Source organism: Panthera onca, chromosome C1 (genome assembly GCF_046562875.1).
Source record: "Panthera onca isolate mPanOnc1 chromosome C1, mPanOnc1 haplotype 2, whole genome shotgun sequence".
Lineage (NCBI taxonomy): Eukaryota > Metazoa > Chordata > Mammalia > Carnivora > Felidae > Panthera > Panthera onca.
Window position 1 is genome coordinate 90,764,909 of NC_138346.1, and position 144,179 is coordinate 90,909,087.

Genomic DNA, 144,179 nt, shown 5'->3' on the forward strand with positions numbered 1-144,179 from the left:
CACACTGTATTTCTAGTTGTTTGCTTCCTCAACTAGATGAGAAACTGAGTAGAAACTGAGAGCTACCGGCCTGTAGAGTCTCTTAGTTCTTCTTACAAGAAATTTAGCAGTCAATAACTATGTACGATTACTTTGATTCTTTTCCCTGAGAGTTTGACAGCTGCCTAATCATCTGTATTCTTTTCTTCCCTCTCCCCAGTCCTTACCCCACATGGGTATATTCTATTATAGGGTGTAAGCAATAAGATTTCTAACCAATTAAATAGTTATGTATATTTTATTTTGTATAAGAAAATATGCCAAGAAAAAGGATTGAAACAAACTAATGGTCATATTGCCAACCAAGAGTATGGTCTTATTCTTACATGCTGTAAGAATGGTCTTAACTTACATGCTGTAGTAACATTTTAGCAAATTTCATTCTCCAAGATAATGGAACTTGTTGTGGATTCAATAAGATTCTTTAGAGTGTAAGGTGTTAAATAATGGCTTCAAATAAAGGTGATTCATACACAGAAAATACTGTTTGTATAAAGTCATTAGACATCCTCAGGGCATATTGGTTTGCTGGAGGAAACTGAAAACTTCCTCTTTCTGATGTATTTTTCCACTTGTTATTTTGGCTTTTAATCATTCTCTTTCTGAAGCACAAGGAAGAAAAATTGTGCAAGATTTTTTAAAAGAATAAAATGTTGACTTCAGATTTCTTTCTATCCTAAATTTGCAAGTCTTGTAATGATCTTGTTTTAAAGTAGATGCACATTTATTCTGCTAAGAAAAACCCCAACACTCTTTGACCATGTCCTTCCTGCAGCTATTTGCTCCCTTAAGGAGAGAGTAAGAAAGGTTTTTGAGGCTTGAAATATGTGGATTTAGTGGATCAGTTTATTATAGTGCCTTTATCTTCCCCCTTCCTTCTGCCTACACTGAGCACAAAGAAATTTCCTCAGAAGTTTAGAAGGAAAATGACACATCCCCTGGGTTGTCCTTGAGCTAACAGCTACAGACTTCAGATTTTCAAGATAACTCATGTAGCAGCACATGTGAGGAAATGGGTCCTGCCTTAACTTAAAAGTTCAAAGGCTATGGTAGAAAAATGTGCCCCTCTCAAGTGACTTCTGAAGATGCTGAGCCAGTACTAAGCTAACAAGGCAGAATGTTGGCAAATATTAGGAGGTTAGGGTAAAAGACTCAATAAAGGTCGTCCATAGAAGTTGGCCAGAAGAGAGATGATCTAGACAAGGTCAAAGAACAAAAGAGTTCATCAGCAGGAAACATGCATAGTGGTCACAAATCAAAGTAGACACAGGAATTGCTGAATGATAGGTCAGCTGACTTTTTTCCCCTTTAAGGTGTTAAAAGTGAAGAGGTATATAAATGGAAACACAATATTTTTAAAAGTCATATAACAATTATCTACATTAGTTCAATTTGTATATGATTCAGGACTGTTCTGCTCTAGGCAAAACCATCGAGACCATGCAGCATCTTGGCTTGGGATCCAGATCTTAGGGCTGCCTTATAAATGAAGCTCCCTTATGATCACTCCCCCCCACCCAACCCCACTATTTAGACCGTGTAATCCCTGAAATGTAGAAAATGAACCTAACATGTCAAATTTCACTATGTCATCTAGTAACATATGCTCAGTTTAATAAAGTTGTTAATTTTTCATTAGCCCTCTAAGGCACATTGATTATTTTACCATGTTTCTGTGAATTATAATAAAACAAACATATTTTTAATACCCTTCCCACATTAGAGAAATTTAGCCTCTAAGAGCATTGAAAGAGTCCCGAAATTGTTCTTCAAATAACCTCTAGAATAATCTCTTTAAAAATACATATCTTATCCCATTCTCGCTAATAATATCTTCCAGTCTCATTTTCTTTGTTAGGATTAAAAGAACTAATGAATGTGAAAGTTTCAGTACAATGCTGTGCACAAGGCAGGGTTCAATAAATACTGATCCCTCTTGCTTTTTCTCCCTGTCTTGAATGATGATATAGAGACTAGATCAAATGGAAATCCTGCTCATCATAATACTCAGAAATGATGCATAAAATGTAACAAATTCCTTTTAAAAACAAGGCTGAATTCTTAAGAAAGTAAGAAAAAAAAGAGGAAAATCATAAGAGGGAATCAAAACCACAAAGATAAATGTGAACTTGTACTGGGATTGTAGTGGAGTGGCAGTAAAGATTTTCTGTTGGGAAAATATATATATGGTTTGGGGTTTCACGGTCACCCAGGAACAGGAGATGAGGACTTTGGTTTAGAAGAGCTAGGGAAAAAACTCCAAACCATTGCATGAAGCATTGGTCCTCTCAAAGGATGACATCCTTAGAATAAATGTGGACCAAAAATAAAAACAAATCTTCTTATGACACGAGAAGACCACCAAAAAGCTGACTCCCTTTCCCTGGCTCTCAGATGAAAAAAAAAAAAAAAAATCTCTCAAGAAAACTAAAAACTAACACAATATTAGTTAAACATTCAATAGAGAGTAAACAGCAAAATAGACACAGAGAAAGAAAGAACTAGAAGAGCTAAAGATAGATTTGGGGAAATTATCCAGGATCCAGCAGAGAGAGGTAAAGCAATAAAACACGTAAATAGATTTTAAGAGACACAGAATATAGAATATATCTTTCTAACATTTGCCTTAGGGATTGCTAAAGGAACAAATAGAATTAATGGAGAGTAAGTGAATACTTCAGGTGAAAATGAATGAAAATTTTCCAGAATAGAAGAAATAGGGAAATCCATAGATCTAGAAATCACAATGAATATCAAATAGATTAGATATAATAAATCCACCTTCAAGCAAATCCAGAAATGACTGTAGAAATCATCGAAGAAAAGGCATAGAAGCAAAGAGAAAAGGCAAATTATCTGCAAAGAAATGAAAATTAGGCTACAATAAACTTCTTTTAAAAAGCAAAAGATAGAGGCACCTGGGTGGCTCAGTTGAGTGTCCAACTCTTGATTTCAGCTCAGGTCATGACGCAAGGTCATGGGATTGAGCCACATGTTGAGTCCCGTGCTGAGTGTGGAGCCTGCTTAAGATTCTCTGTCTGTCTGCCTGTCTCTCTCTCTCTCTCTCCCTCTCCCTGTCACTCTCCCCCATTTGCATGCTCCTGTATCTAAAATGTAAAAAAAAGGCAGAAGGTAGAAAAATGATGTATTAAATTTTCTAAGAAAAAATTAGCCAGTAGCCTAGAATTCAACATCCTAATAAATAACCATTTAAGATCAATCGTAGAATAAATGATTTCAAATACACAGTAACTGAACACCCTCTCTAATAGATTTCCAATAAAATGTCTTCTAAAAGAAATAACTTCCATGAGGAAAGAAAAAAAAAAGAAACCCAGAAAGAAATAAAGACATATTGACATGAATGATAAATAAATTATTAAATATATTTAGATGCATTAAAAATGTTAGCAGTAATAAGTAAAAATAATTGAATTTAAAAAGTAATGTAAGTAAAATACTGTGAAGTAAAGATGTTAAAACTAATATGAGCAATGAAAAATTTTGCATACTTAGAGCAGAGATTAAACAATTAGCATGAATATTATAATCATCTTAATGGCAATTCCTTTGCGTGAAAAAAGTAACTGATTAAAGAAAAAGGTGTAAGCCTGACTAGTTCTCTGACAAAGAATTGAAACAGTCAGTAGTAACGTCTATAAATTAGGCCTAAATACCACACAAAGGCCAACTTCAGACTTAAGTTCTATAAAATAATTAAAAAACAAGATTATTCAGTCATATTTAAACTTTCAGAAATTAGAAATTGAAGAAATTCTTCTCTATTTCATAATCAAAGTATAATCTGATACTAACATCAAAAGAATTATGAGAAAGAGAAATTATAGGCGCATCTTTTAAACCTAAATGAAAAATCACTAAATACAATTCAAACTGTTCAAAGAAAATTCAGTGATATATATAAAATGTCATCATAGATGGATTATGTCTCTCAAAGAATGCAAGTGTTTTAACATAAAACGTTAGGTATGTTATTTTCCTCATTAAGATATTAAATGTCAAAATTAGCATCTTAGTAGATACAGACACTAATATAATTCAAAACTGATTAATGAAAGATCTTAGCCATTTAAGAAAGAAATTTCCTTGACTTACACCCTACAATAAATATTATACTTAATGGTGAAATACTAGGATTTCACTTAAAATCATTTTTTAAATTTCATTTAAAATTCTATTTTATCAAACAACTCTTAGACGGTTGAAAAAAGAAAGAAAAATATTTTCTTGTTATGTAAAGCCGTAAGATTATCTTCATAGAAGATACAAGAGTGGCTGATGGGGTTCAGGACAGGTTACCCCAATATATGGAATATTAAATATTTTAAGCTGAAGGAGTTTGAGAAAACAGCAGAAGCCGGAAGGTCACTCTGACCTCCCACACATGGTTCTCTTCTCAAAGAGGCCGTAAAACTCTCAGGTGAAAGATGCCCTCCCGATACTCAGACGAAAGGACCCTCCTTATCTCTGAAGACAAAGGGACCCCAAGAAGAATCTGTACACAGAGGCTTTGCTAAGTTTCCTCCAGTTTATTACACTCACCTTATTCTCTTTGATTTACCATATTTCTACATGACTGTCCATTCTTCTTCATCAAACTTAGCATAAATATGCTCAGGTTTAACTGTTTCTTCGGGTTTTCATTTCCTTATGAAGGCTCCTGTCCCACATAAAACTTATATTAAATAAATTTGTATGTTTTTTCCTGTTCCTTTTTTAATTTGATTTTCAGACTCAGCCAGAAACCTTAAGAGGGTCAAGAAAAACTTTTTCCTCTCCTACAGGCAATCAGAATTGGTAGAAGAATCCAGCAAAGTTGTTAGACAAAAGAACAAAATGGAAGTCAATTAGTTGCCTATGTATCCATAACAAATATTAGAAGTTATACTTGGTTTAAAAAAATGTGATTAAAATGGAAGCAAAAGAATAATACTTTTAGAATTAAATTTTAAGAAGATGTGTAAAACTTTTCAGAAACAATTTAGAAAATTTTAAGGCATTAAAAAGACCTGAAATACTTGGATAAATGTCAACTGAGAGGAACATTCACTGTCTTAAATATACAGTTTTTTCTAGACCAGATAAATCTGTATATTTAATACATTTTAATCAAAATTCCAATAAGTTTTATACAGATCTATACAAGCAGAACCCAATAATTCACATGGAAGGTAAAATGAATAGGAATAACTAGGGCATGCTAATGACTAATAAGGGACCCTTGTGCAATGAGATATTTGTTTACTGTCATTCCACAGTATATAAGACCGTATAGTACTGATAAAGAAATAAACCAATAGGGTAACAGGTACTAACAAATAAATAAACAAGAAGTTTCAGAGTATGAAACTGACCTTTTTATTAAAAAATTTTTTTAATCTTTAATCTTTAATTTTTTTAACCTTTTTTTAATCAATTTATCTTTGAAAGAGAGGGAGAGACAGAGTGCCAGCAGAGGAGAGGCAGACAGGGATACACAGAATCCAAAGCAGGTTCCAGGCTCTGAGCTCTCAACACAAAGCCTGATGCCGGGCTCGAACTCATGAACCATGAGACCATGACCTGAGCCAGAAGTTGAATGCTTAACCAACTGAGCCACCCAGGGGCCCCTGACTTTTTCATTTATGAAAACTTGGTAGAAGACAGGACTGGCCTAGGAAATCAGTAAATACAGGGATGCCTGGGTGACTCAGTCAGTTGAGCATTGAACTCTGGCTCAGGTCATGATCTCACAGTTGGTGGGTTGGAGCCCCACGTCAGGCTCTGCTGACAGCTCAGAGCCTAGAGCCTACTTCAGATTCTGTGTCTCCCTCTCTCTGTCTCTCTGTCCCCTCCCTTGCTCATGCTCTGTGTGTGTCTGTCCCTCTCAAAAATCAACACTCAGAAAAAAATTTTTTTAAAAAAAATCAGTAGATATAAATTTGAACCATTCAACTTATGGTCCTGTTAACATTGGTTTTCCACATGGAAAAAGGTAATATCATATTCATATCTCATTTCACATAGTTAAAAATCTATCAGATAGGCTAAAGATCTATACCTAAAAATCAAAAGGTTTGGAAGAAAATATATTAAGATATATTTATGACAGAAAGTAGGGAAGAATTTCTTAAAGAAGATGCAATAAGGTCAAGTCACAAGCAAAATCAACATGATTGATCAGTGTGCCTGCACGGAGTAGTTTGTTTGTTTGTTTGTTTTTTATTTTATTTTTTTAATATGAAATTTAGTGTCAAAATGGTTTTCATACAACACCCAGTGCTCATCCCAACAGATGCCCTCCTCAGTGCCCATCACCCACTTTCCCCTCCCTTCCACCCCCCATCAGCCCTCAGTTTATTCTCAGTTTTTAAGAGTCTGCATGGAGTATTTTTTGAAAAAAAAAAAAGATAAACTTTAGAAACAAGCTACATATTTAGTAAAGTTTCATTTGTGCAACATACAGATTTAATGAAATACTAATTTTTGGCCTAGAAATTAATATAAGAGAGAGAGAGAGAGAGAGAAAAGTGAGTAAAGGATATCAATAGGCATTTCTCAGAAGAGGAGTGCCAGATGACCAATAAACATATGGAAAGGGTTTCAATCTCATTAGTAACCAGATAAATGCATTTTAAAACAAAATAAGATATAATTTGTCACATTTCAGGTTGAAAACATGCTACAGGACAAAACACCAAAAGGTTTGAAGATGAGAAGCAATTGGCAGCTCTCATAGACTACTCAAAAGAGTGTAAATTGGTAAAACTACCTTATAGAAAAAACTTTTGTAGTATCCAGGAAGTAAAAGAGACATATTTTCTATATTCCAGAAATTCCTCTTTATGTATCTACCCTAGAGAAATTCTTATGTCTAAATATTCATGTATATTACATAGTTATAAGACATATCAAACCTTTGATGCCAACCAAACTAAATATGTTAATTTTTTCTTAAAGATGAAAAGTCTCTACTGAGGTTCCTTATAGGACTATTTTTATTTTGAATTATAACAACTGACTCTCTTTAAAGAAAGAAACTTAGAGACAAAAAAGCCAACTAGCAATATGAGAAACTCCAATATTTGGCAGAATATTCCCCTAGCAAAGTGAAAATGTATCTACTTAAAAGGAAGAATCAAATGGGTTATTTGACATATTATAATCAATTCAACCAAATATGATATTTATACATCATATATATATATATATACACTTCAGTATATGTATACATCATATATGTATACATATATATGATATATATGTATATGTATACATATATATGTATATATCATATATATCATATATATATATATATATGATATATATATATACTTCAGTAATTCTTTGTCCTCATATAGAGACAACTTATTCAATTCATTAAGTATTTGTGGGATCAAGAAATTCAAGGTCAAGGTAGTGGGTTGAACATATATAACTACTTTTACTTGGATCCCAAATCTCACTAAAACAATTATAAAGAGATTCTTTTAAAAATGCATAAATACATAATGAGGGAGAAAAGGGAAAGAGCAGTAACAAAATTTTGAAAACTGGAAAAAATGTAGAGAAGTAATAACTAACTTGGCAGTCTCAAGGAAGCATAGTCTTAAACCAGCAATGGATAAAGCTGAAAATCAACCGAATTTTCATGAAAAAACCTTTGAAAAGTTCAGGAATTAAGTAAAAAGCTAAAATAAGGATGGGAGGCTAAAAGATGTTTGTGAAAGAAACCGATTCCTGCACCCCATTTCATTTACTTTATGAATGTCCCCTGGCAGATGGCTCTGAAGAGCATAAAAGAGAAAAAATTTGATATGGGGCAAAGAGCTAGTTGTATGTCTGGTTACAATACCAAAACGAGAGGATTAAGTGGCTCTATGTATTGTGACTGTTGAATGTTGAGGCCCCCAATTCCCTTCCTTGACTCAGACTCCGAGAATACTACAGAATTTTATACTACATTCAGAAAATTGGAGAAATATGACCAACCCTAAAAGATCTAAAATTCGTAACACTGTGATATCCAAAAAAATGTCACATGTGATTGCCATGTGCTAAAACTCAATGTGCTAAGATCTACCTACATACTTATAGCTTGCAATCAAGGTTTTAGTTCTCCACTCTGAACATAAGCATAACGTCTAATATGAATATCAGAATCCCGTACAATAGATAAAATCAGGAGAAATAGAAATTATTCAAGGAGAAGAAAATATTAACATATATTTCATATATGTGTGTGTGATTATATGTACATGCATATGTAAAACCTCAATTAATTGCTCCAGAAAAATAAAAATAGATATTCTATCCATTAAACAAGAAAGTGGTGCTAAAAAATAGTACATTCAGGAAGCAAAATGGCACCTTAGAAATAAAAAAATCTGGCAGAAATAGTATTCATTATTACATTTGAAAAATATAATTGAACTGCTGTCCTATAAAATGAGTTAAAAAATAAAGAAATGGACAAGAGGAATGATGATAGATTAAAGATGGCTGCCAGTATTTTGGGTACTCTTCTTATCAAAATGCAGTCTTAATCCCCTCCTCTTAAATCGAGGCTGGATATAGTGAGTACTTTGAGATACAGAATATAACAGAAGTTACATTGGAAGAAAAGATCATCAGAGCTCACTTACGATCTATTAACTTCCTTTACCAGTGGTGTGTCCCTAAGAGGAGAAATGAATTCAATGTACCTGGTCTAAGGACCACTGGGTACATAAATTAGTAGTATTTATGAAAAGGAGGAGGTTTTACCTATTGGAAGCCCTTAGCAGGATGTTATCTAACTAAAGGATTATTTAGAGGGGCGCCTGAGTCGCTCAGTCAGTTACGCGTCCAACTTTGGCTCAGGTCATGATCTCAAGGTCCCTGGGTTCGAGCCCCCAAGTGGAGCCTGCTTCAGATTCTGTGTCTCCCTCTCTCTCTCTCTCTCTGTCTCTGCCCCTCCATTGCTCGCTCTCTCTCTCTCAAAAATAAATAAATGTTAAAAAAAAAGTTAAAGGATTATTTAGAGTATTAAAAAAAATAAAACAAAAGCTATGAGGTATAGATTCTTGGAGAATGCCCCATAAACCATACAACTCTCTGAGGCTTCATCAGGCTAAAATTGCCTAAAACAACAATGTTAGCATTCTTGAAATCATTCAAAGGTATATAACAAATAAGAATATTTTGATAGAAACTATTAAACTTCAAGTAAGAACAGAATGAATCTGTAGTGTTCTTGCCCAAAACTGTTCCCGTGTAGAGATCAAATATTTTATTCTGCATTTGAGGGGCATTTCTGATGCAGGAATGATTTGAAGAAGCACCCTTGATGTCCCAGATCTCTCGGTATATTATATGAGGCCTCTCAATTGCCTGTATTCTTGACACAATTACCCTCAATATCGGGTAAGATCTTTGATTTACGTGGGTATCATTTGACAACTTGATCTTATGTATTAGTTTAAGATACTGTGCTGTGTCTCCAGGCCCAGGCCATGAGAAACTGATGGTTTCCCCTTCTCGTCTCTTGAAATGCTATCTCTGAGCAGTCACATAAGAGGTCTAGCTCTCCTCCCTGTGAATTTGAGCTCTGTGACTGCTCTACCAATGGAAGATGGTGAAAAATGATAATGTTCTAGTTTCTGGGCCTAGGCCTCTAGAGATTAATAGCTTTCTCTCCCTGCCTACCTAGGAGCCCTGAAGCACCATACCAGACGTCTGACTTTCCTTAGATTGCCCTTTAGAGAAGTCGAGTGTAGACATGTTGGTAGAGAATCCAAACTAAGCTCAGCCCCTCATCGTTGCCCATCAAGTTGTCAAGTTACATCATGGTGTCTTGGCTCATTCACTCCATCTATCAGATGGGTCCACCAAGGGACCTCAGTCAACTCCTCAGAAATAAGAATTATTCAGCTAAGCCCTGCTTGAATTTCTAGCCCTCCAAATCAAAGATGTGATCAAATTGTTGCTGTTTTTTGCCACTTAAGTTTTGGCAAAATTTGCTATGCAGCAATGGATAACCAACTCAGGGGGAAGATACAATTAAAGGACAAATCCAAGAAGTACACAGCATTTAAAAACATAAGAGTTCCAGAAGGAACTCCTATTGTCATAGGAAAAGAGATATAAGGTAATCAATGAAAAGTTTAATACAATTTCCCCTAAACTAAAGAATACAAATTTCTAGATTAAAGATGCCCACCAAGTGCCCAGCACGATGGCTAAAATTAGACCTACACTAAGGAGGTTTGAAAAATATGATTGAGCAGTGTGAAATTATTTCAGTACACTGGGGAATAAAAAGAAGATATCTGAATTTCTAAAAAAGGACAAATATGAGAAATAAAAATAAAGTCACACACAAAGGATGAGTATTAGCATGGCCCCTGACTTCTCAACAGTGAAGAAATGCTTTAAACTTTCTGATGGAAAATTATTTTCAACCCAGATTATATGCCAGCCAAGTGGCATATCAATCAGAAGTGAGAGCAGAATAAAGTCATTTTAACATGCAAGTTCTCGCAAACATTCACTTCAATTCATCTTTTGTCAGAAAGCCTTTATTGAGAAAACATTCAAAAGCCCTCAGATATTTATGAGAAGGGGAATGAGATGTTGAGATTTGTTATTATTATAGAATTTTTCTTGAAATTAAAAAAATGTATATTTTACAGTGTCTGTGTTCAAATGCCTGTTCTGCTACTAACCAGCTGTGTGATATTATAGAACGTGAATAGAACCCAATTAACATCTCTGTATTTCCATATTCTTATTTTATTAATAGGAATAGCTATTTCGGTTATTATAAAGGTAAATGACAGTGTATGCAATGTATGGTTCAGTAACTGTCACTTAATAGGCATTTAATAGGTGCCAGATGTTTTTTTCTGTCCTTTATTCTTTTATTTATATATTCATCCTATCTTATTAAGTGGAAACATACATAACATTTATCAAAGACAGTTCAGAAGCTTTCAAATTGGGAAAATAAATAGAGAACTGAAGCCAGTCTTTGAAAAATGATGGCTAAGGGTACAATCTATTTAAGAATAAAACAAAGGATTCTTAAGAGAATTTCCTGCTGCAGCATGAGTAGCAGAACAGTATTAATGATGAACTTAACAACGATAGTATCACTGTATCTGCATATAAGCTGGAACATTCTTGTCGGTCACAAGTTGTAAAGGAAGCCTGAGGCATCTCATGAGTGAGAAGATAATAAGCCAATGTTTACACAAAAATAGCTGGAAAAAGTTTAAGATGATAACACAGTAGTAATTCTAGCAATAATTCTAACTACTGAGCCTGTAGTCCTATAATCAAAAACGCCAATCACTTGGAAGCAACTACCACCCAAAGAAAAAGCAGACAGCTCAGTTTCTCTATGACTTGACCTGAAACATCCACCCTTTTTAAAGTTACAAGAAAAATATCATTAAGGGGAAAGAATTATCAAAGGAAACGTTGAAAAGTGTGTCTTCTAGAAGGTGGCCTGAGGACCTAGCTATTGAGAAATGCATTACTAAGAAATCCCTGAAAGAGATTACAAGGTTTTTTGTTTCAAAGTCTTCCTCATTTAACAGAATCACAAAGGCTGAGAGGAATCTTAGTGGGAAAGCAACATAGTCAATCTTCCTGACTCCTGGAAAGCCAAAAGCCAACAACATCAGCCCTAGAGTTCTAGTGCAAACTCTTGAGGCAATTCTTCCCTTTGCTAAAACCTTCCCTGAGAAAAGTTACTGGAAGATTTGAGAGTCCTCTTGGGACTCTCTCTTCCTCCCCAGACACTATCCCCATTTCCCTCCAGAGATGTACTACCAGGATCAAATAGACACGAGCCAAAGTTGGAAAGCAAGTTTAGAGACCATAAAAAACACTGTATTTTCTCTAGTATCGCTAGATAGTAAACACACAAAATTCGCTCTCACCTCCAGATCTTCAAGTATGTCAGTTCTGCTATAGAATCCTTTTCTTTTTCACTTTGGTCTGAAAAAATCCTTTACAGAATTCTGGGTTCTGATCAAGCCTCCAGTTCATTATGAAGTACTGAATTACTAATTGTTATGTTTTCCTGTAATTTTCCTTAAAACACTTCAGTTGAGGATTGATTGAAACACACACATAAACACATACCCTATGTGAGGAGCAGAGTTATGATTTAAATGTGTAAGCAAATTTTATCCTGACCCAAACCAAGAAATTTTGTCTTTTTTTCGTAAAGAATGCTAGGGCATTATTTTCCATTGGAGATTGTGTGTAAGTTGAATAGAAATATTGTTTCCCACACTCCTACCCTTTTATGGGCAATATATAAAAGTATAGGAGACTCAATAGATATACCTTTGGGAATAGTGCCCTACATTTACAATATGAACAGGTCCCACATCAGTCCACCAGGGGAAGGATATTTTCACCTGAAATAGAATAGAATTTTGGTTACTTCAAATTCTACCTGCACAATTTCCTAACAGTTTGACCTTGGTCAAGTAACTTACAGTAACTGTAGTTATGTTCCATGTAAAATATACCCAATTTATTTGAGCTTTCTGAGAAATAAATGTGATGAAGTATGCATGCAAAGTGGCTAGTATAATGATCTACAAACAGCACACTCTAAAATTATTGATTACCTTCCCTTTTATGTAGTATAGCGCTAAGTACAAAGTAAGAGCTCAGTAAATACTTGCTGACTTATTGATAGATGCAAATGAGTCTTTGTTCAATGTAGGTTAAGTACTATTTTCCTTTTGGTTAAACATTTCATTATTACCTCCAATATCCTATCACAATTTTCACGTCAAGTGAAGAGCAAATGAGAGCAAATATGTATCAGTGATTATTTAATATCCAATTAATATTTTTAGAGAAAATATTGCCATCAATTCAAGCCAAGTAATCAAATAAGGAACAGATACAAATGACTGTTATCTTTTCAAGTAGTTCACACTTTTAACAATAATGTGTTCAGGGTCATGGTCACAAACAATGATCTATATATTTTTTCTTCAAAAGAGCATTCTTTCCTTGCTTATTCTACTAATGTCAAAAATGCAACAAAACTGCAGCTATGAAAATTAAACAACAAATCTGTCTAAATTATACTAAAAACAACTAAAAGAAAAGAATAAATCATTTGCTTAGAATCAAATAGTTTAAATCAACTACTATTTATGACAAGACAAAAGAAACAAAATGTGCATAGTTGTTTATGTTTACATTAACCTAACTTTCAAATACATACCTACAAATCAAATGTCCAAAGAACAAAAAGCATATAAACACAGATAAAGTATGGCACATTTCCATTTCCCTGTCTTGTTTAGCAGACCACAAGCCATTAGATGCTCTCCTTTTTATCCCTAAAATGACTTCCATAGCATCTGGGCTAAGGTTGGTCTTCAGACCTAAGAAAGTCTTTGGCATTGACTACTGTATTATTCCGTATCTCACTTTTCTGTGTGTCATTCAGGCCCAAATAAAGTAATCAAGCAGGGAAATTGGAGCTGAGCATTATACAGGGTATAATGAGCTTGTGTCACTATGGTGTACTATTTCATCGGTTTGTCAGTATATCACTGGAACTGAAATCTTGGGGTAACAATGTTTATGCATGCATGTAGGATGGAAATACTCATATGGCTTCTTTCTTTTTTTCATGCCTGTCTCAGCCACTTTAATACTTTTTAATATTTGTATACATTCGATCCACATCAGAAAATTTTAAAGTTAGTGGTTTGTTCTTAAAAATGAACTATGTCTTTATTGATATCAATTAGAAAATGATATTCAAATTATCAAACACAAGATATATGGATTTTGGTCTGGGAATCTTCCCTGTAGCTGAAGTTTCTTTCAATGTTTGCATTCTAGGATATAGAATGCTATGACAATCAGCGTACTATAAAAATAAAAATGGAAGTGTAAGGCACTCAGCACACAAAAAGCTCCAAAACAAACTGACCAAGACCAAATGCACTGTTGGTGTGGAAAATGGCAATTTTACTTAGTGTTAAATCGTCAAAGAATAGACTGTGTGTGTGTGCGTGTGTGTGTGTGTGTGTGTGTGTGTGTGTGTGTGTATGATGGTTTTTAGGCTATGTATAAGAAAGGATACTTGTGTTTGTGTACTAAAATTTAAAGGAATTCTCTGATCTTTCTCAAAGTGCTTCCTCACACATTAGTAAACATATCAATGAAGAAATAAACATATTTAAAGCACAGTAGATTGGGATTTGTCTCTTTGGCAGTGGATCAGTGGATCAAAACTCCCTGGGTTCAAATTCCAGCTCCTCCCTTATTAACTCTGTGATGCAGCAAAAACATTCTTTCTCACATGTAAGATGGGCATAATAGGAGCATATACCTCATGGAGGTTTGGTGAAGATTTAATGAGTCAATACATGTGAAGTGCTTATAATAGAAAGTCCAACAGAGTAAATGCTCAATAATTATTGGCTACTGATTGTGGAGTTACTGTTTTTTCCAGTAATAGACATTTTTCTTCATGTTAATTTCTACCATTTTGTTTCCAGAGGAATTGCAGAACAACTTCTTTATAGACCGTAGAATGTGATGTTCCATATGGTCTTTTTTTCAATATAATTTATTATAGAAAAAAATACATGTTATTAAATATCCAATAGGTGCCAATCAAAATGGAAGCACTACTGGGACACCTGGATGGCTCAGTCGGTTAAGATCGGTCTTCAACCCAGGTCATGATCTCGTGGTTTGTGGGTCCCACGTCAGGCTCTGTGCTGACAGCTTGGAGCCTGGAGCCTGCTTCAGATTCTGTGCCTCCCTCTCCCTCTGCCCCTCCCCCACTTGGTCTCTCTGTCTCTCTCTTTCTCAAAAATAAATAAACATCAAATTTTTTTTTAAAAAGATGGAAGCACTATGTATATATACGTTTATTAGATATATACTCATTTAATCCATTAAACTAGGAGTGTGTTATATTTCCCACTTTATAGAGAGAACCAGGTACACAAAAACTTGTGATATTTTACCCAAATTCTTATGATAAGTACATTGAAGAGTTGAGATGTGAAGCAGATCTAAGACTAGCATTTATGCTGTTAACTATGGCCTATCAATGAAACGTATTCCAATAAAAAAAATACAGTGAACAGTTGACCAGCAAAAATTATCTTTCTAAATGCTAAAGCTGCTTGCACTGTGTATAATTCATTTTGTAAATTCTCTTATATGAGATATAATCATGAAGAGTGGAGAGAGCCACACTTGATACGTATTTGTAGAATTAAATTATTTATATTAAGTAACATAGTACCTTTGAATTTTTCTCCAGGTTCCTTATTTACAATTCTTTAATTACTTTTGTGACTTCTCTTGACCTTCTCTTATTTCTCTAATTCTCTTTTAAGGTGTGAAAACCAAAAGTAGATATAGGATTGCAGTAGAGGCATGAGTAATGCAAATCCTAATAGATGTTTCCATTTGAGAAAAATGTTTTCCCCATGATTACATCGCAACTCAGTTTTTCCCGCCATTTGAGAAAAGCTTAAATTTCCCTTAACATAGGATAAAATGATTTCCCACTTTCACCATCTTACCCATTTATCCAAATTTGCATGAAGCCAGTTTCTAAAATCTGAGAGAGAGCTTAATGTCTAGGCAAGCCTTTCACAGAGTGTGTTTGAGCCCAACTAGTCTGTCAAGTTATCGCTTAGAAATGGGTTCTATGCACAAAGAAATGAAACCTGTATGCACAAAGAAAATGACCTATATGTTCATCTTGTATATTCCTAACGGATTCTAAAACATGCACTCCTTACCTATGTTTGATTCACTATTTCCCAGTTTGGTAGTCACAGAGACTTTTTTTTCCCCTCACAGCACTATAAGCATCAACTACCTTCTTTAGTAGAGGGCACAGCTAACTACCAGTCTCCATCTTCCATTCTCTGATCGTTATTCTATTGGCACCGCCAACTCTACATTGCTAAATTGGGTCACTTAACAGAGAAATGGAAGAGTCCCCGGGAAAGAGAATGATATCTAGTTATGTGACATGAAATATAATTTAATTTGTGACCATACTTATAAAAACCAACATGGGATTAGGATTTGAGATCACAGAAGATGAGCTTATGGTAAATTGTAAAAGAAGTTTCTGAGTTGTGATTGTTCAATCTCCATTTGCTTATACAGGACTGGAATCAGAGCTAGACTTCGTTAGGGTTCATTCTTTTCCCATGTGGGATATAGTGTTAAATCAGAGTAAGGATATTTTATTGTGAAGCACTGAATTAAGTTCTGGAAGATCAATAAAAATTATCACAAAAAATATATGCTTTTGTGTAATCTACATAGCGATCTACCTGCACACAAATAACAAAGGCACTTTTTAGGGGCACCTGGGTGGCTCAGTCAGTTGAGAGTCCAACTTCAGCTCACAGTTTGTGAGTTTGAGCCCCGCGTCAGGCTCCGAGCTAACAGCTCGGAGCCTGGAGCCTGCTTCAGATTCTGTGTCTCCCTCTCTCTCTCTGCCCCTTCCCCGCTTGCACTCTGTCTCTGTCTCAAAAATAAATAAACATTAAAAAAATTTTTTAAAGGCATTTAAAAAAGCATCAAGTACCATAAGAAGAGTGCAAATAACATGCTGAGAGAGTTTAAGAGGAAAAGTAATGCTTTCAGTATTTTGTGGAAGAGATGCCATTTACTGGGTTATAAAAGATGGGTAGAATTTAGACATATCAAAATAAAAACTACTTGTTTTAGCTAGTAGAGAAGCATTCCAGAGAGTTAGGGGGGAAAATATAAGCAAAGTATATGGGTGTTAATGGGGACTACTGAGGAATAATGCATTAATTAATTATTCATAGAATTGATATGAAGATTAAAGTAGATCATAAGAGAAACTTCCATTTTAAGTAATATCAGACTATACAGTTTGGATCAACCACTGAACTCGAAACAAACTGGAATTTTTTTTTAATGTATGAATTATTACATTGGCTTCCTATTTCTGGTCTCACATGAACGAGCTTAGAAGTCATCAACAACAAGAAAAAAGCTGAACACACTGAAAATCAATAACTGTTTTTAGATCTATAAAAGAATTTTGATCACAGGGCAAACTTCTGCCCCCAAAGTTGAAGAGACCAGCAAATACAGAAAATCACAGTACACATGAGCAGAAGTCCCCCCAATGAGCTGAAGTCTGCTGCTGGAACCCGTGGTGGGTAAAACAAACTAACTGAGGAATTGCTGGAGGCTCGATGTGGATAAACTTGAGAGTGAAACATCTCCTTAGATTTACCTCTAGGATACCCTCTAGGTTCTCAGAGAGAAGACAGAAGAAACATCCCCTTGCTTCTGGCAGGAAGAGTAGGGGATTGGAGGTGGTGAGTGGTAGTAATCCATTTGAAATGTGTCAGAGCATTCTGTTACCTTAACAAAAGCCTGACCTCAAGGAAAATTATTTTGCTTAAGTTTTTGGCACTCGGTTTTACCAGAGCCTAACCATCCTTAGGTAGGTAGTTAGGAAGGTAAATACCCAACTCCAACCCTCTTTAGCTTTCCACCTGGAAGAAAGGAAAGGCTTTCTGAAAGACAGAGGCATTTTGAAAAGGCAAATTTATGTGGAGACAGTAAAAAGATGTTTTTTTTGAGATATTCAGGGAAGAGGAAGAGAGGATGAATGGGTGCAGCATAGCAGATTTTCAGGATAATGAAATTATTTCTGTAAGATTCTGTAATGGCAGATACATGTCGTTCTACATTTGCTAACACTCGCAGAATGTACAACATATAAAGTGAATCTTGGGGCACCTGGGTGGCTTCCTCGGTTAAGCGTCTGACTTCAGCTCAGGTCATGATCTTGCGGTTTGTGAGTTTGAGCCCTGCGTCAGGCTTTGTGCTGACAGCTCAGAGCCTGGAGCCTGCTTCAGATTCTGTGTCTCCTCACCTCTTGGCCCCTCCCCTGCTCATGCTCTGTCTCTCTCTGTCTCTCAATAATAAATAAATGGTAAAAAAAAATTTTTTAAGTGAATCTTGATGTACAGCATGAACTTTAGTGAAAACTAATGTATCAATATTGATCCACCAATTGCAATAAATATACCACATTAATGCATAATGTTAGTAATAGGGGAAACTATATGTAAGGTGAAGGGGGGTGTATATGAGAACTCTCTGTACTATATGTTCAGTTTTTCCGTAAATATAAGCTTTCCTAAAATAAAATAATAAAAATAAAGTTTATTAATTAAAAAAATAGATAATTTACATGGCAAAAGCTCATCAAGCTGTACCTTTAAAATAGATGCAATTTGTTACATGTAATTTACACATCAATAATGTTGATTTTTTAAATAGCCTTATAAAATGTAAAATACTTAAAACTACATTTAACCAAATAAAAGATCTGTAACATGACACTGCAAACATGAAAGCATTGATGAAAATAATTTTAAATTTTTTTTAGTCTTTATTTTTGAGAGAGAGAGAGAGACAGAGTGCGAGTAGGGGAAGAACAGAGAGAGAGGGAGATGCAGAATCCAAAGCAGGCTCCAGGGTGTCAGCACAGAACCTGACGCGGGGCTCGAACTCACAAACCGTGAGATCATGACCTGAGCCAAAGTCTGACACTCAACTGACTGAGCCACCCAGGCGCCTCAAAAAATAATTTTTTAAAATGTACATATATGGATGGGGCACCTGGGTGGCTCAGTCGGTTAAGCGGCCAACATGGGCTCAGGTCATGATCTCACGGTTTGTGAGTTCAAGCCTCACATGGGGCGCTGTGTTGAGGGCTCAGAGCCTAGAGCCTGCTTCGGATTCTGTGTCTCCCTCTGTTGCTGCCCCTCCCCCACTCATGTTCTGTCTCTTTCTGTCTCTCAAAAACTGAAAAAACACTTTAAAAAAGTAAAGTGTAGATATATGAAGAAATATATTATGTTCATAGATTGGATGACTAAATATTGTTACATGTAAATTTAACCTTAGCTTGATCTCTAGTCTCAATGCAGTTGTAACAATGCCAGAACATTTTTTTTTTAGAAATATACAGGCCAATTCAATAGTCTGTGTAGAAGTACAATTGCAAAGGTTTGTGTTAGAATATCCCAACAATATTGAGTAAACACACACACACACACACACACACACACACACACACACACACAAATTTCAAGACTTAGTATAAAGTTACAGTAATCAGGACAGATGATACTGACATAAAGATAGACAAGTAGATCAATAGAACAGAAGAGAGAACTCAGAAATAATCTCTCAATTGTATGTTCAATTAATTCTTGATAAAGTTGGTGAAGTGTTCCAATGGGAGAATGAAAATCTATTTAGTAAATCATGTTGAAATACTAAGAGCTGTAAATAAAACTAGATAAACTTCAACCCTACAATACACAAAAATTAATTTTAGTTGGATCATAGACCTTAGCATTAAAAATAAATCTTTAAGCTCCTAAAACACAAGAAGGCAACATCAGAACAACTTGGAAGTATGCAAAGGTTTTGTAAAGAAGACAAAACTAAGAAAATCAATAAGCATCCATACATGAGAGAAAATATTGGCAAGCATATATCTGATGTAGGATGAGAACCCAGAATAGATAGATGATTAGATATATAGATGATAGATAGATAGATAGATAGATAGATACAGGGATACATCTCCTACAACTCAGTAATAAAAAGACAAACCCGGGGCGCCTGGGTGGCTCAGTCGGTTAAGCATCCGACTTCGGCTCAGGTCATGATCTCGCAGTCCATGAGTTCGAGCCCCGCGTCAGGCTCTGTGCTGACAGCTCAGAGCCTGGAGCCTGTTTCGGATTCTGTGTCTCCCTCTCTCTCCGACCCTCCCCCATTCATGCTCTGTCTCTCTCTGTCTCAAAAATAAATAAATGTTAAAAAAAATTAAAAAAAAAAAAAACCCAAATTTCAAAAATGCACCAAAGAATTGAATAGCACTTCACAAAAGAAGATAATCAATGGCCAAGATGGTCACGAAATGGTTTAAATATCATTATTCATTATAGAAACCACAACATTCACCAGAATTTCAAAAACAAACAAAATCCTAACAACACTAAATGTTGACAAGGATGTATAATAACCAGAGCTCTTCTTCATTGTTTAGGGAAGTATAAAACACTTTGGAAAAACTCTGTCCAGGGGTGCCTCGGTGGCTCAGTTAAGCATCCAACTTCGGCTCAGGTCATGATCTCACAGTTTGTGAGTTTGAGCCCCATGACGGGCTCTGTGCTGACAGCTCAGAGCCTGGAGCCTGCTTCGGATTCTGTGTCTCCCTGTCTTTCTGCCCCTCACCTGCTCATGCTCTCTCTCTCAAAAATAAATAAACATTAAAAAAATTTTAAAAAACTGTTATTGTTTCTTTTATAAACCTAAACATGTACCTACCATATGAAATAGCAGTTTTACTTACAGATATTTACCTAAAAGACAGAGAAGCATATGGCCATTAAAACTTTTACAAGAATGCTTGTAACAGCTTTGTATCTGAGTAGGTGAAAACTGGAAACAGCCCAGTATTTATCAATAAGAGAATAGAACATGCACTGCTATACATTAATGCAATTGAATATTACTCAGCAAAAAAAAGAAAAAAACATAGATTCACATAAAAATATAGATGAATCTCAAAAATATTATACTACTGAAAGAAGCTTTAGTTAAACAAGTACATACTGTATGATTTTATTGTATGAATTTGGAGAACAGGCTGAAGCAACCTATTTATATATATGTCAAAAATTATTAATCAGTACACTTAAGATCTGTATATTTCACTAGATGTAAATTTACTCAAAATATAACAAAAAAAACCCCATAAGTATATAATGAATTCTTTTTGTGTTGTTTTATTTATTTTGGAGAGAGAGCGTGCAAGCAGGGTACAGGGACAGAAGAAGAGAGAAAGAATCTTAAGTAGGCTCCACGCTTAGCTCAGAACTCAACATGTAGCTCAATCCCACAACCCTGGGTTCATAAACTGAACAAAAATCAAGGCTCGGATGCTCAACACCCTGAGCCACCTGGTTACCTCAGACATAATGAATTCTAGTTAATGATATGGCTGTCGGAGAGCTTAGGGATAAAGTGCACTGATAGCTATAACGTTGAAATGTTTAAAAAAGATGAATTCATAGATGACTAGAGGGGTACACAGATGGATAAATATGTGAGAAAGCAACCATACAAAATGTCAATGGTAGAATTTAGGAGGTGGGTGTCTGGGTGTTTAATGAACTATACTTTCAACTTTTCAGTATGCTTGAAAATTTTCATAATGAACAATGGGAAAATATATAGGGGGCCAAGAAACTAACCTGGGCAAATATGGAGACTTGACCTAGAGCAATGCAGAGCAGAATCTTTTCAATAAATGGTAATAGGCCAACTGGATTTCATAAAATGAAATGACCCACAATTCATACTGTGCACAGAAGATCAATTCTATGCGTATTGTGGATATAAATATGAAATTTAAAACAAAGCTTCTAGAAGATAGCATAGAAGAATAACTTCATGATCTCAACATAGCTAAAGATTTCAGGGTGGGTACCTAATAAGCCAGATATCCGAATCACTAACCATCAAAAAAAAAAAAAAAAAAAGTGCAGCCACATAGATGAATCTCACAAAATATTGAGCACAAGGAGCCCAGCACAGAAGAATGCACACTGTATGTGTGAATAGGTATAGGCACATATAGACAGATATAGATACAAATATGATTTCAGGGGCACCTGGGTGGCTCAGTTGGTTAGGCATCTGACTTTGACTCAGGTCATGATCTCATGGTTTGTGAGTTTGAGCCCTGCTTCGGGCTCTGCGCTGACAGCTCAGAGCCTGGGGCCTACTTTGGATTCTGCCCCTCTCTCTCTCTCTCTCTCTCTCTCTGCCCCTCTCCCACTCATGCTGTGTCTCTCTGTGTCTCTCAAAAGATAAATAAAGGCTAAGAATGAAATATGGCCCTTTGTAGCAAAGTGGATGGAACTGGAGAGTGTGATGCTAAGTGAAATAAGCCATACAGAGAAAGACAGATACCATATGTTTTCACTCTTATGTGGATCCTGAGAAACTTAACAGAAACCCATGGGAGAAGGGAAGGAAAAAAAAAAGAGGTTAGAGTGGGAGAAAGCCAAAGCATAAGAGACTCTTAAAAATGGAGAACAAACTGAAGGTTGATGGGGGGTGGGAGGGAGGGAAGGGTGGGTGATGGGTATTGAGGAGGGCACCTCATTTTGGGATGAGCACTGGGTGTTGTATGGAAACCAATTTGACAATACATTTCATATATTGAAAAATAAATAAATAAATAAATAAATAAAGGCTAAAAAAATAAAAATAAATATATTTGATTTCAAAAAGCTTCAAAACTCTCTTACACTGATTACGATACATGTTGAACAGGTAAGGTCATAAATAAAACCTCAGAAATGTTTCCCATAAACCATGAAATTAAGAAAGTAGGTACGTTTGTGGACAGAAGCAGTAGCATTGGGAGGGCAGAGGGTAGCTCTGGGAGTTTTGGCAGTGTTCTACATTTGACCTAGATGATGTTTGGTTATGACTCCATGAACTCTGCATATCTGTTCACTTGTCTGACTGTTACTAATTTCTCATGATAGAAAAAACAAGGGTTGAAAGAATAGTGTTGAAAAAAAAAGCGTAGCTGGTATGTGTAGAGTACTTAGAACACTGCCTAATTGCACAACCTCTGAGGGACATTGTTTGGGTTCAAATCTTAGTTTCTCCACTTTCGCTGTGTGGTTTGGGGCATGTTACTTTAATTTATTTTGGCTTTAATTTCCCATTTGAACTAAGGGACTGTAATTCTGCCTACGTTCTAGTTTGAGGTTTAAATGAGCCAATGCATGTAGAAGTGATTAAGATCATCCAGGCACATGGGTGTTATTAGATGTTAACGTTGCCGTCTTCTGATCACCACCGCAGCGTTGGAAGTACAGACGAAGGAGAACAGCTAAGCAATAAATTTGACTAAACAGGAAGTTTAAAAGCGTATAAGAGCAGGCTCAGAGCTTTGTGTTTTACTCTGTGACGATGCAGCACTTAAAAAATAATAATACTATTTTGAGATATTATTATGGTAATTTTACAGATAAGAAACTGAAACTTACAGGAATTCATTACCATGCCCCTAATCACACAACAAGTAAGTGAAGAACAGAAATTGAAATGCTTCAGAAAGCTTACTCTGGCAGGATGATATCAAATGGATTCAAAGAGGAAAAATCAGCAGACGGAAGGGCAAATTTTCAATATTCCATCTAAACAAATAAGGATTGTGGGTGGTAGGAATAGAAAATTGGAAATGGATGAGAATCAGTCAGATTTGCAAAGAGAGTAAATGTGGCTGCAAGGGAGGAATCAAAGAAGGGCCCGTGCTACCTAGGGCTGGGAGCCTGGAAAAATGGTGGTACCATAAACAGAAATAGGGATCACAGGAGGGGTAGCAGGTTTGCACTGGGAAATGAAAAATTTAATTCAGACAAAGTAAATCATGGGGTCAGTTAGTGCACTCATCATAATGAGGAGAAAAGTTTGTTGAAGATTGCAGTACACGAGGCTATGCTTAACAAAGCGCACTGGATGGACCTGCCTCCAAACTCCCACCACAGCGGGGAGAGGAAGACAGTACTGCCGGCCGCAGTGCCGCTGGATGACTGAGAACAAGTGAAACCAAAGGTTTGACCTGAGCATTTGGTGAAGGATATTGAACTATCCTTCAATAGTTTCGTTTTTTGTTTTTTGGTTTTTTTTAATCCATACAAAACCAAAGGAAAGCGGAGGTTCCTGGCAAGCTGGAAAGAAATTCATAGCAAATGTTGCCAGTGATGTATCCTGTCAGAAGTCCCTGTGCCTGGGCCAGGCTTTCCAGAGCCTGGATTCTGGGTAGGGTGGTATGGACCTGGATTCCAACCCGTAAGACAGAAGCTAAAAGATTTGTCCAGGAACAAAGCTGGATTCAAGCTAGGCTGTGAGGCGAGACCAGGTGCAAGGCGATGAGGAAGCTAAATCACCTAGGCAAGAACAGGCAGTCTGGAAACAGAGACAGAAGTGAAAGAAGCAGCATGTAGAGGCATCCCATGATGGTCTAGGGTTTCAGACTGTCTTTTTATAGGGAGCCGCAGGGCTTGGCTATGGCTAATAAAGTAGTTTGTTACAGGAACTGAGCCTACTCAGACACAACAAAAATGGGCAGAGAATTCCAGAGTGACAGACACACAGATGAAGGTGAGGAACAAAAAGAAAACAAAACAAAACAAAAGCAAAACAAAAAGGAAAAAGGAGTGCAGCTTACACTGTTCTCGCATAAATAGGAACCCAAAAAGCCCCTTTGTCGATCTTTTCCCCAGCTCGCAACTTGCTGTTTTCCTTCTAACCGCTTTATAAATCCCAATGCTTTTTAATTTTTTTTAAAAGAAAGCCTATCTCAAAATTCTATCTTTTACAAATGACATACTTTCTCACAGAGCGCTTTCTCCAACATTTGAAAGCTGGCATATGGCTGTGAAGAGGGAAGTTTGGGCTGCCTCTGCCCATGTCGTGTGTATCTCATAGATGAGAGAGGACTTTTGACTCCCTGGCTGCCAGTCTTCCATCTTTGTCTGTACCAAATTCACAGCGATGAGGAAGAAAGGAAAGCAATTTACTTCTCAATGGTACTTCATGTAGCTGCTGTAGAACATCATTTCTGCTTTATACCAAGTAAGCTGTAATGACATAGGAACACTGCAAATTGTCAGTTGGATGGTGAAAATGGTGGAGGGAAAGCTTTGCAGAATAAATCTGGGTAATAAGGGAAAAAAAAAAATATATATATATATGCTACAGTGGGTTTTCATCAAGGATTCCAGAAACACCCACTTATCCTCTGCAAAGAACTTGTTACAGCTCATTTTCTATCTGTGTATGTAACTCCATCCTAAGATAAGCATCTGTCAAGCCTGGAAAGCATAACATTTATAATATTGTTTTCATTCTTGACTGAACACATAAAAAGCACAAAATCTAGTTAGAAGAATGGCATATGTGCATGTGGTTTGCTCGAAGCCTTTATCACAGGCTTCCACACACCCCCTTATTTACAGGCTACTGGTGGCTTTTGCTTACCAGGTGATGTCAGAAGTGAAACGAATCACTGGCATTTCTCTTCAGGTGGCTCCACAAAAGGCATGCAAATGAAAGGTGTCACCTAGTTCTGTATAATCTTCACATTTTCATTTATAAGGGTCTCATCATCTTCTTATCAGAAGCTGTAGTTTTAGTTTTTTCTCAATCTGGACATGGGAATCCCAAAGCTTGATGAGATAAATTCCCCAGCATCCCTGCCAAAGTTCTGCTCTGTGGTGGTGGCTGAAATGTGGGTTGGACTCTGCCAGCTAGGCAATTCACCTTCTCTGGCTCTAGTTGAGAACTTCAATGCCATGACCCATCTCTGTTCCTTAACTCCATGCCAAGACCCCACATCCATTATGATCTCTGTGTTTGGCTTTGAGATAAATGTATTCCTCTTCTAAGGCAGGTGGTTCATCCTTGTGTTATAATCCTCAAGAAAGATATATTTCAAGACAATCTGTTGATTTAGTTGGAAACAGATGGAAAGAAAAGAGAAAGAACACTGGTAGCCTTCAGGAACATTTTCTCACACCAGAAATGTTACTTGAAATCTTTGTCAGTTACAATTTTCCCTCTATGAGTGTTCTTCCACAGCACCTGACGTAACATTTGACCTATCAGAGTTAGTAATATGGAGTACTGTTGTCAAAGGGCATGGATTTGTAGTCCAAAAAAACTTGACTCTGGATGTTCGCTCCATCACTTTTTAGTTGTGCAATTTTGAACACATTGTCTCCTTTTTTATCCACCTATTTCTTCATTTGAAAAATAGTGATTAAAAATACCTACTTAGGGGCGCCTGGGTGGCTCAGTCGGTTAAGTGTCCAACTTCTTTGGCTCAGGTCATGATCTCGCAGTTTGTGAGTTCAAGCCCCGCATTCGGCTCTGTGCCGTCCTGGAGCCTGCTTCGGATTCTGTGTCTCCCCCTCTCTCTGCCCCTCCCATGCTCATGCTCTGTCTCTCTCTGTCTCTCAATAATAAATAAACGTTATTTTTTTTTTAAAAAACACCTACTTGGAAGGATTTTATGAGAATAAAATGTGCTAATCTATGTGATGTATGTACTTTAGTGTTGCATTAAATAATGGTTCCTTAACACATTATATTTATTGTTTGATAGTTATTTAACAATGTTTTGCTGATATACTAAATAATTATTGCCTGAGATCAGAAATGTTGGAAGTATAGTAGAAGTCAGGTGCAGGAATGATTCTGTACCCCCACCTATTCAGCATACACTTAGAAAGTGTGGTATTTTTCTCACATGGATTGCCTACAGGGGCTCCTCCAGGGTTCCATTTTATTTTCCTTTGCCATAATTCAGGGCCATGAGGAAAGGATACCAGGAGAGAAAAGCATTATTCTCCTGCAGAGAAGCAGCTCAAAATCTCTCTCATCCTATTAGGGTACGTAAACCTGTTTCCTGATAGTGATACTCATATGCTTTCCTGTAATATGCCCCATACATTGTATATGCCATTCCGATTTTATCGAGGTAATTTAAAAAGAGTTGTATGTAATCCTCAAAGCACTTTTCAGAGCAGTGCTTTGTGTAAACAGTTGGTTATTGCTTTTCTTATTTTGTCACTTCATTTTGGGTGGGCTACTTTTTCCTACAGTGCTGTTTCTCAGTCTGAGTTACACATTAAAATCACTGGAGGAGAATTTTTAAACACCATCCCCTGGCTGCACTCTAAATGGAGCATACCACAACCTCTAGAGGTCAGGTGCAGGCATAGTTATATTATAAAATCCCCTCCCCTTGAGATTCGAATATGGAGGCAGGGTAGAAAATCACTATTCTAAAGGGAATCAACATATTTTTTCCTGGGCTAACAGCTAACCTAGCTAACCAGGTTAGCTTAACTGATTGCTTGAGGTGAACAACCTAAAGCTGGTGATAGCGGCTGATTGGATCCTTTACTTAATGACAGAGTAAACATAGCCAAAGCAAGTTCAGATTAGGAGATACTGGACAACTTATAATAATAAGCAATTGACTACTTTGGCACAGGGGGAAAAGCATGGATTCTGAAGATCCGGGTTCAAGTCCAGTCTTACATGTAAAAAAAAAAAAAGATCAGACTATAGACACTATTCTATGCTGAGTACACAGTAGTGAATAAGGCTCTTAAGGTTTTGCGCTCTTGGAAATAGCTAGACCAAAAACAATAACACTGCTCTACCCAAAAGTAAAATATTTCCGATTATGATAAATGAAGTTAAAAAGTAATAATGAGACATTGGTAAGTGGAATAAACAGTGAAAGTAGTAGGGGATGTGGAGGTAGTTAGGGTGCTCAAAGAGCAGCTATTTGAGGATGTGATGTTTGGCTGAAATCCAAATGATGATATGAACACGGACAGGCAAACATCCGGTAAGATCTCCAAGCAAAGGGAGGACTAAGTACAAAGATGCCAGGGCAGGAATAAACTAGAAGTGTTATAGGTACAGACAAAAGGCTACTATATATCTGCAAGATATGGACAATGTATGGGTGATAAAGAATTTTAGCATGCCTCATTCCAGCCCGTCCCTGCCTGATCTCATTTAAGTATCTGCCAAATGTCATCCCCTCAGAGACAGAGAGAGGCTTTTCCTGACCATCCTATTTTAAACAAATATTCAACTACACACACACACACACACACACCCCATCTTCACCTTTAGTTGTTCCTTTCCAACCAGTATGTCAGTTCCACATGAGCAAATGTATGATGGATCCTTTGGAGCATATGATAGGTGAATAATAAATATTTTTGAGTGAATGGATTGGTAAAAGAGGGAGATAGAAATCAGATTGTACATGGATATACAACTTATGATGAGGAATTTGGAGCATACTGAGCAAGGGAGTGCTGTGGTCTAAAGCATAACTTTAAAAGATGTCTCTGGTTTCTGTGGAGAGAAATGGTCAACAGGGAGATGGGAGTCGAAGCAGAGAGTGTTAAGGTGTTCCTGTTGTAGTCCCGATGAGAACACTGATGTTCTGGGAAGTAGCATAGCAGGTCTGAGGATAAAGTCAGGTGGACTATTTAGGTATTGGTGAAGTTCAGAACGTGTAGTAGATATGAAAGAGGAAAAGTTGTGTAAATAGATGAGTCAGTGGAGACGTTGTGGCCTGAAATATAAATGTGGGCTTTATTATCTTATACATGACATTTAAAATTATGTGAATCATGAAATCATGCAAGGAGAGAATTTAGATAGAATACTACAGAGGGTCTAGTACCAAGGCCTGGGGGACTCCATCATTTGGAGGCAGGGGCAGAGGAGGACGAGCCAGCCACACTGAGAAGTGGTTGTAGGAACAGGAGAAAAACTGAAAGAATTTGGTACTATTAGGACAATTAAAATATATTTCAAGAAGAAGAGAGACCACATATGTGAAAGTTTCTCTCCCCAACCTAAATGTATATGGAAAATGTTTATTTTCATTACTGTTATTATTTTGTGGAGGAGGAATACTGTCATTTAGACTACATAATAAATCGAGTCAAACCAGAGTAAAACAGATGTTATACTTGACATTTTATTATTCTTTAAAAAAGTAGCTTTTAGTCACATTTTAAGGTAAGTAGCCAATGGTTTAGAGATTTCCTTCTTTCTTTAAATGTATCTTTTAAAATCCTCATTTGCCCAAATCATCTGAAGCATCTGAGATCATGCTAGTAGGATCCAATGAGTTGAGTTTCTCCATCTCTAACATGTCATCTGAAATGAAGTGCTTCTGGGTCACAACAAAGAAAATACCATCACCCAAAGCTCCCCCACTTCTTGGGTGAGCAATTTGACATGGTTACGGACGAGCAGAGTATTGGTTGTGTGAAATGGCCCTAATGTGTTTTCCCAGGGAGGTAGAAGAGATTTTCCAGAGCAGTGGCTCTCTACATTGACTACACATTGATATTACTTAAGGAGTTTTAAAGAATACTGAAGCCTGGGTCCCACTCCTAGAGATTCTGATTTAATTGGCCTGTGGTGCAGCCTGGACACTAGGATTTTTTAAAAGTTTCCAAATTGATCCTAATGTGCAGTCAAGGCCAAGAATCACTGGAGTAGAGGCAGAGGATTACAAGCACAAAGTAGCCCAAAGAGGACATCTCCTATGGAGGCAATGCAATAAATCCTCAGGTACAGCACAGGCTATTTTTGCCTTGACTTTGTTGCCCTACGTTGTGTCATTTCTTTTTTTCAGAGCACTAAATTCGGTTCCCCCTTAAAGGCAATAGTCACTGCAAAAAGAATGATTAAAGGGATGATCAATGCATAGCATTTATAGGAAAAAAAAAAAGGAAAGAAAAATCCAAAGTTGGCTTTTAATATAACTATTCCCTTCACTGGGCAAGTAATAACAGCTCAAGGGAGAATGGACAAAACTCTACACTGATAGCTTTAACTTATTAATGTGAAAGTTATTTCCTTAAATTCCCCAGTGGTGATTTTTAAAGCACCTTTTTCATTCACTTTACCACAGGCTGCTCGTATTTAATCTGAGGTTACAGTGCTTTCAACATTTAATTCAAAAAAGAAGTACATTTAAAAATTTTTCTCTAATTATATTCCCTTCACTAAACATGTGAAGGTATGTCCAGCACACTAATTTCCACAAGTAATGGAACATTTTCAACTCCAATAGGGTTAAGGTTTTATAGCTAAGCTTTTCACTGGTTGAATTTTACTTAATATAATGGGTCAAAAAAGCCCAATGTGTTTTCAATTTATATTTACATGCATTGTTCAACTATTTGGTTTAAAATGTGAGTAGAGGAGACATTGAAAAGTATATAAAGGCTCAATATTTTGAACCACTTGAGGATGTGATAGCCTGAATTCATAAAATGTCTTAACTACAGACTTGTTATAAAGGAAATGTAGTCAGGCATTCAAACTCATCTAGTCACAGGCTAAAATGAAAAGCTACAGTACTCTTAGCTAAAATTTACATTGTGTTAAGTATCTTCTCTGCATATATAATGGTTATATAAGTACTAATACATAAAATCCTTGTGTGAGGTAGGTACCTGTGTATCCGTTTCACAAATGAGAAAATAGAGGGACAGGCAGGTGAACAGTATATCCAAATTCCCACAGCTGCTAAGATTCAGAGCTAGGGTTCCTACTTAGGCTGTCTGGCTACAAAGTGCACATCTTAACCACTCTTTTATTTTGGTTTAAAAAGTACACACTGCATAGAAACAATCACATATCAACTTACCGACTAACGTTCTCTATCTTCAAAATGCAGTCTTCTGTACTATGAAAGATGGAAATTATCTGAGCCGCAAATATTTTGATATCATTGTGTATTTGACAGAAGTTCACAGTAATAAAATGGATGTGTCATACAAGAAAACCAGCTGCCAATTTTAGACCATATATAATGGCCATATCTTGAAGTTGTCACCACATATACTCAGGTTCCTAATTTTACACATATTAAAGCTCAATTGTGTTAGTGCATTCAGAGTTGACCAAGTTATTGGAGACTGATTTATTAAATAAAGTTCCAGAATGACAATGTATTCATTGTATATTAAGAGCTATGTTTACCTTTTGAAAGATTGCAATATTCATGTCTTCTGCTTAGGGAATTTTCAGTACTCCTTGGAAGCTAAATCCAACTTATGAGATTTCTTGTTGAACATGGACTCTGTGCAGAGGAAACTGAATGCTACTTTCCAAAATAAGACTATTTTTTTTTTAAATATTATTTTTTTTTTTAATTTTTTTTTCAACGTTTTTTATTTATTTTTGGGACAGAGAGAGACAGAGCATGAACGGGGGAGGGGCAGAGAGAGAGGGAGACACAGAATCGGAAACAGGCTCCAGGCTCCGAGCCATCAGCCCAGAGCCTGACGCGGGTCTCGAACTCACGGACTGCGAGATCGTGACCTGGCTGAAGTCAGACGCTTAACCGACTGTGCCACCCAGGTGCCCCCAAAATAAGACTATTTTTTAAATATAACACAAATAATTTTTACTATAGAGAAATGGAATATACAAAAATATACCTCACTAAAACCCTACTACTCAAAAGGGCTACTGTAAACATTTTAAAGTATTTTTTCTAGAGTAAAGACAAATAGTTGACACATGTTTTAAAAAAGGTTATAAGTTGATTTTTAACTGATAATATAATTAAACATGCTCAGTAGAAGTACTTAGAAGTAAATTATATAATTTACATATATAATTATATAGCTACATATAATTACAGTTACAAATTATAATCACATAGCTTTGTCTATAAAGTAATGTAAAAAAGGAACACATGCTAATTATTAAAAAAATAGAAATTTCAGAAAAATATAAAGAACATAAAAATTCCTTATAACTCTGAAACTTTGATTTGGTCCACAAATATTGATGGTGCACCTGCTAGGCTCTTAGCAGTGGGCAACCAGCAGTGCAGAAGGCTCTCAAAGAGATGTCAGTAAAATGAATGTTCAATTAGCATATAACATAATGTGCTATTATGATAATCACAGGATACATGGAAGCACAACGAAGGGAACCTAACTCAATGCTTTCTGATTCAGCCACATCCAAGCTTAGACCCAGAGGTAAAAACAGAAATTGATAGAGGAAACCTGAACTTCTTTAAACATGTGTAAGCAGGTACATTAAAAACAATTAAAACCAATCTGGCAGTTTCTCAAAAGGTTAAAGATGGAGTTATTATAGGACCTAGCAATTCCACTCCTGGGTATATTCCCAAGAGAAAAAGAAAATGTCCATACAAAAATTTTCACATGAATGTTCATCAACAGTATTATTCACAGTAGCCAAAAAGTGGAACACCCAAGTGTTTATCAAATGGTGAATGGAAAAATAAAATGTGGTCTATCCATACAAGAAAATATTGTTTGCCTGTAGAAATTAGTGAAGTACTGATACATGCAACAATATGGATGCACATTGAAAACATTAAAATAAGTCAGTTACAAAAGACCACATATTATATGACACCATTTATATATTAAAGTGTCCAGAATCTATATGGGAATCTACAGAGACAGAGAGTAGATTGATTAGTCATTGCCTAGTGCTGGTTGGGTGGGGAAATAAGGTTATTGGAAAGTTCAGCTAAAATATGTGGGGTTTCTTTCTGGGGTAATGAAATAGTCTAAAGTTGATTGCTGTGGTTGTGGAACAACTCTGTTCATATACTAAAAACAACTGAATTGTACACTTTAAATGGGTGAGTTGTCGGGTATGTGAGTTCTATCTCAAAAAGAAAACTGAAAGAAAACACACTTAGAAGGAGGTATTATGTTAAATGTACTTCACCTAATATAGGATTTCCATTTTCTGGATTTTGACAGTCCTCCGAGAAATCCTATGAGGCATGTTGAAGGAGCTTGGATAGGTAAACTATATTTCCATGATCCACCATTTATAATTATTAATGGGCAGTTGGGACTCATACTCAGAAGTTTTGATTTCACAAATTTTTCTCTTGAGTTCTTTGCGGCTGACCTGACATCATTATTTAGTACAAGGAATAATAGAGTTATGTGGTGTTTTAATATAATTTATGATGTTTAAGTTACTTTAATATTTGTTTTAGAAAATGGAACTGAGAGAACGAGATTGTGATTGTATTAATACTAGGCACATAGGGCGCCTGGGTGGCTCAGTAGATTAAGTATCTGACTTCTGCTCAGGTCATGATCTCATGGTTTCATGGGTTCAAGTCCGACATCAGGTGAGCTCGAGCCCCACTTCAGGTGAACATGAGCCCTGATTTGGCTGAGCCCCACTTCTCTCTCTCTCTCTCTGTCTCTCTCCCCCCATCCCCCCCCCCCGCCTCCTTCTCTCTGCCCCTCATAGGATTCATTCTCTCTCCCTCTCTCAGCCCTCCCTCACTTGTGCCCTCTCTCTCTCTCAAGAAAAAAAAAAATACTAGGCACGTAGACGAGAGTGAAATACCATTGGCTAAGGTATCAGGCACTGTCCTGGCAGGTGGAGATAAAGAATGGGTGATGAGGCCTATTGCCAGGGCAGGGGGTTTGTTTCACCCAGAGCCACCAAATTAGGCTACGCTTGTCATGAAAAAGAAGGGTCAGGTGGCAAAGGGAAGTTGATTTAAAGAATATTCCAAGTGGTATATTTGGGGCTCGTTTCTGTTTCTGTTACATATTCTTAGTCTTTCCTGAAAGGATACTATAGGGGAGGAAAAATAATTTTGCCTATACCCTTCCAGATTCTTGGCTGAAATCTCCCTTTAACAAAAAGACAGAGTACAGAAAAATAAATAAATTTGATTATGTGTATATCTACAGGAGCCCCAGAAAGATAGGACTGAAAGAAGTAATCAGGGCACAAAGCTTTTAGACTTGTTACACAAAGAAACAATAAACTTATGAAGAATTGACAAAGCAAGGGGTTGTGGACCAGGGTAGTAAAATGGTGAAAAAGTAACAAGGTTTGCTAAATTCCTTGTCTCTAGCAATAAGGATGTCTTCTTCCCCTTGGTACAGGCAGGATACCTTTCACATAGAAGATTTATCTCCTATTTTCAGGGGGGGAAAAAGGTCAGAATGTCTTTCTTCCACCAGCCATTTCTCAAACACCTTTAATTCAAAATAATCAATATGTCAAAGTGGCACATTTTTGGGTGACTTATACTGAACCCCTACACTATAAACTTGAATATTCCCTATTTAAAAAAAAAAGCTATGCTTAAACCTACTTTCCCTATTTGTTGCCTTATCATTTCTTTCCATAGCATAATCCTCACAATAATTATTCACTCCTTCAACTCCCATGTGTAAAAATATATTAAGGAAACTTCGTTTAAAATGGAGCTGGGAAGCAATGAAGGGGGAGCTGTCATGCACGTACTGCTAGTTGTAACCTGCATGACCAGCGGGAAGAAGGCAGATCAGAATTATTTTCACAAAGAAGGGCTCTTTTCACATAATAATTTATCTCCGCTTTAAATTTTTTTTTTTTTTGATGTTTATTTCTGAGAGAGACAGAGAGAGTCAGAGCGCTAGCAAGGGAGGGGCAGAGAGAGAGGGAGACACAGACTCTGAAGCAAGCCCCAGGCCCTGAGCTGTCAGCACAGAGCCTGATGCAGGGATTGAACTCATGAACTGGGAGACTGTGGCCTGAGCCAAAGTCAGATGCTTAACTGACTGAGCCACCCAGTTGCCCCCCCCCCTTTTTTATTTATTTTTTATCTCCTGCTTTCAAGGAAAGGAAGGAGCATCCCTCTCTGCTGCAGCAACAACACAGTAACCATTGTTTGCAGCCATTGAGAAACTGCCACAACCTCGAACTCTTATTATTTTCCAATAAACTTTTGTTCAAAATAGGCTTCCCCAGTTTCCTCCTAAAACCTAATAAAAGTTGACCTTCCCTTTGTTTCTTCGGATTTCACTATGGTTCGCCATAGTTTGCTTGTCCCAAATTGCAATTCCTCTGCTCTTCCCGAAGAAACTCATTTTTTTACTTACATAAAATTGCTTTTTGCTCTGCTTAAAGTTAACACATGTATCAATACCACGAAGCCTCTGGCAGTTAGCACCACTCCACTGAATCGCAAAGAGCACGGCCAACAGCTGCCTAATTGTCAAATCCATTGTTGTTGCCTCAGTCCGCCTCTTAATTGAATTCTGGCAATAAACTGCTGACCACTCCATTCATCTCCCACCACTCTCTGCTTGATTCTCAAGAAACATCTCCTTGTCTTGTTCCACAGAGCTGGCAGGCCCACTTAGTCTTTTTCTCTGTCTTTACTTCTTAAATATTTACATTTCCTAGGCCACTATCTTCAGCCTCATCTTATACCTTGAATAGGCTTGTATGTCTCAAACTTTACTCACTGAAGCATATAGAATATTAGAATTGCTGCTGGGGTTATGGGGTGAGCAGTGTGCAAACAGTGTGGCTTCTGGAGCCTCACTCCAAACCTACTCAATGGCAATTACCTGGTAAATACCAACTCTTTTTTAAAGACTTAGATCACGTCATGGTTTGCCTTTTCTATGAAGGCTTTTCAGACAACTCTTCTCTCTCTAGGACTGCACTGTCATTATGATATAGTAGCATCTAGCCACTTATATTTTTATTTTTTTTATTTTTTTTCAATATATGAAGTTTATTGTCAAATTGGTTTCCATACAACACCCAGGGCTCATCCCAAAAGGTGCCCTCCTCAATACCCATCACCCACTCTCCCCTCCCTCCCACCCCCCATCAACTAGCCACTTATATTTTAATTAATTAAAATTTAATTTAAAATTCAGTTTCTCGTTTCAAGCACACCAACCATATTTAAAATGATTAATAGGGGCGACTGGGTGGCTCATTTGGTGAAATGTCTGATTCTTGGTTTTGACTCGGGTCATGATCTCACGGTTTGTGGGTTTGAGCCCAGCAGTGGGTTCCGTGTTGTCAGCGAGGACCCTGCTTGGGATTCTTTCTCTCTTCCCATGCCCCCCCACCCCCAGCTCACACTCTCTTTCTAAATAAATTAAATGAATAAACTTTAAAATGATTAATAGCCATGAATGGCTAGTAGCTACCATATTGAATAGCATAGATACAGAACATTTTCTCATCATTGCAGAAATTCCCATGGAACAGTGGTTCTGCAGTGTTTGAATTGACCACTTCTTTTGAGCTTTTTGTCACCAGTACATACTCCCATTATATTTTGTACAACACTTTATGCCCTTTTTACGTATGAACTCATCAAAATATGTGTATCCTGATTCTACTCTATGCCAAGTACCCTGGTAATTGTTGGAAAAGAAAGACAAATAAGGCCTGTCCAAAAATATCAAGATATTTTTGTCAAGCATAACATGATTTAAAATAAGATAAATTCCTAATGAATATACCTTAATGAAATAGAAAAGATAAATAAGTATAAACATGAATTATGTCTTTCCATTTTTAATCTAAAATTTAGTCATTAAATTCATAGCTTTAAATTCAAAATGGAAGTGGACTTTAATGATTTGAAAGTTGTCTTATTAATTTTACCATTGAGAAATATGCTTTTAGTGTATTAGTGACTAAAATACTTGCCTCTGACATTCAAAACTAGATCCACTTATGGTATTATATCTGCTTATATAATAGTGTGAGTCTAATTAAACAATGTAATAACTTGACTGAGGTGCTACTGCTGTTACGTTGGAATTCCTAAATTTTAAATATCAATCAGAAATCAAAATTTGACCAAGGGTGCCTGAATGGCTCAGTTGGTTGAGGTTCTGACTCTTGATTTCTGCTTGTGTCATGATCCCAGGGTCATGAGATGGAACCCCATATTGGGCTCCATGCTGAGCATGGAGCATGCTTAAATCTCTCTCTCTCTGTCTCTCTCTCTCTCTCTCTGCCCCTCTCCCTCACTCATGCCCTCCCTCTCTCTCTCTAAAAAAATTAAAAAAGAAATGAAGAAAGAAATGAAGAAATCAAAATTTGACCAAATTCAGTAGGTTTCACTATTCTAAAACCAAATCCATCACGTGTCTTCATCATTCTTAGTATAAAGAACCATTTTCCCCCAACAGTCCTTGAATTATTTTAAATTATAATGTAACAATTTAAAGCTCTTCATATAATTAGATTCCAAAACTTATGTGAACCCACATAAAATATATAGAAATGTATATAAAATATGAAGAAAACCTGTATTTTTTCAAAAACTAAAATTTCTAGATTATGTTATTTTTTTTAAGAATTACATTAAGAGATAATGGTTTGTATAATCCCATAAATTAATGCTCCTTGAAGTGTGGTCCGTACCCCAGTACCATCAGCATCATCTAGGAACTTGTTTGAAATGCAGATTTGTACTCCCTTACCTCCAAACTGACTGAATGGGAAGTCTGGGATGAGGTCCAACCAAATGGATTTTGGTAGGCTCCCCAAGTGGTTGGTTGAATGCATCTGAAGTTTGAAAAGCATTGCCTGAGAAAAAGCACAACAACTAATCTGATTGAAAAGTCACAAATAAAAACATAAAAACACAAGGAGATATAAGTAGGAATACAGAATAGTATAGCCCATATGCTATATGTACCAGACTGAACTTGAAATATTAAATCAGTTTCTTCATATTAAAGATCAAATTGAGAGCACAGTTATATCAAGAAGATTGGGCACATACCTCTACAAGGTGCAGAGAGAGAGAGGAAGAGAGAAAGGGAGAGAGAGTGCAGAGCCCAGAGCCGGGCTAAAACTCACCCAAAGTGGGGCTCAAGCGCACCAGTGCAGGGCTTCCAACTCACTAACCATGAGGTCACGACCTGAGCCAAAGTCAGATGCTTAACCGACTAAGCCACCCAGGTGCCCTACGTGACATGTTTTCTAATTTAGTCTTGATCCAAAACAAATTTCATTAGTTTCAATCTATGATTTTAATACTGTTTTAATATATTATTGATATTTTTCGAGAATTTTTATGGTTAGATGCATATATAAAGTACTTGGCATTTTGAACATTAAGCAAATACATTATTTTCTTATTAATAAGAATAGTACTAATTATTTTGCTGGATATTTTTCATTTGTCTTTAAGATCTATGCTTTAAACTTCTTCATCTTGCTCTCTGTCCATGGAGGCTGACCTGTATGGCGACAAGGCTCTCTTACTTCTGGGCTATGGCCCAAGGGACTCATCAGCAAGAAAACAGAGAGACAGAGGAGAGAATGCCAGAATGTCATTCCCTTCCCTCTTATGTGAGTGCCTAGGCCTGGTGGCTTCCTTAGACTAAAGGCTACAACTATTTCAAGATGGCACTCTCTACATAACTCTTTTCTACAAAGTTCCTCTAACCTCCTCCCCACTTACGTGTGTTAAGAATGCTACTTGCCCTCGAGAATTGCACTGTATTCTGTTTTTTTTTTCTTCTAAATCCTGCCTATAGTTTTGTAAATAGTCTGTTTATTAAACTCTAATCAAATTATGCAATTTGCAACCAGAGTCTGGTTGATATAGTTACTCCTGATCACAGTAGTAATGAATTTACAGATAACGGTTATGAAAGCAGAAAAATACTATCTTTCTTTACTGGAGATGATAAAGGGAGAAAAGCTGGAAATGATTTCATGAGATATTTTCTGTTGGGTGTTGTAAGTTACAGAGGAAGATTTGAGACACTCTCACGAAGTTTCATTGGAAAAGGGCTTAAAAGGTGAAAGTGGCTGATTAGAGGGAAAATACAGAATAGCATGAAATTCTATCAGGAATTGATCAAAGAAGGTTTCATTATGTGCTTATTATGTGCCACACATGCTGTAGTTGTGGAGTTGTGGACATAGAGTGATGAAGTTAGACACGATCCCTGTCCTGAAGTTTGGAAAAGTATGGAGGAAATGTTTCTGACAAAAGAAATAGCATATACAAAATCTCAGAGTTGGTGGGGTGAGAAAGAAAATGAGAGCCCATTCCAGTAATTAAAATAAATTTGATGTGCTTGAGAAGTATGATAGAGTACAAAGTTACAAAATGTGAGATATAACCCTGGCTTGCATCAATATTTACATCATCACTCACAGTAGAAAGAGTACAATATGTCTTTGATCCAGGGAGAAAGACTTTGATAAGTGTGGGAAGAAAGGGATATTAGAATCTGTTCTCAACCATGCTAACCTTCCTTTCATCTTTAAAGTTTGAAAGTTAAATTTTGTTTAATGTTTATTTATTTTGAGAGAGAGGGAGCAAGAGCACAAGCGAGGGAGGGAGGGGGGGGGGGGGAGAGAGAGAATCCCAAACAGGCTTTGTGCTGTTAGAGCAGAGCCTGACCTGGGCTCAAACTCACGAATCATGAGATCATGACCTGAGCTGATATCGAGAGTTGGATGTTTAACCAACTGAGCCACCCTGGTTCCCCTTGAAAGTTAAATTTTAAGAAGTCTACAGCTCCAGGGGCGCCTGGGTGGCTCAGTCGGTTGAGCGTCCGACTTCGGTTCAGGTCATGATCTCACAGTTCGTGGGTTCGAGCCCCGCATCAAGCTCTGTGCTGACTGCTTGCTCAGAGCCTGGAGCCTGCTTCAGATTCTGTGTCTCCTTCTCTCTCTGCCCCTCCCCCACTCACACTTTGTCTCACTCTGTTTCTCAAAAATAAATAAATATAAAAAAAATTTAAAAAAAGAAGTCTACAGCTCCAACATATAGAAAGAGATAATGATCTAACTTAGAACACCTCTTATTTTCCCTAGGTATTAAAAATTGCTTTAGGATCCAGAATTTTCTGGATATATTCAGATAGCAGATTTGATTGCCTAAGTAACAAATTTGAATGTTTAAGTAGTATGCCACTTAAGTGTGTGTTTCATTTAGAAAAGGTATGGAAATACAATTTTACGTATTTGATAATATATGAATCACAAAACAAAAATTATTTTTTAATTGAGTTCATATTTTAGACTTAGAAAATATAGAGGAAATATATATGATTGATATTTTTAGACACCCATAACTTTAACAACCATAAATTCAAAATTATTTTTTTAATGTCTTTTTAATGTTTATTTATTTTTGAGAGAGAAAGAGGCAGTGTGAGCAGGGGAGGGGCAGACAGAGAGAGGGAGACACAGAATCTGAAGTAGGCTCTGGAATCTGAGCTGTCAGAAAAGAGCCTGACATGGGGCTCAAATCCATGAACTGTGAGATCATGACCTGAGACAAAGTCGAATGTGTACTGACTGAACCACCCAGGTGCCCCCAAAATTCATCTTTTAAAAAATATTTGCAATTGGTGCACCTGGGTGTCTCAGTCAGTTAAGTGTCCGACTTCAGCTCAGGTCATGATCTCACAGCTCGTGAGTTCAAGCCCTGCATCAGGCTCTGTGCTGACAGCTCAGAGACTAGAGTCTGCTTCGGATTCTGTGTCTCCCTCTCTCTCTGCCCCTCCCCCACTCATGTTCTGTCTCTCTCTCCCTCACGAATAAACATTAAAAAATATATATTTGCAACTTAACATAGAATTAAGATTATGCCTCAAGAATGGAGAAAATGTATTCATATATTTGTGTAGAGTATGCCTATGGCAGTTGTAAAACCTTAGTGAGTTTACACACACCCAGTGAAATGTTGGCACAAGATCCAACAAAATCTGTTTTATTTGGAGCCGAGGAACCTTCCAGAGAATAATGCAGCTATGATTGTAGTTGGGGTTGACACGTGTGGCCTAAGAAGTCTCTCGGGAAGACTGTCTCTGCGTCTGATGCTAGAACTTGAAGTCTGCTGGGTAGGCAGTCAGGAAAGGAAGATAACATAGTCCAGCATGTCAGGAACATGGGCTGGAATCCCACAAAGATGGGCTAAAACTCGTATCTTTTCTATTGTCTCTGTCATCAGTGACCAGGCATCTATTGGCTATCCAACAGAGGCTAGGATTCTTAGTCATGGTAGTAAGCACACACTTAGCCCAGTAGTCATAAAAACTGAAGAAAAAAAATCCAGGGAAGACAAAGCAACTGTAGGTTTGGCTGCTCCTCCCTGTGAATGAGCAGAGAATCTCTCCAGCAGCCTTTTCTAACAGGAAGCATACAAGGAACAGACTTTGGGGAAATGAAGCTCAGCCTGGCAAGTTGACACATTACAAAGCCATCACATGATCCCAAAGTTATATGAAGAGTACCATGGATTTACTTCACTTGAAATTGATTTGGGGGGGGGGGCACCTGTGTGGCTCAGTCTGTTAAGCATCTGACTGACTTCGGCTCATATCATGATCTCATGGTTCATGAGTTTGAGTCCTGCATCAGGTGAGATTGAGCCCCCACTCCGGGTGATCCTTGCTTCTCTCTCTGTCTCTCTCTCTCTCTCTGCCCCTCATGAGATTCTCTCTCTCTCTCCTGCTCTCTCCCTCTACCCCTCCTGGGATTCTCTCTCTCTCTTCTACTCCCTCTCCCTCTCTCTCTCTCTCTCTCTCTGCCCTCACTCACTTGTGCCATCTCTCTCTCTCAAAAAAAAAATTGATTTGTGTGTGTGTGTGTATACATACACATTATGAGGTAAAAATCCTATTTTTCCCATGAGTATAATCAGTTTTTCCAAACTCCTTTATCCGAATTTTTCCCTCAAATGAGCTCCAATATATATATACATATATTTGAGCTCATTTGAGGGAAAAATTCATATATATATATATATGATTCATTCTTTGGGTTTATTTCTTCCAATTCTCTTCCACTGTGTCAATTGCACAATGTCTAATTACTCTGGATTTTAATAATCTGGTAAGATATACAAAGAAAAAGCTATATGGTAACGAAAATGCTTAAACTAGAGAAAAAGGTAAGGAAATTAACACTGAAAAATAAATATTGAACAAAATAATCATAATGTTGAAAGTGCAAAGGCAAAGACAGAAGTATATATATTGTGATACCATTTATATATTTACATCATAAAATTATATATTAATGATATATACGCATATGAAAATATAAATGAATACATTTAAATGATATGGAGAAACAGTGGGATGTTATAGGGGTAGGTTATACAGGGGTCTTCAAATGTATTTAGTAATATGTTCTTCACCTGACTGGGTGATATACAGAGATTATAATGTATTTTCTACCGTTTTGCATATTTGGTCATATTAAAATAAAATGTCTCTAATTTCAAAAGGTCAATGAAAATAGGTGCTTCAGAGTGGTGTCTAGCAATGTTACATACTAAGGGCTTTGCCCAGGGAGAGCCCTTGGAGAGACAAGCTGAGGAAGGCAGCGCAGGAAGGCTGCACCTCATTAATGAGTCACAGCAGCCCTGAGTGCCACAGATCTGTGTCCTCAGGGAACAGGCTAAAGTTTTGGAGTATGTATGAGACTTTCCTAGAAAATCCCCAAAATAGTTGTAATGTACATGTGGGGATTTGCAGAAGACTGGACATTCTCTATGAGTAAATAGGTTTGCAACAAAGGGCAATTCAGGTTACATATAATTTCTTTCAGATTCATTTTGAGATGCTTAATAATAGCCATGGAGAAGCATGAAACTAGAATTTTAAGTTTTGCTAATTTTTAAATATAATAAAATACTGATTGATAACAGGTTAATGAATGGGACAGTAAATATTTCTTTGGTATTGAATTTTCTAGATTATTTTAATTTTATAATATAATTAATGATACCCAAGATTTCCACTTACTTTGAAATAGTCTGTCTTAGTGAAGATATGAAAAATAAATGTAATGAGACATTGACATTAAAATAGAATGTACTTATCTAGGCTGCATACAAAATAGCAGTCATTCTGTGTAGAAAATGGAATGTAGTGTTTATTAAAAAAATCCACGGACAGTATTTTAAAAGTAGAAAGATAAAGGAATTTAAGGTCCTCTCATTTGAACATCAAAGGATTTACCCCTAAGGTTTATAGGACAGAATGCAGGCAATGTCTCCATGCTTTTATCTTCAAATATCATAGTTGCTTTCAGAACCCTTTTGAAGGATTGCCAGTTTTACTAAGGTGCAACAGCCCCCCATCCAGAAGCAAAGGTTTGCACCAGGGATAAAATAACTCTTTAGTTCTCATAACAAAGGAAACCTTTCCTACCCCAAGTTGCTTATTAAAGATAAAATGCATAGACATATTGTACTTAATAGAAGATACCAGGGAAGATTTGAGAACATTTTATTAATCTGGGACAAATTAAGGTGTATGTCATTTTTTTTCTAAAGTCAAATGAATAAGAGAATTTATTTAATATTACTTCCTATTACATTTTATTGTGCTGACTTATACAGTTTAATAATATTCTCCTTCATTTCCTCAAAAGCCGCTAATTCTATGGGAATCACATACACACACACACATGCGCACACACACACACACATAAATACACACTGATTCTTCAGGAGAAAAGTTTTACATGGATCTAATTCATTTTCTCTTGGTACTAGAAATAGATTGCTATCATTTTATTATATTTTTTTATTTTTATTTTTGCTATCATTTTATTAAGTACTATTATAGAAAAGGTGAAACTCTTTTCGATTCTGCCTTATGTATTTTTTTAAATTTTTTTATTTATTTTTGAGACAGAGAGAGACAGAGCATGAACGGGGGAGGGGCAGAGAGAGAGGGAGACACAGAATCGGAAGCAGGCTCCAGGCTCTGAGCCATCAGCCCAGAGCCCGATTCGGGGCTCGAACTCACGGACCGCGAGATCGTGACCTGAGCCGAAGTCGGACGCTTAACCGACTGAGCCACCCAGGCGCCCCTGCCTTATGTATTTTTAAATGATATGTACATTTTCTCTAAATTTTGTTACTATGAGCAGTAAGTTCTCTACAAAGACTTGTGTTTTCCTGAGTTGGCAGATGAAACAAGCATCATTTCTTAAACCCTACCTGGGAAGTTGGGAGATATTAAATGAGCTTGTCAAACACTATCTAAAAATCCAATAAATCAACGGCAGTAAGGTGTGTGTGTGTGTGCGCGTGCGCGTGTGTGTGATATTAACTTGACTGGATAAAAGTGTATCTCTTTGGAAGTATTTTCAAATATGTGAACTATATAAACCTGACCCTTCATCTGTTATTTTTGTTTGAAAAACCTATTCTCAAAGTAAAGAAAGGTACTTAGCTACAAAAGAAGTAGAAATCACTCTAACCCTTTTGATGAGATGATAATTTATGTACCCTGTCTTTACTTCTCCCATCGTCACCTGCCCACAGCATCCATGGAATATTCTAGAAAGCTGTGACACTGTAGCAATTTCACTTTTTAGACGAGGTATCAGAAATTCTCAAAATGTTGCTCTCACAGTTTAATAGTCTGCCTCTGAGATTAATGGACAATTAGTTTTTGGACACCATCAGGGACTGGAAAACCATCCTCCTCTAAAGAAGAAACTATACAGAGAGACTAGGAAATGCTTTGATAATTTTATGCCATGTTCCCAGTCATGGGGAGGTAAGCTTGAGGGTGGAATTTTATCTTACATTTCTCTTTTATATCCAATTTCCTGATTGTTATTCATCTAACAAACATATATTGAGTAGGTATTATGGATTTAACACTGGCGCTGTAGAGGTGAATGTCTCATGGGAAATAGCATGTTAAAGAAAGAGCACACAGTTAGAATCATATAAACCTAAATTTATGGAACAGCCTCTCATCCACTGGGGCATGACCATACTGAACCTCAGTTTTCTCATTTGAATAATGAACATTGTAACTAGACATCTCAAGGGTGGTATGGTTGTGCTATCAGGTATAAGGTTGTAATTTTAAAAAATAAAGAGAAAAGGAAGTTGGAAACACAATAGGGAATGTGCTCTGCTAAAAAGTTTGGGTTTTGTTCTTTAGGCAATAGCAGGTGACTGAAAGATTTGAAAAGACACTGGCATCCATATTTACTTTGAAATTCATGGCAGGTTGGCAGGTTAGGAAGTAAATCAACATGCTCCCAAAGCACCACACGATGCATCACAAAAACAAGCATATGTATATAAGTTAGATTACCCAATATTGTATTAAAAAAATCTTTGCCTCTGCTCCACTTCATTATGGGAATGGTGATTTTCAAACTAACTTTTTCCCACACAGAACCCTCTCTTTAGATGAAATCTTAGCCAGGAGCATAAACAAATAAAACAGATAAAAGCAGAGTGATTCTGTTGAAGATGAGTAAATCAAAGGGCTTTTCACCAGCAAAGTACTGAATATTCTCTTCATCCTGTGAATTTACATAGTACTCATTGTCTACATCTTTCATATCCTGCCAAATTACACACTCCCTTGAATTTTATCTTTATGTGACTCTATAGTATTCCTTTAAAGAAATTGTGAGCTCTCTGTTACAGAGATCAGAGATCACAACTCCTAAATCATTACACCTTCTTTGAAACACCCTACAATATCTTTCACATAGTAGGTGTTTCCTACTAGCTACAGGTTTCCGAGTTAATTGAATATGATGATAAATGTGTAGGTTTACAAATGAAAATTCAATTCATTTTTCTCTAAATTTTTAGGATGTATTCCCTTAGGCTTCTTAAATCACACAGTTAAAAAAACAACAACAAAGTGATATGTGTCAGAAACATCAAAGTAATATATATCAGAAAAGTGAAAAGTATATAAATTTATCAAATGAAGTTCTCAGGAAACGAATGCCTAAAATCATTCTTGATAATGCTTTAGATATAATGAGGGTACCTAAAAAATATGATAGTTGTTCCTTTTGGATTGTGGCTCAGATAAAATTGTTTTTGCTTACTGAACCGGCTTACCTTTTATTGGAGGTAAAGCTGACTTACTGCCAAATCCAACCAATTTGTAGTTCTCTGTAGAGAGAAGAGGCTGCTACAACCAGCTTAGCACAAATAATCAGGGCTTGAACTAAGAGGATGGCACTGAGGGTAAAAAGGAAAAGGATGCAGTAAGTTGTTTTCTTCCTTGTTCTTGGCTCCATATTGAGGTAAGTTTGTATTACATACACAGGAAAAAAAATTGACAAATGTATTCAGATGGGAATTTGCCTGCAATTGTCATGGCTTTTTCTATGCACTCAATTTTATTAAATATTATTTTTAAACCTTCAGCAAGAAAACAGTATCTTATGTTTATTTGAAGTAAAATAGATCTCATTGATAATGAATAGGAGGACTACCATAAGAGTCCATTCTGAATTTTAAACAATATCCCACAGAGGAACACACACACACACACACACACACACACACATTCCTAGCCTGCCTGTACAAAAGTGGGGGAAGCAATCAAATATATGCAATCTGTACTTGCCTTATTTTACATGCTTTTTGTAAGTAGTGCTTTGCAACGCTTTCCAAATAATTGGACAATTTAAGTTGGCAAACCTCTTCAAGTATCTTTTGAAAAGGTTCACTGGAAAAGTGATAGCAATTAAAATTATTGTAGCCACATTTCACACTTTGTTTATACAAGTTAGCATCTTACAGGTACTCTATTCCATTAAGAAATGCTAATTGTAATCTTGAGCCATAACTACTTCGGATGTTTTCAGTATTTATATAAGCATTCAGAAATCTCTGTAGTGGCATTGTTAAGGCATGTTTTCAAGAAAGGATTACAGCGACTTGTGCTGCCCTCTTTAACGAGCTAGAGACCATAAACATGATTTGTATATCTTGACTTTAAAATATGCTTATTTCTTGGGTGATCTTTGGTCTTTAAGATGATGTATACTATTTAAATTCTTTTCCTAATTTTGCCTAAATATTTTCTGAAATAATATTAAGTCAGCACCTTTATGGCAGTTTAGTAAGTACTCTAGAGGTCCCTTTGCTCAGAACACTTTAGGCTAAGCTCCCTAAAATATTTACAGATATGAGTAGCTCATAATTTTTTAGAAGTTCTTATGATCACTTAGAAATTTCAAGATCAAATAAACAAAATGTTAGCACCATCTTCATTAAAATATACATAAATTTGGAAACTTTCTTTTAGAATCAAATGGTTCAAACAAAGATAAAACAGATTCTTAAGGAAAACAGCAAAGCCAAACAAAATGGTTTGGGTATTGACACAAATTGGACAAATTTGTTTTGGTTTTGCAAAGGAGATTATGAGTTTGTGAATTTTTAACAGTAACTACTGAACTCATGTAAAATGTAGTAGGGATGATGAAAACAAAAGCTTAAAGGACCAACAAATATGTGAGATGCTTTATGGGCCTCAAAGCATAAAAGTATAATGTCTTGAAAGTATAAATTGGGAAGATATATCAAAATGACATGCCTATTACAATTATGAAAATTTATTATATATATGTACACAGATGTACATGTATTGCACTGAGACATTGCTTGTAGTGATTTATAAAAATGGGTGTAGCTTTTTTTTTGTGAGAGAGAGAGTGTGTGTGCAAGAGTGGGGGAGGAGCAGAGAGAGAAAGAGAGAGAGAGAGAGAGAAACCCAAGCAGGCTCTGCACTATCAGTGCAGAGCCTGATGCAGGGCTCTAAATCACAAACCTCGAGATCATGACCTGAGCCAAAATCAAGAGTTGGACGCTTCACCAACTGAGCCACCCAGTGCCCTGGAAGCAGCTTAAGAATATAGCAACAGGTAATTTGTTAAATAAAACATAGTATATCCATGTGATAGAACATATATGGTCATGAAAAGCACAAGACAATGACAACAATAATAGTGTTACCAACAACATTAGTCATCATTAGTTGGGCCCATGCTATATGTGTCAAGGAAGTGGCATGAATGTAGTTTTGAGGATAGCATTCTGGAATATGGTTGCTTGGGATAAAAATCATATACTGTCATTTCTGAACTCTGTTGGCCTTAGGTTACTCATCAGTGGGTTTAACTGTAATCTCTATATTATAGGTTGGAAAGCAAGTAAAAGAGAGGTTAGCTCAGTGCATACTCAGTAAGTATTAACTATTATTATAATTAGTAAAATAATCTTTCATCTTTACATCTACCATATGTGCTAGGTAGCATTATTATCCACATTTTTATATATGAAGGACAAGTTGGTTATCATGAACTCATACCACTGATAATCACCAGTTATTGGTGAATGATAAATAATTGAGGCATTCGTCCTTTTAACAATATTATCAAGAACCTACTTTATATTAGGCCTTGGAGAATATGGTGGTAATAAAACCTACAAAGTCTTTATCCCCCTGGAGCTCACATTTCAGTAAGAAAGGTAGACAATAAACAGATAAATACAAAATGTCAAGGTGAGTCGTGATAAGTGCTATCAAGAAAAATGAAGTAGGGCCAGTTACTACAGAGTGATGGGAAAAAAAGTGTGGCAGAGAAGAACAGGGAACTGCATTAAAAGGGGGGCTTGGTGATATTTGAGAAGATATATGTATCAAAGAATGATACAAATTATGTAGATGGAGAAAGGCCAAGGAAGCCACAAGTGTAAAGCCCAAACAAAGTGGGGGTGTTCTCAGTATGTTGAGAACCCAGGCTTTAAACTAAAGCTCTGTGAGTCTGGAGTCTGATTTGTAAAGGTATCTAAGATACATCCAAGAAGTGAAAGAGCTAGTTGTGCACAATACAGATTATGCCATTTGTGTTGTAATAAGTAATTTTATGTCAAAATCTATACCTATGTTTATATGGCAACGCATGCAAACATTTCTGGATAGGCAGTTCAAATTATGTTATTGCTGTTGAAATTCTTGACATCACCAGCTTGAACTGCTGGTATTTTGTTATTGAATGCAGCTCAGATACTTGCTACCCTCACTGCTCCTGGGCTGCTCCAGGTGATGGCTCAGAGCTCACTTCTAGTTCTTTTCATCATGTGACTAATCTCCCTCAGTCTGCTGTTCTCACAAATGTGTCTCATTTCAGGCATTTGACAAATGCTTTCTAATGTTCTGGACAACCTGTGCATATTTTTCTAGCTTTGGAAGAAAAATTTCTCTTATCACTTTATGATCCATTTTTTATAGGGTCACTACATCAGAATTATGTTGGGGGCGAAGGGCAGGCTGCCTCAAGATGAGCGTCTTTGGCATTAAGATTATTTTGAGTTAAAAAGCAATCAAAACCCAGTAGATTCAGGAAAATCTCTTTACCTCCTCGTCAAACACTTTAAAAAAATAGATATTGGGCCTGCTCCAGAAAGAGACCATCACCATGAGAACTACATTTTGGTATAAGCTAGGTATGATAGACAGGGAGGAACCTAACAAGTCCTATTTGATCAAAGTCCTCTATGTGTCATTGTTTTTGAGTGGTCTAGCAAACATTTATTTACCAAACATTTAATATTTTTCATCTGTCTTTAAATTGCATTTCTTCCCTACCCTTTTCTCCTTAGTTCAGAATGACATGTATACCTTATTTTGCCTCAAAATAACACCTTTATCTTGGGAACTTCCATGTTTGTTTGGATTCCCCGTATGTTTGCTATTAACTTTTATTCTCTCCCGTTAATCTCTCTCATGTCAATTTGATTCTTAGTCTGGCTAAAAGGACCTTGAAGGAGACAGGACATTTTAGCTCCCCAACAGTTACTAGGGTCCCAAAGCTTAAGGAAAACTACTATTTTTTTGTATGTTTGTTTTGTAAGTTTTTCTTGCCCATGATGTGCACATGCTGCCAAATTGACTGAGTCAGGAATGTATCCAAATGATGTTGCCATAATATCCTCCTCTCTAAATTCACCCCTGTTGCTGAATCCTGATGTCCATACTTGTCTCCTTTCCTAATAGTGGATCCTGCCTGAAGGGCCCTGGAGTCTTGCCTACTACTTAGTTTCCACTGCCCTCCCCGCAAGTTCACCAAACTTGTTTATGTCTCTCTGAACCCCTAGAACGCATACATTTTTTTTCCAGCAATCTCATAAATACTCTGAAAACCAAAGAATACATACATATTATGATGGTGATTGAGGCATATTTTTGATCTCTTTACAGTCAACACCTGTTATAAAATTATGTCCCTTTTGCATCACCAACTGTATTCCCTAACCCTGGGCATAAATTCCAGAGCATTTTATGGCATGGGTTGAGATATAGGAATAGATTTTATTGAGGAACTTGGCAACCAAAGTTCATCAAGAATAGAAGGCACAGGTCCTCTGATCCTCTTTAGCATCACATAGACTGGCATCATGCCAGGGCTCTCTATGGCTTGGGTAGCATGTGTCTGCATTCTAAGAAAGGCACTTCATCTGCCCATTGCTCTCTTCCCTTATGTGGTAACTGGAAAGTAATCAGACTACTAGCATGAAGGGAAGATGGGGTCAAGGTACCAAGACTTCTCAGGAGTTGTCTAGTAAGGGTCAATTTGGTGCCTCCTACTGGGAGAAGGAAGCCATCAGTCTTATGAGAAACTCAATTGTGTTGCACTCAGTTTTGATGAAATAAGGTGTAAGTGAGTGGGAAGATCAAGGTTCCCCCAAATAGCTCACTGTCCAGACAACCCAGTGTGAGCTCCCAGGGTGATTTTTAGATAAATCTGCTTGTCGTGCCAGCATGTTTGAGTGTCTGTGATAGTCCAGCTGCCTTTCCTCCTATAAATAGTCCAAACGATTGAATGAAATAATAGCGGGCAGACAAGTAGGTCAGAATAATTTTGTTCTGGAGAAGAAGTTCTTAACCTTTTTAGAAACTGTGGGGTCCCATTAAGAATCTGATGAAAGATTTAGATATTATCCCTGAAATATGCATTTAGACAAATATACCAAGTCTACCACATTCACATGATAGTTTACATATAAACTCAACTATGTATAGAATGACACCATAAATTACAAAACAAATTTGTTCTTATACTTGTAGAGTCCCATGCTTTATCATGTTAAGAAACCCTTAATTTAATTTATCCCTAAAATAACTCATTGTATTCTCTCATATTGCATTAAAAATTATTATAAAAGAAGACGAAACATCTACATAAATGCTCATGTGAAATGGGATATAAGGTTAAAGTTATCCTTGGTAAAGATTAATTGCAGTTACTTGTATTGTAGGGGCTGATGTCAGGCCATCCCAAGATGGTCTACTTTGATGTGAAGATTGTTCTGAGCTGAAGGCAATCACGACCTTACAGGCTCAAGAGACACTTTTGCCCCTCCCTTAAATATATAGAAGAGTCTAATTTTGGGATCTTTCTATTAGCAAAGATAAATTTTATATGAGTGACCCATCTGTATGTCAGGACAAATATCTAATTACCAAACATTTGTTCTTCTTATTGTCCTGTGAGGTCCTTTTCCCGCCCCCTGCCCCAAGAGTCCCATATCCCTACCCCTTTCTCCTTAATTCAGGACGATATGTGTACCTCATTTTGCCTGACTGCCTTTGGAATTTTCATGTCTGTGTGGATTCCCTGTATGTACTCTATTAAATTTGATTCTCTCCTGTTAATCTGTCTCATGTCAATTTGATTCTTAGTCCAGCTAGAAGGACTTTGAGAGGATAGGAATTCTTGCTCCCTAACATATAACCAGATAGCAAGTATTCAAATTTTGTAAATCAAGAAAAAATGTAAAAGACTTTCAAATGAGCAAAGTTGATTACTGGTGGCTTGTCCAGAACACTCAGATTATTTTAGCTTTTCATGGTCTTAAATGTATTTTATAATTCTGTAAGTTGTAGAAAACTGATAGTAATGTAAATAAATATTTTTGTTAGAAATGCAAATGAATTTGGCCAGTGGAGATGTAATTGTTCATTGCCCAATGGATAGTGACCAAATTTGTATGTATTTGCACATTCACTTCAGTATTTCTATTTGTCTTTACATGTGTGTTCCTCAAATTCTTTGAACTAGTTTTTAATACATTGTTGGTTCCCTCATTAATTATTGTGCTAAATAAAACCTGTGAAATGTATTCATTTTATATTTCTATGTCATAATTTGATAGGGAAAGATAGGATAAAATAGGCAGAGAGGGAAAGATTAAGACCTGAGGATCCTGGATGGGGAAAAACAGAGCTGGGAGCATCTGACCACAGCAAACCCCCTCTGGGCATAAGGTTCCTCTTAAGAACGTAACCAACAGCACCAACTCCCCTTCAGGTTGTCCTCAGGAATTTAACAAAAGACCTAACTAAAAATAAGTAGACCATAAAGGAAAGGTATGGCCGTAGACCACCCCTCATACAATGGAAATGAGCCGGTCAAAAAGGAATGAGTAGGCATTTAGGATTACCTAGCCAATAAAGGTAGAACCTGAGAAGGAACAAGGGGGAAAAGTAGGGAGTGCTGACTAGAACCTTATAAAACAAAGACCCTTGCTTATAGTCCGGCACATTCACTTTCCAGTGCCCTCTCTCTATAAAGAGAGCTTTCATGCTATTCTTACTTTCTAATCTTATACTCTAATATTTTGCCTGCTGCCCATTTTATTTTGTGTCTACCTCTTTATCCTTTGAAGGCGAGACAACAAATCCTGGGTATTGAGGTAAAAAAAAAAGAAAAATCTTGCAACAATAATTTTACCTTTAAAGAATTCTTCACTAATTTTCTAAGTCCTCATCAGAAATAAAGATGAAAAAAATTATATTATTTCATGAACATGTGATTTTAAATTTTTGTGTATAAAGATCCTTCAATTTTGTGGCTTCTATTTAGTGTCATGAACAAAGAAGATAGAAAAGAAGATTGACAATTTCAGGGTTTTGGTTTTTTTTTTTTCAATTTAAAATGTGAAAGATTTCCTCTCTAAAATGGTATGATTTACCAAGACTACTGTCCTGAATTTTTTTACATTTAACCTATTAAAATCTTCTTTTCTATTATAAGTTTTGTTTATATGTAAGAGTTTAATAGCACAATTCACATTCTTCCAAATTCAATGAGACAAGATTATTCTGGGCACACTTGTCTTTGAATATTGCCAGGTGGTATTACAGATTGAAAAAAGTAAAAGTAAAAATTATATTTACGGTATTTGCTTTTGTTGAATGAAATATACATTTATCACAAGATAGTATTTATTTATATTTTCAGTGCTTTCATTACAATATCATTAATATTTGTTAGATATTGTTCAATCTGATTATCTGGCTAAAAATCAAATGAGGTAACAGTTCTATTGTCTGATTTCTGTGGAGCAACTGCATCTTCTGGGAAATGAATTATGACAAAGTACAAATTCATTTCTGTTCTTTCAAAAAAAACAAGCTTCAATTAAATGTTAACACCCCAGGTGTTTTACATCTCTTCAATGAAAACATTATCACTTCAGCTTTTGAGACAGAGGTATGTCAAAAATCCAGATGCTTCATACATTTTTTTTTTGGAATTCAATGAGGAAAGTTAAGAAAACTATCTGCATGTGAATTACTTTCTACAATGGCAGGCATCCCGACACTGATTAATTGCTAAGCAAAACCCATATTCACTGGAATGGTAGTTATATGCAAATATCCGAGGCCAACTAAAGAAGGGCTGGAATGACATTCTCCTTCAAGAAATTTAATTTTCAAGAAATAAATGCAGCACGCTGAGATAGTAAGGCTTAGAGAAAAATAAACCAGTATAGCTTAGAGGTAGAATTTTATTTTTCTCTTTTTGAATCATTTCTCACTTCATATATCCACGAAAGTGATTTACACATTTTTTCCCAATACAAAGCATATTTATTGATCCACAGAACTTTTCTAGAATAGGCTTTGGGAAGAGTTAATATCTACTATTTTCTCTTGGATTATGGAGAGAAAGTATAAACAAGTGTACTGAAGAGACAAAAGAAAGGTTTTGGAATCTAAAATATAACGGGTCCCTGTAGTTGTAATTTCTTTTGAAAGATGTGGAACATACACCAATCTAGTGCAAATACAACACCAGCGCAAGGTCAAATGCTAGAATGTTCAAAAAAAGGGAGATTTTAAATGGAAGTCAGAATAAGCCACTCCAAAATGTTGCTACTTTGGCATAAGAATTATTTTGCATGGAAGGCAACTGAGAAATAGTACGCATAAAAAGAACCCTCTGCCTTATTCATTTCTGCCTCAAAGTAGAGCATACGTTCCCCTTGTGTCAAGATCATGCCTCTTCCATGCCGATACGACTGAAGATGACCTAGAGATGTGTCTTCATAACAAACCTTACTAAGAAACCCTTATTTCCTAGTTACCTTACCACAATTTATATCTTTGTTAAGGTGGTATACAAGTCTTCTAGACTAACCACTTCTTTGAGCTTTTCACTTCTTTTCTGTAAATCCTCTCTCTTTATAAAAAATACTAACATCAAAAAAAAATTAAAAAAAAATACTAACATCATGGGGCGCCTGGGTGGCTCAGTCGGTTAAGCGGCCGACTTCGGCTCAGGTCATGATCTCACGGTCCGTGAGTTCGAGCCCCGCGTCGGGCTCTGTGCTGACACCTCAGAGCCTGGAGCCTGTTTCGGATTCTGTGTCTCCCTCTCTCTGACCCTCCCCTGTTCATGCTCTGTCTCTCCCTGTCTCAAAAATAAATAAAACGTTAAAAAAATTTTTTTAAATACTAACATCAGATATAATTTGTTAACCTGCTTTTTTTTTAAATTCATTCACACACACCATTGGTAAAAAACAAACAAACAAGTAAACATAACAGGGTAGAGGAAAAGCTTTTCCTGCTCTACATTTACATGCAGCTCAACATTTATTAAGCAATAATTTTCTATTATATTGTTTTATCAGCTGTAGGAGTACATAAAAGAAAAAATCTTAACATAGATGGTTCATTTTGAGAATTATGTAACTGTCAAGGCTAATTTGGCCTGACTGAAATACAGTACATGGAATATCAGGGCTAATTATGGCAAATCCATGAGATGAATCATGGAAAACCTGAGATGATAGCATTTGGTCTTAAGCAGATTTCCAGAAGTTCTCAACTGGAGCTTAATCATTCATTTGCTCAACAAATGTTTACTTGCTTCTGTGTATTTAGTATATATTTATTAAGCACATTGTATGTGCCTCTCACTCTTTTAGGTGCTAAAAATAAAACAAAGTATCACAGACAAATTCTCCGTCCTTAGGGAGCTTACAGTAAATCAGGAGAGCTATAAACATTTATAGAAAGTTGCTAGTATTGTTTACAACAGGAGGTGTTAAGGGAATATATAAGAGCTTGACATTTATGTTAACATCCTGGAAATAGAGATGTCAAGAAAAACTTACAGTAATTTACAACATATTTATTATTTGTCTTCTTATATGTATCTAAGACTTATTAGTGTGTGATATTAATACAAAGTGATATATTCTTTTTACCAGATCCTGGAGAAAGAATTTCCCTTAACTCTGGCCCAATACCTTGAATTATGGGAAGGCCAGCTCTATCACAAACCTAACCTGCAACTCTATTCAAAGGAGTAAAGAAGGAAAAGTGTAGAATGTGATGTCTGCAGGAATGTTGTCTCCTCCATGATCATGACCTGCCAGGCCCATTCATCATTGGGATGATGTTCTGATGCACTTCAGGGCACACTATCCCAAAATATGGCAACTGGAAATATTAAATATTTTAAGCTGAAGAAGTTTTAGAAAATAGCAGAAGCAGAAAGCTCATTCTGACCTTTTCTCCTCCCCCTTATTTCCTGAAACAAGTTATAAAACCCTCATGTGAGATGTTCCCTCAGGATACCCCAAGGAAAGGACAATCCTTATGTGTGAAGACAAAGAGATATCAAGAATCTGAACAAACAAGTCTTGCTAAGTTTCCCAGTTTACTCCACTAACCTCACACTGTCTTACCTATCATATTTCTATAGGATAGCCCACTTTTCATCTCACTGCTCATAAAAAAACTCAGGTCTGTTTCTCCGGGTTTTAATTGCCTTATGAAGTCTCTTGTGTCACATTAAGCTGTATTAAGTGAATGTATATTCTCTTCACTTGTGAATCTGTTTTTGTCAGTTTAATTTTCAGACCCAATGAGGAATCCTAAGAGGGTTGAGGAAAACTTTTTCCTTACCCACAGTCAAATTACTCCTAAAACAGCTAAGTTTGTGTATGTTGTCCAGAAAGCCCATGAACTAAAATTTTCTCCACCTGGAATAGCTCCTCCAGTATTCCAAGGAATTGAAAGGCTTTCCTGTAAAGTATTTATAATTCTCCTATTTGAAGACTTATGTTGAGTACTTTGGGTACTTTTAATTTTTTTTAACCATAGCGGTTTTTGACTTATTTCATTTTCAAAATCCAAATTCTCATGAAATATGTGCTACTCTCCCTAAAACAAATCTCACATGCTGAATAGAATCCTTAATATGAGTAAATCAGATAATGAACAAAAACATTAGCCTATTTGATTTTGGTTCTTCAAGTTTGTGCAATTAATTGAGGACTTATTTTTTTCAGAATTCTTTTTTTTTTATTATGTGATAATATAAGAATGAAACAACCACAGATACTAATAAGAAAAAGTATCATTCTCAAGATAAAACTGAAATAAAGTAGAATATAAAGTAGGATATCTGGGAGTGTTTCACTGAAATTGTAATTTTGGCAAGGTTTTATTAGAAATTTATGATATTTCTGGTTCTCATGGAATAGAAACATCTTTATTTTATGTAAGTCTGTTTTTCATCCTACTGGCATTCTGAATACGTACATATTTTCAAGAAAACATTGTATACAAAGGTGGGAACTGTCTCTATTATGAATAACACTACAGTGAACATCTTTACATATAAATTCTGGACTGCATCTCTGATTATTTCTACATGTCTAGTGTCATACTGTCTGCACTATGGATAACATTGCTGTGAATTTTTTATACATAACTGTTTGACAGCGCCTTTCTTTATGGTAAATTACTTCAGGTAAACTTACTGGATGAAATGAATAAATAACATGAAAATTTGGGTTATGCATATTGTAGTCTGTTCTACTGTCAGCAACAGATAAGAATGGATATTGGCAATCTTGAAGGAATTTTTAACCCTTAAAATTATTTTACAATTGATTGGAAGATAAAATACTTCCTTGTATTTGCATTTCTTTTTTTTTTTTTAATCAAGCATGACTACTATTTTACATATTAATGGGGTATTTGTGTATGTTTTCATATTTTTCCACTGTGGCATTTATCTTATTTTTATTAATCTGTATTTGTTACAAAAGAGGAAACTTTTTCATATTTATTACCAATATTTAACCCAATTATTTATTTTTTAACCAGTGCTGCTTGTATTTTGCTTTTATGTTTTTATTAATTATATATAAAATTCTATTTACATGGCATTCTCCAGATTTCTTCTGCCTTGGACCAGCTAGAGGTTAAAATTATTAAAAAGTAGCTTCAAAAGGGAGAGTTCAAATTTCATTACCTAAACTTGGATTTTTGATTCTTCAAGATAGGCAGCAATATTTTGCAGCAAGAAAGGCAAGATTGTCAAGAGAGAATTTTAGAGAATTTATCATCTTCTATTTGACACTGGACTTTAAGGCTCTACATAAAGGACCATCGTGTCTAGAAAAAAAGCTAAAAACAAAGCCTGCCCAGGGCCACCTATGTAATTTTCATAAGGAAAAAGCAGGTCCCTTGATCAGATATCATGACAATATCAAGACAGTGACAACCAGGTATTAAACCAAGTATGTGACCCTGTACAACTGCACAGGTCACATGCCCATGAAGCCAGCCTTGATTCTGCCTTTTCTGACCTTGTTGGATTGCAGACAGAAGGAACATTAAATATACAGAGGCAGTTGGTCACAGGTGTGCCACCATCTCTTCTCTCTGCCTCAAAGTACAGTGCTTGTTTTGTAGGTTCAGGGAAATTCCTAGTCTCAGGGGATTATCTTCCCCCACATACATTCACATTTGGAATTAGGGATAGAAATGTTCCTCACCTGGCTCCTCAACAAAATGAAGGAAGGTCACATGAAGGGAAACTCAGCTCACAGCTCAGTCAGGCAGAGTAGCCTTTAGGAAAACTCCTAGCTTTTCTCTTGGTGTTAACAGGACCTCTTCATACCTCCACGGGGAGCAAAGAAATTAGCTGAGTTGAGAGTCAGCATGGTGGCCAAGGCATCAGCTATATCTGCATACTCCTGTGCAAAGGAGAGAGTGAAGGAAGAGAAAGCCAGGCAAAGCTGCCCTGTCTCCCAGCAGGTCAGTAGTGGGAGGAATCTAGCAGCTGTATTTTACAGGTGCTTGTGGAGTGACCGTCAGGAAAAACGACATAAAATGCTGACTACAATAATTTCTGACACAAATACTTCCCATAACCTCTTATCTAACAAAGAAGTGATAATGGAAAAATAAATAGATCAACATCCTAGCAAAAACTTTAAGATACATCTTCTGAATAATACAGTAGTTGCAACTCTTTTGGCCAAAAACCCTCTTTGCTATTAGTCATGTCAGCTGACAACTCCCCAAACAGACCACCAAATTAAAATGTTGATCAAAGAAAGCTCAGTTGATTAACGTATTAGAGTAAGGGAGAGCATCACCTTAAGAGACATTCAGTTTCTTAAAAGGGGAAGATGGGAAATAGTTATTTCTAGGGTTTAAGGCTTCGGTGGTTGAAGTTAGGTGTTTAGAGCTTGAATCTGATTTGGACTGGGTACAGTTTTTGATATCATGGTTTAGGTTCTGTGGACAAATGAAGGTAAGGATCTTAGATAAGTGTTCCTGAGTTACTAATATTGGGATGAGTGATCTCTTTGCCTATTTGAACCATCTATTGTCCTCAGAAGGCTGCCTACCTAAATAAAACTGTTGTTCTAGAAAAAGTTTGAGCGCATTCCTTTTAGATAATTGCATTTTGGGGAAGATCTTGAAGCAAACAATGAAGTTATTTACTGTTTTATATCTTTATCTTTCTGGGAAAGAATTTTCCAGAATAAATAATACTGGAATGTTGATGGAGACAGCCTTCATATTTAGTCCTGAGAGTTAGGTTTTGGGGCTGCAGGTTATCTCAGTCCTCACTAGACTCACAAAAGTAACGTCAAAAGAGTTAGATTTGCCTCTTATGATCCAGTAAGAGCAATAGACAGTTTAAAAGCGATTGTCAACTGTGATTAACATGGCCAGCCCTGGACAAACTTTTCAAGAAAGTATAAAGTTCTACCACTTCTTGAAGTAACTTTGTAGTCTTATGTTGTCCTCAACTTCTTGAATTTTCACCTCTGTTCCAGTTATACCATTTTCCTCATCCACCAAATTCTTAAAGACCCCTTCCCCAAGGCTTTCCTATAAGAAACTGAATAGAAGTCAATAAGCCTCCTTTGAAATTAGAACTCCTTGCTCTCAGAATATCTATTTAGTAGCTGTTGTGCGGCTTTAATAAACATGTCAGAAAAATATGCACATACCTATCTACTTGCTACAGTTTGTGCTATTAAACGGAAAGTATGACATGCGGAATTCATGTCTTTGGGGAAGATGAATTACTCGGTAATATGTAGCATACTTTCTAGATGTATTTATTAACTGCATAACGGATTGAATAGTAATTGCCTTCAATATCTTTAAGTTTGGATTTGCTCCTTTTGGTTTCAGTTGGCTTAAATAAAACATTGAATTGGTGTTTTCAAACCAAGGTAGATTGGATTAAATAATCATAGTTCATCAATCACTTTTCTATTGTTGTTTAGTGTAATGTTGTGAGAAAGTACTGAATTGATAGTGAGAAAACCTTGGTGTTAGTCTTGATTCTGGCACTAACGGACTGCAGGACTCCATATATCACTTAATTACCCTAATTTTCAGTTTACTTATCCATTAATTGAAGAATTATACTAACGGGTTTTTAGAATTAATGCCAGCTCAGTCTTCTCTGATGGATGATTCTAAGTTGTACAGCATCTCCCATGTGAACTGCTTAGAAAAGTCTATTTTCTCACATGCATTTGCCAGTCATCTGTGCTAAGTCTGAAAGGTCATTCATCACACATTGCTGGTTTATCATAGTTATTTCTGTACACCTGCTTAAAGTGTCTACAATAAGCATTTTATAGCATGAGTTTTTAAAACACTCTAGACAACATAGGAAGACTCATTTGTCAAGAGCAAACTGCAGAATTTATTGAAATCATGATGATTATTTAGGAACCAGGGAGGGACTGTTGATTAACTCTTCAGATTAGTTACTCTCTCTCTTAGCTCCAACTCAGTGAACATAATCTATTACAGAAAGATACTTATTTTCAAAAGTGGTAATAATTGGGGATCGAGGGGAAGAGTTGATTAACTCCGAATATTATTCTGACTCTCAGGTATGGCTCAGATGAAAATGACATTGCATTGATATAAAATGCTCTTGTAAAATTTTAAGGTAAAGGACACTTTACCTTCTACATGACTATAAATGGTAATAGTAAACATAATGAAATACAAATTTCAAAACAGAAGCAAAATTAAACTTTAGATCCTCTTTATTTTACTACAGCCAAGCCTCAAACCAGGAGCAGTAAAAAGGGGAGAACTTTATTGCTACTCACTGTTCAACACTTCTGGGCCATGTTTTATTTTTTTCTTTTTTACACTTCATCTGTCGTTGCCCTATGTTAGGAGGGAAAGGTTTGAATAGAATTGAGCTTCCTATGCTATCTAATATAAATTCACTAGGTCATATAGATCTAAACTCTGCACATATAATGTATGATAAACTATTTTTTAAAAAGGAGTTGCACATGTGTATATCTAACTCAAACTCTGGCACTTTCTGTGTCTAGAGCCCCTCACAGCCTGGACAATCATGAGGTAGGAGTTAATGAGCAAGGAGAGAGACAGATGCTCCTGCAATGGCACAACCAACAAAGTAGTCCAGTGCTGGCCTTTGAGCCCTCCAGGCTCCTGGTAACCACAAACACTTCCAGATGTGGCCCATTCCCATTTTGCAGCAATAATCCTCAGGCATTCTCAGTAGCCATTCCCACTTAAATTCTCCTTCAACTATTTTGGGCTTCAAAGGATTCTCACAGTGTGTGGGCCAATGAGCCCCCAAAACACACCCTTATCTTTTTTGCTGTAATTTTGGATTTCTTGCCATTTCTTAAGCCATTTTTAGGGACCAGGAACGTAAGAGAGACAAGCTGCAATGTGTTCAATCCATCATCTTGCAACCATGGTAATCAAATAGGTAGATATAAAATCAAAATGGCAAGCTGAGGAGCAAATAAGTATGCAGAGAAATTCTCTGTAGTAATAAACAGAAATCTTGAGTTAAGGCAAGAGACTTGGAGCACAGCAATGACAGGAAAAGGGGTGCTGTGGGACAGATGAGCGTATGGGTATGTGATGGGTATGGCACACTCACCATCCACCTCACAACACCCTAAATCATGTCACTCAAATGAGGAGATAAAGATATTAGTTAAACAGGCTTAAGATAAAATATTTTATACATAATGAACACATTCGTAAGTAATGTCAAGTATAAACCCCAAAATGTCCTCTTGCTCGCTGATCAACCATGGTTGAAATTAACATCCTAAACACTCTCTGTAGTTGGCGGCCTACCCAAGCATTTCACCCCTCACGTTTCCCTTCTCCTTTAAAGTTGTTTTGATTTTACAATGGCATCTAAGTAAGTGTAAATACAAAGAATTTGGGAGGGCTGTATTGTAGGGGAAGAAGCTATGTATTCTCTATAAGACTCTGCCTTATTTTTACTCAATTAGTTCCAATTATCTTGAAAGTAACCTATTTACTGCACTGGGCAAAAATAACCCAAATAGATTATTGGAAATTTTCAAAACCAAAATATCCAGCTTGTATGTATGTATGTATGTATGTATAAATAAATAAATAAATAAATGGTAGATAAATGAATGTTTGATTTTGTTACAAGGTCAATATTATATCTACCTCTATATCTACATCTGTTTCTGCACTACATCTATCTATAGCTATATCTATATATTTACTCTTAACTTGATTTCCATACATAAACCTATCTCACATGACTGTTCAATTATCTTTTTTTTGCCAGAATAATTTTTAAAAATCTATACAACTTTTGAGAAAAGGACTTTTTTTGGTTGAAGAATAAAACGTTTTTTACACCCCCTCCTCCAACATAGTACACAGATATTCTAAAGGAAATCATATATTGAGATGTTGGTTTCAAGCAGAGATGCACTCACCAATTTCTTCAACATGACTTCTAGCTAGAAAGTATCATAAAGGATAAAACAGAACTTGTACCTTATGTTTGGATGAACAAAAAAGGTTTTGCTTTGAATTTTATGCCAAACAAGAGTGATGGAAAAGTCAATATTTTTTAGGATTCTTTAGTACCATGGTGAATACGACCGATTTCCACATACTTCAAAGAAGTCTAGTGTTTAGCCTGTATGTTGCCCTAAAGATGTTTTTTTTTTCTGTTCTGTAACATATTTCCAAGGGTAATTTGAGTGAAAGATAAACATGCACCCCCCAAAACTGTGAAGATACATCTTTAAAAGCCTCTTTCACTACTTCTACTTTTCAAAAGGTTATAAACAAAGAAGTGTCAAAAACTTTACTCAGTTCATTAATAAGGGAACCAGTAAGATGTTAAACCTAGTTCAAAGCAGACTTCAAGAAATGAAGATTTATGTAGTCTGTCAGTCACAGTAACGCTGAAAATCATTTGCAACTAGATATAAAACTGATTAATGTCATGTATGGCAATAAACCCTAATATTTGCAGTTACTTTTTCTTTTAGATAGATATAATTTTTACATTACTGTTGAACAAGAATCCGCTGTAGTGATCCCAGTCGAGAAATGATTTCACAAATACCAGTGTCCTACAAGTTAACCTATATCCTTACAGAGCTGTAAAGTATGCTAATCAATAGTGAAAAGATAGTTTAATGAAGACAACCACTCCTAGAAAATTAGCTAATCCTCAGTCACGTTATGTGTCCTATTCAGTACTCAGCATTACACTGGTAGGACGTCCATCAGTCTCTACATCCTATGTCCATGTCTTGGATAATTTTTCTTAAAAGTGTCTATGCTTGTGTGAGCATACAGGTTGGGGCAGTTGAAGGCAAGGCAGCATCAGGAATATTCCACCAAAAGACAGAAAGAGTTAATATTCAAGTTTTGACACCTAATATAGTATTTTTGAGATGGTAACATGACAAACAGTTTAAAAGCAAGGCTGTTTCCAGAGAAATTCTTTTATCTATCCATTTAACTTATCAAGGAGAGGTCTGCAGAATGTGATTGTTGAATGTCGCCCAAGGAACATTCCAACAAAGAGAAATGGAGTAATATCCACCACAACCTACAGCCCTGGTAGATTAATGGGGTGACAGGAGACAGAGCAGAAGAGGCAGATAGCCAGGTGTATGGAATGGGGGATGAATTGCTTTCATTGAGAGGAATACCAAGACCCCAGAAGTTTCTGCTAATTTCTCTTCAGGTGTCCTGATGGAGTCAGCATGGTAGGGTATCTCAAACGTCCCCAAGGGTGGCCATATAGAAAAGAACTTGGCTGTACTGTATACACAGGCACAGAGAGGGTCTGTATTCTTCTCATTCAGTGCTGCCTTACAATTGTTGTGGCCAGTAGTAGGATGTGGAAGTTCTCGCATGCAGGTAAGGAATTTCTGTAACTGTACCTGGGCCTGGGGCAGTTTGGGACTCAAACTCAGATCCCTGCAGGCTCCACAAACAAATCTTGAGAGACAAGATTTTCAAGGACAGCTGTCAGCACCCTAAGATGAGAAAGGGCCATTTTCTAGCCACAAATTCAGCAGAAGGTAGCAGCGGGTGGCTTAGAGGGGAGAGGCAAAGACCACGCACATGACAGCAGCTGATACTTCAGAGGGAAAGCCAGGGATGGAGGGGCGGGATGAAGGTAGGTAGGATACTGCACGGCTCAGAGACATTCTTTTCTTTCCCAAAGACCACGCCCTTGAAGCGTTAACACTCCTCCATGCACCCAGATACCATCCAGGAGAGAGCAGGCGAGTGGAGTAGATTTCTGAAATTTTATCCAATATTGTCTGACCGATCACTTAAAAAGATTTAAATATGATTCGAACTAATTTTACTGGATGAGAGGTTTTTGTTTTGTTCTTTGTTGCTATTCTTTCTCTCCTGGCTTATTTGGGTGGATACATGTGATAAAAATCAGATAGCTAGGGAAATTAATCTGTGTTTCTTCATGTAGTTGAACATACTGAAATACATATGCAATCCTACTACGAATCTATTGTTATTCTCTGGTGCCCTAAACTTTCCATTTTTCTTGCAAACGAAGAAAGGAAGGAAGGGAAGGGAGAGAAGGAAAGAAAGCACTCGGTGCTTTTATTTAGCTGGGGCTGGATGGGGTAGGGGGGCAGGGATCATCCCATTTGTTTGTGAGCCTTTGCAAGTGTCTCCTGCTCCTTCAAACTGAGTAATCTGCACCATCCTTTTCATCTGAGCACAATAAAAACTTGCAACCACACCAGAGTTCCCTCCGAAGTGTGAGGCGAAATCAGAGACACTCTGCCTGTGTTCTTGTCTGGGATTCCCAAGTGGGACACACATGCAGAAGCCCCAAAGACAGCGTGAGGGACCCCAGAGTCCCTGGCAGAGTGGGAGATGGCTCTCTGAATGCCACACCCTTGAGGAATGCTGAAGCGTTTAATTGTGGCTCAACTAAGGCAAATATTTTGTCAAAAACTGTAGGCTGGGTCACAGGTAGGGGCTTAGTGACATGAAGCTGCTTCCCTGTGGGACCACCACCCTGCCCTCATCCAAGCCATCTAAAGGTACCACCTGTGCCAGGCAGAGATGAGAAGCCCACCGGTGGTGACAGCATGTGAGAAGGGGTGCAGAGACCACCAGAAATGCAGAACAACCCGGAAATAGGGGGGACAAACAGAGAATTTTAAACCAGAATAAGACCGAACCACAGACCTGAATTAAATGAGAAATTGATCACTGCATTGTATAGAAATTAAACCCAGAAAGGACCAGTTTAAATTAGCAATTTAACAGTAAGTGAGAAGATAGTTCTGAATCAGACTTTAAGAAGTAAAGAATAAGGGGCACCTGGGTGGCTCAGTCGGTTAAGCGTCCGACTTCGGCTCAGGTCATGATCTCCCGGTCCGTGGGTTCGTGCCCCGCGTCGGGCTCTGTGCTGACAGCTCAGAGCCTGGAGCCTGCTTCAGATTCTGTGTCTCCCTCTCTCTGACCCTCCCCCGTTCATGCTCTGTCTCTCTCTGTCTCAGAAATAAATAAGCATTTTTAAAAAATTTTAAAAAAAAGAAATAAAGAATAATTCTTTTTTCACACCGCAGTTTGCCACTGGGGTTATAACTATTAAATATCTCTCTGTTCATGTGTAGTACACATTAAAGTAGATGAAATAAAACCTAAATTCTAGTTCAGCTGCTTACTTCATTATAGCCAACACTGTATGTGTGATGCTTTTCAAAAACATGAGAATGCCAAGAGGGAGCCAAAACCCATTATTGTATCACTATCTGCCAAATATTTTAATTTGGAGATTTTTTTTTTTTTATTCTGATGCTCAACAGTGTGTGAGAAACACTGGCCACAAACGAAAACAAAAACCGCACTATAACTGAGAGATAATTGGTTTTGCACTAAACTGTAAGAAAGCCCAGCTTATACCTCAGAACAGAGACGATGCTAATGAAAGAAAAGAGAAAGAAAAAAAGAGAAAGAGGGTAATTTAGCAGTTAGAACAAAGCAGCATGGAACTACAAGCAAAAATTTGATTGGCTGAAGATCATGCCTAAAACTTTGAAAATTAACACCCCAGAGTATTATTTTTTATTATGCCTTGAAATGCTGTTTCTTTAAATCACAAAACTATATAAACAAAAAAATTCCCTTTTCCACTGCTGCAAGTAGCTGATAAGAATGGAATTTCTCTTCCCACATACGGTAGGCCTTCTTGCTTTAGTGGAAATGTAAATTTCTACTTTGTGTAAATTGAGTCATAATTTGTTTTATTGTGTTAAAATACGCATAACATAAAAATTATCATTTTAAAGTATACAATTCAATGGCATCAAATAAATTTGCGATGTAGTACAACCATCATCTCTATCTGGTTCTGAACTTTTTCATTGTTGCAAAGGGGAACCTCACACCCTGTAAGCAATTATTCCCCAGTCCCCTGCCTCCAGCCCATGACAACTACTAATCTACTTTCTGTACTTATGGGTTTGTCTTTTCAGGATATTTCATATAAATGGAATCTTACAAAATATGTGCCTTTGTGCCCATCTTTTTTTACTTAGCATAATGTTTTTAAAGTTCACCTACGTTGTATTATAGATCGGTACTCCATTCCTTTTTTTGGCTGAATAGCATTGCATTGTGTGGATATACACATTTGTTTATCCATTCATCCATCGACAGACATTTGGATTATTTCCATCTTATGGCTATTGTGAATAGAGTGATTATGAATATTTGTGTACCAGTTTTTGTTTGAGTGCCTGTTTTGAATTCTCTTGAATAAAAAGCTAGGAGTAGAATTGCTAGCTAATGTGATAACTCTATGTTTAGTGTATTAAGAAACTACTAAGCTGTTTTCCACATTCCTACCTGCAATGCATGAGAGTTCTAATTTCTCCATATTTTCACCAAGACTTGTTATTTTTTTATTATGATCATCTAACTGGATGTGAAGTGTTATCTCAGTGTGGTTTTGGCTTGCATTATCCTAATAGCTAATGATGCTAAAAATCTTTTAACGTGCTTATTATCCATGTGGATATTGCCTTTAGACAAGTGTCTATTTAAGTCCTTTGCCTGTATTTTCAGTTGAATTTTTTGTATTTTTGTTGCTGTTCCATACAACTTTGAACAATGAAAGTAAATTTGAAGTCATCTTGACGAACTCTCCAGTGTTTTTAGTGGAAACTCCACACGCTGGCCAAGAACAGGTCATTCCAAACTCTGGGCTTTTAAGACAAGATGAACATGGGGTCAAGAAATGGGAGCTACTAAGACACCAAGACTTGATATTGACACACTAAATGGAAAAGCAGTACTTCCCAGTCCAAGCCCTTTACCACAGAAGACTGACACGTCCTGACTCTCCTCACACAATCCCCTCAAGTCTAAGTGTGATCCGTATGTGATGAAAACATTCTGCCTTCAGCAGTGGGCGGCAGGAAGGAGCATGGCTCCTTTCACACAGGCCTTGCTCCTGCAGCAGCCATGGGAGCCCTAGTCTTGTAAATGATGAGACTAAGACAATGGGAAGCTGTAAGACATGACCTAGGTTCACCCAGTTATTATTGTACCTGGGGCTCAAAAATGGTGTCCTGTCCCCTATGTGTTCAAGCTGTCCTTAGCCATAATCTTCTGTATGCCACATCATAAAACCAACAAAGGTTTTTAAGATAGCTGACTGGAATTAGGAGGATCATTTGTCATATTAAAATAATGATGACCACCTGAGGCTATCTTAAAAACTTTAAAATTATGAGCATGTATTTTGACTTAAAAACAATGTTTCAGCTTTAATTAAGGAATTAAATGAATGCATATAAAACATCAGATCCATCAAATATGTAAAATATGTAGTTTGAGACCATTTGGGGTAGAGATAATTACCAAAGAAAATGCAAATCATAAATGGATTTTAATGAGCCCAACCTAAATACAATTTAAAATATCTGACAACATAAGATAACAGGGGAGACCAATTTATGCTATAATGTATGTAATATGAAATGTTAGAAATTAGTTCACTCTTGGGGCGCCTGGGTGGTTCAGTCACTTAAGCATCCAACTCTTCATCTCAGCTCAGATCTTAATTTCAGGATCGTGAATTCAAGCCCTGCATTGGACTTTGCACTGGGCATGAAACCTATTTTTTAAAAAAGGGCGGGGCACCTGGGTGACTCAGTCGGTTGAGTGTCCGACTTCGGTTCAGGTCATGATCTCATGGTTCGTGGGTTTGAGCCCCGCGTCGGGCTCTGTGTGCTGACAGCTCAGAGCCTGAAACCTGCTTCATGTTCTGTATCTTCTTCTCTCTCTGCCCCTCCCCTGCTAGTGCTCTGCCTCTCTCTCAAAAATAAATAAACATTGGAAAATAAATTAAAAACAAAAAAAGAAATTAGTTCACTCTTGTGACCTGTTTTTAAGTTTATTTATTTATTTTGATGGAGAGTGAGTGGGGAATTGGCAGAGAGAGAGTCCCAAGCAGGCTCCATGCTGACAGCACAGAGCATGAGACCGGGATCAATCCCATGAACCATCACGAGATCATGATCTGAGCTGAAATCAAGAGTTGGTCCTTTAGCCCATGGAGCTACTCAGGCACCCCTTCACTCTTATGACCTTTAAAATGCTCTCAAGCCTTTTTGTTTAGTTAATTTTTTTTATTTCAATTAGTGATAAAGCATGGATGAGAGACACAAAATAAGTGAAAAGCTTAAACTCACTATTTAAAAAAAGGTTGATCATGCTCCAGAGACTAGACTTCTTTTGGCAAGGTATTAAGTAGACTTCGAGGAAGCCAGGTTTGTCCCACCCAGGGCTCTAAAGCCAGTTTTGCTGCTCTGTATCAATCTGAGTGCGTAGGGAACATCAGAAACGGGAGGCCGAAGGTCTAAAGCCACTGAGATGGGAGATAAAAGATGGAGCTAATCAGATGCTTAGATGGTCCTGGAACCAAAGCATGAATTTAGGATGAAAGCACACAGCTATTTCAGTCACAGCAAATAGAACAGAGCATGACCTTCAGGCTGGGGAGAGAATGCGCCAAGCCCCAAATTTCTCGGAGGTCAGGGATTATAGATGAAGGACCGTTGATAAAAATACGGACAGGAGTAAATTGCCTTAGTGCTTTGTGACCTGAGAAGTATATTTGCCCTGCTTTTCTTTCCTGTGTAAGAGAGAACATCCTTTATCTCAGCTACCAGAAAGCATTCTAACATTTTCTCCTGGAATCTTCATTCAATTTTTTTTCCATTCAATTTTTTTTTATAACTCGAACATAACCAACATGTATTGTTCCATTTATATTAGAAAGTCTTCAATAATTATCAAACCATTATTCTTCGTCTTAGACTTTGTAATAACATGAGTAGTTCAGTAGAATTTTGGGACTATTCCAGTATTCCTAGTTGGTATCTTCCCTTTGATGGAGAGGGGCATAGTGAAGCAGCAAGAGAAGCTATCGAGACTGCTACATGCAAACTGGAATGCCTTGGGAATCACATTTCTTCATGTTAGATAGTTAATTTGCCTTGAAGACAGGAAGTAAACTATGTAGGAATCAATTTTCCATTGGACTCTTATAAATTTCTCCCTATAGATAAAGCCGACCATTAGTTTTAAACAATAGGCTATACTTCCTAAATATAAAATACGTTTTCATTTGATATCTGGCAAAATGAAAGAAAAACCATGCAGAAATTAAAATATGGACACATTTATTTTGCTATGGAGAGTGGTATAATTCATTCATATATTTTTCTATGCTATCTTCTCAAGACAGTTTTTTTTAATTTTTAGTTTTAAGTAGTTGTCTTATGTCCAATTTATTGAGCCAACTCTAATTGACAGATATTATTATGTAAATCTCCCTGCCACTTGTCCACGTGCCATCTAAAATATAGTGCAGGGGAGAGGTATACAGGATATGAAGTGCTAATAGTAAGGCTTGTGTGATGTGACAATGTGTTCCTCAAAAAATTATGTAGCAGATATAGCATGTCATATGCCCAAATACAATGTTTATTTATTCCTTGGTAGATAGAAACACAATTTGTTCAGATATCCAGCTTTCAGCAAAGTTGATCCTTGCTCTAGCTCAGAGGTGAATCCTGATTTATCTAAAGTTCCCACACTGTCCAATGGGAATTTCTGTGACGAGAGAAATATTCTATTTCTACGCTGCCCAATATAGTAGCCATTAGCCTCATGGGGCTATTGAGTATTTGCAATGTGGCAAGTAAGACCGCAAAACTAAACTTTAAATTAAATTTAATTTAATTACTGTCAATTCATTTATCCATTCATTCATTTTAAAAATTACTATGAATTTCACTTTAATAGACACATGTGGCTACCAGCTATTGCATTGGACACCCTAGCATAACCAGTTATGATAATCCCATTGCCATTGCCACTGACTGGATTGACATAAGACCTTTGACAAAATGTTGGCCAACAGATGGGAAGAGAGTGTTGTTGGCAAATGATATTGTTACTGCCCCCATTAGACAATGCCTTTCCCAGCATTGTTGCATGGAACCGGGACACTAACCTTTTCATACCACGAATAATAATACCACGGCAGAGCAAGGATGCTCCTGCATGACCTTGAGACTTCCAGTAAATGAGATAATGAATTTTTCATATAGCTTAAGCCATTTTGATTTGTGTGCCATGTTATTTGCAGAGGAAGCGTCATCACTCATAGAAAGCATCTTCTTCGTTACTTCATGAAATTGTCAGAGAAAGTATTATTTTTAATCTTCAAAATTAGAATAAGCTATTGTTGGAATTTTAATAAAGACAACTTGTATTTAGCATATACATTTGATTTGGTGAAGTAGAGTACTTATGTAGTAACAACAATAATAGTAAAGATCAGAGTTGTGAATGTTTCCTATTGTCTAAACTGAAATTCACCTTAAAATCTTATGAAAGGGTAACACAAGTGAAACATATATGCTATTTTGAGGATAAATAAATTGAAATTAGAAGATGTTAATGAGGTCAGACCGCTCATTAATTATGGGGATATGTCTCAATCTTGGGTCTTTTTTTTCCCAACAAAATACTTCTTTTTTAATTTAGATTGGTTGTCTCTGTAATTATCCCTTTTGTTAGTGGCTTACAAGAAGAAAATAAAACTGAGCATTTAAGTATTTGTGTTTGTAATGGTCTAGTTGATTTTGTTTCCAACATATCGCTAGCTCTGTTAAAAGCAGTCCATTTTTGAGTCAAGTGTGGCAGGAAAATGTCACATGGAGGAGAAGAACAATATCTACTTTAATTATATTAAACATAAATCAGAAAAAAGGGATAATTGAAGAAGTTGGGTTTCAGAAAATCTATAAAAATAAAGGATATAAATGTGTGAAGTTGCATGCAGTGAGTGACTCACAAAATTTCACAGCTGAGAAATTGAAGAGACCTAACATTTACTACTATTAAAGGTAATTATTCAAATCATAGGTCTTACAATATCTGCTATTAGTTGCAAATGTTTAGGTAGAATTTAGAAAGTGTGCTTAACAATGGAAGCAACAATTTTGTTTTCATATCTTCTTGCATTCAGAGTAGGAACTGTTTCCCCTGGCCTTTGCGGGGGTGGGGTGGGGGGCATAAAACAGCCTTTGAACAGCAGCAGAGGCTCCTTAGTTTAGGCATTTTGTTTTTAGACCCTAGAATGGCTTGATGAGGCAGACTTTTTATCTCCTTTTCTAAAGGCATTTAAATATTTGATCATCTTTTGTCTGCAAAGTGTTTCCACTTCATTATGCCCTACATGAAGATAATGCAATAGACTTAAAAAAAAAAAAAAAAAAAGAAAAGAAAAAAAAAACACAACTATTCAAAGTTCTTCTAAGCTTTATGATTTTTTTTTAACTGATCTCTGTGCCCAATGTGGGGCTCGAACTCACAACCCTGAGATCAAGAATCACATGTTCTACCAACTGAGCCAGCCAGATGCCCCCCAACTTTTATGATTTTATCATTTAAGTGTATCATTAAAAATTTAATGATCAATGTATTCAGATGATATTGGAATTTAAATCTTTTAACCCTTCTGTTTTACCCCTGAAAAGATTTACTAATTTAGCTCACAAAAAACAATTCCAAAATGCAAATGTGAGAATGACCCAAGTGAGACTGGATGGAAAAGGAACTGTTACTGTTAAGAAACTTATCTCTAGATATCACTAAGGTACAGCAACACTGAACAAACATCTATTAAAAAATTGTAATAATTATGAAATTTTTATTCTAAAATATTAAACATTTTTTGTAATGTTTATTTATTTATTTTGAGAGAGAGAACACAAGTGGGAGGTGGGGCAGAGAGAGAGAGGGAGACACAGAATCTGAGCTGTCAGCACAGAGCCCTACGCGGGGCTTGAACTCATGAGCTGTGCGATCATGACCCGAGCTGAAGTCAGACACTCAACCGACTGAGCCACCCAGGGACCCCCCAAAATATTATATATTTATATAAATATAGTTTCTATTTTTATACTAGAATAGTGAAAATGATATAACACATGGCATCCATTATCTGTTATTTTGTGCTAGGCACCAAACTAAGTTTTTTATGTGCTAGGTACAAAGCTTAGGTTTTTAGTTATCTCATTAAAGTCTTATGCAATCTGATGCAGTAGATACTAATCTTATCCTTATTTTACAAGTAAATAAACTGAAGATTAGAGCTAAACAATTCATTTACAATCATGAATAATAGTGGAAAAATTGGAGTGATTTGGGTTGGCCTTATTTGTTTCCCTTCTTGTAGGGATCACCATCCTGTTTCTGCCATTGTCTCCTATTAGAAAACAGGGATTTCCCTTTTTTCTCTCATTTTTCTTATGCATACTGGAAAAGTGGGGCACCTGGGTGGCTCAGTCGGTTAAGGGGCCGACTTAGGCTCAGGTCATGATTTCGCGGTCTGTGAGTTCGAGCCCTGTGTCAGGCTCTGTGCTGACAGCTCAGAGCCTGGAGCCTGTTTCAGATTCTGTGTCTCCCTCTCTCTGACTCTCCCCTGTTCATGCTCTGTCTCTCTCTGTCTCAAAATAAATAAACGTTAATGCATACTGGAAAAGCAAGTCAGGATCCTGTGTGGAAAAGAAGGGAAGATTCTGGGGGGGGGGGGTGCAGGTGTGGAAGATGTAGGTAGAAATCTCAAAATAGATTTAGAGATTTGGAAATCAGTGGGAAATTTTGTTCCCCTTCCCATTTAGAGTCAAGAGAAAATAGCAGTGTAGGGACATATGGGTGATAGGACCAAAGATAACCTCCCAAAGATTTCTGTGCTCTAGAATGGCATGCAAGCTAATAAATGGCACATAACTCAGGAAATAGTGGCTGAAGTTGAACAAATGAAGGGGTATTTTAGCCAACATCCTATGCCTCAGTTGACTTCTCTTCTAATCAATGTTTTGGTACCACGTAAGATTCCATCATTCAGAATTTAGGTAAGTTCCTGGGGCAGGGGTGGCAAAAAGATCCAAAATTGCCTGCGTTTAAGATTCTGGGTTTTTTTAAACATTATTAATTTGTATAAAAACAAAATTTTATTTTTGTATTCCAGGGTTGTGGATTTACTAATATTTCGTTCATTCACTTAGTGTAATATCTGAAACTTATGAGTTAATTTGTAATTTTTACAACACAATGATGATATATGGCTTGATACCTGGATATTGCTAGTCAATTTATGTATCACTTCTGGGTTTGAAAGTTAACTTAACATATGATATTTAATGTAAATATACACTTTTAAATGACTGAGTCAGAATTGTGATATTCTGGTTATGACATACAATAATGTGTGATTACATCCTTTACCACCCAATTGTAAACTCCATGACAGTAGTGAGAATGACTGTATCCTTAGCACCTAAGAAGGTTTCTGGGTGTCAAATAGGATTGGGTGAATAAATACAAAAGTATATATATATCAAAGATGTGATCCAATAAGAAAAAAATATATGAATGGTATAAGCCAAGTTTTCCTTTACTTCTTGTTTTACTTTCCTTTTGAAAGGTCAGGAAACTCACCTTGGGTATTTGTTTAGGTAAAAGAGTGTGCCTGACTCTTGGGTCATATGCCCTCAGAATCGTGCTGGATGAAACAGACTAATAAATTAATTTCAATGTGGTTAATAAGTAGGTTTACATGTTACAATCCTCTAGTGACTTCTGAAGATTGTTTCTAACTGAAAGTAATGTCTCTAGTATATGAAAAGTGTGACTTGGGGTGCCTGGGTGTCTCAATCCATTAAGTATCCAACCATTGATTTTTGGATCAGGTCACAATCTCAGTTTGTGAGATGGAAACTTGCACAGGGCTCTATGCTGACAGCACGGAACCTGCTTGGGATTCTCTTTCTCCTTCTCTCTTCCCCCTTCCCCACTCATGTTCTCTCTCTCAAAATAAATAAATTGACAGTAAATAAAAAGATGTCTTCACTTTTATGTTATCTAGAAGTTGTACAATTATATATCATGCTTTCTTTTAAACATTTTTATTTATTTTTAAATTTTTTTAAATGTTTATTTATTTTTGAGAGACAGAAAGACAGAGCATGATCAGGGGAGAGGCAGAGAGAGAGGGAGACAAGGAATCCAAAGCAGGCTCCAGGCTCTGAGCTGTCAGCACAGAGCCCATCATGGGACTTGAGGTCATGTGAAATCATGACTTGAGCTGAAGTCGTACGCTTAACCTACCGAGCCACCCAGGCGCCCCTAAACATTTTTTTTAAATGCTTATTTATTTTTGAGAGAGAGAGAGTGTATGAGAGCGCGAGCAGGTCAGAGAGAGAAGTTAACAGAGGATCCGAAGTGGGCTCTGTGCTGACTGCTAGGAGTTCAATGCAGGGATCCAACTCACAAACCACGAGATCATGACTGGAGCCAAAGATGGGTCTCAGTCGATTAAGCATCTGACTCCGGCTTTGGTCACAAACTCAGGGCTCATGGATTCAAGCCCCACGTGCGGCTCTATGCTAACAGAGCAGAGCCTGGAGCCTGCTTCGGATTCTGTGTCTTCCCCTCTCTCCCCACCCCTCTCTCTTTCAAAAATAAATGAAGACATTAAGGGGCCCCTCAGTGGCTCAGTTGGTTAAGCATCCGACTTCAGCTCAGGTCATGATCTCATGGTTCGTGAGTTCAGGCCCTGCATCAGGCTCTGCCACTGACAGCTGGGAGCCTGGAGCCTGCTTCGGATTCTGTGTCTCCCTTTCCTTCTGCTCTTCCCCCACTCGAACTCTCTCTCTCTCTCTCAAAAATAAATAAAACACTTAAAAACTTTTTTAAATTTAAGATGTAAGCATTTAATCCAATGAGTATGCATGTTCTGGTATAAATTAAGTCTACATTGAAAGGTATAAAGAAGTGGCAAAGGAGAAATAAATGAAGACAAAGAAAAACGCTTTAACTTTCTCACTATAACAAAAGATTTCCACTGTGATCCAGAACAAAAGGATAGCTTTTTCAAGTGCCAACTAGAGAAAAAGTCAAAAGAGTAAGTGTAATTATTTAATACAGTTCCATCAGTGACATTGATTAAATCTGTCTCCCCAATAAAGTCATTGTGACATCTCATAACTATAAAAGATGGCCCTCCTGTTTTAAGCAGCTATACTTACAACAGGTAAATGACTTTTTAAGCTGTTTTCACATTTGCTTCCAAATCCAGTGAGGACAAAACAGAAGGAAATAGGGCTATAATACCATCTGAGTGATTTACACTAGGCATAAGGAAAGGCACTATTCCCTGAAAGTTTATACACTCACAGAGAAAGGGGTTGCATGACCAGGGTGATATACATCTGGCCCTGCCCAGAAGCTGAGTGGTGTAATAAATCATTATTATGGGTGTCACTAAATGAATGAATTGGCAACTAGAATTAACATCATGTACTCTGGGAAGAGATTTGTGGCAGGAGGGGGAGGAGAAGAACAAATATACTGGCCCTATTCTTATCAAATTGATACATAAATGCTACATCTGGGTTTCTTAACTTAGCATCCTAAAGCAACAATGTATGAGCTTTAGGAAATCTATAAATGCTTTGAAATTGAGTATAAACAATTTTAATGATTTTCTTTTTTTTTTTAATTTTTATTTATTTTTGAGAGAGAGACATAGAGAATGAGCCAGGGAGGGCAGAGAGAGAGAGAGAGAGAGAGAGAGAGAGAGAGAGAAGAGAGAGAGAGGGAGAGAGAGAGAATCCCAAGCAGGCTCTGTACTATCAGCACACTGCCAGATGGGGGGCTGAAATTCAGAAACAGTGAGATCATGACCTGAACTGAAATCAAGAGTCAACGCTCAACCCACTGAGCCATCCAGGTGCCCCAAGCATACACAGTTTTATATGCATACATATGTGGCATTTTTATAGGGTAAGAATATCTGTATCTTGCACTGGATTCCCTGTATAGGCAACAGTCACAAATGCAAGAAAAAGACTATCACTTTTTGTGAATCTCTTGAGAATTTGGGAAAGGAGGATGTGTATGCTTTAAATATGTTGTAAATTACTAATAAAGGAAAAAAATCTACAATTTCTGATTGTCATGTTCCAACTCATTTTTCCTTCCAAAAATGCTCCCTATTCTGCTAAAGAAATGCTGAGTTTGAAAACCAATTGTGTATGATTGCATTTCTTCCCGCCTGTGGCTTCAGCCTCCCTCCCACCACAGCTTGCCTTCCTCAGGCTCTCTGTCCCAGGGCTACGGATCCGTGTAAGTTCCAGTGTGCTGTGTATCCTTTGTGACCTCCTAACCTTTACAGAGACAGCTTTTTCTGTCTGAAATATTACTTCCACCTCTAGTCTCCAACTGATTAACCCTACTTGTCCTCCAGGATTCCTCTCTGGTGACCTTTGACCAGGACCCTGGGCAAATCTCTGTCGATGCACATATCAAGCTGCATTGAAATAATGTGCCTTTACCTTCTCTTTTTTTCCATTACTAAGTTGCAGAGTTCCTTGAAATCATTTAGAAATTCATTCACCTCCGTAAGCTCACAACCTCACACAGCATCTAGTACATAAAGGGTCAATAGTCTTATTGAATGTTGACAGTTTTGATAAAAAATGAATTGTAGTGACCAAAAGGGTTTAATGAGTTTTCCTTTGTAGAGTGCATATATTTTTAAACAAAAGAAAAATATAAGCTGAAGGAACGAATGACTACTTTTGGAACTGATTTCATGCAGAAAGGAACAAAGTAGAAAGATATCTGGTAATAAAGGAACCTTCCTGAAGCCACTGAATGATTACATTCCTATCACATAGTTGACACCTTCAGACTTACTCTCTCTTGAATCATTAATCATGTGCCCATTTGAAAGTACCTTACAATTCACAGTTTTTGTAAACAGTACAGTTGAAGTTCATAGGAAGAGATGGAATTTATATTTTGTCAGCTAACCTAGCAATATTCTCTACTAAAATTTCAACTTGGCCCAATTCCACTTGCTTCCTCTCCTAATTGTTTTCTTAAGACCAGTGATTTTCAACGGATCATAGGGTAGATATGGTGATGCTCCAACCACATGTCCCTTCAGAACTGGAGGACTCATTCTGCACTTGCTGTTTGTGCTGCTGCCTGATAGCTTCCAACTATGACACTTTCCTCTGCCTGCCCTCAGCTGGAGGGGGCCCGTTCACCCAAGTCTCACTCTGCTCTGAGGGCAGCCTACATTCATTACTGGTTAATGGGGAGCTAAAGGCTCTGCCACTTCTCATCCACCTTGAGACCACTCAGAAGGGCCACTCAAGATTCAGAGGTTCTTGTGGGACTGAGTGACCTTTCCTGAGACTGTATCACAGTGCAACGTTTCCCTTTGCCTAAAGATGGTCTCACCATCCCTTGCCCCTAAAGGTGCCAATTCTAAGAGTGTTTCCCAAAAAATTCTGGCGCTTGTGTTGATAATAGACTCTAATGGACAAAAGTGCAGAAATTAGTTGGGAGACTGTTGTAATCCGGGGAATCAATTGTGATCACAGGTGATGAGAAATATTTGGATTTTGAATATATTTTGAAGTTAAAGACAACAAATGTTCTAATATATTGGGTGTAGTTTGTAAGAGAAAATGGGGATTCAAGGATGTTTCCACTTATGTTGGCGTAAGTGCTGGAAAATAGTGGGCATGACCTGTATTTGGGGCTGATATGGGGAGGGGTAATTGAGACTGGATTCATTCTGAAGTATGTTCAGTTTGAGATGTCAACTAGACATCCAGTAGAGATGTCAAGTAGACAACTAGATTTATAGGTCTGCAGTCTGTTGGAGCACTGTGGATAAGAGGTGTAACTTTAGAAGTCTTCTGCATATACTAATTTTTAAAGCCATGAAAATAGGTGAGATATCCGTCAGAATGAGCATAAAGAAAAGAAGAAGACCAAAGACTGAGACTGGAAATGTTCTAATTTAGAGACTGGGGAGAAAAAGAAGAACCAGCAAGGGGGGGGGGGGGCTGAGATGGAATGACCACTGAGGCAGGGTAAATCCCTGGAGAGTAAAGTCTTGGAAGAAATGTGGGAAAGTAGATAAAGAAGAAGGGTATGGTAATCTATTTCAAATGCTACCTACAGGTCAAGTAAATTGACTTTAGTTACTTTGATAGTGATCTTCATGACACCATTTTTAATAGGTGATGAGGAAAAACATAATGAAGTGAGAACATGTGAGAAGGGGGAAAACAACACATATTTTCAGTGTTTTACTACAAAGGGGAGCAGAATAATAGGAAAGTCTTTCACAGAGAAAGTGGAGTCTGAAAACCATTTTTTTTAAAGAGATAACAGTCTATGTACATGTTGATGGGAATGATCCAGTAGAGTGGGAAAGTGATGATATAAGGTAAAGAAGGGATTATTTCTGGAGCAATGAGCTTGGGCTGAGCAAGAGACAGGGTTTACTATACAAATGAAGATAGCGACATCAAGTGTGAGTATAACAGTATAGTAAAACTAGTAAATATTTTTCATGTGTTGGAAATAAAGCCAATGTACACAATTAAAGTGTTACTTATGGTGCTGTGCTTACAAGTTACAGGCTGAAATAGTCTCTATGATTTTGTTAGCTATAAAAAATGTACAATATATTCAGATAAGCCATCTGATTTTTTAAAGTATAAAGTGAAAGAATGTTAAAGATGGAATATTTTAAATTTTTTGGCAGTATTATAATTTTAACATAGCTAAATGATAACCTATCTTCTTAATATGTAATAGGTACAAAGCCAAACGTTGTATGTGTTGTTAGAAATGTAACTGTGAATAAAGTGTGTCTTTTCCTATATACTAGTATAAGGCAAACACTATAAAGCTCATACTAATGGAGAAAATGTTGGAAAATATACCTAGGAAAAATAAATATTGCTAATATTTTTTTCAGTAATATTAAAAAATGGGACAATAGAATGTTATGTTTAAAGCTAGACCTTTGTGACATATATCTCACAAAAAGTACTTAAATGACTGTTTAGAAGATAATATATTTCCAAGAATGGAAATTTAATATGAAAACAAATTATAAAAAGTAGTTAGTGTCTCTCATATATCCTGATTTGACTAATTAGTTTTATGTAATCCATTAAAACATCAGTCAGATTACAGTAGCAAATTTGGTAGCATTGGATCATACTACTTACAAATAGGAGCATCTGGCAACAATTAACCTAAGAGGCAATTTCCTTTTCCATAGTTATTATCCACATAAGTTTAAACTCAATTTATGTTATTATTTATATTTATTCAGAGGCAGACTACATGTAAACATGTCCTTCTCTTCTAACTCTCCCTCATCTGTAAAAAATTTCTACTTCAGTTATGATCTTTGCCCATTTCTCATTTGGATTAAATTTTCTCCATTATCGGTTTGCTGGAAAAAAAAAAATCTCAGCTACTGTCACTTGCACCAGAGGTGAATGACTACCATTATTAAGTGAAGGGATATTTGTTGCAGCATAAATGCCCCATTTGTTAGACAAAGCAATCTGGTCATCCCAAGATCTACCTCTTCTGTCACCATAGAAAAGCTGGGGCTCTGGGAAAGGGAAACAGGAGCTAATGCTTTACGGGTGACATAAAATTTGGTCTTGACCCGTGCAATGTCAACCCATATCCTTATGTAGATCAACTCCAATCAATTTGTTTGTGTGAGTTTCTGTAAGAGCAAGTGCCCCTTAAGTAACCAAATTCTTGGTTATTTATTCTTTGTCTTGCATGTGGTACAATTGTTTCTGCAATTGCTAGTAAGCAAGTAAGAGTGGTTAACATTATGGTAAACTGAGATGTCTGAACTCTGAGAATTTTTGTTTCCTGAGAGGTCTTGGTGAGTAGAAGTTACACTTATCATTGCAGAAACAGAGATCTATCTATCTATCTATCTGTCTATCATCTCTCCTCACATATATGATTCCCCTGCGGAGGCACTTCCCCAATCTTTTATTTTTAAGAATCCATGATTACAAAGGTGCACCATTACTAAGCACAAAGAGAAATGGATGCTTGCATTCTAGGCTGAGCACTTATAAATAAATAAATAAATAAATAAATAAATATTAAAAATCTATTTTTTGAGGATTTGTGTGATGAGTATTCAAAATGCATCATTTCAGATTATTGGGTGAATTTTGTATTAAGTCTTTAAGACATTGATTTTTGTTTAATCCTTTAGTCATGTTTCTGTTAATTGAAAAGGTTCGTTACAATTGAAAAGTCCTTTTAAAATAACACCATACTTTTCTTACCACTGCTGCGTGGTCAAACACTGTCAGGCTTCTGGTCTCAGGGCATGTCAACAAGAAAAGAAACACAGAAAATGCTACTCTGTTGGTAAGGTGAAGCATTTATCTATAGGCCCTGAGCAAGCAATCCCAAGTCTCTTCTTTGTTTTACCATTTTTGTAGACTTCCCACTCAAACTAGAGCTTCTTACTCACTGGATAATCTAAATGAGTCATTAATTATATTTGCTTCTTCAATATATAGAAAGCAAGAAGAAGATGATGAAGTTGGGTATATAGCTTGGGTATATAGCTGTTTTTTAAGCAACAAGGCAAAGTTTAAATTACTTATTGCCATTAACATTGAAGACAATGTTGAGTTGGAATTGTATCCGTTTTAAATAAAATAGCCTACAAAAAATAATTCTATACTTTGCTAAAACATATCTCCAACATCTATTTAGACTGATAGCTAGGGCTATTTTGTTGGTCTCAAAGGCTCATGATAAGCTCTAAAGCTTGTGTAAATTTGTGGGCATAGGCATGTGTGTGTGTGTGTGTGTGTGTGTGTGTGTGTACATGAATACATCCACTAGCATTTGAAATAAAAACTTCTATCACTCAACCATATAACTCAAATAGTATGTATAATAGGAAGCCACCATATGGAAGATTCACACACTGTGGGGTATAAACATCAAACCCAATGTCTTGAAATATTTAAAGCCATATGTGGTAACAAATGTTTGCATCAGTAACCTGGATGTAAACTGAATTTTTGGTGCAGTATTCATATCCCCTGGCTTAATTAACCTGTATTATATTTCTCTAAATTTGACAATATGAAAATTTATGAGTGCATTTTAATGATTTCTCATGTACTTTCCTATAAGTTTCCTATATTTCAGTAACAATATGAACTCAAATTCTTTGGCAGATCACATTTGTTCCAACTGGAAATAAAAATGTGTTCTGGGTTGGGAAAGGCAAGTTGGGTTTGGGACTGAAATGTAATCAGATGATTTTTGACCATGGTTCATGAAACCTTCATTCCCTCTGGTGAAAACCCAGCATGATAAATTGAATCTTGGGACATGGAAAGTCCCATCACATTATGAATTCTGTTGATAGAATGCTGATGACAAAGAGGTTACAGATTATTTAATTAGCACAATGAGAGCTTTTCAGATTATAAATTTATGGAAATATTTTAAACTAAGCCTTATTTTTTATGAAATTTGTTGTTCCTTCACAAATATAAAAAAAAATAGGACAAAGAACTGCAAAAGACCAATGCAACTCTAAAAAAGCTGTAGGCAGCCCAGCAGAGAGCTGTAGGGCAAAAATTGCCTATAGAAAAGTATTGTATAGAGAAATCAACACGAGGCCCTAATATGCTGATCATGCTCAGTCATTGGCTGGGGGCTGCCTAGGGAGAGTGTGTATCTGAATCAAATACTGTAATGGATCCCAGAGGTAGACAACTTAGGCTGTTATCTGACTGAACACTATGTAACAGGTTCATTCTTTATTTATTTAAAAACATATTTTTAATGTTTATTTTCGAGAGAGAGACAGAGTGTGGGCAGGGGGAGGGGCAGAAAGAGAGGGAGACACAGAATCCGAAGCAGGCTTCAGGCTCTGAGCTGTCAGCACAGAGCCTGATGTGGGGGCTCAAACCCAGGAGTGGTGATATGATGACCTGAGCCGAAGTCAGACACTCAACCGGCTGAGCCACCCAGGCGTCCCCAACAGGTTCGTTCTTAAAGGTATTTCTGAGAGGTACACATTTATTGATTCCACATTAGTAAATATCAGATTTTTAAAAATGCCATTCATAATAACAACGAACTTTATATGTAATAATGACAATAAAGTCCTGCAAGAATTTAAGAAAAAAAACATAAAACTATGGAAATAATAGAATAACTAAATTCAGAAGTATACAATGATTATGGATGACAATAGTCCATATAAATAATTATTCTACAATGTCAATGAAATTCTAGTTGATAGCTTAGAAAGATTTTTTTAAATATTTACGAAATATAAGATCTTAAGATATCCAAGACATTCATGAGAAAGATTAACAAAATGAGGAGGCTTCTCCTACCAAATATCAAGGCTTATTATAAAGCTGTAATAAATAAAAAAGATAAAAGTCATAGGTCTGTCGGGTGGTAGGGTCAGTGCTTCGAGAGAACATCCCCACAGGGAGACCCGGAAGAGGCTGGCCCCGGAAGAGGCTGGCTGGGCTGCTGAGCCTACTGGGCCAGACAGTAAGAGGCCAGCAGGAAAAACAAGATTCCAGCAGAGACATCAGCTAAAGTGGGTAACTCTAGCCCTGGGAAGACCAGCCCTTAAAAACGGTGGGAGGAATCAGTTCCTGGCTAATGCAAGTCAGAGTCAGAAAGCCAATCAGACAAAGGCCTAGATGTAAAGTTCAGTACTGAGGATCTTAAAGCACAGTCCAAGCAGACTGGGATGCTGGGATGGTGTTTGAAACTACCAAGACAGGCCTGGAACTTCCTTCCAGCCATGAAGCTGGAGGGAGAAGACTTCTCCTACCATAGCAACTGCAAAAAGCCAGGCATCACAGAACTTGTGAAGCTTATGAAGGAGGCTTACCCAGACCACACACATTTTGAGAAAAACAATCCCCATTATGACCCATACAGCAAAGAAGACAATCCCAAATGGTCCTTGGTAGACGTACAGTTTGTTCCAATGATGAAGCATTTCATTACCCTGGCTGAGCTCAAAACTCATCACCAAGCCCTTAAAAAATATGGCTCTCTTAGAGAGGCAAACCATAAAAGAGACTCTTAACTACAGAGAACAAACTGAGAGTTGCTGGAGGGGAGGTGGGTGTGGGATGGGCTAAATGGGTGATGGGGATTAAGGAGTGCACTTGTGATGAGCACTGGATGTCGTATGTATGTGATGAATCACTAAATTCTACTCCTGAAACTAATATTACACTATATGTTAACTAACTGGAATTTAAATAAAAACCCTAAACATTAAAAAAATATATGTATGGCTCTCTTTACTCGCCAGAGACTCTCAATTCATCCCCTGACTCTAGAGGAGTTTGATTTTATTTTGAACCTGGAGAAAAAGGAACCAAGTTAACTGGGATACTATTGCTGAAATGTGCAAAACATTACTCCAAAGAAGTTAAGCTTTTAGAAGACAAAAGAAGGTGTAAGGAGGCTTGCTTATTATGTTCACCTGGGATTGTATACATGGGTGGTTTTCATGTACCTTTTTCAATAAAACATTAATATCAAAAAAAAAGAAAGTAATACACTGAAGAACTTAAAAATAAACCTATCAATCTATCATATCTTAATAAATAAATGTGTAAAGGATGGTTTCATCATTTAGTGTTCCCAGATAAGTGATTTCATTGCATATAGTTTTAGGAAGGAAATGGAGCCATATTCTATGCCATACTTAAAAATCAAATACAAGTGACATCACCAAGATGGCTACATCTTGGCTGTTCCTGACTTTGATCTCTCTCACAAGAAGAAGAGTTAATATATACTGAGGAACAAGACACTGCCGAAACAATCCTAAATCACAGGGGTGAGGCTGAAGCATCCCCCACACCTCAGAGACAAGACGGATTGCACTAGAAGGGAAGGAGAAGAGGCTACACTTTGACCACATTGCCCTTTCCCCAGCCTATGCAGACCATGCAGTGAACTCAAAGGAGTCTTTAGTTCCTCTGGTGGGAAATGACAACCCAGGGGGAACAGCTAGCCTTCCCAAGCATGTGGGTCACTTTGTGGGAGTTTCTACTTGATCTTGCACCACAGACATTGCAGGGGAATCTGTGGTAAGTTTATATCAGACAAAATATACTAAAATTTTTTTTTAACATTTATTCATTTTTGAGAGACAGAGAGACAGAGTGTGAGCCGGGGAGGGGCAGAGAGTGAGACACAGAATCCGAAGCAGGCTCCAGGCTCTGAGCTGTCAACACAGAGCCTGATGCGAGGCTTGAACTCATGAACTGTGAGATCATGACCTGAGCCAAAGTCAGATGTTTAACCGACTGAGCCACCCAGGCGCCCCCAGACAAAATATACTTTAAACTAAAATGGAAAAAAGAGGCAAAGAAAACCAAGGTATAATGATAGGAGGGTCAATAACAAGAAGCTATAATAATTGTCAATATCTATGTTCCCAACACTGGAGCACCTAAATATTTGAAGCAAAGTTAACAAAGTTAAAAGGAGAAATAAAAAAAATACAATGAGAATTGGGAACTTTAGTACCTCAGTCTCAACAATGGATAGACCATAACCAGTCAGTTAAACAATAAGGAAACTGTGGATTTGAACAACACTGTAGACCAAAGGACCTAACAGACATATCCAGAGCACTCAAGCCAGCAACATCAGAATATGTGTTCTTCTCAAGTGCCCATGGAACATTTTCTACGATAGATCATATGTTAGGCCATAAGACATGTCATAGCAAATTCAAAATTGAAATTATACCAAGCATCTTCTCTGACAACAATGGCATAAGTCTAGAAATCAATAAAAGAAGAAAACTAAAAAATTCATGAACACATGGAAGATAAACATTTCCCTGAATAACCAATAGATCAAAGAAGAAATTACAGGGGAAATTAAGAAAAAATTGGAACAAACAAAAATGGAAACACAACATACCAGACCTTATGGGCTACAGTGAAAGCAGTTTTAAGAGAGAAATTCATAGCAATGAATATCTACATCAAGAAGCAAGAAAGATCCCAAATAAGCAACCTCACTTTATGTCTTAAGGAACTAGAGAAAGAATAACAAACTGAACCCCAAGTTAGCAGAAGGCAATGGGGTGATGGGAGGGAGAACTTGAAAAAGGTGATCAAAGGCAACAATCTTCCAGTTATATGACAAATAAGCATAGGGATGAATGTACAAGATGATGACTATAGATAACACTGCTGTATGATACATAGAGAAGTTGTAAGAGAGTAAAGCCTAAGATCACAAGGGCATTTTTTCCTTTCTTCATTGTAACTAGATGAGATGAACGTTAACTGAACTGTTATAATCATTTCACAATAATGTAATTCAAACCATAATGATTAAACCTATACAGTGATGCGTGTCAGTTATTTTTCAATAAAATGGAAAAAATCAAATACAGGAGGATGAAAATCTAATATGGAAAATATCAGCTTGAAGTTTTTGAAGAAAATACAAAATAATATCTTATGATTGGAAGGAAGAACTATTTTTTTTTACATGAGAAAAACAACATAGCCCTAAAAAAGTAGATAAATTTGACTACACTGAAATTACAAACTTCTGTTGAACTAAACATATAATAAAACTAAAAGCAAATAACAGAGAAACCATTTATAAATTTGACAAGCTAAAAACTATTTATAGTGTATTTTTAAAGCCCCACAATTTTGAAAGTTTAAGAAAAAGTAATAGGAGAGGTGCCTGGCTGGCCCACTCAGAAGAGCATATGATTCTTGATCTTGAGGTTGTGAGTTTGAGCCCCACATTGGGTGTACAGATTACTAAAAAAAAACAAATAAATAGAAAAAGAAATAGGAACATGTGCAAATGAAGAGACCAAAGAATTCTTAGAAGCATAAATATGAATTATCAATAAACATAAGAAGAATGGCTGAAACATACTAGTATTTAAAGGAATAACTATTTGCAAAGCCAGATATCCCTTTAAATTTATCTGATTTGGTGAAAAATATTTAAGTCTACAAATACCAAATATATTTTCTTATACATACATAGAGAAATTTTCACAGTAGCATAAGAAGACCAGCTCCAACATGTTTATTATAGCATTGTCTATACTAGCAAATATCATAATCAACCAAAATTCCCACTAAAAGCAGAACAAATATTTAAATTGTGCTTAAGCCAGGCAGTTTTGGCATAGTGATTTAGAATGATTTTTTTTTTTTTTTTTTTGAGTCACACTGCCAGTGTGTGAAGTCCAGCTCTATCAACTTTGGGCAAAATGTAGCTCTATGCTTCAGTTTCTTCATTTGTAAAATGGAGGTAAAAATTGTGCCAGCTTCTTATTTTTTGTAGGATGTTTTATATAAATAGACTTCAGAGTAGAGTAAGAGACATAGCATATAGTAATTTTGATCTTTTATTATTAATATTAGTCATATGACAATAGACCGCACAACAGATAAAATGAATAAACTGTATCTATCAATGTGAATGGATTTCATCAAATTGCATTTAAGACATTAAAGGATACATAAAGCATAATACCATTTACATAAAACTAAAACTTGAAAACAATACTGTACATAATTAGCAAATATGTTCATGTATTGTGAAAGTAAAAAATCATACATGGGAATTCATCTGTAATTGGAATATTTTATTTTATTAAAAAATAGACCTAAAGAAAATGATGTACAAGTGTATATAAGCATTGCTGGACTATTCTCTATCTTTTTATTAATGCTTGAGATACTTGGTAATTAAATATATTATAGTGTTAATTTACTTCTTCACAAAGAACTCTGCATTTCCCAGGCTCTTATTTTTAATTCCCTTCATTATTCAATTTTTAGCAAAAGCTTCTATAGCTCTTAAAACTACAGTTTCACTTAATTATGCAAGTCTTTTTTTGGTAATAGTTAGACCTAGTCCATATATGTTATGAATTGATTTTACAAGATAAATATGCAATAATCCCATTACTAAAATATTTACACATGTTAATTAATATAAATATTTTGATAAGTACAGAGCATTGGCTGTAGAAAGATCATTGTTCCATCAAAAAGAAAAACAAAAAACAAGTAGCATAGGACATTCAAAACAAGAACTGAAGGGTGCCTGGGTGGTTCAGTCAGTTAAGCATCTGGCTCTTGAGTTTGGCTCAGGTCATGATCTCACAATTTGCAAGCCCTGTATCGGGCTCTGTGTGGGCAGTGTGGAGCCTGCTTGGGATTCTCTCTCACTCTCTCTCTGTCCCTCTCCTGCTCTGTCTCAAAATAAGCAAATATTAAAGAAACAAACAAACACAAATTGAAAACCTATGGTTTTCAACCTATGGTGAAAAAAATATTTCCTTCACAGCTTCCCATGGTGCCTGAACTGTGCATAAACTCCATCTCTTCTATATATTCTCATTTTGGTAGCCTTTCTGATAGACAAAATAGTCTCTATGGATCCTTCTCAGAACTTGTAATGAGGGGTTTGCTTCATTCAGACAAGGAGTTGGCAAACATTTCTATGATGAGCAAGATAGTAAATATTTTAGACTATGTGATACATATGACCTTGGTCACTATACTCAACTTTGTAATTGTAGGGCAAAAGACAAAGGCATAAACAATATGCACATGAAAGTGTGTTAGAACAAATAGGTGATTGGCTTCAATTTCGAGCTCTGAATCTAAGTTTCTACAGTGACATAGTCAGACTTTCATACCTTATCAGAGACCGAGGAGAGGTCATTACTTTCCTTTTAAAAGATACAGCGGAATAGATTGTGGCAGTGCTTTATTCCAGAAAACCAACACTATGTTGAGTTGTTCCACTTTGGGAAGTGCCCAAATAAATCCATATTAGCTATGGACCTTATTAACTAATGAATAAGGACCAAGAAGAAAGGTTAACTATCCTTAAACCTTCTGGTCACTGAATAATCTCTGCATCAAGTTTCTGACAGATTCTATTTTTTATTGCTACTGGTGAGAATATACCAAAATATGATCCTTTCCAAGTAGTCGAGGTAGTCATTTTTTATTACACCTATTGCTTGGTGGAATGGCCTAAGATTATCTCTGACCTTGGAAATGAATCCAAATAACCCCATTCACTGATATCTAAGGACTTCAATGTTGATTGTCCCAACAATGATTTTATTTAAGCTAGTGGTCCACGAGTTCATCTACAGCCCTTTACATGATTACACAAGCTGAAAGCCTATGCTTTCCACTCGTTCCATTCTCAGCCATGCTCACTCATCCTGCCATCAGTGTAAGGCATCAGTTGTGGCACTGTTGGCAATTTTAGATACCTATCTCTGTGAAATTGCTATGGCAAAATGTAGGGAAATTCACACACTTGTTTGTTTTCTTTTTAAATGTTTATTTATTTATTTTTTGATCTCAGAAACTATAAGATCATGACCACAGCCAAAATCAAGAGTTGGAAACTTAACTGACTATGCCACCTGGGCACCGCATACACACACTTGTATAGGATAAAAGACAAACTGCTAACCATTCCAGTAAAAACAAATTGCCTCAAAGGGTCTAAGTATATAAGAACCAAGATAATTGATTAACAGAGTTTATCGCTGCATGTTGTAAAAGAGATAATGTGCTTTAATGCAGTTATTACATAAGGATTACAGCAATGGTTGAGATACTGGTAGTCTATATTACTCTTTAGAGTGTATCTGTTCTTTGGTTTGGTAATGAGGGAAGTAAAGTGGTGATAACAAGTCACTTTTCTCCTCGATTTCTTTATTTAATATGATGACCTCCCTAGTTTCACCAACACAGGTGGATTTACAGTTTAGAAGTTGACTGAAGATCTGTGGGCTTCATTTGACTACCAGTTGGTGAGGTTCTCCTGTTCTATGTAAAAGGGAAAAAAACTGAGTAAAGGTTATCATATTCTTCCCGTATCTGAACATTACCCAGTAAAAATGTGATGCCCATAAAATAGCACTATTATTTATTCTGCATTTACTATGAGTCAAATAGGTGCATATCTAAACAATTTATCTGTACTCTCTAACAATTCTTATAACTATCTTTTGAGATATAGCCTTTTCTTGTTACTGTTTTATAACTGATAAATCTGGGAATTAAAGATATTCAGAGAGGGGTGCCTGGGTGGCTCAGTCAGTTAAGTATCCAAATTCAGCTCAGGTCATGATCTCACGGTTTGTGAATTTGAGCACCACGTTGGGCTCTGTGATGACAGCTCAGAGCCTGGAGCCTGCTTTGAATTCTGTGTCTCCAGCTCTCTGCCCCTCCCCCACTTGCTCTCACACGTGCTCTCTCTCTCTCAAAAATAAATAAAAATTTTAAAAAAAGATATTCAGAGAAATATTTAGAACTAGTTCTTCTGACAAGCCCAAGATCTTTACCATTTTTTTCATACCATCCCTATTAATCTTTTAGATGAAATAAAATCTGTTTTCTGTATTATTCAGGCATGCGAAGAATATTGACTATAAAATAAATGTGTTAATGAGAAACAAAATATGCCTCTGAAAGAACTAAGCCTTTGTCAATCCCCCCTTCAGCTCTTGGGACAGTGAGTTCTCAGACATTTAGTTCACATTATACCAGTTGAAATGTCAGTTGTGGGCTTATGAATAGAAAAACAGATAGGACAGAAAAAAGGGTCAATTAAAACTAGTAAGACCTGATGTAGCAGCCAGATGGCTGACCTTTCTCTCAATATCATCTCAGGGTACCCAGATTCTAATGTCCTGGTTTATTGTCCCAATGGCAAGGCATTAGCATGGTTGGATCAGCCCACAGCAAGCTGATGCACTTACAAACTTTAAGCCAGCTGGAAAGAGACACTTATACTTCTGGACCCAAACTCTGTGCTCTGAGTCAAGCTGTGAAGTCAAGCTGTGAAGCCAAGAAACTTCCTGCATTATGACCTCTCAGTCACAAAGGGAATACATTTCTTCTTGCAGCATTAGTAAGCTGTTTTCTCATCCACAGGTATGTGTAATGTTGTTGGGCATGGACAGGACGTCTATTCATTGAACATGTCATCAGACAGAAAGAAATGGTTACCAGCTTGGATTCAACTTGTGGGTTATCTAGGTTTCCTGTTTCTTTTGTTTCTGCTCTTTTTTGAATGATGTTTTTGACAAGTCTTCAGTGTTTCTCTATCACTATTAGAATAAGAAATTTTAACTTACACAGGTCCAGCATCCATTAGAAAGAAAGAAAGAAAGAAAGAAAGAAAGAAAGAAAGAAAGAAAACAGAAAGAAAAGACAGACGGAAGGAAGGAAGGAAGGAAGGAAGGAAGGAAGGAAGGAAGAGAGAGAAAGAAAGAAAAGAATTTTTAGGCAGATATGTAGTGAAGAAAGAACTTTACCCAGAGAGGTTTAGCCTTAGTTCTGGCTCCTGGGAGGTAATTTCTAAACCCATGGAATTCCCCAGAGAATGGAATGTCTTTGTTATTCATAGTGGACCTCTGGGGCCACAGCTGATAGTTTATGCTAACAAGATAATAGGTAGTAGGCTAAGCTCCTCAGACCCAACTGATTATTTTGCTAAAGAGATGACCCCACTGTAGGGGCTGACCAAGATCCAGAAATACCAACCCTGTGATCAGAGTTAGGCTATGTGAAATCAGTCAGATTTCCAGGGCTGGGACTAGAGACTGAATTCAACATGCAGGCAGTATATCATTCTTGTCAACCTAATGAAGCCTCCATAAAATCTTGGGACAGCAAAGCTGGAGTGAGCATCCTAGTTTGGCAGAATTTCATGCACATATTGTTACACTTCAGTGCCAGGAGGGTAACATACCCTTGGGACACAGAAACTTTGTATTTGAAACCCTCTTCCCAGTCTTACACTGTGCCTCATGGGTGTTTCTACATCATGTTTTCTTCCTATAATAAAACTAAGAGTAAGATAGTGCTTTCCCGAGTACTGAGAGGGAAATTATTAAATGTGAGGATGGTCATAGGAACCCCCACATTTTTAGCCAGCTGATCTGAATTCATGCTTGAAACCCCTAAACTTGTGAATGATGTGTAAATTCTTGGGTAGACTTGGCAGTCTGGAGGACTGTACCCTTAATCTTGAGTTTGGTCTAACTCTGTGTAGCAAATCTTATAAAAATAATATTCCTCTAATAAAAATGCACAAAAAATATACATAACCTTTTATACAGTAATGTTAAAGTTAAAAATTTGTCCTAAGGTAGTGGTATATAACCATAGTTATAAAATAAAATACAATAATAAAATATTGACAAAAATAACTGAATAGTTCAACTCTTTCTCTCATCAACATTTTATATGGTATTTATTATAGCCTGGTCACTGGGTTAGATACCAAACATAAAATATTGAAAAAGATAGACATACTACTCTATTGTGTAGCAATAATATATGGAATAGTAGTTTATTCATTTAGATGGATAGAAAATTTTAATATTCTATGATAACTTCCTTGATAAGAGATGTTCTATGATGGGGCACCTGGGTGGCTCTGTTGGTTAAGTGTCTGACTCTTGGTTTTGGCTCAGGACATGATCTCACAGTTTGTGAGTTTGAGCCCCGAATCAGGCTCTGTGCTGACAGTGCAGAGCCTGCTTGGGATTTTGTCTCTCTCACTCTCTCTGCCCCGCCACTGCTCACTCTCTCGGTCTCTCCAAACAAATAAAAAAGCTTATAAAAATTTTAAAAAATTGAAAAAAGAGATGCTCTATGATAACTTCCTTGATCAGGGATGTTCTATGATAAGTTCCTTGATAAGGGATGAACACTTTGCCATTGAGTCACATAGTAGTGGCACTGAGCCCAGACCTGAGTCCAGAGTAGTTTATACAAAGGAAGAGATCAAACTAGAGTTGACTATAAATAACTAAATATCTTATTAGCAGTGGTTTACAAATAAAAATAGTTATTAGATCAACAATAATTTAATCACAAAGTAAGAGCTAAGCAATACTAGATTTGGAACAAAAGCTCAACTTTATCATCAAGGACCCAGTGATATCATCACATGTGTCATTCTCTTTCTCCTGCTCTGCCATCTTCAGCATGCTGGCCTTTCAATCCTGGGTAAGGATGTTTCCTGCAGGTCGATGCCATCACATTCAAGGAAAAAGCAATGGAGTAGACCCATAGGTTTCCTCCTCAAGAAGTTCTGCCTTTTCATCAGGAGTATAGACTAGAGAATTTGCCAAAATGATGTCATAGGCCTCATTAGTGAGAAGGTCATAAAGTGAGGCTCTGATGTAAGAGAATGGGGCTTCCATAATTAATTTCATAATGATTCATAGTCTGGTACTGGTGGAGGAGCCATATCCGTTCTGAGACCAGGGAACGTCCACCCTTGACTAAGATCAAGTAGGATTTGGCGAGTGGGTAATTGACATTATCTACCATAAGAAATAACCTATAACCTAAGCCATGGTGGCTGATTAGGATTAGCTAGAAAAATATGGGGATCAAAGGGACAAAATGAGGAAAAAATTTTCAGACCGAGTAACACGTAATATTTCAGAGACAGAAATCTTGATAATTGTACTGAAATACCAACAATTTATCACAGCGTAAAAGGTGATTATTGAGAAATGAGATGATAAAAACTAAGAAAGAACAAAATAAAAAAATACCAAAATTACCTAAAATGAAATGTTATCAATTAATCAAATGGATAATTAAGAAGTTTATATGAAATAGACATACAGACATACCTGGCAGTTATTACAGGTTTTGTTCCAGACCACTGCAATAAAGTGAATATCACAATAAAGTGAGTCAAATTAATGTTTTAGTTTTCCAGAGCATATAAAAGTTATGTTTACACTAACCTGTAGTCCATTAAGTGCTCAATAGCATATGTCTAAAATATGTACATAATTAAAAAAACATTTTATGCTGAAAATGCTAATCATCCTCTGAGCTTTAAGTGACTCATAATCACTGATCACAGATTACCATTACAAATATAATAATGAAGAAGTCTGAAATATTGTAGAAAATACCAAAATGTGACATATAGATATGAAGTGAGCAAATGTTGGAAAAATGGTGCTGATAGACTTGCTTAAGGTAGGCTTGACACAAAAGTTCAATTTGTAAAAAATATAATATCTGAAAACTACAAGAAAGCAAACCACAATATAATGAAGTATGCACATATTTATGGATAATGTTAAGGAAAATAAAACAAATATATGTACTTGGTAAAAAGTATAAATAAGTATGATAAATATTTAATGTATAAAACAGTTATAATTATGAAAAGATGCTAGCTAGGATTATGGATACTAGATGTTCAATTAATTTATATATGAATAATTTAATTGATTAAATTAAAATGCTGATTAGCTTCCTACCAGCACAATGTTTGACCTTACTGTCAATTTACAAAATAGAACTGTCAAGTGAAATTTTATTTTCTTCAAAGTTCAAGATGCCGCATGTGGTTGCATAGATTGTGCACTGCACAAGGTCACCCAAGAGTCAAGTGTTAATTCTGTTTGCTCTGCCATTTGTCTTAGTGCAGGGCTATACCTGGAGAGGTTCCATTTTTAATTCCCAAAAAGTTATCAAATGAACTAGCTGCAGCACTTGCTCATGGTGGAAGAAGACTTCAGTATCTGCAATGAGATTTGAAGATACTCATTTTCCATATTCTCTTCTCTCTCAACTAGCATGGCTATTCAAAGTTAACTGTAAAACTCATGAACTCACAAAAGGAATGTACTTGAAGTTACATAAAGACAGAACAGTAGCAAAGTTCATGGAATAATGAATACCAATATTCTTATTGGGAAATGAGAAATCTTCTAAAGAAAAAATATATGTCAGGCAACTGTGGTCCCTTGAGTGACCTCTGGGGATTCCTATAGATGCTCTGTGCAGAGAGCACTTTTTCTGTTCGTTATTAAATTATTTCCTAAACTTCCTTCTATTCTTTATGGTGCCGTTTGACCTACAAAAAAGGTATTGAAATAGAAGTTTCTTTTCCCTTCTGACCAAATGAGAAGGGCAAGATTTGTGGAAGTTTTTCAAGAAACGAATGAGCTTCTTATTACAGTGAATTATGTGAGGGAAAGGGCCAAAATATAATTTGGTTTCTGCTCTCCCTATTTAATCCTATTAGTTTCAGTCTTTGTGACATGTCTTCTGTGCTTTCCTGAGCAGTCAGAATCCCCCTTTGGTTTGAGCTGGTGGCATGACCAGCTGAGCACAGTTATAACACAGGGAAAATTCTTTCTTTAGGGTTCATGTAACAAAATAAGAACAAAAAGCTTTTGTCAAGTAGAATGAAAAATACCTTAGAGGGTGTGGACGTCATTGTTCCTGAAGCAGATGCTTTTTCTCCCAAGGTGGTCCTTACCTTATAAACCTGCCTGTACTATTCCTAGAGGGAAGTTTTAACCAAGATGTCCTAATAAAATCAACTTCTTAGGCGATCTGAATTAGAAATTTTCAGAGACTGGCATTTTTCTTAAAGCAATTTAGATTCATCTCAAAAGTCAGCAATCTGTCTAATGGCCTGAGCCAATTCTGTCCCCATATGGAAGAACTAAAAACAATAATTACTACATTTACTAAACACTTACTATGTGCTATGACATATTTGAGTGCTTTACATGTATTTACTTACTGAATACTCACAAGACACCATATGAAGTAACTAATATTGTCATCTACAATTTACGTATGGGAAAACTGAGGTATTGAGAGACTAAATAATTTATCCGCAGTTAATGAAATCCTAAGTGATGAAGTTAGATACAAGCCTGGGAGCCCAGCCCAGAGTCCTGACCTGTAACTTCTCTGTGGCGATGGCTCTGTTTGATCAGACTGAATATGATAATCAGGATGAAGAATCATAGAAATGTATAAATCATCAATGTCCATATGCTAACTAGTGCTTGAATTATGTCTGCATTAATCCCACTAAGCATACAGCATCTCCAGAGATGACATATCCATTGTCTTGTAAATCTGGACATTTTAGACTTGGAAAAAAATTTTAAGTGGACTTAAATTTTAAGTGGAAAAAAATTTTACCAGTGGACTGGTAGCTGGTGTCTGTTCTTTTAAACGAAGTGAAAAATTCCAGCAACGTGCTATCCAATTAAATGGCTGCATTCATGCAGCACTTCTCATCCAGATGAAAGGTTTTGTTTCATTATTTGCTGAAAACTTTATTCTCCAAGGCTGCACAATGCTCCCATGTGCTTCAAGTGGTATTTGTGCCATGGGAACAATACCTTGGTTAAAAGACTAGGTGAAAACTCTGATTTTCGTAGGGAAAGAATAAATGATAAGGTTTCAAAACCTATCTGAAATATGAGGTAACTTATGAATTAACGGGAATGTGGTGCTATCTGTAGAGAAGCATGTGCCAGTAACGCTTTTTCTTAATCCTAGAAAAGGGCCTTGATGCCAAGCAGATGGCAGCTATGTTATTCATACTGAATGGAGAATGTGTCTTTTCTTAAATCTCTTCTTCAGAAAGCGAATACAGTTACCTAGCAGCAGTAAGTATGCAGTTTTATCACAGGTATTAGAGTGAGTGGGCAAAATGAAACCCCACATAAGGAAATACTCCTTCCAAAACACACACATGGACTTAAAAGTTAATTTAACAATTTCCCGATTGTCAGTTTCTGTTTTCAATCATCATCTTCCTTCCTTTTACATGGGCTAGTATAACAGCCATCCAATTGAATGTTCTACCTGTGATTTCTGTCATTAAATCCAGCTTCCACACATCTGAGTTGTTTCTGAGTCATGTATCTTATCTGATCGTTTCAGTGCTAAACACTTCTGTGGAAGCTTGATTGCCTGATACGATCCCACGTTTTTTTATACGAAAATCAAGAACCCTTATTTTTAGCTCCAGCCTTCTCCAGTCTTCAGTATCTAAAGATTCTGAAGGTAATTTTCTTCACTTCATGATTCCTCCAACAATATAAAGGTAGTAGGTAAAGGTTAAGTGTACCAATACTCCTGAGGACCACCACCCAAGGCTGGATGATCACTCTGAGGTAAAAGTGGTTAAGGGGACTTTTTATAGGTAGTGAGTCACAGCAGGATTATCAAAAATTAAGAATTATTGAAAAAAAGTTGAAGGGCCATGAAATTCAAATATAGAAACATGTCACCAGAGCATTTCATAATCAAACATACTTTGAAAATTAGAAATTCTCTATGAATTAACTGACAACTACATGAAACAGGTGATGTCTTTAGGTGATGTCAAAGAGTTCTGCAAAGCTGTCATTTACAATCCAGGCTGGAAGACGTCCAAATAATGAGTTTTACGATACTTTAAAAATCTTTATCTGCATGAAACTGTAATGACTTTTGAAGAACTAAAATGAGGATTGTTTCATTGCCTGCAGATGCTTGATGCACTAATCAGTGTAAAGACTTTTAAGGCTTCATTAGATTTTTATTCAATAAATGTTAAACTTCAATCAAAACAAACTTTAAAATATCAATGGAAAAGTCAACGTTTCATTATTTTGAAACCTTGTCATGTACAATTAAGTACAACATTGATTGCCCTCCATAGAAAATAGATTGATATCCATCAACTCCAGCAATGTTTCAGTGGTCCTATTTCTACACATCCCCCTGAACATAATGTTTTATCAAATGTCTTGATCTTTGCCAATCATACACCTGAAAAATGGTAGCTCTTGACCATTTTAACTTCAAACTTTCTTAATATGAATGATACTGAGCACATGAGGTATACGTTTACGATTCATTTATATTTATATTGTGTGTGTGCTGTTTCCTCATCTTTTGCCTTTTTTGTTTTTAGAGGAAGAATTTTTATATAGTAAGATATTAGTCTATTGTCTGACATGAGTTGCAAATATGTTTTTCTATGGTCCATTACTTGTCATCTTTTTTCGGGTTTTGCCATGTTTATTGTTTTTCTTTAATTTTATGTGGTCAAGTTTATTACTCTTTAAATTCTGGGTTTGGGATAATATTGAAAAATACATTTTGACATCCAGATTAGAAGATTTTTCTGTATAGTTTACTTTTCAATAATTTTATGGTTTTATTACTTTACATTTAAATCTTTGATATCTCTTGAAATTTTTATGGTCCAAGGAAGGGGTTAGAAAACTGTACCCCATGAGCCAAACATGGTTCACCGTGAGCCAAATCCAGCCAAATCAATTATTCATGCTGTCTACAGCTGCTTTCACACTGTAACAGCAGAATTGAATAGTGATAGAAACCTGCACAACCAAAAATATTTACTATTTGGCCCTTCACAGAGAAAAACAATAAAAACCACCACAACAAAACATTTGCTGACTCTTAAGTCATGTAATGCCAAATACTGCATATATTTTCTAGGGAGTTAAACACTATTTATGTCACTTTTATCCACTGCTCTGAGAGTTACTTTTATAATATACTAAATTGTAAAAGATCTTTAGAAATGAAAGACAAACACAATAAATACAGGCACCTAAATTTTAGAAAGTCAGGTTACATGGATCTCTTGTATTCTCTTATATGAATGAGTTTTGTATGTTTCCTTCCAGGAAGGAACCCTGGCCTGACTAGCAAGAAAATGTCATAAAATTCATGTTTTATTGATTCTTCTTCTCATATTAGGAAGATCCCAAATGTTTGTCATGAAGTCTTATTTTCCTTCTTCCTATAATTTATCAGTAGGGGAGTGTTTAATATATATAATGTATGTATAGCACAGATACAAATGGAAGATTGTATCTCATATATAATGTATCCATCTCATTGAACACACATTATTAGTGTCATTAGCTTTGAATTGAGAGGATTATATTTTATTCTTGCATGTAAAAATGAAGGAGGAGTCATTGTTCTCTAAGAAATTTTGTCAGTAATCTTACTGGATTGACAAAGACTTCTAATTATTTTGCCAGTGGCCTGATTGGATTGACAAAGATTTTTTTTTTTTAATTTTTAAAGTTTATTTTGAGAGAGAATGAGAGAGAGTGCATGTGTGACCTCATGTGAGTGGCGTGGGCAGGCAGAGACAGAGAGAGAGAGAGAGAGAGAATCCCAAACAGGCTCTATACTGTCAGCATAGAGCCCAATGTGGGACTTGATCTCATGAACCATGAGATAGTGACCTAAGCTGATATCAAGAGCCCACCACCTAATTGGCCGAACCATCTATGTGCCCTTGGATTGACAAAGACATATTAATCAGCCTTCCTCTTGCTCCTCTTGAGATCCATGACATCTATTGGTGATTGTGATTTGAATACCTGGATTTGAAGATAGAGTTGGTCTGTGATGGGGGGAGCATTTTTCTCAGTGCAGCGATGTTTCTCATGAGATACTTCAGAAAGATGAGAAAAAGGCATATGCACATATGGTGAATCTTATATACACAAATCTGCATGATAACCAAGTGAAGATGTCACTTGCCAATCAATATTTGGCCCACTTTTTATTTTTTATTCCCTACAGTATTTAAATAAAATACACTTTAGTGCCCCTGTGACTTAGGGTTTTGACAAACTCACAAACAACTCTTTCATAGGCACAGCAAGCCTCACCTCTAGAGGCACTAAATGACTGAATGATGCCCAAGCACCTACTAAATGTCCAACATAGACAGAAAACGGAAGACTGGTAAGTGGACTGACACTGTAAGGCAAAGAAAGAAGACTCTATGTCAAGTGAAATTTAGTTCTTTAAAGGAACGGTTAAATCTGTAGTTTTCAGGTAGCCTAGGAAGTTTTAAATGGCGGCTCATTGTGAGAAACTCATTTCGAGTACATTTGAAAGGCAGAACATCTAAACGTGCGGTGGCCTTTCCACCTCTCAGGAACTTTGATTGGGCCCTGACTGCGAAGGAGAATGCAGAGAACTGAGTCACCAGCACAGCTTCTATAGCACCCTGGGGTCCTTTGGAAACAACTCCTCATCCAACCTCAGTCTAGGATGGGTTAGAACAGTGACTCCTCCAGGCAGGGGTCTGAGATAAACGACCTCCGGAGTCCTCGCTCTGCCTCGCAAGTCTTTGATTTTGAACTGACGAAGTGCAAGCCGACTTTAAGTAGGTCATCCAAAGAGCTCACATCCTGGCATGTAGTTGGCATTCACTAAATAATATGGCAGAGAGAGAGAGAGCGAGAGCGAGCAATGGACGTTTTTTAAAAGCAAATCTTTCTACATAATTTTATTTTTCCTAAGGATTCTATAGCCCTCTTCCTTCTCTGGGAAGGTGTATCTGTGAGTAGTAGCACCAATTAGCATAGGCATGAAGATGAAATTGTATGTGATTGTTCATGGCACCTGTATTCACAAAACTACTATGGAAAAATTAAAATAACAATGCTTCTGCCTGGTTGTGTAATTGGTTGGTGAAGCAGGTGGCATTTGGGTGATTTTTACGTTTCAAGCCCAATACGTTTGAACCGATGCAATACATTGCAACCTGTAATTATATAACTGATTTTTTTCTTAATGCATGGGTTTAATTAACCCTAGGACCTTAGCGACTGGTAACCTCTCCATCACTTAATTCCTTGACCTACCAGCTTCTCAGCTCTTCCTCTCTTTCATCTTCCCCACAAACCTTCATATTTACTACAATCTACATTATGTAACATAATATAATGTAGAAGAAAAGTCAGATACAGCTGTAGGTTATTGATATCTATGTAACTTCTGTGACCTATATAATTATGCTTCTTTAGTAACTTATATAACCCATGGAATCTTAAAGTTACAAGAGACCTTTGGGACCATCTAATTCAATGCATTCATTGGTAAAAATGGGGAATTTGAGATAATTGTCCGTTTTTCCATCCCATGTCCCAAAGTCAATGTCATTCACTTAATAATAAAATGTAATAATAAAATGTACTTCTCACCTTTATTTCTGATAAATCATTTTGCCAACACAATTTCTTTTCAAAGCAGAAGATTAGGACAATTTCTTTCATAAATGTTCTTCATGATAAAAGAATAAAGGATAAACATGTTCACCACAAATCAACACAGTTATTTGAGATGATTATTTTTACTATAAAAAATAATTTCAAAATGATGCACCTATTCTGTATTTTCCTTTCCTTTTTGTTATACGTTAGCGAGAGTTGACTTGAGTTGAGCTACTCTCTGAGGTTCTTTCTGAAAGAGAGCAAAGCTCACTGCTCTCTGAGTCAGTATGAAACTCATTTCTCTGGTCTCATTATCTCATTCATTTAAAGAGTCATAGAATCTGGAAATCTGGATCTTCATCTTTTTTTTTTTTTTTATCTCTCACTGACCAGCTGCACTTTGATGACTTTTCCAGGCACTTGACTAATAATGAATATTGTGGCTGACTTCTGGCTGGCTTTCTTCTTATTTGAGCTCCCGTACTATTTGCCTCAATGTGCATGTATATTGTGTGGGATGGGAGAGGCCCCGTCTGCATGGCTGATGTAAACAATAAGCAACATTAAACCAAATTCACACAAACCAATAAATAGGAGAAAGGATTTATTTACAGAGTAGAAAATATCCCTTTATTTTTATTGTAAGATGTTTTTAAAGAGAAGGAAATACAGTGGTTTGGTTCATTTGCTTTTGTTTTCTAGATGTACACAAACAATTTAAGAAAGTTCAGAATTTTGTAATTTGATAGTCTGAGTGGCAATGCATAAGCAAAAATAACATTTAGATTGTTAATAAAACAGAGTGGGATTTAATATGTTTCTTACTTGAAAAAGATTCCATCTATTTAACTGTAGTGACTCTGATGAGGCTTTATGTTTTTCATTTTCTCATTATAACATGTACTTAGAAGTAACAAAATTGTTCCTGAATCTACGTGTGAAATATGTTATCAATTCAGTTAAGTTATTCAGTTAAGTCAAATGTTGTGAAGTAGAGGTGATTTTTGGTAGATCACCTGTCTGCTGCTCATATCCTAAACATAATTTCTTAGAATTCTAAATCCTATTAGTTAATGACGGTGAGAAATAACAAAGTTGAAGAGAGTTGCCCTTCAAAGATAGCCAGCTGTCAACCTACTCATAACATTAGAAAAAAGTAGCTTAAGTCTTTTTCGCTTGAAATTACTAAATTCTATTTAAATGATTTTGACTATTTTTAAGCATTTTTTTTGTTTTGACTAAATTTATTGCTGTTGGTAAACTTTAACTAAAAGTTATATAACCCCCATGAAGACTATCTTGAACAATATAAAGAGCCAAGCTTTCTCCTGAATGAAATAACAGAAAATGTGTACCCAACTAACACATGTTTTGTCTTGTTTTATTGGGGTTTTTTTTGGTTTGTTTTGGTTCAGAAGTGCCAAAGACATGCTGTTTCATGTTTTGTATCTGTGTCGTAACCAGTAGACACATGCTCGCAGAGAAGGTCATTGCCTCCCCCTTACTCATAGTATAAAGATCCCTTGAGAAATACCACAGGGGGGGTAGTGAAACTGCCAACAGATACCAAAATCACTTTGTTACTATTTTAATTATAAAATGCTATCAAAAGCCCAAGCATTTGAATATTCAAACCGAATCATTACCATGTGTATAGGCAGCACATTTGGCAAATGCTGAAAAATTGAACACTGAGGATTTGTGATAAACTAGGGTTACAACAAAGCTGTTGGAATTAACGTTTTAATTCATGCTTGCGGGTATAAAGTCATAGCTTATCATGCCGGCCAGGCAGACTTGCTGAGTATTTCTGTTTCTGAACTCATTTCATTGACATTTAAAAGCTCTTCCAACATGACGATACAGTTTCTCCTTCTGCTATCTATTACATGCTTAAGCAGTGAGAAGAACCCTTTAGGATGGATGATTGATACACATCAATTCACATCAAACAATTTGAGAAGGAAAGAAACCAAACGAAGTATTCTAAACAAGAGAGTAAAAGAAACTTGCACAAATAAAATAGAAATGAATTTTTAAAATGGCTGATTGTTGCCCCAAAACATATTAAAATTCTGAAAGAGAAGGCAAATATCTAAATTCTTTGAATACTTTAGTTTATCCTTCTCAGGTGTGATAACACCTGCAGAAAGAATCTTTAATTCCACAGAGGACATTTGTTGAACGAATTTACGTTAAAACTTACCTATGTGTCAGGTTTTTACTGGGCACTGGGGAGAAAATAGTGAAAAAACACAGTCCTCAAGGAGCTTACACTTTAACTAAAATGAAAAACAATGAGGTTGACCTCAATGAAAAATAGTGTAGTACATACTGTCAAACTACCAATCAGTGGCTTTCCCTGGTGAATAAAATTTAAGAGAGCCGTCAAAATGAGTGGAATTAAGAAGAAGAAATGGGACTATGCTTTGTCTTTGAATCCTGCCTGCCTAGCAGAGGTTTTAGGGGATGTTTGCTGAATTGAAGTAAACTGAAACCATAATGATGAACAAGATAGATAAAATGTGGGTTTTTTTAATTCCCATATCAGATGAGTCTTTAAAGAAAAAAAATTTATACTTATTTATACTTATTTGACTTCCTAGAGCCCAGCATTATTTTTATAAAGTCAGAGGTAAAAGTATTGAACCAAATTGGAGAGGCATGTGAGACAGGCTCAGAGAAAAGTCACAGTTCAATCGTGGGTCATTAAAAAATGGATTTCCCTAGTACTTTGGTTTCACTTATTCCGTAAATCTGGGAAAACTAGTTTGCATGTGATTTTTTTGCCCAAGTCTCCAACGTGGTGGCAGTTCTTGCTTTTTAGAACCAGCAGCAATGCAAAAGAATCCTTTCAAATAGCTTGTAAATATTGCTAGAATTCACTGTTCTTGGATAAAGTCTGAATACATTTGACTCATGCTCATTAATTAAATCATGTAAGAGTAACTGCACTGGAGACACACATTCTCTGTAGGAGAAACAATAGAAGTCAATTTACATCAGAATGGAGCCCTTTGGGCTCAAGAATCAAAGCACCTTAGTTCATTTTGCTCTTGCTCTAGGAAAACACTTGAAGATGTATGTTTAGCTGAGATTACAGGTAAGAAAGAATCTTTTGTCATTTCCTCTCCCTTTTTCATTCTTAGAGGAGCAAAATAAGATAATCAATAGTTATAATTACAATTTTCTTTTCATCAACCTTGCAAATGCCTCTTATATGTCATCCTTACCTTTAAAGATTACAACCTCTGCAAATCTGTGAAACATTTTCCTTATTCTCTGACAAAGTATTTATTATTAATTCCGGTACTCAAATGCTACACAAAATAGCAAAATGGTGACAGTAGTTATAAATAAGGTTTTAACAGTCATTGAAAGAAAATCATTTTACGCAAGGTGAGGATAATTGTTTCAATGCAGTAATTAAAGGTAAAATAATTTGGAATAAAAATGATTTTTTTTATTGTTGCTTTATTAAAAACAAGATGTTGGATTCTGATTGTTAATTAAGCAATTCATTTTATGCTTCCCAAGTCCTAGTTCTTTTCTTTTTTTCTTTTTTTCTTTTTTTACATTTATTTATTTTTGAGAGAGAGCACAAATGGGGGAGGGGCAGAGGGAGAATGAGACACAGATTCCGAAGCAGGTTCCAGTCTCTGAGCTGTTAGCACAGAGCCCGATGCGGGGCTTGAACTCACAAACCTTGAGATCATGACCTGAGTTGAAGTCGGATGCTTAACCTACTGATCCACCCACGTGCCCCCCTAAGTCCTAGTTTTTAAACACCTGCTGAGAATAGGTGAGCTGGACAATGTAAAGCATGACATAGGACACCACATGAGTGGACACTGAGAAATTACTACTTTTTAAATATTTATTTCTCTTCAATATATTCTACCTAACGTGAACACTTACTCATTTATCCATTTCGCTAATATTTATCAATATTGCCTATATTTCAAGTATTGGGCTATGTACTTGAGATTCAACAGTTAGAAAAAATGAATTTGTCATAGTATTTACTAGCCAAGTTGACATCCACATTGTGAGAAGAAGCTGAACATATTGAACCTTAATGGACTCTGATAACTGTTTTGTAATTGTAATATTTATCAATGCTGACACAAAATGCCAAAATTATTGTTGGGATTATATTAATGAAAACCATCCATTTGATGTAACTCAAATAAAATATGTAATTACTTGAGTCAGCTTTTTACTTAATTCCTGACCGTTTGGGAACAATACGTAGCGAAGTGTATTGTTGTTATGAATAGCTCTGTAGGTTAATTATTCTAGGTACAGATATCCTCTTTGGGAGGAAGAAGACTTATTAGATAATAGAATGTTATAGATGAAAGAGGTCACAGATAATACTTGTCCAAGATGTAGATAAAGGCCTCAAATATTTGAGGTGAATATCCCTTGTGATCAAGCCAGTTGTTACCACATGCAAACAAAACTCCTGGCTGTCCTGTACGGCTTATTCTTTTGTGTATTATTTAGTTGCTAATTCTGAAAGACTATTATTGTCTGTATTTGCATCTATCTTTTCCAGATTCTCCATAGATAAATTCATTATGCACTCCTGCCAAATTAAATGTGGACCAGAATATCTATATGAGTGTGTTACCTATTAATCAGTATTCTGTGGACTTCCTTATCAGAGCGGTTTCTTTTTTATGTTGGGAAATATTTTTAAAAGCACAGCTCTTAAATGACTTTTTAAATGTTTGGTATTTGAAAATGTCAGGTTTTTAAGCAAATTTTCCTCAGGAATGAAGTGCTAGGAATCCCTGTTAAAACGGAATATTTTTACTGGGCCAGTCACGGAACTACCACTGTTCCCATAGTAACTCGTTCTTAGATGAACAATGAAGCAGAGAGACTAGTATGTGTATTGATAAATCTGACCCAATCGTATTTGATAAATCCTCACTCATATCTAGGATGAGACAGTGTTTTTATCAGGGACTATAAACATATTGATCAATTGTACAGACAGGGAAAATTAGCAATTGTGAGGTATGCTTTTACCTTGTGTCTGAATTTTCACTAGATGACTTCTCTATGATCAGGAGAATTTACAATTTTGATGTAAGGAAGAAAAAAATCCCGTGGAGTATTTTTGCAGAAATCTTCAGGATTTTGGTAATGTCTGGAGTAACTTTTCCTTATTGACACAATTTTACAAATACTGATCAAAAGTCTTGAATGATAGCAAATGATTTGATGGATCTACACCAACATTTGGCTCTTTCAGCAAGACTGGAATCCTTAGAGAAATGAGCCAGTTAAAGGTCAGATGCTTATTAATCTGTTGAAAAATGAGATGGGTAATTGTCATCCATCATTTAAAAAGATGTATAAAAACAAAATAATAAATAAATAAATAAATAAATAAATAAATAAATAAAATCTATTGCTTCTGAAGTTTGTCTTGCAAACACCTTAAAGATACTCTGATGTCTGAATATGCCTAGAAACCCATGCCTCCATCTCTTGCAATCTTTTTTGCATTTTTTTAATGTTTATTTATTTTTAAGAAAGAGAGAGAGATACAGAGTGTGAGTATGGGAGGGGCAGAGAGAGAGGGAGACACAGAATCTGAAGCACGTTCCAGGCTCCAGGCTCTGAGCTATCAGCACAGATCCTGGTGCGGGGCTACAACCTAGGAACCATGAGATCGTGACCTGAGCCGAAGTTGGATGTTTAACCGACTGACCCACCCAGGCCCTCCCATCTTGTAATCTTTTTTGTTCACAGAACGTTTTTTTTCTTAGAACCAGCATCAGGAAATGCAATATTTAAAAATATTCATTGTCTTGCATCAACCTCTAACTCCCCTATAGGCTTTATTTATTTTGTGCCCCTATTAGACATAGCATCAGGTTTCTATTATCAAATAGGATACTTTTCAACTATATCAGTTTAATTATATAATTGTCAATTATTCTGGCCCTAATTCTTTGTTTATACATTCAGAATGACCTTCCTGTACTTATTGGTGTGAAGGCTTGCCTCTCCAGTAGATTTGGAACCCCAAGTGGTCATGAACTTTACTTTCAAACCCCTGGTCATAACACCTAGAACTCAGTACATGCTCAATATGATTCTTGGTGGGGGAGTTGGGCTGGGAATGGGTTCTTGCTGCTTCATAGCTAGCAAGTAGCATGGTTCTCACTGAAGGTTTATGAATGTCAGCGAATGAATGACCACAGATTTTACCATTTTATATAAAAATATGTATGTATTTTGCAAAACAATACATTTTAAACAAACAATTCATTTTGATACTTGTATTTTCTTTCCCAAAACATCATTTAGAATTTGTCATATTTCTTAAGTGCAGTGGAAAGTTTACATCACTGTACTCAAAGAAAAGGAGATAGACTCTATCAGTGAATTCAGGTGTTTGGATTTCATCAAGTAAATAAAAAAAAACTTTAAGGAAATTGCTGTGTGTGTGTTTGTATATGTATTTATTTACACATTAAAAGGAAAAAAAAACATTTTAACACCAAAAAATTTTGGAAGGATCTAGCTTAGTGCTTTAAGTTTGATACTTCGGATTTCATGTAAAATCTCATCACATTTTCCTTATTTTTCTTATGCTTCTCTGAATTGATGAAAATGTTTAAGAATAATGCAAACCAAAATATAAGTACCACAAATTCTGGCTTTCTATTAAGAAAATTTCCATAGAGGCACCAGATGGCTCAGTCGGTTAAGTGTCTGACTTTGGCTTAGATCATCATCTCACAGTTCCTGAGTTCGAGCCCTGCGTTGGTCTCTTTGCTGACAGCTTGGAACCTGGAGCCTGGAACCTGCTTTGGATTCTGTGTCTCCCTCTCTCTCTGCCCCTCCCCCGTTCATGCTCTGTCTCTCTCTGTCTCAAAATTAAATAAAACGTTAAAAAAAAAAATTTAAAAAAAAAGAAAATATTAATGTTCAAAATTGATGTTGAACTGTGTATCTTTTTCTTTTTTTAAAGATATAAATTTCACATAAATTGTCCCTTGCTTTAACTATCATTCTTTTCACAATATCTGTAAGAGTTAGTAATATGTTAAGGATATTAATTAACTGCAAGATTTGATACCATTATTCTTTATTTATCAAAACCTCTTCAATCAGGACTGCCATGGAAACGGCCTTAAGTTGATGATCAGGTAGATTGACTGGCACACAGAGATTTGAGGGTATCTTTCGCAGGTAGGTCCATGGGAAAATAGTGCATGTCTAGCCTAGTCCAAAATTTAAATATATGACTAGCTTAGTCCAAAAGTTAAATAAGCAGTAGGATCTGCCTATTAGTTTTAGACACCGGCACTGACATTTGTACCATCATCTGCAAAATGAGAATAATATTACTAGCAGAATTGAATGAGTGAATATAGGAAGAATTTTTAGAATACTGATTGATATAAAATAAGTGTTTAATAACTCTTTGATAGACTTAATACTACTAGTGATGGTAATCTTGTACTTTAGGCAAAGTACTTTTACTTCTGTTTCTTTTACATGTTTCTTTTTCTGTAAAATAGAGATATTGCTATTACTTATTTACAAGTTTGTTATGAGCATTAAGTGAAACAATGCATGTAAAGTGTTTAGCACATTGCCTGACATATATAATCAATAAATGTTAGCTTTATTGCTATTTTAATCAGTACATAAATTCTTCTCTACCATACTGCCGCACTTACTCAAGTTATGAACAGCTTGTTTGAGGCTCTGTCCTGTGTGTGTGTGTGTGTGTGTGTATTCTTTTGAGGGAGAATGTTGGTCTGTTCAATCCCAGTTCAGCTCTGTAAAAATGATGGGGGAGGGAATCCATTGTGTGATTCATTTGTCCTGGTCTCCAGATCCCTGGGGCGGGAGGGTGGGGGGGGGGGGAGGGAAGGAGGGGAGGTGGGAGGGGGAAGCCCAGTGCATGGACAATAGCATTTTCTCACAAAAAGCATTTGTCCCTCCTTCCCCAGTCTCCTTTTTCATGCACAGTCCTCTCCCAACTGTTGCTACTGTTTGGCTCAGGTTCAAGATAAACAAACATTGTTATCGATTCAGAAGCCTCCTTCTGATATTTGCAAAGACAGAAAAAAAGTGTCTAGATCTTGGTGTGTCAGTTTATTACTTTTAAAACAAAATTGCTTTGCACCATGGTACTTCCCCATCTATTTATTTGAAATTTTCAATTTCTTTCTTTCTTAGACAGTAATTACTCACCACTCATATATGCAGTCATTGACAGGATACTGATTTATTCTCCATTACACCTAGGGGTCTGCTGCTTTATTTTTCTTTCTTTATTTTATCTATAAAAGAAAGTCTATGCTTTAATCTTCCTTGAACTGTGTCCTATGCTTAGTTCTTCCTGCGGGAAGTAATTCATTCCCTATGTGCCCTTACTCTCTGGGGTTTTTCCATTCTAACTTTTTTGTTTTGTTTTGTTCCTTTTTTTCTTGTTTTTTTTCCTTTTGTTTTTGTTTTTGTTTTTGTAATGGGCCCATTTTAACCCTTTCATAGTTTAGATAATCTTGCTTTGATTCTTTGATTACATAATTCAGGCATAAATCCTATGTCTACTATATTATTTCAAATTCATGAACATAGTCCTTTATTATTCCCCCCTCTTTTGCTCCTAAACCACAGAAGAATATTTCAGTTCTTCCCAGACCCACCCTACCTCCCTGATGATGCCAACCTGAAACAGAGTTCTGCCTCTTTCTTTTGCTTCTGAAAGAATCCAATGCAGCTTGACCATGATTTACTAAAGATACGGCTTTAATTGGGCAGGGGCATCACACTGCAATGCCTGTGTCTCTCAGCCATCTCACATACCCACACTTCATGCAGTGCTCCAAACCACTCTTTTTTCCACTTGTCAAAAGCCATCATTCCCCAATAACTCTCATCAAGTATACACAGCCTCCTACAAAGTCTAATAAATTCTATGCCATCCCTCAATTTGCTCTACTATAATCCAAGAAGGTCAAATAATCCTCTAGCCAGACACAGATAAAGTTGTACCTTCTCCAGTTAAAGGTGGTGTTAACCAGCAAGCAAGATGACCCACAAACCTTGAGTTGCACAATATTCACATGACTAGTGGTCTTCTATTATTTGAATATGAGCACAGACGCGTGTCCCTTTCTAATTGTACTTTCACAGGAGCACAACCAGCAACAGAACTGGTTCATCATTCATCTTTTTACAGACACGTTTTACGACCATTCGAGAGATCCAACATAAAGCCAGTCAGTACTGCTTTACCACCTCTCTCGAATCACCAGCTCTCACAATCCACAGCTAGTCTGCCTCTCTTTCCTCATCCGCTCTGTCCATTCACTAAGCATTTTATACTAATACCCAGCTGGGGCTATTCTTTTGCTTCCCCTGGTTTTTCTAATAATAGAATCATTAAAGGTCTTCCTTTCCTGATTTTTTCCTGTATATTCATCCTCACCTTCCCAATCTCAAGGTGGCAGGGCCAGTTCACTCCAACCAGGGCAAATTCTCCCAGAATCTACAAGCCTGAGAATATGGTTCAACTTTACCCATGTGCTGAATAGAAGCAAATCTTTTCCTCTTCTAGTCTGAGTCAGACCTAATTTCCTGCTTGAGAATGACAGAAAGAATTCTCATTCAAATGAAATCTCATCCTCACCACAACAGTATGTCATGGCCCCGTGATGGGGACAATTGTGTGCTTAGGAAGTCTAGATTATTCACTTTTAAATAGCACCTGGACAGAGATGCTTGTACTATAGCCCAGGTGACAACACAAGCCAGAGATTTCATTTACTTTTTTACATTCTTTTCTTTAGCTGGAAATAGAAACCAGGACTGCACCTTCATAAACTATCACTGGCTCTGGAACGTCTTGCAACGAATGCCTACATAAGAAGATAAAGATATATATCTTGTGAAAAAATAACCTTTGGGCAGAAAAAGAATAAATCTAGATCTAGAAAAAAAGTTATTTAACTTGCATGAGTAAAATTCCACTAAAATTAGTCCATTTTTTCTATTTCTATGTAGAATATTATATCACAATTAAAACAATTTATTTTAGATGTCTTCATTGCTCTAAGGCAAAAAACAAACACACAAACAAAAAACAGTAAATACGTGCCTTCATTTTCACATCTACAGATCCTGTTAAAGTGATACCCTAAAAGAACAACAAAAATGTCAAGATTATGTCAATTGATCAGGATTCCTCATGCCTTGAATATTCAGATGATGCTGTGAATTTCATTAGACATCAGTGCTTTATTGACCCCTTCACCCAAACAATCTCATAGCAGTCAAGGTATGATTTCCTTCTATCTAGTTGATTTTATAGTTATATGTATTAACTATATTTTATTTATATATTTACACTTACAGTTCCATTATATATACTTATGCATTTGAACAGTTGTGTTTATATGGTTATTATGAGTATGTATACATGTATACACATATTTAAATGTGTATTATGTGTTTATATATACATGTTTGTGTGTATATACACATTTATATGCATACTCATACATACATATGCATATTTGTATATTTACTTTTACACAGTTACATTAAAGTGTCATCTTTTTTAGGACATATTATAAAGCCCTCAGTTATGCTTCAATTATCTCTCACATCTTATCACTCACAAAGAAATACCTCTTAGGTTAAATTCCATTTCTTATTAAAATGATTTCTACTGAGGAAAATTAGATGACTTTTGTGTTCACTATAAACAATTTCCATTTTGATGGGTACTCTACTCCCTAATGCTGCCTCCAGATTCTAGGGCTGAACCTTCTTTGGTATCTACAGTGACACCATGAAAGAGACAGCATTTCTGCCTCCTATTCTCCTTACCCAACAATCAGCCAGAAAGCCAAATGTCTTCCCACCCTCTTAATCACAGATCCATGGACGAGGCAGACGTCCAAACTGCCTGATTCTTTTGTCTAGAATTCTGGGTGCTGGTCCAGCCCTTCCCTTTGGCCCAAGGCTGTCTTTTGTTTTTCTCCATCTGCAGGATTCCTGGCTTATGGCTATCCAGATGCCCACAGTGACACCACAGTCCAGGCTGAGCTCTTACTATCTTTGATGTGCTGTAATCATAATTGAACACTCAGTGTGTTTCCTCCCTTAAAGGGGCCTTTAAAGAAACAGTCATGGCTCAGGAAGGCATGCCATCAGATTTTGACAGTATCCCAACCTCCGTGTTTCTAGGAAGCCAGCAGGACACCCCCTGGGTGTTCGAAGAGACTTCATCATATTTCCTTTGATCAAATTTCTAGCAAGGATTCAATTTTATAAAGTCATAACAAGAGCAATAAGAGAATATGGCTGTCAGTGGGTTGTCTTAATTGAGCTAGGTCAGTTACTTATGCAGTTTCGGCTTAACATGGTCCTGTTTCTTTGCATTTACTGGTGTTTTTGAAACCTAAGGCAAATCTCTGGACTGGTTATCAATTCCCTGACATATGGCATATTTTAAGTAGTAGTTGTTGGAAAATAAGGAATTATGTGTGGGTGGAATTAATCCTTATTTCACCAATAGCATCCTCTTCACTGTCTGTAAAAGTCATCCAGTAGCCAACAAGCTTTCCTGTCCCTTTTGAATAAAACAGAAGCCCACACTAGCAAAATGTAAACGTTCTTACAGTCTACCATCCCTTTCTCCCAGAGTCTCATTTTCCCATAGCTGAGTTAAAATTCTAGACCAAGACAAAATTTTTCTATAAGGGAGTCTAGTAAGATATAAAGTGTCCCCTTGGGAAAAAAAAGGTCTTTGTAGATGTCATTAAGGTCAGAGTCTTAAGATGAGATCATTCTGGGTTATTCTCCAAATCCAATGACAAGTGCATGTTTTACAGGTGGAGAATACCCAGGGCACAGGCCACGTGAAAACCAAGGCAGAGAATGGAGTGATGCATCCACAAGCCAAGGAATACCTGGAACCACCAGAAGTTGAAAGAGGCAGAGAATAGAATCTTAGAGCCTCTGGAAGTAGCATAGCTCTGATGAAACCTTGAGTTTGGACTTTTAGCCTCTAGGACAGGGAGAAGATAGATTTCTGTTGTTCAGGCCACCAAGTTTGTGATAATTTGTTACAGCAGTGCTAGGAACCTAGTAGAAAGTCTAAATTGTACATATTTTAGATTTTATGAGCCTTGCAGTCTCTGTAGCACTTTGCCTCATAGTGTGAAAATAGCCACAGACAATATGCAAACAAATGACCATGGCTGTGATTCAATAAAACTTCATCTTATAGAAACTGAATTTTCCTATGTCAAAAAAATATATTCCTTCTTTGAGCTTTTTTTTAACATTAAAAAAGCAAAGATTGTTTTTGGCCTGTTGACCATGCAAAAAAAAGCAGTAGGCCAAATTAGGCTTGCAGATGGTAGTTTGTTAATCCTTGTCCTAGAGTATAGTAGAATAATGACAAGTGTAGGTGGGACAGCATTGGGAATGCAGATTCTACTCAGTCTGGAAACTGGTTTCAATGTCTGACCCTTTTCTTCTTTGGAGATGCCTTGTACCTCCAAACCCAATTTCTCAATGGATCATCCCAAGCAACAATATGTGGATCCCTGCTAAGAGTCCTAATGGTGCCTGATAGTAGACAAAAAATCTTTAGTTGATAAACCTTGGGCTCAGCTCCCAGTCTCCTTCATCTCCTATCACACTGATACCCTTGGAAGCCTGGGTGGCTCAGTCAGTTGAGCTTCTGACTCTTGGTTTCGGCTCAGGTCATGATCTCACAACCTGTGAGTTTGAGACCCACTTCCAGCTCTGCGCTGACAGCGCAGAGGCTGCTTTGATTCTCTCTCTCTCTCTCTCTCTCTCTCTCTTCCTCCTTATGCCCCGCCCCTGCTTACAATCTCTCTTTTTTTTTCAAAAATAAATAAATAAACATTAAAAAACCTGATATCCTCTTCTCTTTAATGTCCTGGAATAATTGTTTTAAACCTTGCTTATATATTAAAACCATATATGATTTTATATATTAAGATCAAATATTTTATAAATACATCTGTGTGTGTGTGCATGCACGCATGTGCATACCTAGGTCTTATCTCAGAGATTCGTATTTTACTATTCTAAGGTGGACCCTCAAGTATGGGGATTTGTAAGTTTTTTCTACTTAAGAATGGTTACATCAATCTGACACTGAGACTTATTTGTTCCCAAAGATCCTAAACCTGGGATCCTAAGCTTTAACCATCAGCCCCATATGTGTAGCTGCAGAGAAATTTGGTCTCTTGCCTTTCAGAATTCTTATAAGGCCCATTAATTTATCAAAATAATATTCTAACACAGTGTCTTTCCAGTGTTCCGGAAGAGAAAAGCTACAGCTGTCAGAAGTTTGACAGACTGTTGAAATCAGCTATGGAAATTGGGAATTACAAAATGCCATGGGGGATTTTCCTGTGACACTACAGAAATTGCAAACTTTTTATCATGGCTGAAAATTCAAATAGAGAAGAAGTCTAAGTGGTAAATGATGTAGAGGTCTACGATACCTCATTCAAGAATCTGTCCCCTCCTTGAAACATTTAGTCACAGTTTGCTCATGCTCCCTCATGAACCTCCCCCCCACCCAACTTGCTCATATCTCATACAAGGAAAGCCTAACAAGAATCAGATGGGAGATTTGAGTCCTCGAGAAAGGAGGCACACCTTCTGAGGCTGTCTTGTTTGTTCATTTTTAATTCCCATTTCTTCCTGCTCTCTTTGTTCTGGTTCTCTCTACCTTTCTTCCAACATATACTGCCAATTTCTGTTAACCTTCTCTTGGGAGTTTTTTTGACAAGTATGGTCCTGGAGAATGGCTTTGAATAAAATATTTATTCGATATCTGATATTGTCTTAGACCTTAGGCCTAAGGCCTTTGATTCCCCTATTTCCCATGCATCTATAGGAAGAAAATTAATAAAATTGATAAAGAACTTAGGTAAGCCACTGTTAATTTTTGCAAAGATATACATGTATGAAAAATAATCATAATCATTTTTTATTATCAGAAATATTTTTTGAAGCCATACTCTTTGTGCTAAACATGTATTCTGTGGCCTTTAATTTGTCCTTTCTTCAAATTTATCTAAGATATTTTTGATAAAAAGACACCCCAAACCTATATCTACTGAATGAACTGTGTGTCTAGGAGTGATTTAAAAGGATTTACCTAATAGTCACTAATTCTGTAGCTGTCATAAACCAAAATAATAATAGTAATAGTAATAGTAATAATAATCAACATATCAGTAAAATCAATGACCTTGAGACACCTGGTCCCCCCTCTCTGTGACTAATTTATAATCACTAGCTTCACTAATGACATGAAATAGCACATATCTAGAAAGGATTCTAGACATATCAATAATATATTTTATCAAATATATCAAACATATTTGTTTATTGATTTCTTTATAACATATGTCAGCTTTAGTAACAATGATTTATACTTTCAAATAAGCTTTGTAAATGTATTCACAATTTACTGATTTTTTTTCACCAAATTTTTTGCCTTTAGAGTAGCCATAAAGATTAAAACAATTTAATAGGTAGGTAAGTAACAATATTTTTCACAATATAAAATATGTCATTTGTTGTATATTATGCTAAAAGACAGGAATCATTTTACTTTTTTTTCCTCCTCAGTATTCAGAGCTCAGGACAGTAGAAGTTGAATCATCTCAAGAAACAAAGAAGGGTTGAAAGAGGATACTTTTGAGGTCTGAAAGGTATGGATTCAGAATCTTGCCTTGTTACTCTTTTTCCTTTATAATTTAGGAAATATCATTTGATTATGCATTGATAATATTATCTGAGTATGAGTTTTCTCTGTAAAATAAGCTTAATCTCCAATTTAGGTAGTTGTTGGAATTTAAAAGAAAAGACATAACAACCCATTTGTTGTTTTGGGTACAGAGTAGACTGATCTATAACCTGGGAGCTAACAGTATTCTCATTTTTATACAGTGCATACTTGGGTTTGATAACAATAATAAGGTTCCTTCCCATTTATTGTTCACAATGTTCACTAACAAAGGCAAAATCAATACTCTTCCACAACATGTATGACTGTCCTTTCTCTCAAGAATGGAGAAAAGTTGGGGCGCCTGGGTGGCGCAGTCGGTTAAGCGTCCGACTTCAGCCAGGTCACGATCTCACGGTCCGTGAGTTCGAGCCCCGCGTCAGGCTCTGGGCTGATGGCTCGGAGCCTGGAGCCTGTTTCCGATTCTGTGTCTCCCTCTCTCTCTGCCCCTCCCCCGTTCATGCTCTGTCTCTCTCTGTCCCAAAAATAAATAAAAAAAAAAAAAAAAAAAAAAAAAAAAAAAAAAAAAAGAATGGAGAAAAGTACATAACTGTGCTTAAAAAAAAAAAGCCAGAAGATAAAATGAGCATCTAACCAAGAAAGAAAAATAAAACAAATTATCATAGCAGAAGAGGATTCACCATTACTTATCTTAGATAAGATAATAAAAGGATATTATGAAAAACACTATGCCTTTAAATTTGCTAAGCTAGACAAAATGGACCAATTTCATGAAAAATACAATCTATCAAAACTCACACAAAGAGAAATAGACAATTTGAATAGGACCACATTAATCAATAACTAATGAGCTTCAAAAACAGAAAGTACTAGGCCCAGACTGGTTCACTGGTGAATTCTTTAAAACATTTAGGGGAAAAAATGCAACCAATTCTCCATAATCTCCTGCAGAGAGTAGAAGCAGAAGGAATACTTCCTAACCCATTCTATGAGGCCCATATTACCCTAAAATCTATGGATAGAAAATCTAATATCTCTCATGAATATAGGTGCAAAAATACCTAATGAAAGTATAGCATATCAAATACAATGTATAAAAATAATTACACACCATGGCCAAGTGAGATTTGTCTCAAGTATACAAGTCTTGTTCAACATATGGAAATCAATGAATTCAATCCATTATATCAATAGATTACAGAAAAAAAAATCATAGGATTATATTGTTAAATGCAGAAAAAACATTTGACAAAATCAAACACCAATTCATAATAAGAACTCTTAGCAAACTAGACATAGAGGGGAACTTCTTTAAATTTATAAAGCACACTTACAAAAAAATCTACAACTAAGAACATACCTAGTGGTGAGAAACTAGATACTTTCACCTTAGATTGGGAATAAGGCAATGATGTACCCTCTCGCACTCTTTTTCAACATTGTACTAGATATCCTAGCTAAAGCAATATGACAAAAGAGAGAGAGAGAGAGAGAGAGAGACAGAGACAGAGAGAAAAGAAAGAAAGAAAGAAAGAAAGAAAGAGAAAAGAAGAGCATATAATTTGAAAAGGAATAAATAAAATGATCCGCTTTCACATATGACATGGTTGTCTATGTAGAAAATCTGAAAAAAAAAAAAAAAAAAAAGACAAAAAAACTCCAGGAACTACTTTGCAATTATAGTAATGTTGCAGGATACAAAGTTAATGTATAAAAGTCCATCAATGTCCCATATTCCAGCAATAAACAAATGGGATCTGAAATTAAAAGCACTTTACCACTTACATTAACATCCCTGCCTCAAACTGAAATACTCAAGTATAAATATAACAAAATATGTACAAGATCTATATAAGGAAAAGTACAAAACTCTGATGAAAGAAATCAAGAACTAAATAAATGGAGAGATATTCCATGTTCATAGATAAGAAAACTCACAATTTTCAAGCTGTCAGCTTTTTCCAAATCTATAAATACAGTGCAATTCTACTCAAAATTCCACGAAATAATTTGTCACTATTGTCAAACTAATTCTAAAGTTCATGTGAAAAAGACAAAAGACCTCAAATTGTTAATGTAACATGGAAGAAGAGTTAGAGAATTGACTCTACCTGATTTTAAGGTTTACTATAAATCTATAGTAATCAAGATAATGTGAAAAATTTAAAAAAATAGAAAAAAAATAGAACAATGAAACAGAATAGAGAGCCCAGAAATAAACCCACAAATATAGTCAACCAATCTTTGCCAAAGAAGCAAAGACAATTCAATGGAGGAAGTATGGTCTGTTTAAGAAACAGTGCTGGAACCACTTTTCATCCTCATGCAAAGAAAATGAATCTAGATACAGACCTTACACCCTTCACAAAAATTAACTCAAAATGGATCATAGAGCTAAGTGTAAAACAAAAAAAAAACATTATTTTTAGGAAAAAAATCTAGGTAACCTTAGGTTTGGCAGTGACCTTTTAGATATAACACCTAAAACATAATCAATGAATAAAATAATTGATAAGTTACACTTCAATAAAATTAGAACTTCTAAATTGCAAAAAAAACACATGGTTTAGAGAGTGAAAGACAAGCCAGAGAGTGAGAGAAAATATTGGCAAAACATATATGTGATAACAAACTTGTATCTGAAATACACAAAGAAATCTTAAAATTGAGCAATAAGAAAACAATTCAATTTTTAAAAAAATGAGCATAGGATCTGAACAGGCATGTCACCAAAGAATGTATACAGATGGCAAATAAGAATATTAAAAGATGTTCAACATCATATGTCACTAGGGAATTGCAAATTAAAAAAAAAAACAAGGAGATACCATTATAAACTATTTTAAATGGCTAAATCAAAAAAAAAATCTGATAATGCAAAATGCTGACAAGGATGTAGAGTAGCAAAAACTCTCACCCCCTGATGTTGGGGATACAAAATGGAAAAAGCATTTGGATGATAGTTTGGCAGTCACTTATAGAGTGAAAGATAGGCTTACAGTATAATCCATCAATTATGCTCCTAGGTTTTTCTCTAAATGAGTTGAAAATTTTATCCACACAAATACCTGCCCATGAGTCTTTACAGCAGTTTTATTCACAGTTTCCAAAAACTGTAAGAAATCAAGATGTCCTTCAAAAGGGGAAATGGATAAACAAACTGTGTTGCATTCCTATAATAGAATATTATTTAGCAATAAAAATAAATCTATTAAAGCTATAAAAAACAGGGAAGAAACTTAAATGCATATTGCTTAATAACAAATAGTAAAAATGATACATATTTTGTCATTCCAACTACATAACATTCAGGAAGAGGTAAAACTAGAGACGGTAAAGAGATCCGTAGTTATAAAAGGTTTTAAGGAGAATAGAAATGAACAGTTGGCACACAGAGAATTTTTAGATCAGTGAAACTATTTTGTATACTACTGTACTGGTAGATATTATGCATTTGTCAAACCCATAGAACTGGACAACACAAAAAAAATGAATCCTATGGACATTCTGGACTTCAGCTAATAGTGTATCATGATTGGTTCACCGTTTGTAACAAATGTACTTCAATAATGCAAGATATTAATAAGGCAAAGCCTGAGAGGGGAGAGAAGGAGTATATGGGAATTCTTTGCACTGTTTGTTCAATTTTCTGTAAATACAAAAACTGCTTTAAAAATAAAGACTGCTAACTTTTAAAATAAAATAAAACAAAAGCATGGGGGTCCAACCAAAGGCCCAAGTTGTTAGTATATCATAGTCTCATTTCTTCAAAAGAACATGGTTTCTTCATCATGACACTCAGTTACCACGGTTAATCAATACTCTAATGCTACACTCATCAGAAGAGCATCATTTACTGGGAGACCAATACTTTTTTTTTTTTAATTTTTTTTAATGTTTTATTTATTTTTGACAGAGAGAGAGAGAGACAGAGCATGAGCGGGGGAGGGGCAGAGAGAGAGGGAGACACAGAATCCGAAGCAAGCTCCAGGCTTTGAGCTGACAGCACAGAGCCTGACGCGGGGCTCGAACTCACAGACCGCAAGATCGTGACCTGAGCCAAAGTCGGACACTCAACCGACTGAGCCACCCAGGCGCCCCATGGGAGACCAATACTTTGAAGTGAGTAGAATATACAAGGACTCTGACAAAAAAAAAAAATTATAACATTCTATTCTTTGTGAGATTCCTACCATGAAATAATTTTCATTTTTAAAGTTCATTTGTTTTGAGACAGTGAGAGAGATAGGGAGGGTCAGAGAGAGAGAGAGAGAGAGAGAGAGACAGAATCCCAAGAAGTCTCCATGCTGTCAGCAGAGAGCCTGATGTGGGGCTTGACCCCACAAATCGTGAGATCATGACCTGTACTGAGATCAACAGTTAACACACTTAACCAAATGAGCCACGCAGGCATCCCGGAAATAATTTTAACTTTTAAAATATTTAAAATATAACCAGGCAAGGAAATAACTTCAAGTCCAATGTAGCTTGAGGTCAGTGCAAAATTACTAGTGGCAAGACTGATTCCAATATAAATTTCAGCTCAAGTCATGATCTCACAATTTGTGGGCTCAAGCCCATATCGGGTTCTCTGCTGTCAGCACGGAGCCTGCTTTGGATCCTCTGTCCCCCAATCTCTCTGCATCTCCACCACTCATGCTTTCTTTCTCAAAAATAAATAAACATTAAAAAAAACATTTTGTAGACATAAAGTGAATCACAACATTGTGCTGGAATTCTCAGAAACCTCAAGTGAGACAGATGCGGTATACATTGTTAGGTTTTGTTTTTTTTTTTTATCTTCATGAGGACATCTCTATTACCCTGATACAAAATTTAATTAGATGAGCAGTGTTATAAGATTAAAAGCAGATATGCGTGCACATAAAAATGCACATTCCTAGAGACCAACTACTTGCTTTTCAAAGTGACTCAGCCTAGGATATATGTCTCTGGAAAATAGCAGCAATTTGATATGCACCTCATGCACTGCCTTTTATTTTTCCCTATGGCATAAGGACAGTTGTCAGGTTGGAGACCTTGCCATAATGCACAGAGCGACATTAGTATCTGACTTATGTCCATCAGTGATAGCAAGTGAGGTTCCTTTTTTATTTCATTCAAGAAGAGTCTATGTTATTTAGTAGGAAAGTTTTATAGCCTGAGAGAAGAGCTTTCTTAGGTATGGCTCTATATATGCTATCAAGTCTCACAAATATTGCTATCATCTGTACCAAAGGGTTGAGGGCTAAAAAGAAGTCAATTAATTATTTGGACTTTTCCCTGACCTCTAATTCATAAATTATGATTTTCCTAATGCTGTCCTAGTTTTTAAAGAGGCAGCGTTAGTTAAAAACACCATATAAATCTAACTTAGTTTTATAGAAACAGTCTGCAGTAGAGTTGACATCTGACCTCTTTAGTCTGTAAACTTCTGTAGTCAGTAAGACCAACTACACTTTCCCCAAAGGAATATAAAATGTACTTAGAGAACTGGTAAAGCATACAAGAAGAGATGGCAAATACTTTGGATGCCTGTAGTATGTACACTAAAAAGAGAAACTACAGCCAAAAATTATCTCCTGCTTTTTTTAAAGAAAAATAAGACAAATTATAACACTTAATGTGCTCCTACAAAGTATTAGGCACTGTCACATAATTTGCCTCAATTAGAGCCTCAGTATTCCTGTGGAGAAATATCATCACTATTTTACTGTTGAGGAAGCTCAAGCCCAGAGAGATTAAAGAAAAAGAAGAAGAAGGATTAGGAGAAGGAGGAGATTAAAAACAAGATGAAGAAGGAAGAAGAAGAAGAAGAAGAAGAAAAAGAAGAAAAAGAAGGCAGCAATGGAGTAGGAGAAGAAGGAGAAGGAGAAGACAGGTGAGGTGGAGGAGGGGAGGAGGAGGAAGAAGAGGAGGAAGGGAAGGAGATGAAGGAAGAGGAGAAGAAAAGGGAGAAGAAAAAGAAGGAAAAAAAGAAGAACAAGAACGATCATTATTACCACCTAAGTGTGAAGTCTAGATGTCATCTCTTGTGAATAAACCACACTGCCTCTGAATGGCATTGAATTCCCAGTCTTTTGTCTTTAATATCTCTTCAAGATCTAGTCCTCATTTCCTATTAGCCATTTCCTTTGAATTTACTTCCCAGACCCCATTTTTACATCTTTTACTCACTAGGAGAATGGGGTTAGGCCAGTTAATCTTGATCTATTCATTGTCTTAGAGAGGTGACAGGTAAGGGGGACAAATAGAAGGCAGGTGACCAAGTCTAATCTCCTTGTCATCTGGACCTTCAGGTAAATTGACCAATGATATTATCTAGGAAGAAGAGACTTATGTGGGAAATGCCCTTAATAGGATCTCTCTGGATACATATTATCTTTATTAAATAGGATGAAGGAACTATGAGGCATGGCGCTGAAGAGAATGTTGTATAAGCCTACACTTCTCTTTAAATGCCTCCTGCTGTCTGAGGAACTCCATGAACCTGACTTAGAAATCTCATCTTTTCTGGGCCTGAAGCACATTTCCAATACAGGAAGGAACTACGTGGGGATCTGCCTTTGAAGTTAAAGATTTCTTTCTGCTTTGTGTGAGCCTCTTGGTAGCAAATATTCTGGAAATTTTAAGTAAAACTTAATATACATTTCTTTTTTTTTGTTTTGTTTTGTTTTTTTTTTCAACGTTTTTAATTTATTTTTGGGACAGAGAGAGACAGAGCATGAACGGGGGAGGGTCAGAGAGAGAGGGAGACACAGAATCGGAAACAGGCTCCAGGCTCCGAGCCATCAGCCCAGAGCCTGACGCGGGGCTTGAACTCACGGACCGCGAGATCGTGACCTGGGTGAAGTCGGACGCTTAACCAACTGCGCCACCCAGGCGCCCCTTAATATACATTTCTAATTCGTGTCTGGGTTGATATTCTAAACCCATGTATTATCTTACTCACCAAATTGACTATTATTTACATATACCCATAGTTGGTAGAGTATAATGGGGAAGAACTAGTAGATTGGGAATTCTAGAGTAGTTGTACAAATTCTATAATTATGGATGACTGGTGTGTCTGCATCTCTGTTTCCATGTCATCCCTCGACACCAAGGCTGGGTCTCTGAAAATTCAATTTATGTGATTCTATACAGTAGCAACCATTGGATTGTAGGCTGGTAGACTAAGTAAGTGGTGGCATATCCCTATCAGTGGATGGCAGAAGAAAGTCAACATTGTGGAATTAAGCTCCAAGAAAATTTCAGTCAGGCACCTTAGAGCTATTCAATTTTATTGTAGTGGGAATTGGATTCTGGCAAATATGATGTGAGTAGACTGCTCACTACATTGCTCATTGCTTTGGGTCAGTCTCAGCCTATCAATAACCAATGCTGTGGTTGGACCAGCTTTCATGGTTCTTATTTTGATTGCAAGATGTCCTTCAGCACCAACCATCATAAAACTTTGAAAAAAATAAAAATATATTAGTTACAGAACTTGAAAATTGCATAGAACCCCTGGGGCCACACAATGAAGTTGCAGGTAGAGAGAGAGAGAGAGAACGGGCCAGTGGTTGTGATTTTATTGGGGTGGAGGGTGGGGGCCTAGGGTTTCAAGAGTTCATTCTTCATTGGTGAATTTAGAACGTAAGAGTGGTAATTTAAGCTTCAGAAGAGAGAGAGAGAGAAACAAAACAAGTGATCCAAATGTTCAGTTTTCAAGATTAACCAAGATCCCTAAAACAAAGGAAACTCAGTGAGGACTTGGGTGTTTTTTGTTATTGTTATTGTTGTTGTTTTTGGGTTTTTTTAGTTGTGTGGCTGGCAAGTGTTTATTTGAGATAGTAGTTTTTGAAATGGATACCTCTTAAAAGAAAAAGAACAACTGTCAGGCAGAAAGAGCAGACCTAGGCCAGCCAACTAGTAACTATGTCCCCGACATGGCCTCAGAAAGAAGTTCCCACTCAAACCTCAGACCACGCCTCCTCGCCTTGAGTAACTTATGTTTTCTAAGAAAGCAGACTACCGATTGATGCATTCTTCCGAAGTCTAAGGTGGGAGGAAGGGGAGTGTGAGAGGCATGGAAAGTGTGACTAGAAGAGGGAGGGCTTCTCTCAGGTAGGGGCCAGAGGCAGGAGCCCTCAACCCTGTCCAGGCTTAGAATGACCTGGGAGCATTTTACCCCTCCCCAAACCAATTAAATCAGAGTCTCTGGGGATGGTGTTTGGTGCTAGGTATTTATATAGCACAGCAAGGCTGACAGCCAATGGTTAATAGGTGACCAGTGAGAAACGTTCTGTATACACTGAGCCCAAACATGTTAGAGACCCTCAGACACAGTGGTTCTTAAACTTCAGGTGCATCAGAATCTCCTGGAAGACTTGTTCAAACACAGATTGCTGAGCCCCACCCCCAGAGTTTCTGATTCAGTGGGTCTGTGACCACCAGGCCCAACATTTGCATTTTAATAAGTTCTAGGTGAGCTGATAATTGCTGATCTGGGACCACACCTTGGCAGCCATTGTTCTATCCTTCCCCAGCCAATCGGCTGAGGCCACGACCCTTCCCCAGCCAATCGGCTAAGGCCATGATCCCTATAAAACCTTTGTGCTCTTGAAACCCACGCTCTCTCTCTCCGGTATCTCACTGCTGCGTCATTGCAGGTAGGGGATTGAGCTCGAGGTAGCTCGAATAAAGGCTCTCTGCCCTTGCATCGGACACGGCTCCCTGGTGGTCTTTGGGGATCACGGATTCTGGGCATAACAAGGCCTTACACTACACTCACCTTCAACAACTCATTTGTGAAGATTTGGTCCTCACATTTACTGCTTAAGAAGTTCAGATTTCTAAGCCTTGAAGGGAAGTAATGGCTTTGAAAATCAGAAATAGATAAGGCTACCAGCAGCTTAGCGGTCTTTTAAAAAAAAAAAAAACAGATTTACTTATGATTTGACATTTTCTAAAACTAATATTAAAATTAGCTCTGCATTCCTGGCCCCTTTATACTGGCCTCCAAATTAAGCATAGTGATAGTTTATTTAGATGTTTATTGCACTATCTATGTCCTTTGGATCCTCTGAGAAACAGATGCCAGGATGGAATTCGATGTGCAAGGTTTTTGTTGGGGGAGACACTTGTGGAAGAAGCAGAAGTAAACAGGGAATGGTTTAAGACGGCAGTAAGACTCTAACTCTCCTGAAGGGAGATGGGGAAAGAAGGGTTACTGCTGAAAAATTCATATGTTGAAGCCCTATCTCTCAATGTAGTAGTATTTGGAGGTGTGTCCTTTGGGAGGTAATTAGGTTTAGAAGGGGTCATGAGCATGTGGTCTCTGTGATAGGATTAATGTCCTTATAAGAAGAAGACACCAGAGCTTCCTTCATCATGCGACGATACATGGAGAAAGCATCCATCTGTAAGACAGGAAAAGGGCCTCCTCTGGGCACCAAATTGGCTGGCACCTTGATCTTCAACTTCTCAGATTCCAGAACTATGATAAGTAAATTTCTGTGGGTGTCTGGGTGGCTCAGTCAGTTGAGCATCCAACTCTTTATTTCTGCTCAGATCATGATCCCAGGGTTGTGGAATCAAGCCCTGTGTCAGGCTCCATGCTCAGCATGGAGCCTGGTTAATATTCTCTATCTCTCTCTCTCCCTCCCTCCACCCTTGTGTTCTCTCTCTCTCTCAAAAAAAAAAAAAAAAAAAAAAAAAAGAAGAAGAAGAAAGAGAGAGAGGGAGGGAGGAGGGAAAGCAGGAAGGAAAGAAGGAAGGAAACAAAGATAGAAATTCCTGCTGTTAAAGCCCCCTAGTCTATGGTATCCCTGTATAGAAGACTGAGCAAAGTGATACGATTTAAGTAGGAAGAGCCTCAGCCTGCAGCAAAGTTCTGAGAAAGTTTCAGTCATGGTGATGGTAAATCAGCAAGCAAAACTTGTTCAGTAGAACCTCTCATTGGGCAGTAATGGGTCAGAGGTGTAACCCTGCTGGGCCCAGTTTGGCTGCAAGAGCCTTGGAGAACTGTGGTAATTATTTCTATTGTTTACTTATAATCTTCATTTATAAGTTCCACCACATTTTATCTAATTTTTAATTATATGTCAGATACGTGTATAAGAGAATTGTAGAACCTGCAGTAATATTATTTTCCACGGGAAAGTGATTTCTTTGCCACTGCTAGCAAATAAGGTGATATGATGGTAACCTTAGCCACTTAAGAGTTGAGCTTAGGTTGGGTTGTAGTTTTAGTAAGATTCTGTTCACTTAGGTTTTTCCCTATTCCTCATCCATGGCCTTTCTGGGTTTTTGATTGTTGAGTTCAATGGTTTTTATGTCCTTAGCCATGAATATTTCCAGATTGGGTTCTGTCTTTTGGATTTAGAGTTTAGCTCCTTAGCCTCCACCCACAGGCCTTTGAGTCTGGCGCATATCTTAAGGAGGCATTTTGTACTTGAAGCAGGTCCCCTTGTCTAATGGGGCTTTGATTCCTAAGCACCAAAGGCTGAAAGGGATTTTACTTTACCCTTTTAAATGTTTCAGACCTAGCCTTCCAGCATTCTGCTCTACCCCAAATCTTAAGAAATCTCTCATGGAGAATGCCAGGTGTGCATCTGGGGCTCCTCTAGTTAGCAGTCTGTTATGCCAGCTTTCACAACCATGGATCCCATTGTTTCTCTGTTCCCTAGCAGACGCCCACTACTTCGGTCATGTCTGATCCTTAGTCCATGCCCAGAACTGACAGATGCCTCCAGTGCAGAAAGCGGTTGGTTATTGTCATTGCCCTGATCAAGTGGAATTTTAATTTATTTAGTCCTTTCCCTAGGTGTGTTTTTAAACGGGTTTAAAATGTGATTTTGGTAACATACCAGTTTTCTAATTGTTACAATGAGTCATGGTCTCAGTTGATTAATCAATTTATTATATTATGCTTTTTGGATTCTGAGACATAGAAATACATTTCTCTCTCTCTCTGAGATCATAAAGGAATTTCCCCATGTTTTATTCTCATATGTAAAAAGGTTTATTATTTTTACATTTAAATTTTTAGTCTAGTTGGAATTTGTTCCTCTGTGCAGTGTGAGGCATAGATCAAAATTAGTTTCAAATGCAATTCCAGTTTTGTCAATATTCTTTATTGGATAATTCCAGCATTTTCTTACCTAAGTTGAGATGTTGCTTTTATATTGTAGTAAATGCCCGTATATATTTTGGTCTATTTTTGGAATTCTATGTGTTTACACTGGCTTTTCTGTTTGCTAATGAAAGTGTACACTGAGCCTTAATAGGCATGTCAGTCCCCGGAAGATACAGTCTTTCCCTCATTTTGCTTCTACTTCAGAATTTCCCAAGTTTTTCTTATTAGTCTATTTTTCCATATGAACTATAGAGTTAAAAGAACAAAAATAGCATTTTATTGTGGTCTCATAAAATAACTTAAGGAAAATTGATACCTTTATGATGGTGAATCTTCTTAGCTAAAAATATTATATTTATTTCCATATGTTCAAGAATTCTTTTGTGTCCTTTAGTAGTGCTTTAAAACATTCCATGCATATATCTTTCACTTTTCTTATTTACTGTATTTCTAGGAGTTTGATTTTTGTTGTTGTTGGGGTAAATGGTGAATTGTCTTTCATTTTTCCTTCTAAATGGTACACAGAAAAGCTGTTGATGTCTATGCTAATTTAATAGTTGAGTCTAACTTGTTAGATTTAGGTGCTTCACTTGGATGTCACACCTACAGAATTAGAAATAATTATATTATTATACAAATAATAAGAGTTTTAATTTTTTTCTGCATTTGTTTTTAATTTTTAACTTCATTCTCCTATCTGAATGCATTGTATAATACCACTGATAAAAAGTGATAAAATAACAGTGTTAGGATCCTACTTTTCTTAGGAAATGTTCCATTGTTTTCTCATTAAGCATTCTGGTTTGGCAAGTGAGATAAATATGTTTTACAGGTTTAGAAGGATTTATCTACTTCTATTTCTTGAAAATTTTATCTTTTTTATTATTGAGTATTACAAATATATAAGAAGGTACAAAAACATAAATACATGTGCTGGTAAATGAATTGCCACAAAACAAAACCTATATAACTATCAGCAGGGTCAAAGGAAAAATAATTGCCAACTTTTAAAAGCACTGTTCACATACTCTCTCAATCACTACCCCTCTTTTATTACTAAAGTTGAATACTATTCTCACTTCTAACTGTGTGGTTTAGTATTGCTTATAAGTAATTTTTAGGGTTTACTTCTTTTCTTGACATTAAATTTGTAGGATTCATGCATGTGGTTGAGTTCATTTTTACTGCTCTATAATATTGATTTTATAAATTTACTACAGTTGATATACCTCATTTACTGTTGATGGATATTTGGGACGTTTTCAATTTGAGGATATTATAAAAATGCCACTATGAATATGCTTATATACATTGTCTAGGTAGTCATGTGTGTGAGTGCATGTCTGGGAGTAGAATTGCTGGATCTTAAGGAATACATACACTCAGTTTTAGTTGGTTCATTCAAATATATAGTTTCCTTAGGTGGTTATAAAATATTCACTCCCATCAGAAATTTATGAGAATTCCAACTGCTCATGTCCATAGCAAAACTTGCACTTGTAGAGTTAAGTACATTAAAAAAAAAACTTTTTCAATGTTTATTTATTTTTGAGAGAGAGAGAGAGAGAGACAGACAGACAGAGTGAGCTGAGGAGAGGTAGAGAGAGAGGAAGACACAGAATCCAAAGCAGGCTCCAGGCTCCAAGCTGTCAACACAGAGCTCTGTAATGATAAAAAGAACACCTGGTCAAAAATATATATTTATCCTATATATGCAGTACCCAACAATACAGTCTTAATCACATGAAGTAAAAATTGACAGAATTAATAGAATTGATAAATTGACATGATAAGGTGATATTTTAACATACTCCTCCTAAACTAATAAGTCATAGAGTCTAAAAAGATGAGTAGGAGTAGAAAAAATTTCAGTAACATGATTAACAAGTTTGATCCAATAGACATAAAATCCTGTTACTGAAATATTGACATACACATTTTTCTTAAGAACATTTGGAATATTTACAAGTGGATTTGAGGTATCATATACACATACTTCCAATGTAAACATTAATTAATAGTAATAATGAAGAAAAACAGTTTTTAAGTATAAATATTTCTTATATGATTACAATAGAAAATGATCTACAGAAGAGTGAAATGTCAGCAGTAAATATTTTCTGATTCTCAAATTCTCCTTGTTGCCACTCTCAGTGGTAAATAATATGAGTAGTTCCCGCTGTATTTTTTCAGAAATGTATAATTTTGTATGCTAAGAACTAATATAACACACTGTAAGTTTTTATTGACTTCCTTTATTTTTATAAAAACAGGTCACTTTATACAAATGATAACTCTATATTTTTTTTACCTAAGATATAGTATATCTATTATAATTATATATGTATGCCTTATATATATATATATACTTTATGTACATATGTTGATATTTCAATATATGTTGGATCTTAGATGAAAAAAAGCAATTTGCACAATATGTTTTGTGTATACACACATATTATTGTTTTTATAGCTGAATAGGGATTCATTACATATTTTTTTAATGTTTATTAATTTATTTTGAGAGAGAGAGATTGGGAATGAGCACAAATGGGGGAGGGGCAGAGAAAGAGGGAGAGAATGCTTGTAGGGCAGATCCCAATGTGGAGCTCTATCCCACAGAGAGATCATAACCTGAGACGAAATCAAGAGTGGGATGCTTAACCAACTGAGTCGCCCAGGTGTCCCATAGATTTTCATTACATATTATGTCATAATCATAATCATCTACTATAGAGTAAGGGGTAGGGAGCATCTAAATCAAGCCATTTAGAGAGCAGTTCATCCACTTTGTCACTTAAAATGTTTCTCTCAAAATTCAGGAAATAAATATATTAAGGCAGAAAATCAAGGGGACTGTACAAATGAATTCAGTCTAAAAGCTTAGATGAACTACTTATCTATGAATATATGTGATGTAGTACTTGTATGACACATGAAACAGGACAAATCCACAATTTGCTTACTAATTCCCTGCTTAAACATTGACTTTCTGACACAACTTGATAAAACACAAGCTCCTAATAGATTTTTCAAAATTGAATCTGCATAACTTTCCATCTGAGTCTGTGTTATTCCAGAACCACAGCCCTACTAAATGAATGGTATTTCCCTGGATGCATCATTCTCTATGGCTCCATGATTCCACATGTTCCCCCCCGCCCCCGCCACCCCTGCTACCCCAACTGCATGGAATGCTTCTCAGAAAAGTTTCCTCTTGACAGACTCCTATAAACCTTTCAATTGACCCCTGTAATATCACCTGCATTGACTCTTTGATGTCCCTTCACAAAGATTTTTATGGTTTTTATTTGCTCCACCTGACCTCCATTGTTATTTTTCTATTATTTACATTATTAAATATTATTATTATTATATAAACCTGGTAAGTAATTAATTATCCTTCCCCTTTATTCTGAATCCTTACAGCATGGGAATTGGCTCTTCTTAATCTTTGTATCTATATTGCCCAGCACAGTGCCTTACTAAAAAATTGACAAGACATATGGAATCTGAATGAATAATTGAACACATTTACAGTTCTGGTGTAATATTTCACGTTCCCTGATGTTCTGCTCTTTCCTCAACCAGTATCGATTGGGTGGTCTCATTAACCAATCCTGTGAAAAAAAATCCAATTTCTTAAAAATGCTTCTTAAACTTCTTACTTCAATCATATTAGAAACTCTAAATACTTCTGCAATATCCTCATTTATTCTTAAGAACAATCTTCAGTAATTTCCTTCCTTAAGATGCTAATTGTTTTTCACATCCTATGAATCAGAGTTGCTTTTCTCACCTTACCATCAAAGTTACTCACAGTTGCTTCCATAAGGAATATATTACCAGCCTAAAAGCCTTTGCATTGTCCCTGCTCTACTTACCATGCTGTGTCTTCAGTGACTTCTGATGTAAGAAGTACCTTGAGTTTCTCCATTCAGTGAGATTCTCCTTCCTTCATAAAGTATTCTTTATAAATCCAAGCTTTAATTTTTCTATGAACAATGTGTATATTTCATTAATGTAAAAGAACGAAAACATCACTTTGTTTTATAGATTGCCACTGCTGCTTGGCAATTCTTAGTAAGAATCAAAAACTACCTTGGACCAACAATCAGCTCAGTAAACAGGATATATGGATAAAGGCATGTATTTAGATGTTCATTATAATAGTAAAAAATTTAGAGATAGCTCAAACATGCAACGTAGGAACTGTTTTAATACCATTGCAGATGTAGTTTCCTGTTTTTCCTGTTTTTCTTTATTTTCCAAATATTCTGTAGTAAACATGTACTTTTTTATAACGAAAAGAAAATCCAATTTCAATTTAAAAATAATAGGAAAGGGGCAGCTCAGTCAGTTAAGCGTTCAACTCTTGATTTCCGCTCAGGTCATGATCTCACAGTTCATGAGTTTGATCCCTGTGTCGGGCTCTGCGCTGACAGTGTGGAACCTGCTTGGGATTCTCTCTCACTCTCTCTCTCTCCGTCCCTCCCCCTGCTTGCTCTCTCTCTCTCTCTCTTTCTCTCCCTCTCAAAAATAAATAAATAAATAAATAAATAATTAAAAATAATATGAGAAAAAATTTGTCATTAGTAAAAACACACAAATACAATCTCACTCATAATTTTTTCGGCTTTCAGCAATGCACAGTGTTTGTTTATTCATACCACAGAGTATATTTTTATAGACACATGTATATTATCTGGACTATTTTCTGCAATTATGCAGAAATTGCTTCATCTCTCACTTTCATTGTGACCTCTTTGTCTGTGTAATGCCAATGGCAAAACATCTTTGTAGTGAATTCACTTTGCATTAAAAATCCAAACAATCCAAACTATCACTAAAGAGACCAAACATTTGCCAGTTTTCTTTATTTTCTTTTCTTTACCTTCCAATATTGTTCAGTTATTTTGTGACAATCTTTGTCGAATCTGTTTTATTGTAGAAGACTCCAAATGTTTAGAGGCGATCAATTTGCGGGTTCTCTTTATTGCAAAGATACAAAAGCAGCAAAGGAAAGTGCAGTTTGGTGTCTAGACATCATTGTTCGAGGCGGAAGTCCCAAAATCTTTGAGATTTCTGAAATCTATTCCTGTGACTTTAAGAAATCTATTTTTAAAAATGTTAAGTGCCCATACAGAGCTTACAAGCAAGGTATTTCTCTAGCAACTAAAACTCTTATCCTTAGAAATACTATCACTTAGTGATAGCTGAGAGTTAATGGAGGTTAATGAATTATTAAGAGTTATTATTTACTAAAATAAAAACAAATCCCATGATGCACCATTATAAAAGCCATTGATACTTTTTGCATACTTATTAGAAGGAGGATAATATGTTTCTTATCATTAAACATAAGCTCGTTTATATTTGTGTACTCTTCGGGTTCTAAAATAGGTTAACTTCTGCTGATATTATGTTCCAGCTATGAATTTCTTTGTTAGGGTTTTATTGTTTGCTGTAAAATTCCTAAGTTACAGAATTGCTAGGCTGGGATTTGGCCTCCTTGAAACAGTAGAATCCAGATGGCATATAGAGGAATTGATACTCAATTACTGAGGAGAAATAGAAATTCGGTACTCACTGAAGGTCGTTAACAACTAGATTGGAGCCATGTTATTACTCCTGGCCAATGAACTGTGAGCAGAACTAACATGTCACTTCTTGGCAGGTGTGGTTAAGAACCTCTTACATCTCTCTTTTGTCCCTGCTGTCATAACCGTGGAGACGGCAAACTTCAGATAGGAAGTGAAAAGATGGGGAAAGCCGATCTATATGAAATTTTAGAGGTTTATTTGACTCCACAGCAGACCAAACCTGACCCAATATATCCGTGCTTTAGAATTAATATGAGCCCTGCAATTAACTTACTAGAAGTTGCACATATTAAGGTAGTGACACAGTCATTAAATTTAATCAAGGCTCTGCCAAGAGATTTGACTAGAAAAACACATATTAAGGTAAGATGGAGTCATTTCTCAAAATCTGATGCAAATATAAGTATCCCACCCAAAATTATTAAACCAGTTTTCTTCATTTTCAGTACCCTACGTCATTGAGAGTCCTGAATGAAGGAAATGGAATATAAGAAAGCAATACAGTACACAGATTTGGGTACCAATGTAAATAGAGGAAAACAATAATGTGTCATTAATCTGAAGTATAACTAAAGGAGAATACCAGGAAAGGACACGGTTACAACCGAAAGGGAAGGGAAAGCTTTTGCAAAGTAAATAAACATGAATCGTGCAAAGCAGAGACTACCGTTTCCTTTTCACAGACGAAGGCCTTTAGGATCAGAGGACTCTAGACATCGGCAAGGATCATACAATTATAAAGATATCAGTTGGTCCTACGTATTTAAGCTAATTATACTCAGTGCAGATAAGGATCCAGTTGAATCAGAGCAACCAAGCTCCCTTGAAATAGCAGGTAAAACCTCTGGCAAAGTGATAGTATAAAACTCAGAGGGAGAACAGATGTGCTGCGGGAGAACATGCTGTTTTTATAGGCACTAAAGTTTTTCTTAAAATAAATACAGTCATTTAAAGTGTTTGAGTCATGGCTGGAGAAGTACCACATGGAAGTGCTAGAACAATTAAAGAGTCCTGTGGGAAAAGGAGACAACTGGGAGAGATTATCTGTGGCGCAAATCTTGAATATACAAATTAAATTGTCTGTGAATAGTGGATTGAAACCTCTCTGAAACTGGTTCCGTAATAACACAGGGTTTTATAATACACAAATCCTCGTCTATGAGGAAGACTGATCAAAGGGAGTTGGAAAAATAAAAGTCACATTTCAGCTCCCATTCAATACCATCAGTCTTTGTCAATGCAGTATGAGTGGTTGGTTTATTTCTAACTCTGCATGGCTAGTGTCCTCACTCTATGGGCAACCAAATGGGAAAGGTTTTAGTAGGATGGTTTCAAAAATTATAAGGGCCCTTGGGTTTGAACCTGCACTCTATTTGTTATTTGGGTATCTTTGCATAAGTGTCTTAGTGAGTGAAACGTTGTTTCCTTATTCAAACAGAAATAATAATTTCTTACTCATAGAGTTCTTGTGAAAATTAAAAGCAATTGGGTTTATAAACTATTAGCCTCACAGTAGAAGCTCAATATTAGTTGTCTTTCTTCTTTTATGCAAAAAGGAAGCTCATACGGTCAAGGTAAAAGGCCTCAGGAGTTAAGTCCTGAAGTAATTTTACAAATTTAATATTTTGGTCCTATAGATTTACATATTGGATGACTTGTAGAGTCCCTAGTAAGAGATCCTTTAGAGATTACAGTTCTCTTAAGATATTTTAATATTTCATTGAAAATTTAAAACAGTATTTAATGTCATTCATGCTGTTTTTAGAGACTATAGCAATATTTATTTCTAAAATGGACATATAACCTTTTCAGGATAAATTCAATTCACTGTTGTACTTGTAGGTTCACTTGATGTCTAATATCATAAATCTGAAATGTTTCTACTACTCAAATAAAAACATTCCCCTGCCAGTCTCTGTAAATGTGAACTTCACCCTACCAGTTACTAAGAGCAAAATTTACTTTTCTTTTTATTTCATATTCCAAAACCAAATGAAAAGCTTAGTCCTTTCAATACCTTCAAAATAGTGGAGTCTTACTAATTTTCATCAAATCTTCTGTTGGCTCTAAAGTATAAGTCATCACTGAATTTCATGTGGATTTTTTGCAATTGTCCTGAGTGGTTTTGCTTTCACGTAGACTCCCTCTACAGTCTATTCTCAAATGACAAATCAGGGAAATAGTTTAGAAACAAACCGGATTACATCAGGCCACACGGCATGGAAGACTTCTTAGCCTTCCATCGTGTTCTAAATAACAGCTCTTGTCATTGCAATGGCCAGGGAGACCCCTACTGATCTGGCTTCTCATTACCTCCAGTCCCCATCTGCCAGACTCTTTTCCTCACCCAGTCCAGGCATTCTGGCCTTCCTGATGAACCTCAAAAAGAACAGTCTGTTCATCTATAAATTCCAGAACGTTCTTTCCCAGCTTTTTCTACAGTTCGCCCTCTTGCACTTCTACTCACATACTGTCTTCTGAGTGAAACTTTCCCTTCTACACTTTATAAAATAAAATAGCAACAAAAGCAACCCCATCTCAGGAATCCCTATCCTCCTGATCCTACTTTATTTTCTCCATTGCATTTATTACCGTTTGAAATTCTAATTACTTATTTACTTCCTGACTCCCCATTTATTTTGTGTCTTTCTATATCCTCACTGACTAGAACAGTATTGAGTACATACGTTTTCAAAAAATGTTGGTTGAAAGAGGAAAGAAGAAATTAAAAAAAAAAAGTTTTATTTCCTTTTCTGTGTCTTTGGATTTCAGAAGAGAAACATGCTTCGGAGGTCATGATCTCTTTCTAGCATAGTCTTTCTAAGATTTCTTGTGTTTTTGCAGAAAGAATACATCTACTGTTCTAATAAAGCCTCAAGACTTTTCTCCCCAAAACATTTAGAGCAAACTGAGCCTTGAAGGAATAATGTAATCTTAGCAGTTTGCCAAGATATTTTGCTGATTCTGCAAAGTATAACCCCTCCCATGAAGGGACCACTGACGGTTCTAAGTCTGGATTACCTCATTGGACATTAAATAACATGTCAAGTACACTAGGAGTCTTGTGTCCGTACAAACATGAGGACCAATTGTCATTTTCTGTCCTGTGGAAATTTTACAGAGTCCTAGGGGACTTATTTATCTTGTCAACAGTAATCAATATTTGTAACAAATTAGCAGGCACAAATATAAATGTGATATTCAGCAAAACAATATTGGACGAAGGAACATTGAAAAGTAGCTATCTGTCTTCCATGTCCTAAGAGGAGAACTAGCATTGTTATAAAGAATTTGCAAATATTAATTTTACAACAACCTTACGAGGTAAGTATTAGCTTTTCTATTTAACAGGTAAAGAAAGACTCTGGATAAAGCAAAGCATTTGATCTGTGAATGTACACAAAGAATATATTAGAGTTGGGAATCAATCCAGCATCAATCTGAGTTCACAGCCCATGAATGCTCTTAAATATGCCATCTTGTTTTGGAAGTCTTGCCTGCAGTATCCCTTTAAACCCAATGAAATAATTGGCCTGACTGTAAGAGACACTCTGAAAGTATATTAGAAAATACATTGTTTTGCTGTTAAAATGAGACATGGTTAACACTGGTGTAAAGCAAAATAATCCAGAATAAGGTTTCCCTATGTGGTAACTTAGGTTCAAAAGAATTCAGTCTTCTATCAAGGTGATCACTCCCATAACTCCTGAAATGTAACATGATGTAAATAAGCTAGGAATTACCTCTCATCATTTTATAGAACGAGGTTCCGCAGAGTTCATGCTGAATCAGAGAATGAACTCTATGTAGCACTCATTAATTTTAAGGATTATTACAATCATTAGTTTCTGTCAATTCACAAGTGCTTTAAGTGAGTCTAAGGTATCTGAATTTTTCAGGTGGTGTTACATTTACATTTGTCTTAAAAATGTAGTGCTTTATCATCCTACCTGACATGTGTTTGGCTTTGCCCACACACAGCAGCCTTTGGCAGTATGCATAGGATTAGAAAGTTTTTTTGTTTTTTTGTTTTTTCAAAACAGTAGATTATCTCCTGATCTTTTCAGTAGGATACTGTTTTTGCCTATGGAAACTTAATAAACCTTTTTTAACTAACAAGGTTAAAAATTGTAACATAATAGATGGTGCTTTACTCAGAATTGCTTTGCAAACTGGCAGAACTAGTATCCAAATCCAAGCTTGAATGCTCTAAACTTGCATTCACTGCCCTTCACGCAGTTCTTTCTGTGACTCGGTTTTATTTTTTATCCACCAAAATAAAAATAATGTCCATTTCATTTAATAGACAAGACTGTGGTGAGGCTCCGATAAAATGAAACACATCTCTACACGTTTTTTGTTTGTGTTTTACAAATAAAAGATGCTTTCGGTCACAAGGAAACTACCAGTAGATTAAAAGAGGAAGTACCTGGGACGCCTGGGTGGCTCAGTCGGTTGGGCGTCCGACTTAGGCTCAGGACACGATCTCGGGGTTCGTGAGTTTGAGCCCCGTGTCGGGCTCTGTGCTGACAGCTCAGAGCCTGGAACCTGTTTCAGATTTTATGTCTCCCTCTTCCTATGACCCTCCCCTGTTCATGCTCTCTCTCTCTCTCTGTCTCAAAAATAAATGTTAAAAAAAAAAAAAAAAAAAAAGAGGAAGTACCAAATTGTTTAGGCTGCTTACGGAACTGCCTCTGCAACACCTTTCATCATCCCCAAAACTATGATTGCATTGCAACGTCTTAACCAAGCATTCCAGTGGGAGTCCATATTTGGCAAATGAAACTCCTAGTTAAAAGGCCTTACTTTTGGAGAACAAACTCTCATTACATAATAATTCTCCCACAGCAGGCCCTTCCTCAAAACTTACTAAATTCTGCCTTTTTTAAATTACCATTTTATGGCTTTCACATACATAGCAGAGGGAAGGTGATGGAATTCAGTCCTATCCGTGTGGCTCTGAATGGTAATTGCACATAGTCAATGAATATCCATTACTAGCATATTGCTTTCATTTCCCCAGTAAAGTGGGAAAGCTAAACCCAGGCAGTGTCACATATTGGAAGCTACAGAAATACATTTCTTAATATAGTAGAAGTTTGGAGGGAAAATAACTTGACTACTGCACATTCAAGCTTTTAACCTGGGTTAGTACATAATTCGAGACCAGATGTGAGAAAGTTCTTTGCATAATTTATTGTGTCTTTCTAGTGCCAAGACAGGGTAAAAGCATGGAAAGACAAGTAAAAGTGCAAGAGATAGAAACCCTCTATAAAAAAGTAGCACGAAAAACTAAATTTTGAATGAACTTCAACAAGGTATGATTCCTGTACAATGTACTCCATTCATTTAAAGTGCACAGTTTGGGGGCACCTGGGTGGCTCAGTTGGTTAGGTGTCCAACTTAGGCTCAGTCATCATCTCACGGTCTGTGAGTTCCAGCCCAATGGTGGACCCTGTGCCGACAGCTCAGAGCCTGAAGCCTGCTTTGGATTCTGTGTCTCCCTCTCTCTCTGTCCCTCACCCTCTCTCTCTCTCTCTCTCTCTCTCTCTCTCTCTCTCTCAGTAAATAGACATAAAAAAAATTAAAGTGCACAGTTTAATGAGTTCTAAAACATGTATTTACTCATAGAAAAGTCAAGATATATAATAGTTTATATTATCCCAAAAGCCTCCTTATACTCTTTTACAGTACATCCTTCTGTCTGCTCTCAGACACATACACACACAACACACACACATGCACATGCAACCTGTCAATCTGCTTCTGTCAGTATAGATTACATTATGTTTTTTTATGATTTTATATAAGTGGAGTATTCATTCTCTTGTGTCTGGCCTCTTTCCTTTAGCATAATAAATTCTAAATTTATTCACATTGTTGTTATCAGTGGTGGTTTGTTGCTTTTTTATTGTTGAGTAGAATTCAATCATGTAGATATTATGTATTTTTCCATTTAATTCTTAATAGACATTCACCATTTGATAAATTATTTCTACTTCTTAGCTATCATGAACAAAGCTTTGAGGAACATTTATATACAAATCTTCACGTGAATATATGTTTTAATTTATTGGGGGAAATGCCTACATATTAAATAGATTTCAATTTTAAGAAACTTCCAGTTAATTTTCTAAAGCTTTTGACAGTTTTAAATTGGTTCCAGTATTGAATGAGAATTACAATTGTTCTATATCTACATCAATGCTTGGTATACTCAGTTTTTATCATTTTAACCCTTCTAATGAGTATATGGTGGTAACTCACTGTGTTTTTCTTTTATTTTTTAAAACATTTTATCACTGTATAACATACATATTGAAAATGTAAAAGTGTTAAGTACACAGTGGGATTAATTTTCATAAGGTGAACATATAATATAACCATTGACCAGCCAGGTCAAAAAAGTGGATTATGTTAGGGTACATATAAGATAATTTGTTGAAGTGGGGCGCCTGGGTGGCTCAGTTGGTTGAGAGACCGACTTTGGCTCAGGTCATGATCTCACGGTTTGTGAGTTCAAGCTCCGTGTTGGGCTCTGTGCTGACAGCTCAGAGCCTGGAGCCTGCTTCTGATTCTGTGTCTCCCTCTCTCTGCCCCTGCCCCACTCATGCTGTGTCTCTCTCTGTCTCAGAAATAAATAAACATAAAAAAAATTAAAAATAAATAAATAAAAGATAATTTGTTGAAGTGATAAGTGATGTCAGTAAAAAAGAGTAAGGATTTGACAATGATGGGGGTGCTATTTTCATTCAGATAGGGAAAGTCTCTCTAAGGAAATGATGATGGAACAAAGGATACCTGCAATTCATTCTTAAATCTGGAGTAAGACAGTCTCAAGCAGGGGGAATGGCAAGGGCAAAGGCCTAGAGGCTGGCGTGCTCTGGGCATATTCCATAAGCAGCAACTTACACTCTTCCTTCCTTTATGTATATCCATAGTTCCATGTAATAACATTTCTCTTCTGCCCGAAGGACTTCCTTTAATAGTTTTTGTTGTATGGGTCTGTTGTTGATGAATGAGTCCTTCCTTCCAGCTTTTATGTCTGGAAATGTCATTTTTCTTTTCTTTTTAAAGATATTTTTGCTGGGTTAGGAATTATAGGTTGACAGTTTTCATTTGTTTGTGCTAAAATCTTGCTCATTGCTTTCTCACTTGCATTGTTTTCCACAAGAAATCTGATGTCATATTTGATTTTCTGGGTATCTTTTATCTGGCTGTTCTAAAATAATTTCTCTTTATGGGTGTCTGGGTGGCTCAGTCATTTAGGCATATGACTCTTAATTTCAGCTCAGCTCATGATCTTTCAGGTTTGTGAGTTTGAACCCCATGCCAGGCTCCTTGCTGACAGAGCAGAGCCTGCTGGGGATTCTCTCTCTCCCTCTCTCTTTATCCCTCCCGGACTTGCTTGCACTTTCTCTCTCTCTCTCCCTCTCTCTCTTTTTTTCTCTCTCTCTGTCTCTCAAAATAAATGGATAAGCATTTAAAAGTAAATAAAAATAAAACCATTTCTCTTTATCAATGGTTTTGAAAAATCTGATTATGATATGCCTTATTGGAATTTTCCTTGTATTTCTTGTGTTTGGAGTTTCTTGAGTTTATGGGTATGTGGACTTACAGTTTTATTCAAATTTCTTCAAATAGGAAACTATTTCTTCACATAATTTTTGTCTCCCTCCATCCTTTGAGGGCATTCCTTACATGTCTGTTAGGTCACTTATATCACTATTCACTGATGCTCTATATGTTATTATCATTATTATTATTATTATTATTTTCTTAATTTTACTTTTGTACTGTGTTTGGTTTTAGACAGTTTCTCTTGCTATGTCTTCAAGTTCAATAATCTTTTCTTTTTTAATATTGAATCTACTGTTAATCCCATTCAAGTTATTTTCATCTCACAGTTTTTGGTTTTCATTTGCAGAAGTTGGATTTTTTTAAAAATATTTTCTATGTATTATTTAATTTTATGAGTGCGTAGAATCAATCATAATTGTTTTAATGTTCTCATCTATTAATTCTACCATCTGTAGCAGTTATGGGTTAGTTTCAATTGTTTGATTTTTCTCCTCATTATGAGTCATATTTTCCTGCCTCTGTGTATGTCTGGTAACCTTTGATGTTGTGATTTTACCTTGCGAGGTACTGAGTATTTGTGTATTCCCATAAATATTTTAAGTTTTGTTCTGATGCACAGTTAATGTACTTGGAAACAGTTTAATCCTGTTAGATTTTGCTTTTAAGGTTTGTTAGGTAGGACTGGAGCATTGTTCCCACTAGAATCAATTATTCTTTATTCCGGAGGCAAATCTCTCCTGCTTCCTCTCCTTAGTGCCCCATAAGTCAGGAGGATAGCCAGTTTGGATGATGGAAACAAGTACTATTCCCAGCTCCCTTATTGAGCTCTGAGCACTATTATCTCTATTGCTGGTTCTTTCCCTGAACTTGATTAAATTTTCTCAAACACAGGCTAATCTGTACTCAGCTGAATGCTCAAGGTTAGCTGAATGCTAACCTAGAATGAGGTATTATGGAAAATAAGGTCACTTAACCCTCTCTTTTTAAATACTCATCTCAACTCACAACATGTAACACACAAACATCCATATATTACGTTAAATAAAATTTCTAAATAATTACATGGAGTGAAATTTATTTTCTAATATACTTTAAAATAACTCATTAAACATTTATTAATTTTTAATATGCAAATTTTCTTTTGGTAGGTTGGAGACAATTTTTTCCCAACTCAGTATTTGTAAGCCTTTGGAAGAATTTAGGTCCTACCTATATGATTAATGGATAGAATACACTTTTTGTGTGATACAAGAGTTTAGGTCACTATCCTGATCTTTAAGAAGTAAAAAGACACATCAAGAAAGTACAAGACATCATAAAACATGGTAGCTACGTGATAGAGAATATAAACCAGATATAAGGGTTGGTTTTCAGCCTGATGAGGTCATTGTAGGTTGAAGTGGTTTCAAAAGAAACGAAAAACATTGAGTGGACTTTCTATAGAAAAGTATGAATGGGAAACTAAAAAAGAGAGTTAGAAGGAGGGAGTTCTGTGTGGGTTGTGATGAGTAAGATTGGGGACAGGGTGAGGAGGTAGATTGGGCATCATAATAGGAAAATGCTGGCCTCATCTGAGTGAATAAAATGAGTGGCCTGCCAATCCTATTTTAGCATATTATATAATATAAAAATACTTCTAAAAATAAATACTGCTCTTGGTAGTGTAGTCCAAAATAATGTAACGGTCTAAGAGGACAAGATAGTACAGAAAACAGACACAAAAATACATAGAAATTTGGAGTTTCTTGGAGTCATTTGGTTCAACTTCACATTCAGTGCAAAAAATCCCCACCACAACGCACCAGAAAATGGGTCCTCCTTATTCTTTGTCTGACAGTAGGGGGTTTGCTACCTCACAAGGTAGACTATTCGTGTCTTTGCGATGTCCCATTATTTACAAAGCACTTTTTTTTGTTTTTGTTTTTGTTTTGTTTTTTAGAGAGAGAGAGAGAGAGAAAACAAAAAGAACAAGTGGGTGAGGGGCAGAGAGAGGGGGAAAGAGAATTGTAAGCAGCCTCCATAGAGTGCAGAGCCTGATGTGGGGGTCAATCTCACAACCCCTAGATCATGACCTGAGCTGAAATCAAGAGTCAGATGCTTAACTGACAGAGCCACCCAGGTGCCCCTACAAAACATTTTTACGTAGTGGCCTTCCTTGTAAGCCCCTGTTGGGTCTACATCTGACCACTTAGTATGGGATGTTTCTTTTGTCTCATAGTCCCTCTATTTTTGTTTGTTTGTTTTTTAACAACTATCATAATTTTAAATGTCTTCCACTCATTAGACTAGTCGTAACTGGTTTTCAAACCTTGATTGTTCTTTTAACAGTCTACATTTTTTATCTGTCTCTCTTAACATGTATCATAGACCTCACACATAACCCGAGGTATAGCCAGATCACTGCAGAGCACAGTAGAATAGTTGCCTCCATTAATCTGGTCACTAAATGCCTATTAATGTAGCAGAAGCCAGCAATAGTTTTTATGATGATCACATTCTGCAATTGATCTTTATTTTGAGATAGCATAATACAGTGGTAAGGCCATAAACTTTGGAATTATGCAAACCTATCTTGTCATTCTGCTATGCACAAACTGTAGGGCAAGTACTTTAACTGAATTTAATTTCCTTTCCAGTAAAATGGGGATAATACCCCATAGCTTATAGAGCTGTTCTAAAAATAAATTTAGATAAGATATTTATTATGACAATCATATGCTGAATAAATGTTAGTAAATTTTTCTTCTGCTTCAATGTGCTTACAAACAGCTGCAGTGAGACCTCAAGCAGATCTTGATAAATAGGTTGAACAAAACAAGGCCAATCACAGAGCATTGGAACATGGCACTAGATGGTTTCCACCTGCCCGACACTGATCTATAAATCACCACCCTGGGTATAGACACATAAGTAGGCTCACGTCCATCCAGTGCACTATCAGCTGGCCCACATTGCTCTGGCTCGTCCTCAAAGACAGCTGAGAAAGTTGTCAAATGGCTTTCTAAAATCCAGATGCATTATGCCTAGGGCATTTTTCTCATCTAGCAGTCTGGTAGCTGTATCAAAAAAGAAAATAAATTTAGTTTGTCATGTTTCATTTACTGAGATCACGCTGAGCCCAAATGTTATGTGCTTCCTTTTGCAAGTGTTCACAGACCATCTGTTTTGTAATCTGGACTAGACATTTTCGGGAGTTTACATTAGGTGCCTTAATTTTGGCCATCCTTAGTGTTTACCTTTTTAGAAACCAAGGAGTTTCTAAAAAGTTTCCATCTGTAGTTTCCTGGTTTCTTTTCCTGGTTTCTTTCTAGAGACTTCAGACATTCTACTTCATAACTTCTGCAGTTAGTAAGAACTTTCAGATTAAAGGTTATTCTCCTTCCAAAGGAAAATGAAAGCAAAATAGAAGCTCGGTCCCTCCGCTTGATATCTATTGGCTATTAACCTTAACTTCAATCTCTAGATTTATTCCTTTCTTGTTCATTTTAATCTGAACACAGCCTCCTAAATCTTTCTATTTTTCTTAGTGTTTTGTCTTAGCCCATTCTTGGATTTGGAACCCTCTTTGCCTAGTGTTATAGTTCTACAACATGATTTTGTATTTTTTACTACCTGCTTGATATCCCTTCTTTTTGAACTCAAAGCTCACTGGAAAGCTTTCTTCTTCTTCTTTTTTTAATGGGTAAAATGATGCGTGTAGCTCTAACTTTTCATACTCTGATCGCTAGTGATTACATCACCTGCTTTTTTTTTTTTTTCCTTAGAATGCAATACATTTCCCCTGAGTCTTAGTCCCTTATAAAGTCTCTACCTAAGGGATTACACCTTTTTTTTTCTCCAAGAAATGACATTTGTTTTTCTAAACTCACAGATACTGCCCCTGAATAGGAGTAGTATTCCCTTCCTTGGATATTAAGAATTCTCAAATGACATTGTTTTTTTTAAACCAACATTCCCTTGACTTTAACTGTATCAATGAGTTCATTTGTTCAAAGTATCCATGTATACACTTTATACTTGAAACTAATATAACACTGTATGTTAATTATACTTCAACAAGAAAAATAGTCAAGTATCCATATATAAATGTATTCCTTCATTAACATACTGTAAGATAAGGGTAATAATAATAATAATAGTTATAGGAATAATAGTTATAGGAATGTTTCCTTTGTGCCATAGATATTTTAAGCATTTAACATATATTTCTGCACATCTTCTCCCCAAAAAACCCTACCTCTCTGAACTGTACCTCAGTTAGTTATCTTTCAGTCTGAGACTTAGCAAGTTTAAATTATATACCTAAAGTCATAATCAAATAAATGGTGCTGCTAAGACCAAGGTGACTTAGCCTGACTTCAGAGTCCACAGGTTTATGTCTCTATTAAAGAGTTGATCACTTTTTTAGACCTCTAATTTTTAATAGAATAAGATTATAGATATTTGAAGCTCTCATATAACTTTTTTTCTCCTCTCCAGTTTGTAAGGTTGGAAAATTTTGCCCATATTATTTTCCCACATTACTCTGTGTGTGTGTGTGTGTGTATGTGTTAGTGTGTGTAACACTATTTTCTAAATTTTAACATACACAAATAAAGTACATTAGATTTCCATCCATGTATCACTTTGGTTCTAATTGTCTGATATAAGTTGTCTTATGTTTTCCAAACTTTGTTCTAGATCTCTCCTGTCTGACTTGTAGCCCATTGAGTTTTATGGTGCTTAATGTAGCAGAAGAAAATGTATTTAACTATGACTTTTGAAAATTAAAAAAAATGTTTTCATACTTTTCCCATATCTTCTTTCAGATAGCCATACATGGATGACATCTTATTAAATTTTTAAATCATCTTGGTCAGTTACATTTATATTACTATGTAGTGACCACATTATCTCTAGTATTGCTTCTGTTTTAATGTCTCTTTTGTCCGATAGTAATATAGCTAAATTAACTTTATTTTGGTACATATTTTCCTATTTATGTTTTATTTTATATTTACATATAATAATACATATATTATTATATGTATGCTTCTTAAACACAGTATACAGGAGAATTTTGCAAAGTTTACCTTCAGTTCACCACAATTTTCCAAAATTTACTCTCAGTTCACCACAATTTTGCAAAATCATCCTGTATACTGTATATCTTTGCTATATTGATATCAGACATTAAAACATTTTAAGGTAATTTTAGACTTACAAAAGGCTTGCAGAATATTCTAGAGATGTCCTATATGACTTTCATCAAGAATCCCCTAACTGAAATCTTATATAAGCATAGCATAATTACCAAAACTGTGAAATTAACATTAAAATAATGAAATAATTAAATCAATCTGACAACTTCTCAATCTCCCCTTGTATTTCCTATTTCATACTTTTGAAGAGTACTGGTCAGCCATTTTGTACAATGTACCTCAATATGGGTTTGTCTGATGTCTTCTCATGATGAAATTCAAATTTTGTGTTT

The 144,179-nt window shown here is 36.3% G+C and overlaps 1 protein-coding gene across 1 annotated transcript; it reads left to right on the plus strand.

Annotated features, from left to right (window-relative positions):
- The first annotated feature begins 41,440 nt into the window (after window positions 1–41,440).
- LOC132670968 (thymocyte nuclear protein 1-like) lies at window positions 41,441–83,118 on the plus strand. Its single transcript, XM_081796300.1, has 4 exons — window positions 41,441–41,461; window positions 57,567–57,716; window positions 82,384–82,790; window positions 83,022–83,118. The coding sequence occupies exons 1-4, from the start codon at window positions 41,441–41,443 to the stop codon at window positions 83,116–83,118; spliced, it is 675 nt and encodes a 224-aa protein (XP_081652426.1).
- Window positions 83,119–144,179: the final 61,061 nt, after the last annotated feature.

Bases quoted from the DNA above. Each gene is read 5' to 3' on its own strand.
- LOC132670968 (XM_081796300.1), top strand. From the start codon at position 41,441: ATGCTTAAACTAGAGAAAAAG. The intron at 41,462-57,566 runs GTAAGGAAATTA...TGGTGTTAACAG, and splicing joins TGCTTAAACTAGAGAAAAAG to GACCTCTTCATACCTCCACG. The intron at 82,791-83,021 runs AAACCATAAAAG...AAAAAATATATG, and splicing joins TATGGCTCTCTTAGAGAGGC to TATGGCTCTCTTTACTCGCC.